This window comes from Medicago sativa, chromosome 1 (assembly GCF_051527215.1).
Source record: "Medicago sativa cultivar Bolivia chromosome 1, Bolivia_mono, whole genome shotgun sequence".
NCBI lineage: Eukaryota > Viridiplantae > Streptophyta > Magnoliopsida > Fabales > Fabaceae > Medicago > Medicago sativa.
The window spans coordinates 64,048,656-64,164,182 of record NC_140749.1 but is presented as its reverse complement, the minus strand read 5'-3'; the positions used below and the strand labels follow the sequence as shown (position 1 = coordinate 64,164,182).

The 115,527-nt window shown below is 34.8% G+C and overlaps 5 protein-coding genes, 3 long non-coding RNA genes and 1 pseudogene across 16 annotated transcripts in view; 5 read left to right on the top strand and 4 right to left on the bottom strand.

The window, feature by feature from the left end:
- Positions 1–2,881: 2,881 nt before the first annotated feature.
- LOC146956338 (uncharacterized) lies at positions 2,882–4,946 on the top strand. Of its 2 annotated transcripts, none has more exons than XR_015015017.1 (4): positions 2,882–3,323; positions 3,578–3,641; positions 4,242–4,314; positions 4,836–4,946. It is a non-coding gene; the product is annotated as an uncharacterized LOC146956338 (long non-coding RNA). The 2 variants fall into 2 exon arrangements; XR_015014998.1 differs by having other exon boundaries at positions 4,531–4,851.
- Positions 4,947–7,778: 2,832 nt separating this feature from the next.
- Positions 7,779–8,682, top strand: LOC146956337 (uncharacterized). Its single transcript, XM_085749242.1, has 3 exons — positions 7,779–7,890; positions 8,051–8,322; positions 8,383–8,682. Exons 1-3 carry the CDS (start codon positions 7,779–7,781, stop codon positions 8,680–8,682), a joined length of 684 nt encoding a protein of 227 aa, XP_085605368.1.
- Positions 8,683–9,513: 831 nt separating this feature from the next.
- LOC146956336 (U-box domain-containing protein 3-like) lies at positions 9,514–14,974 on the top strand. Its single transcript, XM_085728487.1, has 5 exons — positions 9,514–9,732; positions 11,244–11,524; positions 11,598–11,714; positions 12,152–13,855; positions 14,500–14,974. Exons 1-5 carry the CDS (start codon positions 9,723–9,725, stop codon positions 14,566–14,568), a joined length of 2,181 nt encoding a protein of 726 aa, XP_085584613.1. The 5' UTR covers positions 9,514–9,722; the 3' UTR covers positions 14,569–14,974.
- Positions 14,975–30,640: 15,666 nt separating this feature from the next.
- Positions 30,641–31,348, bottom strand: LOC146956335 (uncharacterized). Its single transcript, XM_085749238.1, has one exon. It carries the CDS (start codon positions 31,346–31,348, stop codon positions 30,641–30,643), a length of 708 nt encoding a protein of 235 aa, XP_085605364.1.
- Positions 31,345–35,263, bottom strand: LOC146956334 (uncharacterized; annotated as a pseudogene).
- Positions 35,264–48,564: 13,301 nt separating this feature from the next.
- LOC146956333 (protein LIGHT-DEPENDENT SHORT HYPOCOTYLS 4-like) lies at positions 48,565–50,073 on the top strand. The gene is made up of 2 exons (XM_085728482.1): positions 48,565–48,941; positions 49,403–50,073. The coding sequence occupies exons 1-2, from the start codon at positions 48,673–48,675 to the stop codon at positions 49,809–49,811; spliced, it is 678 nt and encodes a 225-aa protein (XP_085584608.1). The 5' UTR covers positions 48,565–48,672; the 3' UTR covers positions 49,812–50,073.
- Positions 50,074–62,226: 12,153 nt separating this feature from the next.
- Positions 62,227–65,324, top strand: LOC146956332 (uncharacterized). Of its 5 annotated transcripts, XR_015020102.1 has the most exons (6): positions 62,227–62,348; positions 62,425–62,740; positions 63,116–63,165; positions 63,740–63,856; positions 64,622–64,727; positions 65,032–65,324. It is a non-coding gene; the product is annotated as an uncharacterized LOC146956332 (long non-coding RNA). The 5 variants fall into 5 exon arrangements; XR_015020104.1 differs by lacking the exon at positions 62,425–62,740; XR_015020099.1 differs by having other exon boundaries at positions 62,227–62,740.
- A 2,300-nt stretch (positions 65,325–67,624) lies between these two features.
- LOC146956331 (uncharacterized) lies at positions 67,625–106,590 on the bottom strand. Of its 4 annotated transcripts, XR_015020096.1 has the most exons (4): positions 106,245–106,590; positions 105,393–105,871; positions 68,342–68,428; positions 67,625–67,818 (listed from the first exon to the last, which is right to left on the bottom strand). It is a non-coding gene; the product is annotated as an uncharacterized LOC146956331 (long non-coding RNA). The 4 variants fall into 4 exon arrangements; XR_015020093.1 differs by having other exon boundaries at positions 67,625–68,428; positions 106,245–106,588; XR_015020094.1 differs by having other exon boundaries at positions 67,625–68,438; positions 105,703–105,871; positions 106,245–106,578.
- Positions 106,591–113,865: 7,275 nt separating this feature from the next.
- Positions 113,866–115,527, bottom strand: part of LOC146956330 (protein CUP-SHAPED COTYLEDON 3-like) — a 4,104-nt gene continuing 2,442 nt past the window's right edge. Inside the window, exons 2-3 of the mRNA XM_085728450.1 lie at positions 115,402–115,527; positions 113,866–114,571 (exon numbers count right to left, since the gene is read on the bottom strand). The exon at positions 115,402–115,527 is cut by the window's right edge and continues 140 nt beyond it. Coding sequence (XP_085584576.1) covers positions 114,179–114,571; positions 115,402–115,527 — 519 coding nt within the window. The 3' untranslated portion in view covers positions 113,866–114,178. The remainder of the gene's footprint in view (positions 114,572–115,401) is intronic.

Here is a 115,527-nt window from a genome sequence, read left to right as displayed (position 1 = left end):
AGCCCGTGTTACTATTCTAGTATAAATAACCTTAGAACTGGTTAAAACTAGAAGAATCTATGTAAGTATACCATTTGATTTGAATTAGGAACCTCTAGTTTGGAACGAGTATATGATTTTCTCGTGAAAAAAGCAGCAAGAACGGATGTAGAGTGTGCATTTGAAGTACTTTAATATCGGTTGTGTGACCCTTTGTGTTTCACATGAATACAATCGAAACAATGATATTATCTCTCCTAATAACATGATTATTATTTTTATTATTCTTATGATCATCAAAACAATGATTTCTTAATAACGGTCATCATCCAAATTTTTCACCTTAACTATAAAGAACACAAATCTTTCACCTTAACTATAAAGAACACAAAATTAAGATTGGAGAATTCATTTTTAACTTTAGAGAGCCTTGTGAAGCATATTTCAGAACATTTTGAATGTGATAGTCAACAAAATTTAATACATTGTTGGTGCAGAAAGTTTTACATTGTCGGCTCCATCACATAATTTTTGTGTGTAAAAGTAAGACAAATGTTAACAAGATTTGTCAACAAATTCTACAAGGGTACAAGTTAAGGAAACAAACCTATGATATAGGCACAACCTATGATATTTGCATAGTGTAGGCACAATCTATGATATAGATCAATTTCTTTTCTTTTTTGTTGTATTAAGTACTAAGGTACCGTTTGGCCCGGCTTATTTTCAGCTTCTCTACATTTTTAAGGAGAAGCTAGGTCAAACACAATATCAATAAAGTACCTTCTAAAAAAAGTACTTTTTTTAGAATGCATAAAATTGAATGGAATGAGCTTTGACCAAAAGTTGTTGAATGCTACTTCAAAAAACTACTTCTCAACAATTTATTTCACAAGCACCTCTCTTCAAATCACGCCGGCAACCTTTTATTTTATTTTTTCAATATGTTTTTTCTTCCATTTTATTTTATTTTATTTTTTTGAACCGGTCCATTTAATTTTTTTTAAGGAGGGTCCATTTAATTTTATTATCTATTTTTAAGGAATTTTATTATCTTTTTATCACTTATATATTGATTTCAATATCTTTTAATTATCACAACCTCGCAAATATTTTTATTCACGCTGTCATTGAATGACACCGAATATTTTAATTCTCTTTCTTCAACCTCGGAAATACACACACACACACACACACACACACACACACACTAGGGTTTAGAGTAGTACTTTATGTCCGTCTGTATGTTTTTTTGTTACACTAATGCGTATAATTTTTGTTAGTGTTGCGTAATGCATATAATTATTTTTATAAAATTTTAATTTTAATTAAAAGTACAAGTGTAGTTGCCTAAAAAAATTATACTTATATAAATTTTACACATTTGTATTGTAACAAACTATGCATATCTTTTTCTTATTAAAAACACTAAACATATCTTTTTCAATGACACCGGCAATGTAACAAATATAATATTATATAATATAAATTCTTACCTTTTTGACTGACACTAAAAACATGGTATTCTTATAACAAAATTTGTTATAGAGTATAATTGGAAAAGAAAAAACCAACTATTCTCATTATATATACACGCACATATGCATATTATAGATATATTCATAATAAATTCAAAGTTTTGTCCTTGTGAACTTATCTCAGTTGATAAAGATAACGCATAAATTTGTACATATTTTGCCAAACAACTTTTAACTTAAAAATAACTTTCAAACTAAAAAACAATAAATAAACCAAACAACTTTAGCTTCTTCCTTAAAGAGCTTTATTTTAACTTTGTTTTAAAGTAGCTTTTAGACCGAAAAAAAGCCTGGCCAAACGGTACCTAAAATTTGTTTATTTTCCAAAACCAAGTGCAGGCCATTAGGTTCGTCCCTGGATGTGGATGTTCATATTTCCTATACTTTATATATCCCTTAACTTGTGTGTGTAAATGAATTTATTCATTGTTATTGAGATTTAATATTATAACTCTTTATGCACATGTGACATTTATATTGCAATGTACATGTTAGACTTGTGAATTAATATACTCCCTCCGTTCCTTTTTAAGTGTTTTTTGGGCTGAATTTTTCGTTCCTATTTAACTTTCGTTTTGGTATTTTAAGGGTGTGATTTGTCAATTATACCCTTTGTCAATTATTTTTATATTTTTCAATAAAACTAATTAATGCTATATATTTGGAAAACTAAAGTTTGTTTTTTTAAACAAAGTTTGTTTGTTTTTTTTTAAAACGAAATTTGTTTCTTGTTATCTTCAAATTTAAATTTTTTTTTGTTATCTATGATAATAGTTTCATGAAGAGTTAAAATTCTATAAATAACATGAGTAGTACTTGTTAAAAATTTCAATAGATATGCATAATATTTAGAAAATTGAAAATTGTTTGTTATGAGAGAAAGATAAAGCGCGCAAAAAAATAGGAATTTGATGGAGAAAGAGAGTAGTAACTAACAATTGTTTGTTACATATTAAATTTATTGGAAAGATAAAGTGTGTGCAAAAAAATAGAAAATTAATAGTGGATTAAAATGAGGGTATAGTAGGAAAAAGTGTGCAAAAATACACTTCGCTGTTTTTGTGTTAAAATTCTAAAACGACACTTAAAAAGGAACGGAGGGAGTAACATACTCTCTTATTCTATCTTTATCGTACTCTCTTATTCTATCTTTATCCCTTTGTCTCTATTCTTCTATAATTTACAATATTTATCTTGTAAATTTTTTTTAACAGCATAAATATCTTAATATATAATCCTAAAGTACATAATGCATACCATATTTTGAAAAACCCTAATTTCCTGGGCGGGAATGTGCATAATTAAATGCTGAATTTGAATTTCATATATCCCACAATTAGGTTAAGATACAAACCCTGTTTTAGTTTGGCAGAAATGTTGTTACCAATGGTGCATTAATGCAGATTTAGAAAGCCACATCTCATGTATGTAGGTTACGATGATAGCAGTAATAAACTGACTGTTTATATCCCATATGCATTTAATTGATCGCATCTTCCCAAAGGAATATAAATCAGCATGCTTGCAAGCTATCACAATACCTGGAGTTGTATATGTGCTCATCGAGAACCATCAATCTGACATAACCCCCTCTCTCTTTTTCTTTGTGATTCTTCATCTCTCTCCCTTTTCTCTCATACTCACGGCCGACTCTCGCCGCCAGAACCCTAACGGAGCTCCGCGGTATCACCACCATCATCCGTGGCAGCACCACCTCTGACCAATTCCTCACACTCAAGCCTTTTAACTTCGTCGCAGCTGTCTCTGATTCTGACCCAACACTTTCTTCTTCCTTTGATCCAAACGGTAAGCACTTATTTGTGTTAATTGATGAATTACATATAGTAAGTTTTCTTGAATATGACCTAACCTCCTAACATTGAGTTTCCTCTCTTTAGTAATTCACTTAACTCATCTGTTTCCCATGCTTTACCTTTTGGTCTCTCTCTCATCTCAACTCTTCTTACGACTCCATTTAAAATTTTGAGACGCTCTGATTCTTTTCTCAGTTTTTTGTCACTTTTTTCTCAATTTTATTCTTATTATCTCTTCTTTTATAGGGTATCATAGGAGCAGACTAATATGTTTTGTGTACCTGGAAACCAATGAATGAAACAATCACAGGTTCAAGCATCCCATTTTTATCAGTTGTTTCTATATATCATAAGCATCCCAATCTGTTTGATTTTATGCAAACTAACCCCAATTAGTTTGTTTATTATTGTATGAAATCTATCCATATTAGTATGTTGTTTGATATTATTAATGTGATGAATATGTTAAGTCATTGAAATTTTACATTATATTTGCAGCTATGTTTTATTGTCACATCAGATAAAAAGATATTGAAAGTTGAATTTGTATCTAGCTTTCTTAAATATGTTGATCCTGTATTTTTTTCTTCTTCTTCTTCTGCTGTTTTGGCGTTTTAGTGGGCACTTTTGTTTATTGCCCTGCTATTTTTGGTTCGGCTGTGGCTAGGCTGTGCATTTTTTAAACTGATTTTTTTGGTTTGGCATTAAATAAGTTTCCTTTGTCCTAATTGTGCAGCCTATAAAGTTTTGTTTGTAGTTAGTGTTAGTGTATGGTGTTTACTTTTGCAAAGGAGCTGAGTTGTTTGGTTGCTAATCAATTTGGTTCTAATTAAGTATATTTTTTAATCAAAAAACATTCTAAATGTTATTTATTTTTGTGATTTTGATTTTTTCCTTTTCACATACACAGTGCCAATGAATATTGAAGATGAGCATGAAGTGTCAATGTGAAAAAGTATGGTGAAGCTGCGCACGTATCATAGGTAATTTGTTATCTCATATATAAGTGAGCATTTTATATGTGTATGATTTTGTTAATGGCGTTGTTATGGTGTATACATGAGTTGGATATGAGAAGTGGTAGTGTTATGTTTAGTGACAATCTTTTGATTGTTTCTTCTTATATTGTTGAATAATAAACACCATTTTTTTCCTCTACTCTTTTATATGCTTCACTCTGTTTTCTTTACTCTTTTTAGGAGGCAGAGCAAACATTGATCTACCATTTTAGGAGTCCGATCAAGCATTGATCTACCAGATAGAAAAAATCAAGTGTTAGCCTGGTCAATTTCATGTTAATAGTACTAATTGGTCCACTTTACTTTGCATATGTGAGTATGGTACTAATGTAAGGCTGACTTAGTTTGTTGTTTCTTAGTGATTTATTGATTTTGTTTGCTTTGACCTCTAAAATGGTTTAAATTTCTTCATGAAAGCACATACATATGTAATTAATCTATAAATGTTCCCTGATGGTAATTATTTTAAATTGCATCGAAGAAAGTGAACTGGTAGTTGAATGAAGTCGTATCTTGGAGCTGTCCTACTTAAGGATCATGAAAATGAATGGCAAGTATCTTAGGGTTCATGGAAGAGCTAATTATTCAGATATAGCATGTCACTATTTTCAATACAATATTTCCTTTTATAATTCCTTAACCAGTGCACCGGAGTATTGGTTAACATTTCCCTAAAAAAAAAATTGGACTGCATGAAATATTCCAAACCATAACATCTTGTGATGAGAAATGAGACAGAGAGTACTAATTGGGTGTGGCACAATTTACCGACAACGGGGTTTGGTATCTGATTAAATAAATTTACTCTCATAGTCTATTAAAATATATGCATTTTATACAATAAACATATAACTTTTTAATAAAGAAGTGTTGTTTTTCAATACAAAATCACTATTTTTAATTATTTTAACATGTGTAATATTGCACATGTTAGACAAAAAAAATAATGTCTCTAAAAACAAAAGCAATTGATTTTCGTTATGCAAAACTATCAATCTATCTATCATTAATCTTCAATAGTCTCCGAACTTAAAAGTCAACCCTTATTGCTTGAGCTAAATGGGACTTATATTATATATTAAATATTTAGATTAATTTATTTTTTTAGGGTAAAGTATTCAGATTAAGTAAGTTTTGGGAAATACTAATAAGTGTCTTTGGGTATTGTTTAAGGAAAGGAACTAAAAGTGGTAATTTTTTCATAAAAAAATTATGTAGTTATTACTTTTACAATTATTTGACTTATGGTTTCAAGATGAAATTTCTTATAATGAATTTTTTAAACAACGCTTTTAGGACACTTGTTAGCATAACCTCTAAGTTTTTGATCTTTATAAAAAATTAAAGTTTCTTTTTAATCCCTCTAAAATCTTTTATCTATTTTTGGTTGTTCGAATATTTTCTGTCATTGTATTTAGTCTCTGCTTTTAAGTCAAATCATGCACATGGTTTAAAATTTTGAATTTTTTCGTAGTAATGTTTAGTATATGAGAGGATTTTCTCTTGCAAAAGTTTCGAATTTTTTAACAAGGGATGTATTAATATAAATATTTATGTTTTTGGCACTTAAAAACTTGTGTTTTGCGAGATTCTTATAATATATTCTAAACATTTTTACAAGGATCATTCAAAAATATTAAAGGTATACATGACCTGACTTAAAGCAAAATTTGAAGTACCAAACATTTAAAAAAAAAATTAAAAGAACTAAAAGCAAAATTTTGAAATTTTATAGAGATTAAAAACTTATTCAACCTTAGATATTTTATCAAGGATTGCGTATTAATTGCTTATCTTGTTTGCCGTATACGTCATGGTTTTGTATTAGTACTGCTATAGATCCCTTAAAGGATCTGTTTTTCCTTCTAAATGCGATGGATTAAATTTGGATAGAAAACATTAAAATGATAAACTCATCATATGTTCTAAGTCACAAAGTCATCTCGGGTCAAAAGAAAAGCCTCAAAATTAACTACTAAAAAAAATCCAAACAATATCTTTTTAAATTTGAGATATATATCATTAAGACCGTTAAGAGTCCCACATCGAAACTCGAAAGTGATATGGCATGAACAACTACAATTGTTTATAAGTGATGATAGTAATCACCTTACAGATTGATTTTATGAAGATGTATTAGGTTCAACCATAAATTTTAAAATAATATTAGAGCTTATTCAAAATCTGTTGGATCACATGTTATTATGCCATCAGATTTCTGTTATCCGACTTTGAAGATATATCTTTTATTCATCACATTATTGTTGATGCTACATCTTTTCATTTTGATGATGTTGGTCATAATGAAAATCAACATATTTTTGTTTTTGTTTTTGTTTTTGTTTTTCTGATGAACAAATTATTAATGATTTTGTTAAAAAACATTGTATATTTACATAGTTAATGGCACATTATTATCTCTATTTTTACATGACACTCAAAATTCATAAATGAGTTATCATTGTACTAATCATTCTCTTTCTTTTAATCATTGCATTTCTTAATATGTGTGTAAACACCTAAAACGACACTCATTTTGAAACGGAGGGAGTAGCATTTATCTTCATTTGATAAATTTTCTAAAAAAATCTGTATTTGATAAATGAAAGACTTTCTTAAATGAAGTGCTAGTTTATATTGAACTTATGAAAACCAAAGCATTCATAGTGGACTCAAACAGGGGATAGTCCTTAACCTATAATCAAACCGAAATTGCAGATAAAATTGACGGCTAATTCATTTATTTGACCGAAACTAGATAGTTATGTTAAAGGGAAAACATTGTATCAATAATTTAAGGGTCTCGCTAACCAGTGCCCTAAGGGTAATGGTTGAGAATTTCATTCATAGAAACTTTGTCTTGGAAATACGAGTCTTTACTTCTTTCTTAGCAATAATTACACCATTTTCGATGCAAACTTACTTATTTTAGTACTTTAACCAATACTCTAAAGGCAATGGTTAGCATTCTCCATGATTTAATTAGTTGTACTAGTTTGTAGTAATTAGATAGTCCCCGATCTACCAAAAAGAAAGACATGCATTTAATTGTGACTTGTATGTAATCCTAACTATGTAAGGACACAAAAAGTTGTTTTTTCAATGCTAAAAACTAACTCCGAAACATTTGCTAAAGAATTTAATATAGAAATGTTGTGTTGAAAATACTCCATCCGTCCCTATATCTAAGCACCTATTTAATTGAAAAATTGTTTCTAAATGTAAACCCCTTTTCAAATTAAAAGATGCATTTATTATTTTTTTCCTTAACATACCTGTAATTAATATTACTAACTTTGTCTTGAAATATGAAAAGTCAAATTTAATACATATAAACAACAGACAATTTGGCAATATTAACACACAAAATAGACAATTAATTACACTAACTATTTTTCTTAAGAAATGTGCAAAAAGTACTTGATTGTATGGCGGACTTGCAGGCGATTGGGAAGTGGTCATGGGGAGGGATGACCTTAGCTTACCTGTACGATTATCTGGATGATTCTGTTATTCTGAATAACAGAACGATGGCTGGATGTACGACTCTTCTTATGGTAATAATTTAATATTTATCTTCATTTCTTTATGAATTTATTTTATAAATTTTATCATCATGTTAGATTATTTTATAATGTATTAGATTTATTGAATATTTAACTCTAATAATTATTTTTGTGTATTATTTATTTTGTTGCAGGGATGGATTTTGGAGCATTTTCCAGGTTCGTACCAAGGAAGCCTAACCTGAGGTGGATTTCCGAGAGACCATGTGCTAGGAGATGGCTTACTAGCATAGGGCATAAAGATGTGCACCATTACCGCTTACGGCTGGATTGCTTTGAGGTGGATGACGTGAGGTTTTCTACTTATGGTGATCACAGAGAAGTGCACCCTTTTCAGTTTCTGTGCACTTACTCTGGATGGCTGATGTGCGGGAAGGAGAGGGTGTACCGTCATTTACCTGAGCGGGTGAAGAAGTAGTTTTCCTTTGTACAGGACGTTCCCAGACATCTGTCATCTGTCGTTCAGGTGCCTACGCAGTTGCTGACCACTATGTTGAATGACGCTCAGGCGTGGTTCTACCCTGATTGGGCACATGGGTGTGAGAAAGCATGGCATCATGAGCCTGGCTACATGGCTTGGTATGCCAAAGTCTCTCACCCTCGTATTCTCCCACCTGATGAAGGATCTCCTCCCAGGTCGGCGAACGTGGAGCCGATCATAAAGGAGGAGCATGCCAAAGAGATGCCTGACACACTGACGATCATCTGGGATGTGGTGCATATAGCTGACGATATTGTGGCCAGGCAAGCCGACATGACTAAATAGGAGATTGTCCAAGAGGTGATACGGATAGCCGGTATTGGTCGCCTTGCCCTTACGTATCAGATTGCCAGGCGGCGCAGGGGGCATAGGCATGGTAGGCAGCATGGTTGATTATGATTAGGTTTTTTTTTTTTATGTACTTTTTGACTATGATGATGGTGATGTATAATAATATGTTCCTTACATTTCGTATTTCTATGACATTTTCCGACATACCTTTTATATTCAGTTTCTTGCGTTTTAATATTATTCTGTTCCTGTTAAATATTGGATGAATCTGTTTAGGTATCAATTGGTTAATGGGTGAAAATTTTAGATGAATTTGTTTAGGTATCAAAGTAGTTGGTTAGGAGAGACAATGGAAAATGAGCCAGAAACGCAGCGGTAGTTAACAACCGCTGGATGTAGCGGCAGTTAACCACCGTTGAACACAGCGGCTGTTAACTACCGCCGGTTTGGTAGACGGTTGTTAACTGCCCCTGGAGACATTTAGGTATTTTACTTGTGTCAATGTGAACTTACCAATGTCAGAAAAGCAATTTTGGAAACAAAATCATTACACATCAACTTTGTGCTATAGTGTTGGATGTCTTTAAACTTTTCATAAAAACATAGTACAATACTAAACCCTAATCCAATCCCAAATGCAGTCTTCATTCAATACTAGGCATCTCATAACGGTTCATTATTGACTAAATTAAATTTTGCAACTAAACACAGCAAATTTGCAACCATATATGTATATGTAGCATTATGGACCCACCTAATAACCCTTTATTTAATTTTTTATTTTTGTAATTTCTTCTAAAAAGAATTGCCCTCTTGTTTGTAGTTGTTGGACCCTCTTCTTTCCTTTCTCTCAGGCTTTTACAGACAACTTTGTTGGAAAAATAATGAAATGAAGTGAAGAATGAGGATCAACAGTTTCTGTTACAATGCTTTGAATTCTTAAATCACTCTATTTTGGAAACTTTCACTCATTCTTTATGGTTTGAAGTTGATCAGGATCTGTTTTACTTGTGTCGGTTTTGAGTTTCACAACCATGCATATAGGTATGCAAAATGCAATAATCTAAAGCTTATGTTTTTGTTTTTTGTTTTTGCTTAAAAAATGGTGTTTTTATGTTGATTTCTTAGCTACCATGTTTTTTGTTTTTGATTTATAGGTGGATCCATTCATTTTCTTCCATCATTTATACTTAAAATCTGAACTTTTTGTTGGGTTGTTTCTGTGGAAAATTTGGGTGTTATAAACTTTGAAATGTTTGATGAAAGCTATTTGTCAAGTTGGTAACTTTTGTTTGAGTTGATTGCTATTGATTTGTTGGATTGGTTAATGAACTTATACATTTACCATTTTGGTTTTTGGGGTGAAACTGAGGAGAGGTTGTAAAGAAGGGATGTTGAATTTGATTAGGAATGTTTTGTTTATTGTGGTTTGAGATTTGAAGTTGAATTATGTTGATTTAAGTGGAAGTTGTTGTTTTTTCCACTAATATTTTTTTACTACTTTTGAACCAAAAGTTCTTTCTTCTTCTGTGGACTTTGACTTGTTTTATATGTCATTTTCATTGGGGTTAGGCATATATGTCAACACAAAAGGTAAGGTTGCATTGCATTTCCAGACTCTACAATGGTGGGAGAGATGCGTAGTGGGCCACCCTTTGTTTGATTTTTTATAACCTCTTTTGTAATTTTGTGCTAGACCTGTGTTATAAAGAGTCAGGTCTTAATATGTGTTTATAAGTGGGAGGTAGCCCTTACTTTACAATCTGGTTTTATGGGGTTTTTATGCCGTTCGGATTCTAAAATCCAAACTGCATAGGGTGGGAAAAGAAACAGTCTCTGGTTTAATAGAGTTGAGTAAGGTCCAATGCAAATTCTAAGATGATATTAGAGCTATCCAAGATCTATTAGGCCATCCGCTATGCCTCCCTGGTTATGCTCCAGATGTCCAGTCCTGGGCGTGTGAGGGGGGTGGGGGGTAGTTAAGAGGTTCTCATTCGGTCGAGTTAGAGACAACCCAAATTTTAAGAACATCTTGCTTCTAAGAACATGTCTAGTGCTCAGCGTGAGGGGTGTGTGTTAGGAGTCCCACATCGGATGAGATAATGTTTAAAAAATGAGTTTATATGTGGGAGGCATCCCTCACTTTAAGCCGGTTTTGTAGGGTTGAGATAGACCCAACCTATTCTAAGAACTTATTCTTCCTTCATGTCAATTCCACCTATCTACCTTTGGTTTATAATACTATTGGTTTCAATTTCATCAAAATTTAAGTACATTTCCTTTTTAAGTGCGGTTTTCAAATATGTATTTGTACTAGAATCATTAATCGTGATATCTGTTCTTGCATGAAGAGAAACTTGTGGTACTTCAGTTTGAATATTTATCAATAATGATAATGATTTTGCCATGAATTGGAATTACATTGAATTATTGTAAATGAATATAGGACTAAATAAGGTATATCATATACATTAATGCCATTCCCCAGTAAATCATATATTGCTTCATTTCGTATTTTTGTAACATTAGTTTGCTGTGCGATTTCACTTAAACAGGTCAAACGGATACAGCGTCAGTAACATGTCTGATCAACAGCATTTCTCGATTCGTTCATCTAGTTTCTTGCCAAACAGTGAAACCTATGCCCTTCCAGAAGATCTGCAATAATATGGTTGGGGTGTTAAAGCGTTTGAAGCCAGTACTCGACGATGTTATGGATTACAAAATTCCTTTACATCAAAATTTATGTAAAGTATGTGAAGAATTGGATATGCATGTTAACGAAGCAAGGGATTTCATTGAAAAATGGGGTCCAAAGATGAGCAAGATTCACAGTGTAAGTAATTACTTTTATTCTTATAAATTTATAGTCAAACTAAGTCTTCTGTTGGAATCATTCCTATTTTCAGGTTCTACAAAGTGGTACATTGTTGATCAAGTTACAAAGCACTTCACTTGACATTTGTCACATGATAGTTAAATCCTTAGAGTCACCACCATCTGCATCGGTTTTGGCTAACCTCCAGGTATGTGCAAAGTTGGAAGGTTCCTCCTTAATCGCTTCTGTTGAGTATGACTCTTAGTTATTGACAATGCCTCTTGCTGTACGGTTTAGGGGTAATTGTTGTAATATGGACCATAGTATTTAAATACAAGTTGTACACTTTAAGTTTTAAGCTTGAAATAATAGAAAGTAAACTGTTGCCACTCTGTAGTTGGAGACATGGGCACAATTGATCAAACTTCGTTACCAAACATCGTGTGTTTATCTGTTTGTGTTTTCATATCTTTATTCTTTTGAACTGGGATTGGCGGTTCTAACAACTTCTTATTAAGAAGATTATTTTAGTTTAATTGCATCCTGATAAAATTAGGAGCATAAAGTATTATGGTCGCAGTTAACTTTTTAGTGTGTCTTTTTGATCAAAACAAGTGTGAGACTAATTTCTAGCAACTTTTGCAGCACTATATCCAGGAACTTCAGTGTCTCAAGAAGGAAACAGCAATGGTCTATATAGAAAAGGCAATGAGAGAGCAAAGAGATGATACTGAACCTTACAAGGAAAATCTAAAGGAAATGATTGAGTTACTTAAATTGACATCAACTCAGGAGCTCTTGAAAGAGACTATTGCTGTGGAAAAGGAAAGATTGAACGCTGAAGGACATAAAATGAAAAGCGACTTGGAAGAAATCAATGAAATTGTGAATCTTGTCCGCGTCTTACGTGATTATGTGATGAAAACTGAGTACTTTGCAGTCAAAAGTGGTTTCTCATTCCCTCCGTACTTTCGTTGTCCTTTATCATTGGAACTCATGTTGGATCCTGTTATTGTGGCTTCCGGTCAAACATACGAGAGACAATCCATCCAAAAGTGGCTTGATCATGGGCTGACTGTTTGTCCAAAGACTCGTCAAAGACTTACTCATACAAATCTCATTCCCAATTATACTGTCAAAGCTATGATAGCAACTTGGTGTGAGGAAAATAACACCAACCGTTCTAGTAACTCTGAGCATAATACTGGAAATGCATTTGAAGAACAAAAAGGCGATATCTCTTTCAGATCCAATGGAGAATGCAATGGATGCCAGAATATAGAAATAGAAAAGTGGGAGCTACAATCACCATATATTCACAGCAGAAGTGAATCCTTTTCAAGTTCAATTTCTAGTAGTGATTGTCTACTTGCCGTTTCAAAAGATGTATCAAGGGTGTCTGGTAAGTATCAAATTACGAAGGTGTCGTCCGTAGATGCGGGAGGGATAGAAAATGGAAAAAATAATAACAGTAATACTACTAATAGTCATTCAAGAGTTGATTCACATCTTGTTTCAAACTCGGGATTGAATGAATTGACCACCTCGTCTCATGTCAATAAATTGATCGAAGATCTCCAAAACGAATCAATTGAAGTGAAAACTACTGCTGCAGAAGAACTGAGGCTCCTTACAAAGCATAACACAGAAAACCGTATCATTGTAGGGCAGTGTGGGGCTGTCATGCCTTTAATTTCGCTGCTATATTCAGACGGGAAAGTAACACAAGAGCATGCTGTGACAGCTCTGCTTAATTTATCAATTAATGAAGACAACAAGGCCTTGATTATGGAAGCGGGGGCTATTGAACCCCTTATCCATGTTTTAAAGACAGGAAATGATGGTGCCCAGGAGAATTCTGCGGCAGCTCTATTCAGCCTCTCTGTAATGGAGAACGGTAAAGCAAAAATCGGCCGTTCCGGTGCAATTAAAGCATTGGCGGAACTTCTTGCCTCAGGAACACTTAGAGGAAAGAAGGATGCCGCTACTGCTTTATACAACCTCTCAATATTTCATGAGAATAAAGCTCGAATAGTTCAAGCTGGAGCTGTCAAATTTCTGGTTGAGTTAACGGATCCTGCCAATGGAATGGTTGACAAGGCTGTTGCCGTTCTGTCAAACCTGTCGACAATTGCGGAGGGAAGGTTAGAAATTGCAAGAGAAGGTGGCATCCCGTCATTAGTTGAAATTGTTGAATCAGGTTCTCAGAGGGGAAAGGAAAATGCTGCTTCAATTCTCTTACAATTATGCCTACATAGTTCCAGGTTTTGTACACTGGTTTTACAAGAAGGAGCTGTACCTCCCTTAGTTGCATTATCTCAATCTGGTACTCCAAGAGCAAAGGAAAAGGTATGGATCTTATCATTCTTTTCCTTTGCTATGCTTATGAGTGGAAACAAGAAATTAAGTGTGTTAAGTGTCCCACACTAGATGAGATATGGCCTATGAAGCAAAGACGCAGACACTGGACATGACACTGACACATCAACACTGCTAACAATTTGAAAATGAAACTAATTGAATGTTACCACATGTGGCTATGTCGTGTCGCTGTCCGATAGCGACACATGTTGAACACCGGACACTCCTTTAATCCGAAATGTTAGTGCTACTGCTACATTTGATACCCGAAAATGAGTTTATAAGTGGGAGGAATTCCTCACCTAAAAAACTGGTTTTGTAGGGTTGAGTTCGGTCCAATTCATATTTTAAGAAAGAAAAACAAAGGGTGTTTTTTCCTATACTACTAGTGAAGTCATTTTGTTGAAATTATGGCTAAAATCTTGTTTGAGTGTGTGCCTAACAATTCATTCCTTTACTTCCATAACCCCTTTTCCCAAAAGTATTGTAGAAGGAAGTTCTGATCCTTTTGTCTGGAGTTATGTTTAGTATACTTTGCATTCTATCTGAACATCGCGAATAGTATCTCAGTTAATGAACATAATCTGAATTATGCAAGAGAAAATGCTAACTTGTTGTAAACATTCACGCAGGCACAACAACTTCTCAGTCATTTTCGTAATCAACGGGAAGCAGCTACTACCACAAAGGGAAAATCATGAAGATAGAAAGTTTTGGTTATTTCAGTACTCCCTTCTCCTAGCCTAAGTAATTTTCTATAATGATATGCCTCCTGATTCTATAGATTTAGGATTTCATGAATCCTTTCATTTCATTCTTTTAATTTTTTACATGTATCATTCTGGAAACGGTTTTTTATCTTAGCGGTTTTTTGTACGGGCTTTAATTTTCTTTCTACTTTGGTGGCTGTACTCGGAGGAGGTAAGCTAGTTTCTGAAGCTTTAGCTTGGCAAGATGTAACACACAATACTATTCTACTAGAGCATAACTCATATGGTCCCCCAACTCCCAAGTCAGTTCAGTGCATATATTTGTACATATAATATAGAATCTTGTGATCTACTATAAATTAGTGTACCTTATATTGTTCATGGAGCTTTCTATTACTAATTATTCAACCATGCCAATCTATAATTTTTAGTCTAAAACTCGATAAATTGAGGTGCAGTAAATCCTCTTTGAAACATTTTAGAATTTACGTTGGATTTAACTCAACCTTACATAATCGGCTTGTAAGCACATCTCATCCAGTGTGAGTCTCTCAACACACCTTACTCAAGTTCATGATTGGACATCTAAAGTGTGATTTGGGTGGTCGGTAAGATGAGAGATGTCTTTCATTTATGAACATTTTTTATGTCACATCTCATAATGTGAGATTTTTAATAAAACTGATCAATAAGGGCTTGTTTGATATTAGAAAAAGTTTTGTTTTTGTTTGTTATTATTACAAAAGTAGCACATTGTTTTCTATCTTGTTTCAAAAATTCTGCACAGAAAAAAGTGAAAAAAAAAGTGTTTTTCACTCTTGCTACACATAATTGAAAATGGAAACAAATTGAAAATAAGTTGGTAGTTTCATAAATCATAACTGAAAGTGGAAGTAAGAAATGAAGGGAAAAACATTCTCTCAAACCAGACAGATTCCTAAAGCATTCAAAACCACATGTTGATGCCTGTTTTGGAGCTTTCTATTCATGCATGAGGAGGTTCAAATTATATGCATACATAAGAGGTTTCTTAAATTTTAGCCATATTTGTACAATTTGACTTTGACCATTGCACTGTCTTGCTTTATTTGAGAGCCAAATATGGTTTGGATTTTATATTTTGATCTGCGGAGTTGTATTTTAGTCAGAGGAGTTCATTTGAAAAGATATATGTACAAGGACTCATAATTAATGTAAGAAGAGTACATGTGGAAATATGTGTACTAAGGCAATTTTGGCCTCTTGCTTTTGTACCTTGGTTTTGCACATGCATATATAGAATACATCCAAGATGGAGTAATGATGCTTGTATTTTTAGATAGTATTGTCATAGTCAATACAGAAGAGATAAATGGAAGACAAGCTTTGCAAATACATTGAGCACAATTGTGCAAATAGAAACAATATTATTATTTTTGGTAGAAGTCATTGATATAGAAAAAGTAAAATGGAAATTATATTGATAATAAGATGATAAATTACATCAAGAGGGTACATAAGACTTATATAGCCAAGGAGAAGAAAACCAACTAGTGTAACTCATATGGTACGACCGCAAGACATTTGATATGCTTAGACATGGGTTAAATCCCACAATTCTCGACTTTTCTGCATTTGATGTGTGAGTTTTGCAGCTATAAATTTAGAACCATGAAAATATATGATATTAATAGGACATTTAGATACCCCAAAACTATAGTAATGGATATTGCCATTTATTGTGGGAAATTGAATGGATGTCAACTCAAAAAAATTATGCGACATTTATGACTTAGCGAAAAATATTTTCAAATTAATAATGAAAAGACAATGGGCAAGGGGTGTGGTAGGGGCCATTCTAGATCTCATAGCATTTCACAATTAAGTTGCAAATGTTTTTTTGAGGTTTGGTTTGAATATGTCTCATGGAAATTAGGAGAGTTTCCTTATTGTCCCCAATTTTACTTGTGTTGTGTTAGAGGATAGAACTATGTTGCTTCTCCTAGGGTTTTTAGTTTGTTGCTTTTCTTTTGTTGTGGTAGCTACTTGTTGTTGGAACTTGTGTTGGGGGTCTGCTGCAATAACTTGACCAAGAAGATGATGAAGATGACTATGATGAAGTGTGCACATAAATTCCAAAGATTTGTTGTATATCTTGATTGTTGGGAAGAATGCTGCTGTACTTGAAACCTGGAAAGATTAATGGTTATGCATGCAAACTCAAAGCGTATGGGGTTGCCATACTAACCTTTAGGTTCGATTCGCCCCCACCAATAACTGTATATTGGATGCAATAAGGAATGACCGGCGAATCCCCTTCAGGATACTATGAGTTCCTTGACGTGTATTGCACAACCACACCAAGCGTATCTCCTAACAGTATTTTACAGATTTATGGTTCCAGCAATTCACTCATGCATTAGAGAATTGATGGATGATTTAGAGTAAGAGAATGATGGAGAATTATGTTGTTGTTCTTTTTTGTGTGTGTTCAACTAATGCCCAAATGTCAAGCATTTATAGTGCATTATATGACCCTTCATATGAGAGAAAACACCCCTTTGATTTGAAACAATGTTATGGTTCATTAAACATCCCTTTGTCAAAGGTTATAATCATATACACTTGAATCAATGCAAAGGTTCATTAAGCACCCTTTTGTCAAAGGTTATAATCATATACATTTGAATCAATGCAAATGTTCGTTAAGCATCTCTTTGCGAAAAGTTCCAATGTATATGAATGATTCCCATGAAGAGTTACAACTTTTGATTTAAAGTGATTCCATTATTTTGGAAATCACCAACAATCCCCCACCATTTTCAAAATACTAAATCACATAAATCCGGAAATTCCATGCCTTCAGATAATGGTATCTCGCGATTTGAACCATTACTTAGTAAGTTAAGTTTTCGCTCATTCCCAAATAGTATGGTAGGCAAGCTTTGAACCAACTATCCATTAGAACAAGTGTGCATAACTTACACATAGAATCTCGGTACCATTGATAAAGAGACTTGTAAGATGACACATTAAGAAGGCCTTGTGTCATATATCCCTTTTCATGAGAATTTAAGAGTCAAACCCTTGAACTCCGTGAAGCGGCCAAACTTCATTCTCACATAGGTAGACTATATCGGAAATGCCCCATAAGTATGCATTCCAGCAAATATATGCTATATGTCCATTAAGAGGAAAACCTCATCCTACCCTTTTTCTTCTTATGGTCCAAGTACTTTTGCCCCTTGGGATGTATCTATTGTCAAGTACTTCAATCACTCTAATAGTGTACTTTCACCATTGAACCCAAGACTTGATGCTACTCAAGTGTGGGTTGAGTTTCCACCATTGGTGATCAATTAGATTTGGGTTTGTACCACATCCCTAATAATGTCTTCAATGTATTCAACATCATTTCCAAAGACATCATTCCTTGTCAATCATTTCGTCAAATAATTGCAAGATTTTCTTTTAACTTTTATAAACTTTGAATATTCAATTCTTCACATAGATTTTGTATTCTCATAGCTATGTCTATGGATCAACTTATATACTCTTGATAGTATTCACCAACTATCATCAAACCATGACACTTTTGTCAATTGAGTATATTGTAATAATACACAAACTTTTATGTCATTACACCTTTGCTATAAAAATATTTAACATGCATTTCAATTCCAACTTCAACTTTTCTTTTATATCTAGCCAAGATATATCATACATTGAATGCATTAAACATACATAGCAAAATAAAACTTGATCATAAAAGAATGTCATAACCAAACTTCATAAAATGGGATTAAACATGCAAGTTATATACTCCACATAAAATTAAATATAACACAAACATTTTGATTTTAGTTATCATATAACTAATACATATATCATAAATTCATTGTGTTAAATTCAAGTTTATGTTTAAATATGTTCAATACTAAATTTCAATAAATAATGACATAGAAGAATAAACAATGAACCAAAATCATTAATATTTTCTATGACTTTCTTCCATGAACATATATCAACTTACAATAATTCAAAACATACCCAAATTATTTTAATATCATGATAAACAAGAAATTAACCATTACTTTTCATATTATCATGTACATATAATATCAACACAATATTAATGATAATAATTTCTTACACAAAGTAAATAATATCATTAAAGCAACCACTTGATATTTTGACAATTTATCTACACTACTTTCATAAATAAAATAGTGTTTAAACATTCTTAACGTATTACTATACTCATCAAAATTCATATACTTGAACAATTTCTAAATCATGCATATATATGTCACCACATGTTAAATCTAACATATTCATATTTTACTTAGATACTATACACATGCATTTAGAACACTAAATATTTCATAATACGTCATCACTTATATGGATATTATCTCATGTTCAAATTAACATTAAACAGATTTCAAACGATAAATTTTATACATATCAAAATTTATCATGCATATATTATCTACAACCACATGTAAATTTAACATAAACACATCACATATGAAATATTTATCCATAAATTTCCATAACATATATTCATAAAAGGAATTTGTTTACCGTTCACCGTAGTCATGAATGAAAATGTAAGCTTTCATCTCACCAAAAATTGCAGCCATTAATCACAAGTAAATCATAAATCGAACCTAAAGATTGTTGGAACTTGTGTTGGGGGTCTGCTGCAATAACTTGACCAAGAAGATGATGAAGATGACTATGATGAAGTGTGCACATAAATTCCAAAGATTTGTTGTATATCTTGATTGTTGGGAAGAATGTTGTTGTACTTGAAACCTGGAAAGATTAATGGTTATGCATGCAAACTCAAAGCGTATGGGGTTGCCATACTAACCTTTAGGTTCGATTCGCCCCCACCAATAACTGTATATTGGATGCAATAAGGAATGACCGGCGAATCCCCTTCAGGATACTATGAGTTCCTTGACGTGTATTGCACAACCACACCAAGCGTATCTCCTAACAGTATTTTACAGATTTATGGTTCCAGCAATTCACTCATGCATTAGAGAATTGATGGATGATTTAGAGTAAGAGAATGATGGAGAATTATGTTGTTGTTCTTTTTTGTGTGTGTTCAACTAACGCCCAAATGTCAAGCATTTATAGTGCATTATATGACCCTTCATATGAGAGAAAACACCCCTTTGATTTGAAACAATGTTATGGTTCATTAAACATCCCTTTGTCAAAGGTTATAATCATATACACTTGAATCAATGCAAAGGTTCATTAAGCACCCTTTTGTCAAAGGTTATAATCATATACTCCCTCCGTCCCGGAATATCTGACCCATTTTCTAAAAAAAAGTGTCCCAAAATAACTGAGTCATTTCAATTTTCAATGCAACTTTCATCATTCCCAATAAAATATAACACTAAATAATACTACTTTTATCATTCCCAATACAATATATTCCACTTTCCCCTTTATTTATACATTTTTCTTAATCTGTGTGAAATGAGCCAATGGGTCAAATAAATTGGGACGGAGGGAGTACATTTGAATCAATGCAAATGTTCGTTAAGCATCTCTTTGCGAAAAGTTCCAATGTATATGAATGATTCCCATGAAGAGTTACAACTTTTGATTTAAAGTGATTCCATTATTTTGGAAATCACCAACACTTGTTATTAAAAAGCAAGTGTTAGGAAAAGAGAATAATAAAAGGTGTATCACTATCACTCTTTGATGTTTCATTACTGGGATTTTATAGTAAAAAGCCAAACAAAACTGGGCCAGTGGACCTTCATCTATTCTAGAGGTGTGAGGGCCATTTATTCAACAAAATAAATGCTGAGAAAGTTGTTCAATAAACACTTCAATTTTGCTTCTGATCGTGTTGTAACTTCGCTTTTGATCGGGTTGTAACTCTTGATCGTTTTTCTTTTTGTCAAGTGAACAATTTTGTGATGTTTATTGAACAAACATGTAATGTTAAAAGAAACGTCACATCATATACAACAGGAATTAATTTATGCTTCATTTTGTGGGTCACTATTTTGTGATTCAGGTCACACGAGTGGTTGTATTTATATATACAAGTGGTTGTATATTTCCTCAAAAAAGAAGGGGTTGTATATCAATAATTGTCCTCTTCTTCAAAAAAAATCAATAATTGTCCACAAAGTCCCCTAAAAAAAAATTGTCCTCAAAGTGACGTGTGTATTATTAATTGCCCAAGAGCAAAAAAGCACATGAATGTGTTCTGTTCTTCCTTAACCTCCAAATTAAAGAGCTAGAATTAAGCTTGGAATTGTCTTAGAATATTTTTTTTACACAAATTGTATTAAAACATTGAACCGATTAACCTCCAAATTTCAATATTCTTGTTAACATAATTAGAATTTTAATCTTAGTTTTTTTTAGGGGAATCTAAGTTTTTTTTTGTTACATTAGTTTAATTCCGTAGAATTAATTATAACTATTTTTTATGCTGCTTTAATTCTTAACTGGCTCATACTTTAATAATAATAATTATTCTAAATACAAAATGCAAAAGTTAAAAGATACTACTTTATTCATTATATTTGCCGCAATGTATTCTAAAAACCACTGTGCTCTTGATATTGTTGTTCACGTATTCCAACTACTACTGTCACTGTGATTGTACCGTCTTTTTTTTTTTTTTTTTGGTTTTGAACCCCGGACCTTCCATATATTATACATTGTCCCTACTAATCGAGTTAAGTTCACGAGGACAATTGTAGTTGTAGCGTTTTTTAGTTACGATCATAATCACCGTCCTTAATTATTTATTGAGTTTAATTTATGTACATTGTTTGTGTATAAAAATTTTACGCATAATTTCTCAAAAATGAAAAATTACACATGTATTTTATTTTTTTTTGAATAAGAAAAGGCTAAAATGCACTTTTGGTCCGCTAAGTTTGGCCAGGTAGCGATTTTGACCCCCTATTAAAAAAAATGACTTTCCAGCCCCTCAACTTCATCCCCTTCTGCAACTCATAGGCCCCTTCTGATTTTGACCTGGTCAAAATCCAAATGGCCAATCATTGGACGCCACATGGATAATTTTTTAATTAAAATTTTAAAAAAAGCCACATGTGTATTTTAAAAATAAAAAAATTAAAAAAAAGAAAGGGCAAGGAATGGCACGCGACATTCATCCCCTTCAACAACATATTCATCATCCTTCAACTAAAATTTCCAGAAACACAAGACAACTACCTCACTTTCATAACTTTGAGCATATTTGCGTCCATATTTTCTGCACAGTGGATCCATAGCCCAAACCCATGAATCTGCTATATTTTCTGCCAGTGATACTCCTGTTAATACATACAGGCACAGCAATGCTTGAACAGCTTCACCTTCGTTATTGTTCAGTTCACGCCCCCAGCACAGCCTCCAACTCCAATACCCGCAAGACAAAACAATCCTGAAAAAATGTCTTCTAAAATCGAAGAGCAAAACCATTTATCTGGCCAGAACATGGTGTTATCACCTGATCCCATCTCTTAATGAAAACAGATTGCGGTTAATCCCATGCCACTTTGTGCCACCTCCACTTTGTGCCATCTCTTAATGAACATGGAGTTGCAGAAGGGGATGAAGTTGAGGGGCTGGAAAGTCATTTTTTTTAATAGGGGGTCAAAATCGCTACCGGGCCAAACTTAGGGGGCCAAAAGTGCATTTTAGCCATAAGAAAATTACACATGTATGACAAATCATGTGTTTAACTTCTTACATAACGTGATGCATGTGTAAAAATTTCGTACACCGACAATTATAGAAACTAAACTTTTTTTTTTGTGATCAAATTAAACTCTTATTTACTTGTCACAAATTATAAATTTCTGTTTTTATTTTAATTTGATTTACTTGTTAATCAAGTTCAATTTGATTTCAAATTCCGCAGAGAAACCATGGGAATATTTTTGACAAAATAAACATTAATGAAAAAAAATTCTAACAGTAAGAACGAAAGTGAATATGGGATACTTTGCTTTCACATACTTGAATACTTTGCCCATATAGATTTTAAGCCAATCTCAACCTTAATTGAGGAATATAATGCATTGTGATATTTCCTAAAAAAAAGAGAAAATAAAAGTTGAAAAATTAAGAAAAGATACCTCAAACTCGAAGGCATTACCTTTTTGCTTTTTCAATGGGATTTGGTTAAAAAGAGACACTTAAATTGGTTAGAAAGAGACCAGGTTGATAAATGGTCTGATATAGGGACATGTTTTTATAATTTTAGATTTTTTTTTAATTTACTCATTTAAGTTGTTTTTTGTCGAAATCTCATTTTAGTTTCATGTTATCGCTTTTACTTCCATGTGTTGGTCTTTGCTTTGCGCCAAGCCATATGCACTCTTATTACAAGATACAAAGATTGTGTGAAATTGCTCTTTTATCTTCAAAAATTGCTCTTTAACATCCCTAAAAAGGTTTAAATACTTCTAGTGACAGTTAACTACCGCTCTCTTCCAACTGCACATAAGTGTCGCACGCTAAGCATTCCAACGAAAGTAACTACCGTTGTGTTATGGTATATTACAGAACAACAAGTGCAGTTAACTCACTTTTCCAAAACTTAAAACACAAACATTTCTCCCTCTATATTCCAACAACCCAATTTCTTTAACTTCAAGCAAATCAACTTCAACTACAAGTAAGTGTTCATGGGATAGTTTATTTGTTTTAATGTTAGATTATTTTCTTTAAATTGTTAAAATGATAGTGTATAAGGTTTATGTAAAATTTGAATTTTGTGGTGGTAAATGATCAAATGTTTGCATTGTGAATGTTGCTTAAAATAGGTTTAATTTCAATGGGGTAGTTTAAAACTTGAAATAACACAATGAATCAATGTTGTATGTTTTGCACTCCAAGTGTTTAATGAAATGCATGACTGAGTTTTTTTTTTTTTTTTTATTGTTTTTCATTGTTTTTTGTTGTATAAGTATGTCTGAGAACCCACATAGGTGCCGAATGGGCAAGAGGACCATGAATTCTAGCGCACACAGGGAGAGAGTGGTTGTGAACCCTATTACTAAAAGGGGACGCAATCGTATGACTAGCATGAAGGGGACTTGACAGACATGTGTATCCTAGGTTATGAACCCTCCTCACGACAAGTACTACGTCACAGGGGAGCAGCACTACAACGCCACTCATTTGTAAAACCTTAAAACATTGAGTTTAAAACCTAGTTTATAAGACGACGAATCCTATCAAGTTAAAGGTTTGAATCTAAAACTCAATGTGATCATGATGGGAGTCAGTGGATTATCCGCATTTGGGAAAGAACAATCATTCAAGTGATTCTTACATCATATTTTTATCTAAAACCTTAAAACATTGAGTTTATGAGTCCTCTCACGTATATATTACTACTCAACACTCACTTTTTTATCCAACGTGAGATAAAAAAGTGTGAATCCCTTAGTTAATTATTTCCCTTAGTTTATGAATCACTTTTTTTTTTATCTAACTCGCATTTGATACACAACAATATCTCCCTCAAGTGTGAATCCCTTAGTTAATTATTTCCCGCTTAAGTGGAAGCTTGCACCGCCGTTGCCTGATGCACGCAATGGGACCTGCCGCCTAAACACTCTTGGTCATAAAGCCTTTAGACACAAGAAGTCGGTTGAGCTCTTGTGAACCATAAACTCTAATACCATTGTTTGGTCATAAGCGGAGTTCAAGGATTATCCATGTTGTCGTCTCATTTATATATTATCCAACACTCTATTTTCTATCCAATATAAAACTTCTAACTCACATTTGTCACACATTGTATATTGCTTCTAACCTAAGATCCCAAAAACCTTATCAATGTTGAACACCAACGCACCTTCAATATTGTCGATCTGATTATCATCTTTCATCAAGTTGAATCAAATAATTTGAAATAGACCAAGTCAAACCAAACTCTCTTTCATTAATTTTATTCATTTAACTCATATAGTTGTCGAATTATTGAGGCTGAGAAATCAAGATCCTCCAGACATATAACTCCTGTGTAATACATGTAATGTTATGCATAAAGTGGTTAACGACATGTCTCGTGCAAAAAAAAGAAAAAAAAGAAACGATTCCCACGATTTTAACTTACTATTAACCACTCAATAACTAGAACCGTACCTTCTCCCTGACAAAAAAACATAAAAAATAAAAAAACTAACCTTTATTTATGTCTTCCACTTCAGTAAATTTTGAGACAAATTGAATTATACTAAAATAATAATCCCTTTACTTTACTTTACTTTACTTTAGTATATAAAATAAAGTAATGTGATTTTGTCCTAATTAATGGTAACAAACATATATAAATTAATGTGTGACGAGGAAGATAACAGTGAGTTTGATCAGAGATCCAATGAATGAAGCATTGGGACAAAAATTGAATGCCTTTTTTTACAAGTTATTAGGATTGTACGATCTTTTCAGAGGTTCACTAGCACTTCTAGCAAACAGTAAGCACAAGATTTAAGGGCAACAAACAACGTAGTAACTGTACCACTTTCTGTTCATATATTCTTTTCAAAAATCCTTAGCTCTTCTTGTTTTTACACCACTGTTCCTTCTGCAACTAAAAAAAATAACACTAGTAGTTCTTTCTAACTTTTGTTTATATTATGTTGGATTAATGTTGTTTCTTAGCTAGTTATTTATTATTTATTTATCTAAGGTGATTTAATTTGACAATGTTTATTCAGCTCATAGAAGAGGGCGTAAGTAAAGGAAGAAAGACTAGAACAGTGTTATTCTCCTATATATATGTGTATTGGTCTTCATTAATATAACTAAAAAACCTATCTATATTTATAATGGAACAGTAAATTTTGGGAAGCATCAGTAGATGTTGATGTTTTTAATTTATTTGAACATTTTTTAGCTGCTTTCCAAAAAAAAAAAATATTATTATCTATTTTTAAACAAAAAAATGTATCTATCAGCTGTAAAAAGTTGATCACATTTCATGAAAAGTTGACCATATTCAATTCAAGCTGAGAAATTGACCAATATGCAAATCAATTTCAACCAAGGTGCTTATTCGTTATGTGTGATCTACTACTGTATATTTTTGTTTTGTTGAAAACAAAGTTAAAATGATTTGTGTTCCAATACTTCATGAAGATTATAGCAAATCTCTCAGAGATTGGACCAACATGTCTTGATTTCAATACGATATTTTCGTATTTGGCTATCTGTGTAACAAAATTATACTACATATACCTTAATGCGTAAACATTACATCACTTAATATAATTTTATTATTTTAATAAAAAAAGGTAAACATATTTTTAGTTTTTTTAGATAGACGAAATGATAAATCATTATACATAAATTCACACACACAAAAGTGAAGGTATTGTGGTTCGAACCCTGATCATGTCGTTTGACCTAACAATTTCAGCATTTTATCAGTTGAGCTAGGATTTGTGGACGGTAAACTTATTTATAGTTAATAATATAGTAATCATTAAGTGGTACCAAATCTACTAACATTATATAAAAATCGAAGTACATCAAAATTTCACAATCGTCCTTATTAAAACTCATGATCTCCTTAATTTTATGTGCATAATGATCATTTTGTAAAATTTATTTTATTTGTTTTAAAAAAAAATTAATTACGGATAATGCTCATCACAACTATAACCAATTTTCAAGGATAACTATGAAACTAATTTATTTGTTTTGTAAAAAATTAATTGTAGATAATGGTCATATCTACTAACAATATATAAAAAATAAACATTTGGTGCAAACATTGAATAGTGTTTTGCATATAAAATAAAAATTTAACTAATAGAAACATTGTATTAATTGTTATAAAACCTACAACGAGAGCGATGCATGCATAAAAAATTTCTTATGCATATATAAGAATATAAAATCTTCAACGAGTGCGGTTTAAATATTAAAAAAAATTATTTAATAGACACACTACATTATTGTTGATATAAGTACATAAACTTTTATCATATCGACTTTCTCAAATATGTATATAAAAATTTGTTTATGCAGATATAAGTACATAAAATCTACAACGGGTGCGGTGCAAACATTGACCAATGTTTTGCATATAAAATAAAATTTTGTTTATTAAGAACACTACATTAATTTTGATTTTAAAAATAGTCATGAGTTTTTAAAATTTTATCATATCGACTTTCTCATATATGTATATGAATTTTTTTTATGCAGATATAAATACATAAAATCTGCAACGGGTGCGGTGCAAACATTGAATAGTCTTTTGCATATAAAATAAAAAGTTATTTAATAGAAACACTACATTAATTTTGATTTTGAAAATAGTCATGAGTTTTTAAAATTTTATCATATCGACTTTCTCATATGTCTACATGAAAGGTTGTTTTCGCATGTATAAGCAAATAAAATCCATAATTGGTGTGAGTTAACTATTTTACAATTTTCTGTACCATCGACAATGGTGGGTGCTTCATCTATTTAACGCCATATTAAATAGGCACCCTCATTGTGGAGTATAATACATGGGTGGCTATGGAGAAGGGTGGCTATGGAAGCACCGTCTCTCTCTTCATTTTTCACGGGGTCCATTTAATAAATCTAAATAAAATAAATAAATTTTGTTGAAATGTAATGATATAAAATTATTTGTAGAATCTATTTAATAATTTCTTTTGAGGTGCTGGATTGGAGAAAATCGGTGCTTATTAAGTATTACCGTAAAATGAGTTATGTGGGCATATGAAATTAATTTAAGCACCCAATTTAAGGTGCTATGTTGTGGATGGTCTAAGAGAATAATAGTTAATAGAAACATTACATCAATACTCATAATTTTCATTTAATATCTATAAACATTATATAGTTAATATTAACAATCTAATTATTATTTATATAATTATCGCAATGTCGCACGGGTCTTTTACTAATTAATTATAGATAGTCAGAATTTCTTAAAAAAAAGAAAAGTGGCGGTACAAGTAGAAAGGCGAGGATGAATTCTCTCGATTAAAGTTCTTTTAAGTTTTTTCGATTATCTCGACCATAAGAGAGAAAGGGAGAGTTAAAATTACAAACGAAAATATGAGATTGAGTTTTTGGTTAAGATAACAATTGAGAAAAATGACCATTTAAAAAAAAAAGTATTAATAATATTTTGGTTTAAATAAAAAGTATTAATAATATTTTGGTTTAAATGCATTTATGATCCACTTGTTTTGACCGAAACATAATTCTAGCACATCTCCTATGACAAATTTATATGGAACTCAAAGTTGGTTTCATAACCCTAGTAAGTGGCTGCCACATCACACTTACGAAACTCTAAAATAATTTGCTCCAATGATAGAAAAATTAAACAATTTTTACGAAACTCACACTTTTAATGATTTTTTTTTTGTATACAACATCTAATTTGAAAAAATAAATCAAATCTTAAGGTTCCTCCAATAAAGAGAAAAAAAAAAGAAGAACAATTTATCATTCTATAAAACTCACTCAAATACCATCAATTGAAATGCTTAGCTAGAAGTTTTAAAATTTCAAGATTTTTTGCTTCACAAAATACATTTTAGAGTTTTTTATGACGTGTCATTTTCCTTAATGATGTGACATTATTTATTTAGATCAAAATTTTATTAGATCATTTGTTTGCATATTCATTGATCAAATGTAAAATGTTCTTCTAAAATCAATTATTATTTCCAATCCAAATCAACAATGTTACATCATCAAACATAATTCAACATCATTGATGAATATAATACAACAAAAAACAAAGACCAAAATTGATATGTGGGAAAAAAATCATGAAATATGTGAAATAGGAGGATTAAAATCTTGAATTTCAAAATGAGGAGACTAAGATCATGCATAGATGGACCAAAAATGCATTTTTGTATAAATTGTTTTTATAATTGTAAATTGAGTCGGTCAAAAACTAATCCAATCAAAACCGCATTTATAACTGGATCTAATATTAGATTAGGTTTTGAAAAGGAGTAAAAAAATCATATCAAACACGTGTAATTTTAATCTTTGAATCCGGTGATTAGTCTTTATCTTAAATTTTGTTGGATCATGAGTAGTGTGTGGATCATCCACATTATGCCAAGAACAATCACATAAATAAGATAGACACCACGTTTTTATCCATAATTTTAAAGTATTAGATTTATGAGTCATCACTTATATATTGTTCAACCTCACATTTTCAAACAATATGAAATTTCAAATTCATCTCACATTTATCACAACAACTTTGATCCAAACTACATCGCAAATCCTCAACCTTAAACCAAAACCACACATGTTAATTTGGAACAAAGTGAGTACTAGTTAAAAAGGTACAATGTCAAATTAATGAGAAATCAAATGACGTGTGTATGAATGTATTTGCCCTAAAATTACCCCGTCCTTTAATAGCGACTGGTAGTACCACTCTAAGTAGCAGTGTTTATAATGTAATCTAATCTGACCTATTTGTTACAATAGATTCTCATTGCATTTTCCAAAGAGTTGCTGAGTTAAAATAATCGCTATATGATGTGTTTGATGGAATCAATTATCTATTTTATGATGTGAGAGAGGCACGTCAAGAATTGTCAAGTGTACTTTGAAAGCTACATTTTTAAGAAATTTCAAAATTAGATGCCCTATAATTCTTAGATCAACTAGCTAGAATGGTCCACCCACTTATTAAAGCTTTGTTGAGGTGCTTATTTACTTGCTCAAGTCTTCGAAAATATCCATACGGTTTTTAATAATGTCTATTTGTTTCCAATTTTATGGGTGTACATTTTCAATTTAAAGGATGAGAATATGTCTTATTAAATAATCTGGTTACTGTTTGGGAAGAGTGATATCGTAGCTAACTTCTTTAAAAAATAGTTTAATCTGTACCATTTATGTTTGATCTAAAGGTTCACAAGTATTCTCATCATTCTTATATAAGATAACTATTCTCATAGTATATGTCATATATATATATATATATTTGACAAAAATAAAACGATATTAATTCATTTAAATTGATAGAATACATCATTCAACATAGCTAAAACAATAAAAAGTTAATATCATACAACATTCAAGTTAATATCATACAAATGATAAAATACCTACAAATAATATGATAAAATTAAAGTGATCAAAATACTAATGTCTTTTGTGTAAACTATATCATGGAATCCATGGATATTTTTAAATTGGCATGACTCTCTTTGAATATTTGTAAATTAATTAATAATTTGGAATGATTCTCCATGGAGATGGAGAAATTGAATTAAAACACAAGCATGATTAAGGTGATTAAGGTGAAGAAGCAGTAGGATGGAACCGTAACTCCATCGGAAGGGAGATTAAACAAAAAAATTGAGAGGAAAAAGTCAGTTGAGATAGAGAAGATCAGGTACATGAGTACCGTATTAATTGTTTTAATCTTAGTCTTTGATTTTAATCTGATGGTTGTAATTTATTCTCATCATTCTCACATGTAAATGTCATTCTCATGTGATATGGCCCATATATATATATATATATATATATGGGGTTTGCTACAATAGACCCACCCTTTTTCATGAAGGTCTATTTTAGCAAGCTGCACCTTTTTCTTTTGACATAAATACCCTTATTTTTGCTTTTTGAGAAAGAGAAAAGGAAAGGACAAAGGTGTAATTATGCTTTAGTCATTAATGTTTTGGTTTCTTCAAAGGTATATATATATATATATATATATATATATATAAATTAGTTTTGGTTTCTTCAATTTTGATAGAATGGCTAATATTATTAGCTATGGCTTTAATATCCTCATGACTCATATTTGTCCACCATTTGTAAAAGAAGTTTCTTTGAATAATGGGCATATTATGCTTGTCTCTTGAAATAGTTAAATCCCATCTCCAAATCCATGGAATTTGGAATTTACTAAAATAAAGGCATGGACATTGTCCATAAAACATCTTGCTAGATGTTACCTTTGCAATTAAAGGACTTTTATCACACCATTTAGTGTACAAATTTTGTAATTCTTCTGGAAGAATTTCCAAAGATGGACCAAATTTTAGCCACCAATTGAAAAACTAAGTTGGAATAGGTTTTTCACCAATGTCAAAAAGAACCATGAATGTTTATTCTTAGGGTTCTGGTAATAAAATGCATGTGTAAATGCTTTGATATAATCCCAGTAGTTGAAGTAAATATTTTTACTTTCATCAATTTTTATGGCCTTTTCATTATTAGGATTAAGACCCCAATCTTTAGGAGGCAATATCTTATTGATATGGCATTTTGAGAAGCTAATGAAGCTTGCTGGATTTTTGTTATGAAAATTATGTGTGATAGTTATTGATCCAGTAGCTAATAAAAGAATTTCTAAATTAGGTCTAGCCTTTCCATAAAGACCAGGGTATCCCCTAGATTCAAGATATATTTCCTTAATTGACCAACTATCATTATTAGTCAAAGAGAGATCCTCGTTATCAATATGCATAACTTCTTCTGTGACAGGATTTTCAAAGAATTCAGAAATATTCTCTTGAGATGGTTCTTCAAGAGCAATTTGTTTGTAAGATATTATCTTACTTGAGGATGAAGAAGATGCTTCATTTTTCTTTTGAGACGGTTGCCTTCCTCTATTATATGGAACTGTAGTCCAATCCCCTATTAGGGGATCATTAGATTCTGAGTGAGGTAGTATATTACTACTCCCAAATCCCATACAGCGGCCATATTGACCACGACCTCCTCTGCCCCTATAAGGGGTCGTCATTCTCCCTGCAAAAATTCACAGGTCAAATAATCAGCAAGTGAATTATTTTCACCTTTAATATACTGAATATCAAATTCAAAGGCAGATAATTGGGCTTGCCATCCTGCAAAGATTTGCTTTGCAACAAGGTTTTTAACATCCTTTTCAATAATAGATTTAGCAGAACTACAATCAATTCTTAGTAAGAACTTTTGATTCAAAAGATCACTTTGAAATTTAGAAATGCATTTTATAATAGAAAGCATTTCTTTTTTAATCGTAGAGTAATTAGCTTGAGTGGAATTCCACTTTCCAGAAGTAAAGCGAACTAAAACTTCTTTATTGTTATCAGGTATAACCTGTTTTAAAATTCCTCTGTAACCTAAATTAGAAGCATCAGTTTCAACTATTTTGAAATATTTAGGATTAGCCAAAGATAAACAAGGTAAACATTTTACTTTGTTCTTAATTCTTTGAACGGCATGAGTATGATCCTCTGTCCAAGGTCTAGGGTTTGCCTTTAATCTATTATATAAAATAGCAGTATCCTTAGACAAGTTTTCATAGTAATCTGAAATAGAATTTAGACTACCCAAGAATCTTTGTAATTGGGTTTTGTGAGTAATAATGTCGGGAAATTTTGAAGCAAATTCAATACTCCTATGAATAGGAACAATAGTTCCTTTATCAATTTCATGACCTAGAAATCTAATTCTAGTTTGGAAAATTTTCATTTTTGGGGCTGAAACAACTAACCCACTACGTTTGATGACATCTTTAAAATTTTTTAAATGTTTAAAATGTTGTTCTATAGTTTTAGAAAATACTAAAACATCATCAATATAAACAATTATAAAATCAGAGTAAGGATTGAAAATATCATTCATAGTATTTTGAAATTCAGATGGGGCATTTTTAAGCCCAAAAGGCATAACAAGCCATTCAAAATGTCCAAAAGGGACAGTAAAAGCAATTTTATATCTATCAGATTCTTTAATTTGAATCTGCCAATATCCCGATTTCATATCAAATTTTGAAAATATACGGGCAGAAGAAAGTCTATCTAACAAATCTTTTTTGTTAGGAATTGGATATCTAATCCATTTTAACACCTTATTAAGGGGTTTGTAATTAATAACTAACCTAGGAACACCTCGTTCCTTTTCAGCCGCATTATTAACATAAAATGCAGTACAACTCCAAGGAGACTTGGATTTTCTTATCAGTCCCTTATCAAGGAGACTTTGAATTTCCTTTTTACATAAATCAAGATAATTTTGATTCATCTGAGCTGGTCTGGCTTTAGTAGGGATTTGATTTTCATTAAAATCATCCACATAAGGTAAAGAAACAATGTGCTTCTTTCTATCCCAAAAAGCATTGGGTAAATCATGACAAATATCACTACGTAATTGTAGTTCGAACTCCTCAATTTGTCTCTTAATATCAGTTTTATTAAGTTGTTCATTAATATTAAGAATATTAACTTCTTCTTTCAAAAAAGATAATTGTTTTTCTTTTTTAAGAAGAAGGTTTTTAACCTCATTTATCATCCTAGTATGAGGATCAGAAATAAATTCAAAAGTAATTTCTTTATCGTTAATAAAGGTGGTAATCCCCTTTTGATCAATGTTAGTAATGGGCATAAGATTTTGCAAAAAAGGAGTTCCCAGGATAATTCTATGAGTCAGGTTTTTAACCAAAATAAAATGAGTGGGTAAACAAATATCTTGTTTACAAATATAAGTATTGGGTAATTTATAATTTACTTGGAGCCTACCACCTCCGGCTTGAGTGAGGGATTGGGTAGTTTTAGAAAAATATTTAGTAGGAATAATTCCTTCTTGGATGCAGTTAAGGTCTGCACCACTATCAACCAAAGCAATTTCATTTTTTAAAATAAATTCTTTATTAACAATTAAAGTAATTTTTATAAACCATTTTTGAGAAGTAACTCTTTGAAGAGCATTCAAATAAGATTCAGAACTTGAAGGCATATCTTCTTTGGGAATATTAATATCTTTAGACTTTTCTAAGATAGTAAGTCTAGAGGATAATATATTATTATCTTTTTTAATCTGAGCTATCTCAGATTTTAAAAGATTTATTGCCCTTTTAAGATCATTAGTAGAAACAGGAGTTTCTCTAATCTTAGATTCTCGAAACCTAGATAAAACTTCACTAATTTGATAGGGAGCCTCAATAATTTGAGGAGATTCCTTTTTGGAATTATCTTTTATAAGGAACTCAATCTTTTTTCTTCTCAGATTATTATCTAGAATGGACTCTAAAATTTTTAAAGTTTTGTCTTGTTCTTTAGTAAGAACAATTAAACCGTTCATATTAACTATTGATTTCCAATAATCAATTTCATCGCCACATTGGCAACTATTATTGTCAGAAGAGGATTCTTCGGAAGAACATTCATTAATGAAGTCAACTTCATTATCAGATATTTCTGACTCAGAGTCGGAATTAATTAAGAGAACCTTTTCAAGTTGAGCACGAAGATTATCATCTTGGATTTCATTTAAGGCTTTTTTAGTCCAACATTGATTAGCATAATGCCCAACCTTTCCACATTTGTGGCAAGTAATACCTTTAGAAAACTTATCAGCTTTCCTTTTCCTATTAGATTTAGGAATATCTTCTCCAAGTTTATTCTTAGAGTAATCTTTTTTATGTTTCTTTTTTCTAGAAGATCTCTGAGAATTTCTCTGAGATTTATGTGTTCTATCCGTAAAACGCTTATCTTTACCCTTGTTTTTATTACTGGGTGGTTTACCAAGATCAAAGGCAAATTGTTCACAGAATTCACCCAATTGGTGTTTTTCTGTTAACTTCTGCTTTTTAAGCTGGTTCTTAAGCTTTATGTCATTACATAAGGCTAATCCTTCTTGAATATAGGTGTTGGTTATCATACCATAGGTAAGGTTATCATAGTTGATGTTAATACCGTCATTTTTATTTCTGAGGGTTTGTCTAATTCTTTCGGCAAATAAATGAGGTAATCCATCTATGAATTTAGCTTTCCAATGATTGCTATCACAACCTTCAACCATAAATAATCTGGATAAAAAGGTATCTTTATACCATCTAAAATGTGTCAATGAGGGGCATCTAAGGTTTTGGAGTAAGGTAGAAATTCTTTCTCCTACTGGAACACCTGTTCCCATAAAATTCTGTAAAATAGCTAAACACAGCGTATAAACTGCATCTTCCTCATTACCAACATAAACTGGGTTCTCACTAGTGGAGGTTTCGGTTTTAACAAGTTTCTTATGGGAAAGAATTTCTTTCCTCTGGGTATCATTGAGGTAGAAATCCCACCATCCTCTAAGTTGGCCCACAAATCCAGTTGTAATGAAAGCAGCTATATTGCTATCATAATTACCATGTTGTTTACAGATAGTAGAATACATAAGCATTTTTTGAGTAACATCAACAATTTGTTTTTCATTTAAACCATCTATGTTCCATTCATAAATGGATCTTCCAGAATAGGAGTTTTGATAAAAAATCATTTTTCTCATAAAGTAAATCTTGAGGTGAAGGTCTTTCATAATAATATTTATCAACAGACCTTTTAGTATAAACAGGATTTACTTCAGCATTATTTCTATTAATGTCCTGATTAGCAAACATGGCAGTTAATTGAACAATTTCTTTTTCGCTATCATAATTATCTGAATTCTCAGAATTATCAGAGTTATCTTTGTGTGAAAGAACATTAAGATTCATTTTCTTAAGTTTTTCTTCAAGAATAGAGATGAACTCGTTGGAATCACTATCAAGTTTAAATCCTTCTATATTAATAGGAGGTTGAATTATGGGAGTTTCTTTAATAATAGGAATAGAGACATCTTCAATGCTTTGAGACGTATTTTTCTCAATTTTTTCTAAAATCAAATTTTGATTAGCAATTTGCTTATCCATCAAGGTTTTTAAATCGGTGATCTCTTTTTCAAGAGAAACAAAATGATCTCCTATACAGGTTAAAAAGACATTAGTAAAATTTTGAGATCTAACAATTGAGTTTAACTCTTGAATAGTAACATGAGCATCATTAACCTTTTGACCTAGATAAGTATTATTATAAGAAATAACCTCAGTATTTTTTCCTAGATTAATGATTCTAGCTTAGGGGGGAAAAGAGCATTATCAATTTCTCCTCCTAAGAAAGTCCAAGGTTTGGATTTTAAAACCATAATTTCAGATTTAGTTTTTTCAAGAAAATATTCAGTAAACCAATTAACAAAAGGAATATAATTTTGCTTAATAACAAGATTATTATAATAATCCTCTTTGAACTGGGCTAATTCTCATTCAGCAAATTCATTGAAATACCATTTCCGAAATTCAGAATATCTATTAGTCATTAACTCGTTGATGAGTTTTCTCCATTCACTCCCTGGACTTAAATCCATGAAAACTCATTACAGATTCTGTAGGAGATTTCCCACTTTCACTTGAACCAGAATATATTCCCTGGGGAATTTTATTTTCGCTTATTATTATGTGCTCTACGGATTCTAAATCCTCTCTAATTTTAGATACTGGTTCCGATATGGAAGATCTAGAAGTCGAAGGCCTAGATAGATTACTAGTAGCCGAATAAAATTCATTAGAAGAATACCGAGAAGATATACTTCTAGGTATCTTAAAACTTCTTTGAGAATTAAATTTAATCTCAACTTCCCCTTCAGTTGTCTGGATTATTTGACCTATTTCTCTATTAATAATATGTTCAGGTTCAGTCGCATGTGGCAAAGTCCACGTTTCAGGAAAAGTTATTTCATTCCATTTTATCAATTTATTGGTAGCAATATTGGATGTCAACAAATTAGTTTGAACAAGAGTAGTAGATCCTTGAAAATCAATTTGTTTAGCCTTAGGGTTTAAAGTATTTAAGATCTTATAATAAACCCTGTAACAAACAGCCATAACCTCACTCCCCTTTTTAAAATCATACCCATCCGTATGAATATTCATTTGCAAGGCATTAAATAAATGCTTTTCAGTTAAAGATAAGCTCAGATTAGGAGATATTTCAAAATAAACTGGGCCATGACAAAGGCTGGTTTCGACAGCAAGCGATTGTTGAAAATTATTACATCTACCATCTCTGACATATGCCATGAGGCTAGTATTTAGTCCAAGTAAAGTTAAAGGTTTAATAGCAATTTGTATTAACCCAATATGAACAAACTTATACTTTTTAAAAGATTCTAAATCTTTTTGTTTCAACAAATATATAGTCTGAGTATTATTAGAAACTTGAACAGTTTGTTCAATAGTCTTGACTGCAAATCTAGCCATTAAGTCGAACATTCCCTGTTTATAAATATGATTTGAGGGAACAGATGGGATAACCCATTTATTTAATTTTTCCAAATTTTTTGGATATTCGACTAATTCTTGATTTTTGATCAGACTATTCTGATCATGTTCTTCATAATTTTCTTCCATAAAGAAGATAGGCAAACAGTGTTATGATTAGTTAAATAACAAAGTAGAAACAGAGTATGTAAGACTTTCTCATGATCTTATTACCAGGTAAATGAAACATTAAAAACCTTCTAAAAGCCTTTAAAACCTATCAACCCGAAGGGATAGAAGAGCAAAGCCTTTAAAACCTATCAACCCGAAGGGATAGAAGAGCAAAGCTCTCAACAAGACTTCGAACATTAATCTGACAAAAATTCAAGTTCGAAGACCTAACTCTAACACTTCCTCCCCGAAAAAAAGAGTTTGTGGTCAAGAACAAGAACACCAGATTTGTCCCAAAATTCTTTTTGTTTAAGTTAAAAGGTAATATGATCAGGACAAATTTTCACATACTTAGTTTTAACTAAGTATTTAACTAAACCATAACAAATGTTTAGCCTCTAATTGTCATAACAATTAGAGAAAATAAAAGAAAAGGAGGTATATATATATATATATAGCGAAGCAGGACTTAGAAAAATGTCAAGGACAAAACATCTCTCTCAAAGAATCAAATTGTTTGCATTGCCCCACTTGAACGTATGTAACTACGTATGTATGGAATCGTAAATAAAATCGCTTGGTTTCTTTGTTATTTGAGTAAATTATTCATCTTTTGAGTAAATTTTGATAAAACAAAAAATCACTTGGGTAAATTAATTTTGTGAGTGTTTTATATTGTGCAGCGATATAAAATTAAAATCTTATATAAGATAAGATGCACATGGATATGGAGTACACTCATATATTATAACTTATTAATCATTTGTATTTTGCCGTTTTATGCTATTAACATGGATACTGTGAGTCTGTTCACAGATTCATCCTTTTTGTTTTTAGCGAATTTGCACTATATCGATATACTCTATCAATTTGAATGAATGAATATCATTTATTTTTGTCAAAAAAAAACTTATTAATTAGTTACTCCTCTATCTCATTTTAATTGTTTTTTAAACATTTTTCCTATACGTTATAACATTATATAATTAATATATATCTACATACAATATAATTTTTTTAGGGATAATAATGTTATTTACTAAATAAAGCTCTTTCTTTACTCCCACTTTCTATCCACTTATACGGTCACCAAACAACCAATAAATAATTAATCTAATTTTTTATTCACTTTCTTTTTACGTTCTTTTTATTAACAGTCTTTCTTTTCACTTTCTTTCTCAATCCAAACAAAGTCTTAGCTAAGGGATATGGTTTAAAATGGGTACATTGATCACGTGGATGACAAAGCTCTTTTTCATACATATAAAGAAACTTGATGTTGAGCAAAATAAGTCGTTCAAACTTCAAACTACACTTGGAATCAAGGTATTTTCTTATGAATGCTATCACCAAAAATGAATGCGAAATTGTGACAAGAGTGGCACAAAGAGGAGTTCTTTGATTCATTATGCTTAAGAGAAATGATATTTGTACAACCATTTTGGTACAACTTTTGGACAACTTTCTCTCTCATACTCACATTATATTCTTATTCTCTCTTCGTTTTTTCTCTCTCTATTGTTTTTGACCAATGAGAAGAAAGAATAACAAGGTTGTCCCAAAAGTTGTCTTATAAGGGTTGTACAAAGAATTCTGCTCTTTACCCAAATGATTTTGCTCACTCCCAAAGTAAAAGTCTATAATGCCCCTACACATGTTAACTCACGTGGCGTGAGTTAACTTACGCTAGTTATAAGGTGAACGTGACTTAAGTCACGCTACGTGGCTTAAATCACGCTAGTTATAAGATGAACGTGACTTAACTATCGCAATTTTTATTCTGATTTACTTTATTTGAATTTATTAATTCAATACGCAATCGTGAAATAAATGCGACAATGAACAAAAATAAAGAAACAAAAATAATAAATATAAAATATCATTTTATTAATATAATTCTTATTACATTTACAATGGGGTAAAACTAAAACTACGAAAAAATAAAAACCACCAGAAAACCTATCTTCCTGGGGTAAAACTAAAAATAAACCACAAGAAAACCAACCTTCCTGGGGTAAAACTAAATCTGCACATTTAGTTTTACCCAATGTGGTTTTTTGCCCAAGAAAGCTGCTCACTACTTATATTTTCCCTAGCATTCCCACTACTTATCATTCTTTCTCTTTTTACACCAAAATAAAGAAGGAAAAAAAGAAGGAAAGGAAGAAGATTCATAGGGGGAGAGAGTGAGAATGAGAGATGGTGTGAGGAAATGGGGAAGTTTAGGGGTGTATTTATAGGGGGAGATTGTAACATAGGTTATATCTACCATAAATAGGGTCAAAAAACGTGTAAAAACTTATCAAAAACGTGTAAAATAAAGAAGGAAAAACTTATCAACCCTTGAGCTAAATTTAAATCTGATTTTTTTTTACCACAAGAAGTTCTTTTTATCCACAGTAAAAAGTTTCTGCGGTTAAAAAAGCAGATTTAAAATTATCCCACGGGTCGATCACTTCCCCAAGTCGGCTACTCACTATTTTACCCCGACGAATTTTGATCACTTTTTACCCCAAAGAGAATATTGAAAAAAAAACAAAGAAAGAAGAGAATTAGAGGGAGAGAGTGGGAGGAGATAATGTGAGGAATATGGGAAGTATGTGAGGGTATTTATAGGTAGAAATATGAACCTAGGTTGTATCTAACATAAATGTGGTAAAAAAAAACGTGTGAAAGTGGTAAAAAAATGTGTTTCTTTGATGTTGAAAAGCTGACCAAAGTTGGAAAAACGTTTGTTCTTTACCGGCCAACTAGCGTGAGTTAACTTGCGCTAGTGCTAAGTGATGCGTGACTTAAGTCACGTTCATATTAAGTCACGTTCATATTACACTAACGCATGTTGAGTCACGTAGCGTGACTTAACATACGTACAAGATACACTAACGCATGTTAAGTTACGTAGGGGCATTATGGACTTTTACTTTGGGAATGAGCAGAACCGTTTGGGTAAAGAGCAGAATTCTTGTACAAATATCAGTACTCTATGCTTAAACTATGGACCAGGCCCAAAGACGGATCTTAGTATTTTAGTAAATTTAATAAAATATTATATATGTTCTCCCTTTTGAATTATTATCAAATTTATTTTAGGCTTAATTGCAGTTTGGTCCCTTATGTTTATTTTAGTTTTCAAGTTGGTCCCTTATGTTTTGAAAGTTTCAAGTTGGTCCCATACGTTTATTTTAGTTTTCAAGTTGGTCCCTTACGTTTTGAAAGTTTCAAGTTAGTCCCTTATGTTTATTTTAGTTTTCAAGTTGGTCCCTTATGTTTATTTTAGTTTTCAAGTTGGTCCCTTATGTTTATTTTAGTTTTCAGGTTGGTCCCTTATGTTTTGGACCGACTTGAAAACTAAAATAAACATAAGGGACCAACTTGAAACTTTCAAAACATAAGGGACCAACTTGAAAACTTTTAAAACGTAAGGGACCAACTTGAAACTTTCAAAACGTAAGGGACCAACTTGAAAACTAAAATAAACATAAGGGACCAAACATGCAATTAAGCCTTTACTTTATAATAAAAATAGTAAAGGTTTGGCCCTTTGACAAGGTTCATATTAGACATATGCATACATAATTATTTAATTTTTCAGGTCAATCTAATATGGACATTTACAAAATTGTCTAAATATGAACCTTAATATTTTTCGTAAAAACATAATTTAAAAATAATAAAAGGGAAATAAACACAATATTTACTAACATATTTCGAAAAAACCAGCTTATAAAAGAAAATCTAATAGCAAGTCCACCTTTGAACCATATTCATATCTTTTTACCAAATTATAATATTTTTATATATAAAATTGATAAATTTCTTTAAAAAGATAAATTGATTCATTTCATTGACAAAGAAAATCGCCTCTAGACTTTTTTTATATAAAAAAATGGATGAATTACTAACCATTCTTGGACCGTCATAATATTCCTAAGGGCCTAAAAGCCCTCTATAAAGGCCCAGGCCCCCTCCAGAAAGGCTCATGGAGCCTAGGCACACCCTTCCTGGGACGTCGCCTTAGCCAGCTTCTAGAAGCATCCAGAACCGAATAAAAAGACCTAAAGCCCAGCTTACTTGGAGCTTAAGTCACACTAAAACAAGCCCACTGATAGACTTTTAGCAAGTGTACTAAAACTATCAAAGTAATAAAATTTATAAGTTCGTATCCACAAGAACTGTGTTAATCTCAATTTAGCAATAAGGTTAATATCTAGGATGTGTAAATTATTTTAGTGCCCGAGGCAGTAGTTTTGATTGCATGAAATTAAATAAACAGAAAATAAAGATAGTTTTGGAAAATATAAGGAGAGAGATGAGATCAGGTCTTTCGAATCCTCTGAGTCCCCCTAATTGGTATACTGCACCTATTTTTTACGAATGATTTTCTACTTTCACGATGGTTAACAAAATAGCCCTGATCAATCCCTTGACTTAGGACCCTCTTCTCAGAGTACAGCCCTTAATTCCTTAGGTGGTCTAATACTCTTTGAAGGTTTTAAAAACGTTAACTTAATATCACAAATAAACGATTATCCATTCCTAGACTAACCCTGTTTATTTGAACAATTCAATTAGGTCTAAGTTGAAAGCTATGGTCAGTAGTCATTCATTCTTACGGAATCATGTTTATATGGTGTCAATATATAAAAAACATTAAGAACAATTGAATTGAAAAAAACTAGATTGTCATCACCTTTTGATTTGAAGAATATATTTTTGCTCAATATATTTTGAGACAATATATTTCCACTTTTGGATTTGAAGGAAATGTTTTTTGCTCAAAATATTGAGACAATATATTTCCACTTTTTGATTTGAAGAAAATATTTTTAGCTCAATATATTTTGAGACAATATATTTCCACTTTTTTATTTGAAGAAAATTTTTTGTTCAAGATATTTTGAGACAATATATTTCGATTTTTTTATTTGAAGAAATTTTTTTGTTCAATATATTTTGAGACAATATATCTACACTTTTTGGTTTGGAATAAAAAAATTTCAATATATTTTTGGACCGAATCTGAATATATGTAAAAAAAGAATAAATCATTGAAAATTTAATAGAAAAAGAAAGATGAGTAGAACACAAGAGACAATATCAAGTAAATAGAAGAAATACTACTCTAGGTACCCGGTGGCAGAAGTAAAGTGTAGTAATGTTAAAAGGTCACATATGAGGGATTCTGGCGAGGAAAGCCTTGGTATTTAAGAGGTCAGAGTGACCCGCCTGTCTTTCCTTGGAACCCCTCTCATGTACCATTTACTTTACGAACTGAACTAACTACTTAGTAAAAACATAAATAAATGGACTAATAGTGACTAATAATGGACTAGTTCCAATACCGTAGAAAATAAGTCAACAAGCAAGTTAATTTCAAGTTAGTAAAGGAAGAAAAAGTATAAAATAAAAGAACGAAGTGGGCGAGTTAGTTCGAATCTAATAGGAAAGTAGCACACCATAATCAAGTAAGAAAGTTATTTTAAATCTCGTAAGAGAATGAAAAAGAATAGTAAGAGGGGTAGAAAATATGAGCGAGTTAATAAGAGGAAGCAACGAGTAATTAGTTCCCATTGAATATGATTGCATGCAATTAAAATATCCATTTCTTCATAATACTCATTACTTTGGAAATGTGGAAGTACTATTTTGGATAAATCAAAATCAAGCTCGCCAAGGGGGAGATGAACGAAAGGAGAGAACTTATCGAACAACACGCTGAAATTTAAATGTGAAAAATGAAATATAGAAGCAACGGTCCCGCCATTACGAACTTGAAAATGAAACACGGAGTTATTCTAACCTTTCTCGACCTTTGAGATTTGTTTTGCAGGTTTTTAAAGAGGCACCCTACTTTCTAAAAATACTTTGTCATTTCTGTTTGTTATTTTGTTCAGATGCTACTACTATAATATCTACGGAAAATCTACGATCAAACACGCCCTAAACGTCAACCTTGTGAAAGGCTCTGACCCGGCGAACTCTACAAAAAGGTCAAACACGCCCTAAACGTCAACCTTGTGAAAGGCTCTGACCGGGCGAACTCTACAATTAAATGAGCCTAAAACGTCAACCTTGTACAAGGCTCTGACTTGGTGAAATCTACAAATCAAGCGAGCCTAAAACGTCAACCTTGTACAAGGCTCTGACTTGGAGGATTCTGCAAACAAGTGCGCCTAAAAACGTCAACCTTGTACAAGGCTCTGATGCAGCCAATTCTACATTCAAGTGAGCCTAAAAACGTCAAAGGCTCTGACGCGGCCAAAGTCGACTTTTCATCAACCTTACAATAAGGCTCTGACGCCAACCTTCCAAACAACCCTAAAAAGGGGCTCTGAGCATCATCGTTACATCAATCAAGCGAAAGAGCAATGTTATAACTAACCATTTCGCCTTGACCCAAGACTCGTGCTTGGGGGGTTGTGCACCGTTAATGTATAATTAAGGGATCAAACGCCCTCCAGAAGGACCAAAAAATGGCCTTAGGCGCGTCCTCTTAAGGGTTCCACCTCAAAAGGCTTCTAGAAACATCTAGAACGCTCTAACGCATCCTATACGATCGACCTTTCAGATTCATCACTTCGCCTTGTCCCAAGACACCTGCTTGGGGGGCTATGGACCATCATAATATTCCTAAGGGCCTAAAAACCCTCTATAAAGGCTCATGCGCCCTCCAGAAAGGCTCCGGGAGCCTAGGCACACCCTTCCTGAGGTGCCGGCTTAGCCAGCTTCTAGAAGCATCCAGAACCGAATAAAAAGACCTAAAGCCTAGCTTACTTGGAGCTTAAGTCACACTAAAACAATCCCACAAGGGGCTATAAGTACCATCTTTGGGATCATTCTCAAGGCATCTCTTAAACAGTCTAAACCCTAATTCTATTATTGTACTGACTGCAAGTAGAATTCTAATCGTTAAATGGAAGGATTTGATTTAATTCATTAACAATTTATTATATGATAGGATTAGACGAATGCTAGATAATTTGATGCAATTGTCTTTTTTTTCATTTCTTTTTTAGATGCGACGCAATTGTCATATGTTTTTTTTAAGGATGCAATTGTCATATCTAATATGTAGAAGGATTGCGTATGAATTTAATTTTGACAAAAAATACACATGAATTTGAATGCTTTCATAAAACATGATTACTATTCATCGATACATTTAGGCTTACCTTTTTGGTCCTCTAACTATTTAATTGGTATCGGATTGGTCCACTAAATAAAATTGATTTATTTCGGTCCCTTAAGTTTCTCACCGTTACTACATTTAGTCATTTCCATTAAATTTAATTAAAAAACGTTAGGGTTCATCAATTTCTGGAAAATAGGAAGAACACCATCAACAACAGCAAGAACAAAACTCAACAACATGAACAAACAACAACAACAAAACCCTACAACAAACAATCACAACAACCCATTAACCACAACAACAAAATCGAGCACTACCAACATAAAATTAGGGTTCTAAAAGGGGGGCAAACAAAAAGGGATAAAATTGAATCTGATAAATCTACTTTGCTTGAATGACATAAAACGAATTCTATACTCAATTGCTAACCTTTTTACGATTATGATTCCTTGTTGAAAGACAAATTAAATTCAAAATTGATATGGGGTTTCTTCTTGAATTCGATTCTGAGTTTGGGGGTTTGAGATTTTGGTTGATTTGGTTGCTGGGATTTGATGAAGATGATGATGAAAAGGAAGTTTTTTTACTGGGTTTATTTTTGTTTGTTGCAGTTTTTCTACCTCCTATTGGCTCGTAACAACTTGGGTTCTTTAGGGAGGTTGTTTTTTAGCTTATGCATTGTTTGTTCCTTATCTTTATGCCTGGGATTTTGTTTTTGACAACATTTCCATTTTCTCATGGAGTTGCTTGTTTTAATTTATTGGTTGTTCAAAAATAAAAATAAAATAAAAAAAGAGGAGGAAATAATATGGAAGAAGATGAATAAAAGTTTTTCAGAAATTTATGTGTTTGTGGGTTTGAACGAAGAAGAAGATGATGATGGGGTGGATGATAATGATGTGATAAAGATGATGTTGAAGAAGGGGAAGAAGAAGAAAAATTAGGTGTTTATAGAGTAGTGATTTCAAGTTGTATGAAGAATTTTATTTTATTTTTCAGATTTTTGTTTTGCTGTTTTTTGATGAAGGTGAATGAGGAAGATGATGAAGAAGTTGAATGAAGATGATGATTGTATAAAACCTAACGTTTTTTTTAATTAAATTTAATGGAAAGGACTAAATGTAGTAACGATGAGAAACTTAAGGGACCGAAATAAATCAATTTTTAGTTAGAGGACCATTCCGATATCAATTAAATAGTTAGAGGACCAAAAAAGTAATTTAGCCATACATTTATAAAGAATATCCAATGGCCACCCTTTTTTTTAGGACCCTTTTATTATTATATTTCACCTTTTACAAAATGTAGTCAAAATTGAGTTACCAAAGAAATGTAGTCAAAATTGTGAACATAATTAAGTGCAACCCGACCATCTTTCAAGGAAGAATTTTGTATGTCTAATCTTTAAACCAAAATGTCCGTCATATTATGGTAATTTCATTTCCATATATAAGTTGAGGTGTGAGTTGTTAAAAGACACCTTTATGGATGACTTCTAGCAAAACTCACACACACACACACACATATATATATAGGGTTTTGCTAGAACACACCCACTAATTTTTATGTGGGAGTGTTTTAGCAAAGCTACACCTTAGGGTGTAATTAACCACTTTTTAGTTATTTACTTGCTAAAACACTCCCACATAAAAATTAGTGGGTGTGTTCTAGCAAATGCCTATAGGATTTGTTAGAACACACCCACTTGTTATTGTTAGAAGGTGTGTTATAGCAACATACACCTTAGGGTGTATTTAACCACTTTTTAGTTATTTACTTGCTAAAACACTCCCACATAAAAACTAGTGGGTGTGTTCTAGCAAACCCCATATATATATATATATATATATATATATATATATATATATATATATATATATATATATATATATATTGGCTGTGAGAAACAAAGATAGGGACAAAACAGAATAAGAAATTAAAGTTTTCTTTTTCTCTCTAGGGAAGGGAAATAAAATGGTACTCCATTCGTTTCAAAATGAGTGTCGTTTTAGGTGTTTATACACATATTAAGAAATGCAATGATTAAAAGAAAGAGAATGGTTATTTTACCAAATTATCCTTATTAACTATTGGTTAGTTTTAAAAGTAATACTTTGGAAGTAGTGTGCAAAGTATTAATTGGAGGGTATAAATGAAAAGAAAAAGTTATTATTGTATTGAAAACAGAAAGTGACATTCATTTTGAAATAATTTGTTTTAGTTAAAGCGACACTAATTTTAAAACGAAGAAAGTAGTAAAAAGAAAGAGGGAAATTAATAGAGGCATACCAGTCAATGAGAAAGGAACTGTCATTCAAAGTTTCAACCTACAGTGTGAAGAAAACAGAATCATGTTCTTTACCCCAATTTTTACCTTTCAGGCTTTTTCCTGTCGCCATCTCAAACTACTGTACATCCCTTGTTTTTCTATTTTCATAAAATGCCCTAGCAAGTAGCAACAGCATCCATTTCTCTGTCTATTCACCAACATAATAAAGGAATATTAATATTGCCATTAATATAAGTGATGAAAGTTTGAGTTTGCACCACCATTTTAAGGCAAAAAATAAATAAAAGTTAAATCCTAAAAAAACCACATAATTCAAAAGAAAAATGACTACATTTTAACAATTTTCTCTCTTATACTTATATTTTGTTTTTATTATCTTTCTTTCTTTTTCTATTGTTTTTTACCAATAAAAAAATAGAAAAATAAAATTGTCTTAAAAATTGTTACAAAATGGTTTTACAAATATCATTATTCAAAATCCCTTTTCTTCTTCCGTATCTGCTTATTTTGACAACTTTTTAGTTGGAACACTCAATATTTATTCGATACAAGTACCATTTAAACAAACCATATCATATTTTTTTCTCTAATATCGATCCTAGTTTTTTAGTGAGAGAAACTATATTTTCTCTTTAAGTTCTATTTCTCCTTTGTTCATCGAGAATGTGTGGTTTTAGGTCATTTTTTGATCAATAATCACTAAGCCGCATCTCTTTTTTCTCTTTCTTTCAATTCTAAATAGGTGATTTCCACATATATCAAATTTTTTCTTATGTTTTTTTCTCGTAATTTCATCATCTGAGTGCGGCATTGTGTTGTTAGTCGTCTTGTGTAACATCGATTGATCTTGCATCTCATTGCGGTGTTCGTTTGCTTCCTATTGAAAGATCGGCTTGAATCAATTGCAAATTCAATCAATGATGTGGACGTCAACATTGCAGATTTGGAAGCATAGATATTCCGGTGACTGAGATTTTATCATATTATTTCTAGCTATTTTGTTGTTGTATGCTATTAACTTGAGTATTGTGAGTTTGTTCGCATATGCATCTTTTATATTTTTAACGATGTGTGAACATGTTATTGTATCTGATGTGCGTGCTTTATCAGATTGAATAATTGGACATCGTTTTCTTTTTATCAAAAAAATGTACCATTTAGTTTTTTAATTATTTTCTCTCTCATCAAATTACATCATTAATTATAAATGATATATTTTTATATGATGTTGAAAATAATTGTCAATTTTTAAGTTGTTCAAATAACATCACTCTTCTTCTCGTATTGCTCAACAAATATGACTCACTTGTAGATGAAATTTCGAACACTCACATATTTAAGAAATCAATGACCGTTCAATCAAAATCAAACACATATGCTCTAAAACTCAATATTTTGAATTATAAAATTAAAATATACATCTTCAGATCAATTGATATTAATTGGATGATCGTCAATGTCTCGAATGCAAAATTCTCAATCACCTTGATATAGGGAATCCAATTTCATTGTTCAATAAAAAATACAAGAGTAATAATATTTATACAACCATTTTAAAAATACTCCCTCCGGTCCTTATTATAAGAAAATTTTCAAAAAAAATTTTGGTCCTATTTATAAGAAAAAGTTGACTTTTTAGGTTCATTGAATAATTAATGTATCTTATTGTAAATATAGACTAGATACATCACTTATACAATGAACCAAAAAAGTCAATTGTTTCTTATAATAAGGACCGGAGGGAGTATTGGTGAATGTATTTAATGGTTCACAACTTTCTATAGGGGTATATTTGTAAAATTATTTAAAAAGTTGCAACAATTAATGATTGTATTGGTTTTTACGTTTTTTGGTTTTTCTTCTTATATTAAGGACCGGATGGAGTAACTTTTAAGACATAATATAAATATGAAAGTTTTGTCACAAATGAACGTACAATTATCATTTCTCCAACAACAAATAGTAAAGAGGAAAAGTGGAAAAGTTCAGTCACCCCTCCCATCAATCTCATCACATATCCTCATTTAACATAAAAAATCTTCTTGCTTCACCACTTGAAGAGGTCCATACCATATACCATCTATCTCTTCAATTTCTCTCTCTACACAAAAAAACAAACCAGTCTGTAAAATCAATCAACCAAATCAGAGTTTGTTTCCTTTTCATTTTCTTTCAAGGTAGTTTTTTTTCTAAAAATGAAAAGACATTAAAAAAATATTATTATTATTTTGTTCTCAAAGAACAACATCTACTGTTTCCCAAATTATTAGTACATCAAACTTTCATCTTCTCAGTTATAAATCATAATTTCCATCCTATATTCTCACTCCCTCACTCACTCTGGTCACTGTCTTAAGGAACCCTAGAACAAATTTTTTTCTCTTTTCAAAACAACACTGGATCTGAAAATTAAGCTAGAAAAGGATTCAATCTATGGATTCAATTCAAGATTTTATGGATTCATGTAACTCTGACAACAGTTGCAGCCTCACCAACAGCACCATAACTACCCACAGCAGCAACAACACCATCAGCAACGCCATAGTTGGTAGCTCTTCACCTTCTGGCTCTACCACCACAAGCAGCCGCTATGAAAACCAGAAACGCCGTGACTGGAACACTTTTGGCCAGTACCTCAAGAATCACCGTCCTCCTCTTTCCCTCTCTAGATGCAGCGGTGCTCATGTTCTTGAATTTCTCCGGTACATACCAACAAAAAAACATGAAATGAGTCTCTCTAATTCAGTCTTTATTTTTTTATAAACAAGTTTTGGTGAATCAATATTTTGGTGGAAGAGAAATATTTAGAAGTAGAGATTGAATCCTGAAACCTGGAAACATCTCTTGTTCTTTGATATATAAGAAAATTAGTGTAGATTTTTTTTTCCCTAACTAATTATTAGGGTATGATATCTTTCTTCTACAAGAAAACATCTCTGTAATTCTTCTACATGCCAATTTTTTCGATATTTTTTTTTTTTAAAAATGATCCTTTAATTTCTAACAAGTACATATTCATTCAACAAATGGGACATACAAAAGATCGATCTAGGGTTCAATTTTTGCTAGTAAAATTTCTCCATATTCAAGAGAAAATAATGATTTCTGAAACCTAATCTTGTAACAATTTTTTGGTTGAATTGTTGTTAATATTGTGATGTAGGTACTTGGACCAATTTGGCAAGACAAAAGTTCACACACCGATTTGTCCATTCTATGGACATCCAAACCCTCCAGCACCATGTCCATGTCCATTAAGACAAGCTTGGGGTAGTCTTGATGCACTGATAGGTCGTTTAAGGGCAGCTTTTGAGGAAAATGGAGGGAAGCCAGAAACAAATCCATTTGGTGCTAGAGCTGTTAGACTTTACCTTCGTGAGGTTCGTGATCTTCAATCCAAAGCAAGAGGTATTAGTTATGAGAAGAAGAAAAGGAAGCGTCCACCACAACAACAACCACAACAGCTTCAGCTTCAGCAGCAACAACAGCAACAACCAATGCAATTGCAATTGCCTCTTCATCTTCATCATCACCATCAACATCAGCTTCCACCTCCAGGTGCAACTCAATAAAATGGCTATTCTCTCATATTCCATGGAAAAAACTATCTTTATTTATCTCAAGTCATGAATATTAATTGTCTAATTAAATTTTAAGTACTAGTAGTAGCTAGTAGGTTTAGGTTTTATTTATTTGTCAGTTAAATTTTGTGAAAGATTTCTGGTTGTCATTAATTTGTTGTATTGTATGTATGTATTCTGCTTGATGTAGCAGAAATTAAAGATAAGATTATGAATCATCATGTTTTATAATGACAACATTTAATTAATGGTACTTGTAGTAATCTGTTAGTTGAAGTAGCAGAAAAGTGGTGGTGGTGCTATGAGAGTTAACTAATTGATGTACATGGAGAAGGACATGATATCCCACTGATGAAACAAAAGCTACTCATCATAATTATATCTTCATGATTCTATATTTTGTTTTTTTTTGTGATTTATTCATAATTACATGTATGTATGCTCCTCATCTTCTTTGTTTATTTTTTATGGTTAAAAATTTTCAGAAAATAAATAGGATGTTCGAGATTCGTCTTCTAATGAACTAAGCTAAGGAAACTGTATTCTTCACATCTTCTATCATATGTTGTTTTTGGTAAAATATGATTTTTTTATTTATTTATGGATAAATATTTATAGGAAATCTGACCAACAACTTAAAACTCCCTCAATATTTTTTTTTTTATTTTTTTTAAAAGAACTCCTTCAATATCTGTTATTAGCTTTTTGAGGGAGTATCTCTTATTAGCTAACGAACTGAACTATCTATAATATGCAGATTATTATATTATGTGACCTTAAATTGATTAATTATTGTGGGGTGCATCTAATATGGATTTTTAAAAGTACTTTAAGATGGACTCTTAAAATTTTTAATAAATTTTGATCAAATAGAGTTATCTAATATGAACTAGGTCAAACAATGAATCTTTTTATTTTTAGTAAGTTTTAATAAAATATTTTTGGTAAAATTCATTTTTTTTACCAAAAAGAGTAGAGGTCTGCTATTTAATTATTTTTTAGAGATTCATATGAGACATAAACATAAATAATTAATCTTTTCATTTTTTTTACCATTATAAATTTTATATATTATTTTACTAAAAATGCTAATGGTCACATCTTTAAACCTTTTGAATGAGGTCCATATTAGACAAATATCCATTTTTATCTTCATTTTGGGCTCCATCTTTATTTCCTTCACTTGAATTCCTCAATTTTACTAGCAAATTCATTGACCTATCTTGAGCAATTGTTTGAACTTAATTTGAAGGTATAGCTAGGTAGCCAATTCCGTACAACATCATGTCAATCATATTATTATTGCTTGCATCTTTTATATACTATGCTATTTTCTCTCTTCATTTTTTTCCTTGTAAGTTGCTAATTTTATCTAGTACTGAACTCTTGTTTAAAAAAAAAAAAAAAAAACTATAGTACTTTACACATTGTCTCCTTCAAATGTGATAGGGGTCCTTTTATTAAAGAATGATAGGGCCCTTTAAGCTTAATCAGAAGACATGAGACGAGTTTCTTTTGGTTTCTTTCTCCCATCAATTGAAGAGTTACTGCTGACCGTTTACCTTTGGTCAATTTGATTGATGATATGATACTATATACTGCTTCATATGTTTTGCAGTAGTGCTGTCACTTCACTTGAAGAGAAATGACGAAATAAAGGAAAAACTAATGGCAGACAATGTAATTAATAATTCCTGTCACTAAAGTTTATTTTTATTTACTTACACATTTTCCATTACATATATACTTGTCAATATGTGCATATACACCGATTCTAGCTAATTCATCTCCTTGGTTTACCAAGACTTTCAAGTAATAGTTATAACATTAATTATCGTTTTCAATTCAGTTAGGTTATGCCATCCATATTAGAGACATTTCAAATCTCACTCTACCTACTAGTGAATATATATTGAATGAATGGTATACTAACTCCGTCTCTACATATACATAAAATTCATTTGACTAAATTAGTTGAATAACGAAAGTTGATTTGCCATTAAAAAAAGGAAATTTGATTTGTCATCTTAAAAAAGAAGTTGATTTGTTTAAATGTAGACTTAATTACATTTTTGATTTATTTGTTTTCACTCATTCACGGAATTGGTCCCTCTTCATCTAATTTGTGTATGTAAGAATAGTGATTTAACACATTTTAAATGATGTGACATACGACTTGATGATGTAGAATGATCTATATTCATGAAATTTAAAAAGTCATTTTTAATCTAATAGTGGAAACAAAAATTAGTCATTTTAAATAGGGTGACCAATTTCGTGAATTATTGAAAATAAAATGACAAAATGTAACTAAGCCTTCAATTTACTAGTCTATTAGAATTTTTTTACTATTCATGAGATATTTAATTTATCTTTTTCATTTTACTATATTCACTATCATGTTATATAGAAAATTGTCTTAAACAATTCATCGAGCGGACAAACCTGTCTAAAAAAAAATAAGTATAATTTTGGTCATCGATCACCCCTTCCCTACTTTTGGGTTTTGTGATTAATTTAGGTTCAGAATGAAGAATTTCCGCAATCCCTAAGTTTTATGAAGAGACGCCTGTTGTAACTCTATTAATTTGACCAACTAGAAGGAAATGCACAATAGGGCACACGATAGATGCTAGCTAGGGATTAGCGAACCTTCTTTATTTTCCTTTTGAGTGATTCTAGTGGGGTATGTATGTGACCACTTTGAGACATAGAGGATCTATTCCTTCCTCTAATCATTTAGGTATATTAATTGATTGAGGAGTGATATTTTGACAATCAAAATCAAACAACTTTAATGACAACCTTTTTTTCTCTCTTCTTATTGGACAATAACAATAGAGAGAGAAAAATGAAGAGGGAGAATAAAAGTATAATGTGAGTATGAGAGAAAAAGTTGTCACAAAAGTTGTTTAAAAGTGGTTGTTCAAATATCATTTCTCTAATTGATTATTGGTTTAAATGTGCTATTAGTCCCTGCAGTTTCATCACTTTTTGGTATTAGTCCCTGCACTTTTTTTTGTTTGGATTAGGTCCTTGCACTTTGAAAAAAAATTAATATAAGTCCTTCTGTTAATTCAACGTTTAAAAAAAAAATCAAAACTAACAGAGTGCCACGTGGCCCAATTATTTCATGCCACGTGGCACCCTGCAAAAAATAGATTTAAAGCTAAATGAGTTCAAATAATAATTATTATATAAAATTATATTTATTCAGATTTAATTAATTAAGTATAATAATTGGGAAACTCTAAAACTGCGGATGCAGCAATGCCGGAGACAACAACGTACTGTTTCTGGTTAATATTGATTTTGCGGTGCCATTTAGGCCAGATTCGGGTAGGAGGGATCATGCGCCCACCACAACACATGTTACCGAAAGCAGCTTGACCAGAACGGCGGGTTTCGCCTCCGGCAACACGTGGGATACAGGAGACAGCACGACCAGTACCCAGGATTCGGTGGATACTTGGTGGCCGGCTTTGCGGTTGACGGCGTAAGTTTGGCGGCTGTTTTTGGAGATCTTGGAGTAACAAAGTTGACAATGTACGGATCGAAGCATGCATGACTTCCGGGATAGGGAGGGTGGTGGGAGAATCGGTGGCTATCTCACCTTCGACGCTTGCTGTTTTTCCTTTCTATTTTTACTTCTCGTGTCTTCTTCCCTCCTTTCAATGAGGTGTCTTCATTTTTCTTTTTCTTTTTCTTTTTTTATTTCTTATTAAATATTAAATAACAACAATGATTAAAAAATAATTATTTTAGTTGGGTGCCACGTGGCATGAAATAATTGGGCCACGTGGCACTATGTTAGTTTTATTTATTTTTTTTAACGTTGAACTAACAGAGGGACTTATACCAAAAAATTTTCAAAGTGCAGGGATCTAATCCAAACAAAAAAAAAGTGTAGGGGCTAATACCAAAAAGTGATGAAACTGCAAGGACTAATATCACATTTAAACCTTGATTATTTGGTAAGTTTAGAGTATACACTACACCATTTTTCTAACAAATGTTCACTAAGAAGGATCACTTTAAAATACAAAGCACTATACGGCTAATGCTTTATGTTGATAAGTAAGGATATGTCACAAGAAATTGATTTTGTGAAGATTTTTTACTCTTTTTTTTTTTGGATTAAAATGTATATTATCTTCAATTGGACATTCAATAGAAACATGTCTACTCATACCATATTTTTCATGAGGTAAAACATTAGGATCATGCATATTTTTTTTATCCATTTCATCAAGTTTGTGAAACAAGAGATCAAAAACAGGTAAATTGCTATCATCATACCGTTTTATTGATGAATATGCATCCATTTGACGCTTTATTTGTTGAACCTTTTGCTGTTCTTGAGTACTATCACTTGTCATATTAAAAAACAAGACAAGACAAAAAGAGAAAAAAAAAGAAAAAAAATTCTAAACTAAACCAATTGGAAAAACTACATTAATAATTCAACAAGTCCACGACAGCGGCGACAAAATTTGATAAGCTTGCAAGTCTGTGGTTTTATTGCCGTTCGTAATAAAAAAATCAACCCACATACACTTGTGTTTTAAAATATGAAATTTATATAATATGTCTTCGAATTATTGAAGTTCATCACAACACAACAATGAACAATCTAAACTTGAATCCTTTTTAATGTTATGAGAATTCAAAGCCTAAGGATGAGGTAACTCTAAAGTAACATGTGTCCTCTTTAAAGGCACAAATATGCGTCTTACCAACATAACCCCCTATTCTCATGGTAGTTATGTAGTCAAGAGACCTTAAGTCCCGTTACCTATGTCACCCAATGATATTTATATTATTCTCATGTTTTAAACCTATGTCACCCAATGATATTTCCATTTCCTTCTTCTACTAGCGTGAGACTAACTTTCAATAAGGCCACTTCATTATCAGAAAACCTTAACCCACTCATTTTCATATTGCATCGAAAGAGAAAAATACCCTAAAAGTTAAGTCCAGTTTGGATATTCACATTGTATTTGTTGAGACCGTAATATTTTGAACTTATTGGTACGATTGCATTCGATAATGTTGTGTATTTTAAATTTGATGATATTAATGAATTAAGATGATGATACTTGTTTGGTTATGTTTGAAAGCAAAAATTATTATTTATTTTTTTTGAAGGAAAAGTAAAAAATTATTATTGTTAGTTTTGTTAATTCAAGTTTGAATAAGTGTTTAGTGACTTAATCAAGGTTGTTTGATTAAGATCACATAGTAATCACAATTAGTTTTAGTTGGTTACTAGTTTGTTATATTTTTCCTTAATTTTAGCATAAAGTAGTCAGGGCTAAGTGATTGCTCGTCCCTTAAGCCATCTAACTTTTAGCATGTATATAAACCTATGTAATGTGATTCACCAATTAATGAATTCACAATTTCATAAACTCTATTCTTCTCATTCTCAAAAATCCAATAAAACAAAACCCTAGCTTGTGAAACAAGTATAGAAGTTGCGCTAACAATTATTGCGCCTTATCGTTAAAATAAAAATAAAAAACTGATTATAGTCATCATAAAATACGAAAAGTTAATTGTAGTCCCTCACAAAATAAGAAAAAGTCATAATAGTCCCTCCAAACTGGATAAGTGAAATACATCAATTTTAGAGAAAAAAATATCAATAAATTATGTCATTTTGATCTTTAAATTAGAGGAAGAAGATGCAATTATATTATTTATGATTTTTTTTATTTAAAATAGGAAACTTTATGACGTTTTGGGACAAAATTATGAACAAAATTTTATGTCATTTGAATGGAGAAACAAGAAAGAGTAAACGATGAAGGAGGAAGAATATTAAAAAAAAAAAAAAATTAGATTCTGGTTAATGTGGATGTTCAACACGTTTAAGAATACGATATGAACAAATCATGCAGTTTAGATATTTCTACGGAGAAACAAGAAAGAGCAAAGGAAGAAGATAAAGTTTTCTTATTTAAAGATTTTAGGAAAATTTGGGGAACAAATTGTCCTCACATATTTTTGTTGCAGGGACTTAGGAAAATTTGGGGAACAAATTGTCCTCACATATTTTTGTTGCAGGGACCTAAATATCGGCTATGTTTAGTTTTAAATACACATGACAAGCGGATTACCACATTAGCTATGTTGCAGTTCAATAATGCTCAAAAGAATCGATTGTATAAAAACACATGACAGGTGCATTACCACATCAGTCATGGACCTAAGTATCGGTTATGTTAGTTTTAAATATGTTGAAACAAAATGAGTTTTTTTGGAACAATGCCTCTAAAGTTTTGATGATAACAAAGTATTAAAAAAACAATTGTATCTGCTGGTATGTGTTCAAGTTTGTATAGATTAAAATTTACTTAGTTTTGAACATATATGAGAGCATCTGAAACATAAGAGAATCTAAAGACTTTTTAGATGAAGAAAGGTCAACCAGAATTCAACGCTTTGATCATAAGTGGAAATGCACCCATAGGCTACTGAAGGTCATACTCTGGAGCACAAGCATCTGAGTCACCCAGACTCCGAAAACATTAGACTCTAGAGACCAGAAGACACGTCAGCTTTGTCTTCTTCTGAGGAAATGTCATTTTCAACATCTAACCAAGTACAGTTTGTCTTCTTCTGGATCACATGCTAGGTCAAAATTCAAGGACAAAAGGAATGGAACAGATAATTCCAATTGCATCAAAGAAATTTCAAATGTTTTTTCAGCGACATTAACCAAATCAAGGAACATTCCAACGTGTATGATCAAGCTTCTCAAGACTCTAAATTAACGCTGACTTCTCTCCAACGTCTCTCATATCCTTTCCTTTATAAGGAGCTAAAGGCTTGAAGAAATTACAAGACTCTACATATTTTGAAAGTGTCCTTACTCTGTTAAAATTAAAAGCGCGTTTGAACTTGGAATTTCTTACAAACTCATTATCTTAGAAATCCTTAAGTCTTAGAGTCTACTCTGTTTTGTAATTGTTTACACCTTTGATTGTATAACAAGTATAAAACCAAACATTCTTTTATTTGATTAAGTTAGATTATAAGCAGTCTCTTTCTGTTGTGATTGAGCATTAAAAGTCTCTTGCTTTTGTGCTTGAGCATTAGAAGTTTATTGCTTGTGTGTTTGAGCATTTGTAGTCTTTGTGGTTATAATGAAAATCATTTAGAAATGCAAGAGAACTTAACTACTCTCAACTTGTGAGAAGAACCAGTATAATTGTTTTGTATCTCCTTTTCTTTCTCTCTGTGTTTGATTTTTTTCCGTTGCATTAACTAAAACACTTAAAAAAAGTTTAAAAAAACCAACGTAATTTAACCTCCTTCTTATGTTTTTTTTTTTCTCACCTTAAAAATATACATGACAAAGGGATTACCACATTTAGCTATGTTGCAGTTCAATTAACAACACTAAACTAAAAAAATCGATTTTATAAAAATATTGACAGAATGATTGAAATGTTGTGCTTTTTACTTTGATAAATCGAGTGACATTTTTTTTTTTAAGGATCAAAATGATTTTATCCAATCCATCTATTTTGACACCTTCTAAGAAAACTAATTAAAACCAAACTATTATTTAATTTAATCTTTAGATTGAATGAAATGAAACCTATATTTAAATCAAACTGCATGCAAAAGTCTGTTATTAGCTGTCTCTATTAGGTCACATAATTCATTTTCAGTTGATTAATTTCCCTCTCCCTCTCTTTTCTCTTTCTAATTCCAATTGCTATAATTGGCTTTGCAAAGTTAAAAAGAAGGCTTAAATGCACTTTTCACCCCCTATGTTTGAAAAAGTTGCGATTTTGGTCCCTTTAAAAAAATGGATATTTTGACCCCGTAACTTTTGGCCCTCTTTTGATTAGCTGATTTTGATGGAGATTATGACAATTTCTCAGTCTTTGATGGTGTAAACTGGCATGGAGATAGAAGGATGCTGATAAGTGGAGTCCAAACTGGCATGGTGTAACTTTTGGCCCCCCCTAAAGAAGGATCCACTTATCAGTTTGGACTCCACTTATCATGTCAGTTTGGACACCATGCAAGTTTGGACTCCACTTATCAGCATCCTTCTATCCCATGTCAGTTTACACCACCAGAGACTGAGAAATTGACATAAAATCAGTTAATCAAAAGAGGACCAAAAGTTAGGGGGTCAAAATATCCATTTTTTTTAAAGGGGACCATAATCGCAACCTTTTGAAACATAGGGGGTGAAAAGTGCATTTAAGCTTAAAAAGAAAGGAAATTAAAATTTGTTTATCTTAATTCCTCACTGGCATGTATAATTAACCAGTGTTATGTAGTCTTGCACCTAAGTTAGAGACTTAGAGGAGAGACACACAAACCCATTCTTTGATCAGTTAGTACACTAGTGGTGTTGTTGGAAAATAATTGGTCAAAAATATTTAGACACTGTTCAAACACACTCACACATTTGAGAAAAGTTAGAGAGGAAAAAGAAAAAAATTATCTGTGTTTTTAAAATAACTAAAAGATGGAAAATGTTAACGAATGTTCTGAGAGCATTCTTTAAAAATTTTAAATAATAAGTTTTTGGGAAATGCTAAAGAGTGCCCTTGGGGCATTGGTTAAGATGATAAAAATAGAAACATTATATTGGAAAACGGTGAAAAGTGAAGAATTTAACTTTTTAAAAGTTAAAACATTGTTTCCCTAAAAAAAAAGTTAAAACATTGTTAAATTCAATGTAAATATACTACTTTTAGTTTTCTTAACCATTGCCCTGAGGACACCGGTTAGAAAAATTAATATTTTTGGGTGTATGTCCAAATTGTATGTTTAACAGTTTAAGTCATGTTTGTGATCATGCAAGATTTCTTGAGTGGTGTTAGTGTACTACCACTCATACTACGAGGGAACAGATCGGGCAATTGAAGCCAAAAGAATCAGTAAAGCTGAACAAAGTTTACCTTCCCCATAACTGCTTGATTTAAGCCTAGTGACTGCAATTTCTGATTAATAGAAGAAGAAATAGGTTTCTCCAATCCAAGGGACTAGCCACTGCACGCTGGTGTTCTCTTTTCTGACTACTCAACTCAATTTCCACGTTATCAACAGTAGCAATATTTTGCTGATCCAATTGCAGAAATCACCACACAATTATTGTACTGCAGAATTCAAATCTTTATCATCTCTAACCTAAACAAGAGGTGAACAGTAACACTCTACTCTGTACACCTTAGACAAATGCATGTTAGTTTGTGTTTACAGTTGCTTAATGTTTGGTTATCCAATGCCAAAAATTTATTTTAAATGAACTGACTTTGTAAAATTAGTAAACAAATGTAAATTAATCCTCTCCTTAAAAAAATGTAAATTAGTTCTCTTTGAGCTGGATATTGAGTTTTAAAAAATAATTCAAATTGAACTAATTTTATTAGGCTTTTTGGTATTTGAATTTGTTTTTAATCAATTTAATTCTTGAATGTGTTTTCTATTGATCAATTTGGTCCATAAAATTACTAATAAAAAAAGGTACTAGGATGTGTTTTTCGATACATTTAGAGATTTTAGTGACAACTTCTCATACATTTAGGCTTTGTTTGGGAGTTTGGAAGGGAAGGAAGGGGAGGGCTTTGGGGGGTTGGAAATATATAGAAAAATGGACAAAAAATTCATATTTTTTGAAAGAACAGTTTTTTAGAGAATGATAAACTAATACTTATGATTAATATACTTTTAATTTTAAGAATATAATAACAACACAGATTGGATTTGAAAAATTCATATAAACCCTTCATAACCTCCCAAAACCCTCCCCCAATACAATTTTTGAGTTCCCCCAAATGAGGGGGATTTTTTATTATGAGTAAAAAGTTAACCTCCAAAGCCCTCTCCTCCCAATGTCTTCTATTTCTTCCACTCGCTCCTTCCTTTTTTCCAAAACCCTCCCCTCCCCTCCCCTCTAAACTCCCAAACAAAGCCTTAGAGACTAAAATAACTGTTTATTCATAAGTAAATGTCTCACGAGTTGACAAAGATAAACCAATTGACATAATTATAATATTTTACATCTCAAAAAACAAGAAATGTAAAATATAAAAAAATACAATAAAATATTATTATCATCATTAAATAGACCAATATGTTTTCTGTTTCGATCCCTTTTTTTAGAGTTTGTTACATACATCAATAAGTGTTGAGTAAGGTTTATATGTTTATAAAAGTGAGTTAAACAATATATTTTAAGTTGCAAATCAATTATATTGTAAAAAACTTCAAACTCTAACTTTAAATTAAAATGAATTCTAGATGTAAATTCAATTACACTCAAGATCACTCAACCATATAAAAATAAATACTAGTCATCTAAGATTTTCTCATCCAAAAGTAAAACCAAAGATAAAGCAAGTGCCAAATAATTAAAATGCCTTATTGCATATTTCTCCTCTTTTTTTTATTATTTATTTATTTATAATAATGTATGCCACACAAGAAATGTGAACATAGACTAAGGGTGCATAATATATCTCAATGGTGTTGGAATAGGTATAGTTATACTTATTCCACCATTCATGGAAAAGGAATTCACCCTGATAAATTCATATCCTTATCTTTATTTGGTACTCCCTCCGTTCCGGAATATTTGACTCATTTATTAAAAAAAAGTGTTCCAAAATAATTGACCTATTTCAATTTTCAATACAACTTTCATCATTTCCAATACAATATAACTCTAATTAATACTACTTCCATCATTCCCAATACAATATATTCCACTTTCCCCATTATTTATACATTTTTCTTAATATGTGTGAAAAACCAAATTGGACCAGATATTCTGGGACGGAAGATGTATATGTTACTAGAGGGCACAGACAAACAAAAAAGGTTAATATAATATGTGCATGCCTTTTCATATCTGAATGTGATCTCAATCACAACCAGTAGTCCAGTACTATTATTTATAAGCATATAGTTTAAAGCATGTTCTCCAAAACCCTACCCCATAAGGATATCCGTACAGACATACTCTCTCCGGTCATATTTATAAGCAAAAATCACTTTTTTAGGTTCATTGAATAATTAATGTATCCGGTCACATTTATATGTTAGATACATTAGTTATTCAATGTACCTAAAAAATTGTTTTTTGCTTATAAATGTGACCAGAGGGAGTAGGTAACTATTTCTGTTCCCTTACCCAAAGACTTCCATTTCTTCTTATCTTTTTCAATAAATAAAAATTGTTCTTTTTTTTACTGATTCAATAAAAATTGTTGATTCTATTTATATTTTTATTTGTCACTTACATAATTAAGGACATCACTTGGATGGCATAATGTCACCGTAACATTAAATCTGGGCCACACAACACACATTGTCATTTGCATCTGGGCCACACAACACATCCACGAGTACATTTGTGTGGCCCAAATTTTAATGTAACGGTGACATTATGTCACCCAAGTATTTTCCCATAATTATTACATAACTACACAGCATTTATTTACATTTACATTTGGTACAAATATACATTAGCTATTCAATTTCTTAAATCATTGGATGAGATCTGATTTACATGATCCACCAATTATATATCAACTTGAACTTAGATTTGGGTTAATTAAGTTTTTAGTCCCTATAAATATTCACAGTTTTGTTTTTAGTCCCTATAAAATAAAATCACACTTTTTAGTCCCTGTGACATTTTCCTTAAGCATTTTAGGGACTAAAAATGCTGATGAAAAAATTTTATAGGGACTAAAAATGCTGTTGGAAAATTTTATAGGGACTAAAAATGTTGATGAAAAATTTTATAGGGACTAAAAAGTGTGATTTTATTTTGTAGGGACTAAAAACAAAATTCTGAATATTTATAAGGACAATTTACTTAATTAACCCCTTAGATTTTGTTCACAAAAAAGTTTAACTATAGAGTTATCTAGTCCTCTAGGAATGAAATGAAGAAAATCTCTTGTTGTTCAAGAGTCTTGTCATACTATCCTTCAAAAAAACAAAGAGTCTTGTCATACTACTACAGAATATAGTAAGCAACATAAGCCACAGGTGTGCACGTGGGATATCCACACACAGAAAAGTGTGCATGTGGGCTTTGCATGTTTGTGGGGTCACTACTACAAAATATACATTTAACATCAGAGGGGGTTTATTTTTCACATCAGCACGGAAAATATCTGAAGAGAAAGATACACACTGTGAGATTTTACATCAGTTGACATAAGCACATGAGGGGAATTCTTAATAGCATATAACATTTACATCAGTGGAAAATTGAAATGATGGGAAAAACACGCGGTGGCATTTTCGCAATTCGGGTGAAAACTTTAGCTAATTTTTTTCACATCAGTGGGTGAAAACTGCCTGAGGTAAAAAAACAAATTAGATCATTAGCCTTATCCCTTCATCTATCGTACAAAGCATCAGTGGATGCTTTTTCACTCTCGTTTTCCTTGCAAGCTCAATCGTCCACCGTCAACCCCTCACTGTTTTCCTTGCTATTCAATTGAAACCTCTCACCGTCCAAGCTCTGTTTTCCCGGTGACCTCTCTCTCTCTCTCTCTCTCTCTCTCTCTCTCTCTCTCTCTAATTAGGGTTCATGGTTCTAAACTTACAGAATGTGAAGGATAGATTAAGATTCAATTTGATATATTCTCTTGCCTCTTTTTCGCCGACGTTCCCCTCCGATCCCGAGTTCACTCGCTCCGCCTCTTTTTCCGACTCCTCCGCCTTCATTCTTAATTGTTATTCTTGCCGGTCATACCCGTTCTCAACCGTCGCCCGTCATTCTCGCCGTTCGTCATCCCTGGCTGTGGGTTTGCTTCTTCCTTCTTCTTGGCTTTTCGCCGTTATTGGGTTTTGTTGTTGCTATTCCGAGTTGACTCAGGCTTCTCAACTCGTTCTCTCTGCATTTTCTTCCCTCTCTTAATTCGGTACACACACTCTCTCTTTGCATTTGTGTTTCAGATCTGTATGATTTGTTCTGATTTTGTTGCAAGTGATTTGTTCTAATTTATACACTCTCTCTTTCTCTCTACATGTTTGCTTCGTATCTGTACCATTTAATTCGTTATTGGATTATTGCTTCTGATTTGTACCTCTCTGCAGATTTTTAATGTTAGGTTTTAGGATTGTAATGTTAGTGTATTTGTTCAAGAAGATTTAAAGATCTTGATGTTACTCAGTTCCTTTGATTTTGTATTGAATCTTTTGATTTTGTTACTAAATTGCTTTGATTTTGTGCTGAATTTGTTAGTATTTTTATTGATTTTGTTCTTTTGGTTTAATCTTTATGATTGATTCGTTAGGCTTTGGATGGCGTGGAGAATGAGGCGAATTCGCTCGCAGAATTTTAGATGTGGGTAACTTTGTAAGCCCTTTTGGAGATAAATAACTAGGCTCACAAGTCTGTATGGTGTAGAGCGTGTGTATGTGTGTCTTTGAATGTTTTTTTTAGACTTTTTGCAAGAATGCTCTGATAACTAAAGATGATGAGTAATAGGTTGTAGGAATAGTAACAAGTTTCAAATCTCATGTATCTACCTCAACACTTTGAAAGGCTTTTCTTTTCTACCATATTTCAAAGGTTGAGTCTTAATGGTACTCAACCATTGTCAATAGTGGCTGATTCAAACTATTAGAAGCTGACTAAGAAAAATACAGATGAGTGTAAATAGTGACAATAAATTAGAAGCTGATTCAGATTTAAATTGGATAAATTATTTTCCAAATTCAAACTATTATTCTTAACTATCTGAACAAACTTCAAAATTTGCGGCTCTGCTGTTTGGAAAGTGACTTAGTGGCTGTTTTTGTCTTGGATTTTGCTACAGGAGCTGCAATTTTGTGCCGATTTTCTGGTTTTTATGTCGTATATTGTTGCTGTTGTTTCCCTTCAGTTTTGGGTTTCATTTTCTTCAGTTTTAATGCAGGTTTTTGTGATTTGAAGGAAAAGTATTACGAGGGATAGCTCAATAGTTGATAATCAGCAAAAGTATCATGAGGGAAACTCTGCAGCAACTTCAGCACCATTTAGTACATAATTACTAGTGAGTTTTGATCTATGTTTAGACTTTAGACTATGTTCCTTAGCTTCCATGGTTTAGACTGTCCTACAAATTTAGGAGTATAACAATGTCAATTTAGTATGAATGACTCTTTATCTCAATCTCTTTTGGTTTGTTATACTGCATAAGTAGTTTTTATCTGACAAAGTAATCAAATTGCTTGAACAGACCCGGTTAATTGACCTTGAATGTACAAATAAATAAGTAAAAGCAATACACAAAGGAAACATAGTGCATGCATATGACAAGCCAAATGTATTTAAGTTCAACCACTATTTTTTCATTGGATCACCGTTAGTAAAATTAAAAAAAAAATTACTAAAGCAAAAGACAAACATGAACATACATGGATATCAGGAGCATAATGTATTAAGCATCAAGTATGTGCCAATTACATTAGCTCAATAAAGTTTTCTGAAATGAGATATTTCTACAAACATTTAGTACATAGAACTAAAGATCAATCCAATATGCCATAGAAAGATAATAAACATTAAAATAAATCTAGTGAAACCAAACAAGTACTACTTGCTATTGTCTAATACATCAATGGTATCTATGTTATGTAATGTAAAGATACATATTTAGAAAAGTTATGAAATTCCTTAGCTAATTTGTGATTTTGTCTTTAGTTGTTATTTTTTATTTTTTTTGCATTTGAAGTTCAAGTTGGCTCTGATAAGGTTCGACTCGTTCATGATTACTTTTTTGTATTATTAATTATTGCAATTTGGTTTATTTTGGTAGTTTATGATTTTGCCTCTCAAGCTTTGTGCAACTTAATGAAGAACTTGAAGAAAGGAACAAGAAGTTGAGGGTGATATATACCATGATCGTGAGAATCCAATGGAAGGTAACACCCCTACTAGTTAACTACATTTCATACTTTGTAAGCTCTTATAAGGAATGACTATATATATAAGAGTAGAACTCATTGGACATAATAGCTAGTCTCTTGCATACTGCTCATAGTTACTAGTTAACTTTCTATGGATTTATTTGGTATGTTTCATGGTCCATAACAGAAGTTGACATTTGTAGAGAGGATAGAATTTTGAACGGACTTGTAGTTGGCTTAATCAGTGGTGGTTTGGGTGTATGAAGTGCTTTTCTGCAGTTGAGATAACTTTTTCAATTGATTTTTTTCTTCTTTCCAGCTAGAAATTGATTCTGATGCGGCTAAGATGAGATGATATTGCCGGTGCTTATGGCTGTGATGTCGTGGCTATGCTTTATAGCGGCATGTATACAGTGATGATTCTGCTGTTGAATTTTTTATTTTTTATTTTTGAAAATATTCTTCCCAAAGATGTTATATGGCTGAATGTTGATATTGGAATACTCCTAGCAATATTGCATTCATATGTACTTTATATATATATATATTGGAATATTGATGTGGAAAGTTGAGGATTGATTATCTAATATAGCTTCCTTTTTGGTATTAAAATTATCCATATTTGTTTTCACTTTTTTAATATAAATGAAAAGAGCAGGTGTTAAGCTTATTTGTTAAGTCATTTAAAAAAAAAATATTTGTTTTCACAACAGTGTCTATCTTATAACTGATGTGAAAACCCCATTATCATTTTTTAAAGTGCGTCTATTACAACAGTGGAACATAAACCTGATGTAGAAAACAAGATTTCACATCAGTCCAAACCTGATGTGAAAGGGTGTGGACTTACCACATCATGACACCTTACATCAGTTGCCACCTGATGTGAAAACTCATTTTCAACTGATGTAAAAACTCCATTCTGTAGTAGTGGGTCATAAGTGCAACTCCTCTTCATTTACGTTTGGCTGAACTGCTCACAAAAATAATCTTCATATTTTTAAAATCAAATTACAGTATTGGTTTTTTAAGTATCACATTTTTTATAATTTTCAGCTGAAATTTTTGGGTCACAAGAAGAGTACGAGGATTACAACATTGAGCTTTAAGCAACTATGTGGAATTTGAACACCACATTCTTAACTCAACCATCAAGTATATGGGCCGAACATTCATTTTTATATTCAATGTAATATTTTTACTCACACTTAACATGTTAACAACCTCTCACTCAAGTGTAAATTCATCCGATCAATTGGAATTGCTCATCCTCAAACGAATGTTTTTCATCCACATTTCAACATTGTGACATTAACATCATCAGGACGTGTTGTCTAAAACCATTGTCATAAGTAATTTTGATACAAGGATCTGACTCTCTTTAGGCAAGTTATCGTTTGTTATATCTCGATTAGATCATGAGGGGAGAATGAGGATCATCTCATTGTATTTTGAATAGCCATATAAGAAGAAGGTGGCATTTAGTTTGCACCATCAACTAGATGGGTCCAACTTGGACCATTTAATTTGAATCATCGATCAAATAAGACGCACAGATCTTATCATAGTTCATACACACATGATTACTCTCTCACTCTTCTATTTCTCTCTCCGCCGAAACACGATTTTCAGTTCCACCATGAAAATCAATTCCACGTCCATGGCTCATGTCTCTTTTTGCTGCAATTGAAATGCAAAATCATAATGATATAATTATTATTTTCCTAACTTGAATTGCGGTTCATTGTTGATCAATTTTAAGAATATTCACATATCAGAAAACCAGTTTTATATGTTCGATTTCCATAATTTTCAAATCATAATTCCATTCACCTCGTACTGTTGCTATTTCACGACCAAGTTGTTTCCAACGTTTTAGGTTTTGAAAATCCGCATGAAACTGAGTATTAATAGAAGTATTGGAGAATCCTTCTATGAATGAAATCTTGTCCATGTTGCACTTGTCTCTCACACCACAAAGCTAAATAAGAAGAAGGAACAAAAAGAAATCGATTGCAATTTTTGAACCATTGTTGAGGAAAGAAAAAAAACCACCATTGTTGAAGAAGCTCAAAGGAGAGAGAAGAATTAATGGAAAAGTGAGGAGTTCTTTTTGGTTCAGGAGAGAGAGTTGCAGTGAGAAAGAGATGGAGTTAATGTGTTTGATTTGGTGTGGATGGACCATGGAAAGATTTGGTAGTATAATCTAATCTAACCATGAAAAAAATGGTCCAAGTTGAACCCATCTAATTGGTGGTGCACACTAAATGCCACCAAGAAGAATTGGACATCACATCTTAATCCAAACTTTAAGATATTTGATTTCTTATATTCTCTCACTTATATGAAAATCAACATTCACTTTTTCAATTCAATGTGAAACTCTTACTCACACTTGAAATACCAACAAATGTTCATTTTAATCCTTAAGCCAAAATGTGAGACCTAATTTGATCTGTGAAAAAAATGAAAGCAACTTGTAATTCCACATAAATTAAAAATATCAAGATAACTTAGTCCTTACATGAATTGGTATCATAACATTGACAATTAGGTCCCTAAGAATAGATAGTTAAAAGGGGACCATTTGACCCCTTTTTTAACATTCACTCTAATGTCTATGGTGTCATGTAAATTTTGGTTTTAATTCAAATGAACTTTTTTTTGCGTGGTTTTCGTTGTTTATAAATTCAAAATTGCTATTTTTTTTCTTTCTAAAATGCGCAAATTTTGATTTGGTTCCTATAAAAGAATATTCAATTTTCATCCTTTAAAATTCTAAAACTAGTTCTATTTGTACTGTATATTTTCTTTTCTGTGAAAGGATTTGGATATTTTTTTAAAGTTGAAGCAATTTATATATGTTTCTTAGCATTCATTTTGGAGCAGATAAATATAAAAAATTCTAGGAATTTAAGGAAAAAAAATCAAGGGATCGATATATTTACATGACATTGGACATTAGAGTGTATATAATTCAGAACCGAAGACCAAATGGAACCAAAGAAGTTACAATACAAAAGCAGATGATTAATATCCTTGTTATAGCCGCAATCACCCAGACAAAGCTCCTGTTTTTTAAGAAGTCGCCGCCGTAATAAATCACCTGAATTAGGAATGTGATTCCGAACAAAATTAAATCAGGATGGAATTTGGGACGGAATGTGCGACGAAATAATTTAGTTGCAATAATGTTCGTCGCAAAAATTTGGGGACGGAATATTACTATCCATCGCAGCGTTGGGACGGAATTGGGGACGCAAAAAGAAATTAAAAAAGAAGGAAAGAAAATAAACTGGGAGAGCGGACAAGACAGACTTCAGAAGGACCAATCTACCACCCATAGATAGATTTTTGCTCTTCCAAATTGATAGTTTAGCCTTAATAAGGTCAACCAAAGGATACCAAAAATTTAATTTGTGAGAATCACCGCCAATTAGTAACCCCAAATAAGAGAAGGGTAAAGTTCTTGTTTTTTAATTCACACAGATGAAGCCTCAACGAACCAAGAAGCATAGACATTGACTCCCACTAATCGAGTCTTGTGGAAATTCGCTTTAAGACTTGAAATCACCTAAAAAAGAATAAGAGTTGCATTGAGGACTAAGTATTTGTCCAAATTTTCTCACCTGTCAACAAAGTGTCATCTGCAAATTGGAGGTGGGAAGAAATCAGAAAACCAGCAGAATCTCCCACCTTGTAACTAGAAAAGAGCCCTGCATAAACCTAAGGCTTTCATCATTACATTCAGTCATTTGGTTGCTATAAGAAAAAGAAAATCAGAAAGGGGACCTCCTTAACGGAGCCCTATTTAAAAAGAGAACTCTACAATAGAGCTTCCGTTAACAAGAACTGATGTTTTGGCAGTACCGATGCACACTTTAACCCACTAACTCATTTTAATTAAATTCATTTTGATGGAATTTATCCATTAAGTTGTGTGTGATTTTATTATCATTTTGACATTGTTTTTTTTTTTAAGAAATTAAATTTAAATATATTAATTGAATCACTTAATCTTCCCACCACAGGGAGTGCCAATAAAAAATTGCCGAAAGACAAGTTCTTTAAAAAAAAACTCCCAAACACAAAAGGGGAATGAGCCACCGCATATGAAAGTTGAAAGCAAAATTAACATGATTCGCCTTCAACCTCAAAAAAGATTGGAGCTTAATTTTTTCGGGAAGATGATAAATAGAGTCTCCCTTTTTCGAAAAACGCAGGTATTTCTTTCTTGTCAAATGACTCAAATACATGACATCCAAATCAGACGAAGGACCGAACGAATATTTTTGAAGAAACCACCCAACGATCCGAATTGAAGTAAATGATCTGAATTATTTTGACATGGTTACCTTGAAATTGATTTAATTTTGTCCTAATCTATTCAATTTATAGATAATGTATCATAAGTGACAAATAAACATCAAAGTAGGAAAAATATTAACAATAACAGTACTACTTGAACATTAAAAATTTGAAGAAATTTATCAATCTACCTTCGCTTGTTCATTTTTTTTTTCTTCAGAGAGTACCTTTTGTAGTTCATATATTTATATGAAAAATTCTTTTAAGTTTGTTATACCCTAATTTTGGACCTAAAAATACTAGCTCAATTCCTCTTTTCTTGCATTATAAGTCATTTGAACTATCTCTAATCAATTGCATCTTTCTCTGCATTTTATTTCAATGTTATTTGCAAAATTCACATGCAAGGGTATTTTAGTCATTTCCTATGTCAAAATTTCCCTCAGTCTTTCAAAATTTTGTTTGAGTCCTTTCAAGTAGTGTGAATAAGTCCCTGTTTCATTCTATGTCTCCAAAAATTGCATTTGAAGTCATTTTAAAGTCAGTTTTGCCCCTAGGGGCATTTTAGTCTTTTCATGTGATAAACCCTGTTTAAATTCTAAAATTTGTCTCTGAGTCTTTTAATTTGTTTGAATAAGCTCTTGCTTCAATCTCTGTTAAAAATCCATTTTTAAATTTGCATCTGAGTCATTTTCAGTCGTTTTAGCCCTAGGGGCATTTTGGTCATTTCACACGAAATTTCGGCAGAGAGGTACTTTAAAGTACCTCATTTAGGCCATTGGTTCATTTTAGTCCGTTTTGTCAAATTTTAGTCGTTTCACTTTACGTTTATTTCCAAATTACGTTTTTTACCAATTTTATTATTAATTGTTTTTAAGTCCTTTTTGTCATCTTTTGCATTTCAGTCCTTTATTTTTAGTCATTTGCAACTTAGTCCAAAAGTTTGTTAAGTCCTGTACACATGTCAGCTTGTCATTCATCCAGTCAGTTACAGTCCAGTGCCATGTGGCCTCATTCTATTGGTCCAGTCATCACCCTGCATCAGCTATAAAACTGACACATCACAGTCAAAGAGTCAACACTTTCACTTTTTCTGCACATTCCCCAAAAAAATCTGAGAAACAGATTTCACTCTTCTCTCTCTCTTCCTCACGAATCAAAACACCAAGAATCACACAAAAATATCAAGAACATTCATGAGTCTCATGAGTGTTCAAACCCTAACCGCCTAGAACCACCGCAACAACTTTTTCCGGTCATCTCTAACCTCCTAACCACCGCCATAACAACACAAAAAACCACCGTAATTTTCAGCAATATCATCACAAACTCAATTCTGCAAATACGAAACCAAGATCTATACAATATCAAGCCAAATCGGACTCAACCACAAGCAAAACGGATCGGCCAAGGCATACATCACAAATCACGAATTCGAAAAGGAAGAAGAAGGAGGCGAATCCGAACGGTACAAAAGAGAAGGTGGACGAATCCAACAAGAAGCTCACGATCCAGATCGGAGTAAGGACCGGTGGAAGCTTTCCGACGTGGTCATCTTCTCCAATCTAACAGAGGTATTTTCCTTCGTACATGCTTCGATCCGTTCGTTTCAGTTCATGTTCATGTTGTTTGTATGTGAAGAGAGCTTTGGATAATGTGTAGATCTAGGTTTCTTTCGTTTTGTTTTCAAAATTTCGAATACAGATTTGAGCAGAGAAGACGAAGACGGATCTTTCCGTCTAAAATTTTTTTCGAAAACGGGAGTTTAAGTTTCCGGCGCGGTGGCGCCGCCACTTTGGCCGGCCGACCACCGCACCGGACCACCTGTCTTCATCTTCTCCGATCTGCATTAGTTAGAGAGAGGAGAGAGCTTTTTGTGTCTGTTTGAAAATTAGTGTTTGAAAATTAGAGAGAGAAGTGGTAGATGGAAATGAAAGAAAAGAGTCCAAAAAACCATTATATATTGTCTAAAACCCATGGATTCGGTTGACCCGCTCCATACCCGCTCCATACCCACTCCATACCCGCTCCAGTGGCCTGTTAAGGCCCAAAGAACAACTGCCATGCCATGCTGCTATGCGCACCCCCCTATGCTGTGTGTTTCTTGCTGTTTTTTGCTATTTGCACCATTACCAGTTCAAATTTCTTCATAAAAACTTCTAATTTTTTTTTCTATGTGTTCTTAATATTTCTTTTAACATGTTTGTGACTTTTTTTTGTGCTAAAAATTGAGAAAAATATTTGAAGCTTTTTTTTCCTATTCTTGTTAAAATTAGCAATTTTCTTGCCTCTTTTTAGCCTAAAAATCCTTTAAAAATTCCTAAATATTTTCTTATGTGTTTTGATCATTTTCTTGATATTTTTGTGATGTTGTCATATGTTGGATCTTGGTTAAAAAAAAATGTGTGGTATTTTCTTGTCAATTGTTTCCTATTTTTGTTAAATCTTGTGAAGTTTTATATATTTTTGTGTCTAAAAATGCCCTAAAAATTCTAAAAATTTTCATGCATGTTTCTTGATAGTTTTGTGGTATTTTGGTGATAATTGTTGCATGTTGAAATTGATAAAAATATATGTGGAGTTTTCTTGTGATTTCATGTTACTTTGTGACAATTTCTTGTGAAAATTTTGCATGATCTTGGCCCTTAATCTTGAGTATTTGATATGGAGCCTTGTTATATGAGTTTTATGAAATTTGTGATTGTGAATCCATGAAATTGGTGCTGTTTGTGAATATGTCATTAATGCCTTGTGTTCCAAGTTTTGTTTGTGAATAAATAATGTAAAATTTGCCTAATTTTTGTCTTAAATGCTTGGTAGTGTATATTCCTTTAATCCTCTTTGTGAAAATTGAATTGAAATTCTTTGAAAACTCTTTGAAGTATGAGGATTATAGGTCATATTCAAGCCTTGCATTGGTGATGATTTTTAGGCCTATTTCACATTTGTTTTTGCTTGTTTTTCTTATGTTAATTTTCTTACTTTTGTTATGATGGCTTTGACTTGCTTTATATCTTGTGCTACTAACCATTTGTTCATTGTTTCATATTCATCATAAGCATCTTCATTTCATCTCATATTCATCTCTATTTTCTTTCTTGCAACTTAATTTGTACCAAAGTTAGAATGTAAACACTTAGGAATTCTTGTAATATTTTTCCTTTATGCACTTTAATTTTCTTGGCAAAGAGGCCATAGAATGTATCTAGGGTACGATGTAAAGGACAATGGACTCTAATAATGTACACCGACACAAGCACCGACACATGCACACACACCACTATAGCTAGAATATGCATGTTTAGATGTATGTTTAGGATTGTATGTTTAGATGAATGCCTAGGGTTCATACTTAGAGAAAACCAATTTTCCAAACAAATGTGAACAACTTCACTCAAAGCTTTTCCAAATAAACCTTGGGATCCAACATCCCATTGTATTTTCTTTTCCATTTTCTTAATCAAATTTCAATGAACTCTAATCCTACTTTGACCATATTTTGCAATTCACTAATTCAACCTCACTATTTCCTAATCTCATGCCCTTGAGGCCTCTTTCTATTCTCCAAAATTTCATTTTCAAACTTAAAATCAACCAACAAAAACAAAAGCATTTTTTGAGAGAGAACTACGGTGGATTTGATCCCTTAATCGGGTACGTAGGCAAGGAACAAAATTCCTTCAATTCAAATAAAATAAAAATTCAAACACTTTCTTCTCCCTCCAATTCTTCACTTAGCAAATTTTAGGCGTAAATAACATTTTCAAATAGCATTTAAAAATAAAGCGCGCGCGTAGAAATTAAAGACGGTTCCTATAGGTTACTATAGTCGTTATGGGTGCCTAACACCTTCCCGTAGCGAAAACAACTCCCGGACCTCGATTCTCAAGGGTTTTGCTTACTTTTTCCCTTCCCAAGAAAAAATAAGATATCACCGGTTTAAAAGGTTCAAACGTAATCAATGTTTGACACCCGAAAACCAAGATAAAACAGCTGGCGACTTCACTGGGGAGATTCGAGAGTTACGCCTAGTCTTTATTTCCACGTTTGCGCTTGTATTTTTACTTGTTTCTTTTACTTGCTTCCTTATGTGAATAAATGCTTAATTTCTTGCAAACGTGTGGGGTGAGAATATCAAAAGTCCTGCACCCGGGCTGAGTGAACTTAGGATTTAGGGGGGATATAATCGACAATTCATTCCGGGGGTTGCCTCGTGTTTTGGATTATGCGATCAATCCCACATAGCTGAGGCATTTTGGGGGGTGATGTTGTCGGCGCGAGTTGTCGCGTTTAGGCACTTTGCTTCTAATTGTTCTATGACGCTATGAACCGTAGATAACCAAACCCATCCATGGCCATTTTCTAGGATGTAGTGCGGAGGCTAAACCGGGTGTTGTCTCGAGTTTTAGTCGTCACGCGATACTACACTCAAGTTAGACCTTCCACGTATAATCATGGAGCGAGGGTTGTCTCGTGACACCATGAGATACGTCGGAGAAGTTGCAACTTGGGAACCTTTTTAGAACCCGGTTACTATTATCCTAAAACCCTAGTTTCACCGGACACCGTGTCCACCCATGACTCCTCGACTTTGAACTTCAAACCCACCATGTTTTCTCCGAACTTGAACATAATCATGCATTCATGCATACATGCATACATGCATAAACTTTTTCCATGCATTGTTATCGAAGGGCTTAGACAAGTTGAAATTGTAAACATTGTAGGGATGAAGATGACTAAATCCTACAAGTTCAAGGAAGTGGATTTGGCTAGTTTGAGGGATTTGGCACTCAAGATTGAGGATCCGACTGGTTTCCGACGCCGTTACGGGGCTTTACTTCCTATTCTCCATACTAATGTGGATGAGAAGCTTGTGCACACTCTAGTGCAATTCTATGATCCGGGGTATCGGTGCTTCACTTTTCCAGACTTTCAGTTGGTGCCTACTTTAGAGGCTTATTCTTCCTTGACAGGTCTATCTATTGCTAAGGGGATACCTTTCTCGGGACCTGAAGATCCTCCTCCTCCATTGGTTATTGCTAAAGATCTCTATCTCAAGACCACCGATGTTTCCAAGAATCTTGTCACTAAGGCACACATCCGAGGGTTCACTTCAGAGTATCTTCTTGGGAAAGCCAACCTCAATACCACTTGTCAAGACACTCTTGAGGCTATTCTTGCACTTCTCATCTATGGGCTTATTCTCTTTCCGAATCTTGATGGCTTCGTGGACATGAATGCTATTATGATCTTCCACTCCAAGAATCCGGTTCCTACTTTGCTAGCTGACACATACCATGCTATTCACGATCGTTCTAGCAAAGGTCGCGGATACATTCTTTGTTGTGTGCCTCTCCTCTATAGGTGGTTTATTTCGCACCTTCCGCAGTCTTTCCACGACAATCCGAGGAATTGGTCTATTTCACAGAGGATTATGGCTCTCACTCCTAATGAAGTGGTTTGGCTCACTCCCGCTTCTAGGGTCAAGGAAATCATCTTTGGTGGTGGAAAGTTTCTTAATGTACCTCTTCTTGGTACCCGGGGTGGAATCAACTACAACCCGGAGCTTGCTTTGCGACAATTCGGTTTCCCGATGAAGGATAAACCCATCAATCTTGCTACAGCTCCTTATTTCTTTCACTACTCCAATGCTCCCACAGGCATTAGAAAAGATTTCATGCAAGCTTGGACCAAACTTCGGAAGAAAGAGGTAAAGCATATGGGTGTGAGGTCCGGTATCGCTCATGAGGCCTATACACAGTGGGTGATAAACCAAGCTGAGGAGATTGGTATGCCTTACCCCTCTATGAGATATGTGTCTGCATCTGTCCCTACCATGCCTTTGCCTCTACTCCCACCTACCCAGGAGATGTATCAGGAGCACCTAGCTATGGAGAGTCGGGAGAAGCATCAGTGGAGGGCTAGATACTATGAGGCTGAGAACTTGATCATGACTTTGGATGGAAAAGGTGAGCAGCAGACTCATGAAGTCTTGACACTGAAGAAAGAGTTAGCTAAGGCTAGGAGAGAGATTGAAGAGAAAGATAGGTTGCTTATGAGGGACTCCAAGAGGGCTAGGAGTGCCCGTGACTTCTACGCACGATACTGCAGCTATGAGTCCGAGGACGACGCTTCCACTTCCTATGCTTGAGGATTTCCATTTCCTGTTGTTATTTCCTTTTGTTTATGTTAAAATTGTCTTGTAAAACTACATGTTGTTGTTTGTTTCCCGTTTACGTTAATTGTTGTTTAGTAATGTTTACGAGTTCATAATTTGTCTAAAACCCTTCGATAACCTAAAAAGAGTCTTTTTGCATATACATCAACACATTTCATGCATCATATGCATTCATTGACCACAAAAAAACTTCTCTCGTGCTCATTGCCTCCTGGTTTTGTCCGCCGCAGTCTGAAAGGTGGCTCGTGTTCGCAAAGTCTACCAACCAGATAGAATTCATCAGACAAGATTTCACAAGAGAAGGATAATGGCTAACTTTGAAGAAGAGAATGCTCAGCTCCGTGCCGAATTGGCTGCTATGAAAGAAGACTTGGCTAAGGCTCATGACGCTATGTCCGCTATGATGGCTGCACAGGAACAACCAGCCACTTCTGTTCCAGTTACTGCTGAGGTGGTTCCCTCTATCCCACTATCTACTGTGGCTACTGATGCTCGTTTTGTTATGCCCAATGGCCGTCCTTATGGCCTCTCAGCTTACTACTCTCCTAATACTGCTGCTGGTGTCTCTGGTTTTGCTGGTCAAGGACAGATTCCTGTGTCTACTGCTATGCCTCAAGTAACCACTGTTGTTACCGACCCTATTGTACACACTGTGCAACAGGTAATTGATGTTGATACTCCGCGTGGACAAGATCCCGCAATAGAAGCTATGAAGAGACAGTTAAGGGAGTTGGCTGGAGAACTCCGTGAGGTCAAGGCTAGCCGGGGAAACAATGGTGCTCCTGCTAAAGCTCGTGATCTATGCTTGGTATCCCGATTTGAGGTTCCTAAGAAATTCAAAGAGCCAGAATTTGACAAGTAAAATGGGACTTCTTGCCCACATAACCATGTTATCCGGTATGTCAGAAAGATGGCTAACTACGCCGACAATGATGCACTGATGATCCACTGCTTCCAGAGTAGCTTGACAGATGATGCAGCAGATTGGTACACTAGTCTGAGCAAAGATAACATCCATACCTTTGAGGAACTCGCTGCTGCTTTCGAAGGTCAATATGAGTTCAATACCCGTCTGAAGCCAAACAGGGACTCTCTTAAAGCCCTATCTCAGAAATCAGATGAGACCTTCCGTGAATATGCTCAGAGGTGGAGAGGGGCAGCTGCCCGTGTTTCTCCTCGACTTGATGAAGAAGAGTTGACACAGACATTCCTAAAGACTCTAAAGAAGGAATATAAGGAGAGAATGATAGTCTCTGCTCCGAACAACTTCTCTGATATGGTTACAATGGGAACCCGTCTAGAAGAGGCTGTCCGAGATGGTATTATTGTCCTTGAGAAGGGCGAATCTTCAAACAGTGCACCAAAGAAGTATGGCAATGGTCACCACAAGAGAAAGGAATCTGACGTAGGAATGGTGTCTGGTAACCCATCTGCAGCTGCTACACAATTACCCCTGCCTTATCACTACATGCAATACTCTCAGCATCCTTTTTTCCCACCATTCTACCAGCAATATCCTCTGCCACCGGGTCAACCACCAATGCCCGTCAATGCTATCCCCCAGCAAGCACAACAACAGCCTCCTGCTCAACAGCAACGGCAGCAACAACAGGGTCCCCGACCCAAACCTTCTTTTCCAACGATACCAATGCTTTATGGTGAGCTGCTCCCAACTCTACTTGCTAAGGGACACTGCGTCACCAGACCAGGCAAGCCTCCACCTAATCCATTGCCTCCCAGGTTCCGTCAGGACTTAACATGTGAATTTCATCAGGGTGCTCAAGGCCATGATGTCGAAGGTTGCTTTGCTCTGAAATATATTGTGAAGGATCTAATAGAAAAGGGACGGTTGACTTTTGAGAACAGCGTTCCTCATGTCCTTGACAACCCGCTTCCAAACCATGCTGCTGTCAATATGATTGAGGCCTTTGAAGGGGTTCCCGTTCCTCAAGAGGATCCCATGTTGGATGTCCGCAATGTCGTTACTCCCTTGGTGCCATTACATGTCAAGCTTTGCCAGGCTTCTCTGTTCAAACATGATCATGATTCTTGTTCAGAATGTCTGCAGAATCCTATGGGCTGTTGTGTTGTGCAAAATGATATCCAGAGCCTGATGGATGACAAGTACTTGATTGCCAGTGATGTATGTGTGATTGTGCCAGTATTCCATGACTCTCCTGTTGAAAGTGTATCTCAGGTAAAGAATGTCGAGCCTTTGGTGATCAGGTTACCTGGTCCGGTATCGTATACCTCTACCAAAGCAATTCCCTACAAATACAATGCAACCATGATTGAGAACGGAGTGGAGGTGCCTCTCGTATCCCCAGCTACAGTTGATAATGTTGCTAGTGAAGTTACAACTCTGAGAAGTGGAAAAGTCCGTCCACCGTTGTTTCAAAAGAAGGTAGTGACACTCATTGCTACGGTAACTCCACCAGTTGTCCCTCCTGTTGACAAGAACACCGGCCCAGCAGGCCAATCTATTGAAGAGTCCAATCTGGACGAAATCCTGAGGCTTATCAAGAAAAGTGACTATAAGATTGTTGACCAGCTGCTACAAACCCCATCAAAGATATCCATTTTGTCTCTGCTCATGAGCTCTGAGGCTCATAGGAAAGTGTTAATGAAGATACTCGAGCAAGCTTATGTTGACCACGAGGTCTCTGTGGATCAGTTTGATGGGATAGTGAGTAATATTACTGCCTGCAACAACTTGGGGTTCGGTGACGATGAGCTCCCCGAAGCAGGGAGACGCCACAACTTGGCTCTACATATCTCAGTACATTGTGGATCCGACCTGATATCCAACGTATTGGTAGACACTGGATCATCTCTGAATGTAATGCCTGAATCAACACTAAGGCAATTAAGTCATCATGGAATTTCCCTGAGGGGTAGCAGCTATCTGGTTAAGGCTTTCGATGGATCCCGCAAGGATGTTCTCGGGGAGGTAGACTTGCCAATTACCATTGGTCCTGAGACATTCCAAATTACCTTCCAAGTCATGGACATCAATGCTTCCTACAGTTGTCTCCTCGGAAGACCGTGGATCCACGACGCTGGAGCAGTCACTTCTACTTTGCATCAGAAGCTCAAGTTCATGAGGAATGGTAAGATTGTCACTGTGCACGGTGAAGAGGCATTTCTGGTTAGCCAGGTATCATCTTTCTCTTGTGTTGAAGCAGGGTCCGCTGAAGGGACGTTGTTTCAAGGCTTGACTGTTGAGGGTGCAGAGCCCCGGAGGGCTGGTGCTAGCATGGCTTCACTGAAAGATGCCCAGAAGGCTGTTCAAGCAGGGCAAGCTGCTGGCTGGGGCAAAGTGATTCAGACTCTGGAAAACAAGCGTAAAGAGGGCCTTGGATTCTCTCCAACATCTCCTGTTTCAAAGGGAACTTTCTACAGTGCTGGGTTCATCAATGCTATTACTGAAGATGCTGCTGAAGGTGGTTATGTGCCTGCCTTTGTTATACCAGGAGGCACTGTGAGAAATTGGGAAGCCATTGATGTTCCTTTAGTCATGCATGCTTCCATGTAATGTGTTTTGTTGCTCATGTTTCTTGTTTTCAAAATAACAATCCTTTCGCTCTGCCCAAGGCGAAAGTGATATCTTTGTAAGGGCATGTTTGTTTCGGCATTGCCGTTAATCAATAAAAAGTTGTCGTCTTTCCCACGACTCTTTGTTTTTTACTTTTTAGTGCCTTTTTCTTGGAAATAATGGTAATGCCAGAAAAAACCAAAACATCTGTATTTTCTTATTAATTTCAAAAATCTGCATAGAAAAACTTTTTTCTAAAATCATCCCAATCATACTATGCAGATTGAACCATAATGAACCCGTTGAACACAGTGACCCTATGGTTCCTCCAAATTTTGAATTCCCTGTATATGAAGCTGAAGATGAGGATGATGATTATGAAGAGATACCGTATGAGATCACTCGACTGCTTGAGCAAGAAAGAAGAGCCATTCAGCCTCACCAGGAAGAGATTGAGCTTATCAACCTGGGTACTGAAGAAAACAAGCGAGAGATCAAGATTGGTGCTGCACTTGAGCCAGAGGTGAAAAAGAAGATCATCCAGCTTCTCCATGATTATCCAGATGTCTTTGCATGGTCCTATGAAGATATGCCGGGTCTAGATCCCAAGATTGTGGAACATCGGATACCGACAAGACCTGAATGTCCTCCTGTCAAACAGAAATTGAGAAGGTCTCGTCCAGACATGGCTCTTAAGATCAAGGCTGAAGTACAAAAGCAAATTGATGCGGGTTTCCTCATGACAGCTGAATATCCTGAGTGGATTGCCAACATCGTACCAGTACCAAAGAAAGATGGGAAAGTTCGAATGTGTGTTGATTACAGAGATCTGAATAAAGCCAGTCCGAAAGATAACTTCCCATTGCCTCATATTGATGTGCTTGTTGACAGTACTGCTCAATCTAAAGTGTTCTCTTTTATGGATGGTTTCTCTGGTTATAATCAGATACGAATGTCACCTGAAGATAGAGAAAAGACGTCCTTCATCACTCCATGGGGAACATTCTGTTATAAAGTGATGCCATTTGGCTTGATAAATGCTGGTGCTACCTATCAAAGGGGTATGACAACTCTATTTCATGATATGATTCACAAAGAGATTGAAGTATATGTTGATGATATGATTGTGAAGTCAAGTGATGAAGAGCAGCATGTTGTGTATTTGAAAAAGATGTTCGAAAGACTGAGAAAGTACAAGCTGCGGTTGAATCCTAACAAGTGCACATTTGGTGTAAGATCTGGAAAGTTGCTAGGCTTCATTGTCAGCCAAAGAGGCATTGAAGTTGATCCTGACAAAGTCCGAGCCATCAGAGAGATGCCGGCCCCTCAAACTGAGAAGCAAGTCAGAGGTTTCCTCGGACGACTGAACTATATTTCAAGATTCATATCTCACATGACTACTACCTGTGGACCAATTTTCAAATTGCTCAGAAAGAATCAGCCTGTTGTATGGAATGATGAATGTCAGGAAGCTTTTGATAGCATTAAAGAATACCTGTTGGAGCCACCTATCCTTGTCCCGCCAGTGGAAGGAAGGCCTTTGATTATGTATCTGTCAGTGTTAGATGATTCAGTGGGCTGTGTTCTCGGTCAGCAAGATGAGACTGGTAAGAAAGAGCATGCTATCTACTATCTGAGCAAGAAATTCACCGACTGTGAGGCTCGGTATACAATGCTTGAAAAGACTTGTTGTGCTTTAGCTTGGGCTGCCAAACGCCTGCGTCATTATATGGTGAATCATACAACTTGGTTGATATCCCGAATGGATCCAATCAAGTACATCTTCGAAAAACCTGCTGTTACTGGAAAGATTGCACGTTGGCAAATGTTGTTGTCTGAATATGACATTGTATACAAAGCTCAGAAGGCAATCAAAGGAAGTGTCCTTGCGGAGCACCTTGCTTGTCAACCTCTTGACGATTACCAGCCAATTAAGTTTGATTTCCCTGATGAAGAGATTATGTATCTGAAAGCAAAGGACTGTGAAGAGCCACTGATCAATGAAGGGCCAGATCCCAATAGCAAGTGGGGATTGGTGTTTGATGGTGCTGTTAATGCTTACGGTAAAGGAATTGGAGCCATCATTGTAACTCCACAGGGGCACCACATTCCTTTCACTGCCCGAATAACTTTCGAATGCACAAACAGCATAGCTGAATATGAAGCATGCATCTTGGGCATTGAAGAAGCCCTTGACCTGAGAATCAAACACCTTGACATCTATGGAGATTCTGCACTTGTTATTAATCAGATAAAGGGTGAATGGGAGACTCATCATGAGAAGCTGATCCCATACCGTGATTATGCAAGACGTCTGTTGACGTACTTTACAAAGGTTGAGCTACACCACATCCCTCGGGATGAAAATCAGATGGCTGACGCTCTTGCTACTCTGTCTTCCATGTTTCGGGTGAACCATTGGAATGATGTGCCTGTAATCAAAGTGCAACGTCTTGATAGACCCGCTCATGTGTTTACCATTGAAAATATGCCAGATCAAGCTAATAAAGATGTGAATGACAAAAAGCCTTGGTATTACAACATCAAACAATTCTTGCAGAATCGTGAATATCCACCTGGTGCTTCCAACAGGGATAAAAAGACTCTGAGACGATGGGCTAGCAAATTCCTTCTGGATGGAGAAGTCCTATACAAGAGGAACTATGACATGGTCTTGTTGAGATGTGTTGACAAACAAGAAGCTGAGAAGTTAATGCATGATGTACATGACGGTACTTTCGGGACCCATGCTTCGGGTCACACCATGTCAAGAAAACTGTTAAGAGCCGGCTATTACTGGATAACCATGGAACGTGACTGCAACAGACATGCCAAGAGATGCCACAAATGTCAAATTTATGCTGACAAGATTCATGTGCCTCCACATGCTCTCAATGTTATCTCTTCCCCGTGGCCTTTCTCTATGTGGGGCATTGACATGATCGGAAGAATTGAACCGAGGGTTTCCAATGGACATCGTTTCATTCTAGTGGCAATTGATTACTTCACCAAGTGGGTTGAGGCCGCTTCCTATGCAAATGTGACCAGGCAAGTGGTTGTCAAGTTTATCAAGAATAACATCATCTGTCGATATGGTGTTCCCAACAAGATCATCACTGACAATGGTTCTAATCTGAACAATAGCATGGTGCAAGCTCTATGTGAAGAATTCAAGATTGAGCATCACAACTCTTCTCCTTATAGACCTCAGATGAATGGTGCAGTTGAGGCCGCTAACAAGAACATCAAAAAGATTATTCAAAAGATGGTCACTACTTACAAAGACTGGCATGAAATGCTACCTTTTGCCTTGCATGGTTATCGTACTACAGTGCGCAGTTCAACCGGGGCAACTCCTTTCTCTCTGGTATATGGTATGGAAGCGGTTCTCCCTCTGGAAGTGGAGATTCCATCCCTTCGAGTGATCATGGAAGCAAAGTTAACTGAGGCTGAATGGTGTCAAAGTCGGTATGATCAATTGAATCTGATTGAAGAGAAACGTATGGATGCTATGACTCATGGACAGTTGTATCAAGTTCGAATGAAGAATGCTTTTGACAAGAAAGTCCGACCTCGAGAATTCAAGGAAGGCGAACTTGTATTGAAAAGAAGGATAAGTCAGCAACCCGACCCAAGGGGCAAGTGGACACCTAACTATGAAGGTCCTTATGTTGTCAAGAAGGCTTTCTCTGGTGGTGCTTTGATTCTTACACACATGGATGGTGTTGAACTCCCAAATCCTGTTAATGCCGATATAGTCAAGAAATACTTTGTCTAGAAAGAAAAGAACAGCGTGGTAGGTCGAAAACCCGAAAGGGCGGCCTAGGCAAAAATGCGCTTCCCGGTGGATCGAAAACCCGAAAGGGCGATCCAGGCAAAAGTTAGGGACAAAAAAAAATGAATATGAAAAAGCTCGCTGAGATTGTACGCAACTCAGGCAGGAATGAGCGCCTCGATGAGCCGAAAACCCGAAAGGGCGGTTCATGCAAAAATGAGGTTGACAATAAAAGACAAGTAACTATATCTGGCAAATCACCATCACCCCTTGGGGCACCTGCAACTGTCAATGATCTTCTTCATCAGAGGCTTATATACTTGTAAATTCAAAATTTCTATGAAATGTCGCGGTCATCGTGTTCAATGTATCACCAACCAATAAAATTACCATTTTCCAAGCTTTGTAAATCCGGGAGTCATGCCTTTGGCTGACTTTCACTCTTCTACATCAATTTGAGCCTTTCTGTTGTTTGAAACTCTATTTTTCTTCCTACTTTCAATGCTCTATACAAATATTTTCTTTCTATTTGATGATGTCAATGTCTGAAACAAACATTCTTGAAAATTGAAAATCTTTTTCTGTCTATTTTGAAAGCAAACCTGAGCAATAGGGTACATTTCAATGAAACATGCATGAATGAATGAATGTCAATGCCTATTTCAATACATACTACAAGCAGGTTACTCCCCAGGATGATCTGTGGTCAATGGCAAGAATGAAAAAACAGAATGAAAATGAAAAAATTGGAAAAATGAAAATAAAGAGCTCGCTAAGTTGAAAACCCGGAAGGGCGGCTTAGGCAAAAATGAGCACCCCGCTGATTGACAACCTATGAAGGCAATTCAGGCAAAAATGGGGCAATGAAAAGAATTCTACTCCCCGGTGAATCGAAAACCCGAAAGGGCGGTTCAGGCAAAAATAGGGGTTTGAAAATGAAAGAATGAAATGTTGAAAAAAGCATTGACCACAGATGCGAACATCCAATGTTTACCCAGCACTGACACGCCTAGCAACGGCGACCTGTATCCAAGAACCTTCCGAGGGTCCTCCTTTACAAGTTTTATTGCCCTCAGCCATGGTTGCGATACGTCTCCCAACGACGGTCTCTCCAAAAGAGGTTTTTCCCCTGTGAATATGTTGCAGCACGAGCCACTACGTGCCCAATCTTCCAATGTTTCGTCTGCCTTTGTGAAACTTCTCTGTCAAACTGTCAATCAATCATGCATTTCAAGCATTCATACATGCATAATCATGCATTTTATGTGCTCATACATCCAATAATCTTGCTATACCATACATACATGTTGCATATCCAACTTTCAACTGCCAAATTCAATGCAAGTTTCCACTCTCCAACTTCAATTCCAATCATGTCAACTGTCAAATTCGAAGCAATTTCCAATCTCCAATGTCAATCCTAACCTCAATTTCAATGTCAAACTGTCAAATTCAACTCAATGTCAATTGTCAAATTCGATGCAATCTCAACCTTCCAATCTCAATTCCAAACCATGTCAAATGTCGAATTCGAAGCAATCTCAACTTCAATAACAATGTCAATGTCAATCTCCAATTCCAATGTTGACGTCCAATGACAATGTCAATGTCAATCTCCAATTCCAATGTTGACATCCAGTGACAATGTCAATGTCAATCTCCAATTCCAATTCCAATGCTAATCTCTAATTCCAATTCCAATGTCAATTTCAATGTCAATTTCCAATTTCAATCCAATCCCAATGTCAAAATTCCAATTTCAATCCAATTCCAATGTCAATTTCCAATTTCAAACCCAATGTCAATGTCAACGTCAATATCCAATGTCAATGTCAATTTTCAATCCAATTTCAATCCAATTTCAATGTCAATTGCAATTCTCCAATCCAATGTCAATGTCTATGTATCAATCCAATTCCAATTTCCAATCTCAACTTTCAATCTCAACTTTCAATGTCAATTTTCAACTCAAATCAATGTCAATTTACTCTCAATTTCCTCTTGGGCCAACAAAATTGGTCATGTCTATTTCCAAATCAAGTCAATGACAATTTACCCTCAATTGGTATCTTGTTAAACCAGACTTTCAATTTGTATCTTGTTACTGGTCAAGTGCCAGGTTCGATCCAAAAAAAGAACCACTTGTACCTACTTGTATACCTATGCTTCCGGACAAACGGCAAGTTCGATAGAACAGTTTGTACCCAGCTTATGCTTTGTTATTGGTCAAACGGCAAGTTCGATTTGAAGAACAGTTTGTACCCAGCTCATGCTTTGTTATCAGTCAGACGGCAAGTTCAATCTGAAGAACAGTTTGTACCTGGCTTATGCTTTGTTATCGGTCAAACGACAAGTTCGATCTAATATAACAGTCTGCACTCTCCCACATGATGTGGTGATGATCCAACAAGCAAGTTCGATCCAAAGAAACAGCTTGTATCAACCCTTTTGTCTTTAGCTCCAGCCAAACAGCCAGTTCAATCCAAAAGAACAGTTTGTGTCTACCTATCTGTTTGTATCTTCAACCAAGTGTCAAGTTCGATCCAAAGAACCGCTTGTATCAGCCTATATGTCTATGTTTCCGGTCAAGTGCCAAGTTCAGTCCCAATAGCAGCTTGCACCTATCTCTTGTTTTGTATCCCTTGGTCAAGTGACTAGTTCGACAAACGAACAGCTTGTACCTTATTCTCTATCCCTGGTTTGTCTACCCTATCAGTGGCCATCTGAATCCCCAGTAGCATGATAGGTTCCATAGACTCCAGTTGTTTGTCTTGCATTCATAATCAAAATGTTGCATGGCATTTACATTTTTGAAAATATGGAAACGTATTTTTATGTCCAAAAGCAGTGCAAATGTTAATATTTAAGTATCTTCGTCCCGTCAACTCTAAGACTTCGTCTCTTGACTCTCCGGACAAAGAAACTTAAATAGGGGCAGCTGTTATACCCTAATTTTGGACCTAAAAATACTAGCTTAATTCCTCTTTTCTTGCATTATAAGTCATTTGAACTATCTCTAATCAATTGCATCTTTCTCTGCATTTTATTTCAATGTTATTTGCAAAATTCACATGCAAGGGTATTTTAGTCATTTCCTATGTCAAAATTTCCCTCAGTCTTTCAAAATTTTGTTTGAGTCCTTTCAAGTAGTGTGAATAAGTCCCTGTTTCATTCTATGTCTCCAAAAATTGCATTTGAAGTCATTTTAAAGTCAGTTTTGCCCCTAGGGGCATTTTAGTCTTTTCATGTGTTAAAACCCTGTTTAAATTCTAAAATTTGTCTCTGAGTCTTTTAATTTGTTTGAATAAGCTCTTGCTTCAATCTCTGTTAAAAATCCATTTTTAAATTTGCATCTGAGTCATTTTCAGTCGTTTTAGCCCTAGGGGCATTTTGGTCATTTCACACGAAATTTCGGCAGAGAGGTACTTTAAAGTACCTCATTTAGGCCATTGGTTCATTTTAGTCCGTTTTGTCAAATTTTAGTCGTTTCACTTTACGTTTATTTCCAAATTACGTTTTTTACCAATTTTATTATTAATTGTTTTTAAGTCCTTTTTGTCATCTTTTGCATTTCAGTCCTTTATTTTTAGTCATTTGCAACTTAGTCCAAAAGTTTGTTAAGTCCTGTACACATGTCAGCTTGTCATTCATCCAGTCAGTTACAGTCCAGTGCCATGTGGCCTCATTCTATTGGTCCAGTCATCACCCTGCATCAGCTATAAAACTGACACATCACAGTCAAAGAGTCAACACTTTCACTTTTTCTGCACATTCCCCAAAAAAAATCTGAGAAACAGATTTCACTCTTCTCTCTCTCTTCCTCACGAATCAAAACACCAAGAATCACACAAAAATATCAAGAACATTCATGAGTCTCATGAGTGTTCAAACCCTAACCGCCTAGAACCACCGCAACAACTTTTTCCGGTCATCTCTAACCTCCTAACCACCGCCATAACAACACAAAAAACCACCGTAATTTTCAGCAATATCATCACAAACTCAATTCTGCAAATACGAAACCAAGATCTATACAATATCAAGCCAAATCGGACTCAACCACAAGCAAAACGGATCGGCCAAGGCATACATCACAAATCACGAATTCAAAAAGGAAGAAGAAGGAGGCGAATCCGAACGGTACAAAAGAGAAGGTGGACGAATCCAACAAGAAGCTCACGATCCAGATCGGAGTAAGGACCGGTGGAAGCTTTCCGACGTGGTCATCTTCTCCAATCTAACAGAGGTATTTTCCTTCGTACATGCTTCGATCCGTTCGTTTCAGTTCATGTTCATGTTGTTTGTATGTGAAGAGAGCTTTGGATAATGTGTAGATCTAGGTTTCTTTCGTTTTGTTTTCAAAATTTCGAATACAGATTTGAGCAGAGAAGACGAAGACGGATCTTTCCGTCTAAAATTTTTTTCGAAAACGGGAGTTTAAGTTTCCGGCGCGGTGGCGCCGCCACTTTGGCCGGCCGACCACCGCACCGGACCACCTGTCTTCATCTTCTCCGATCTGCATTAGTTAGAGAGAGGAGAGAGCTTTTTGTGTCTGTTTGAAAATTAGAGAGAGAAGTGGTAGATGGAAATGAAAGAAAAGAGTCCAAAAAACCATTATATATTGTCTAAAACCCATGGATTCGGTTGACCCGCTCCATACCCGCTCCATACCCACTCCATACCCGCTCCAGTGGCCTGTTAAGGCCCAAAGAACAACTGCCATGCCATGCTGCTATGCGCACCCCCCTATGCTGTGTGTTTCTTGCTGTTTTTTGCTATTTGCACCATTACCAGTTCAAATTTCTTCATAAAAACTTCTAATTTTTTTTTCTATGTGTTCTTAATATTTCTTTTAACATGTTTGTGACTTTTTTTTGTGCTAAAAATTGAGAAAAATATTTGAAGCTTTTTTTTCCTATTCTTGTTAAAATTAGCAATTTTCTTGCCTCTTTTTAGCCTAAAAATCCTTTAAAAATTCCTAAAAATTTTCTTATGTGTTTTGATCATTTTCTTGATATTTTTGTGATGTTGTCATATGTTGGATCTTGGTTAAAAAAAAATGTGTGGTATTTTCTTGTCAATTGTTTCCTATTTTTGTTAAATCTTGTGAAGTTTTATATATTTTTGTGTCTAAAAATGCCCTAAAAATTCTAAAAATTTTCATGCATGTTTCTTGATAGTTTTGTGGTATTTTGGTGATAATTGTTGCATGTTGAAATTGATAAAAATATATGTGGAGTTTTCTTGTGATTTCATGTTACTTTGTGACAATTTCTTGTGAAAATTTTGCATGATCTTGGCCCTTAATCTTGAGTATTTGATATGGAGCCTTGTTATATGAGTTTTATGAAATTTGTGATTGTGAATCCATGAAATTGGTGCTGTTTGTGAATATGTCATTAATGCCTTGTGTTCCAAGTTTTGTTTGTGAATAAATAATGTAAAATTTGCCTAATTTTTGTCTTAAATGCTTGGTAGTGTATATTCCTTTAATCCTCTTTGTGAAAATTGAATTGAAATTCTTTGAAAACTCTTTGAAGTATGAGGATTATAGGTCATATTCAAGCCTTGCATTGGTGATGATTTTTAGGCCTATTTCACATTTGTTTTTGCTTGTTTTTCTTATGTTAATTTTCTTACTTTTGTTATGATGGCTTTGACTTGCTTTATATCTTGTGCTACTAACCATTTGTTCATTGTTTCATATTCATCATAAGCATCGTCATTTCATCTCATATTCATCTCTATTTTCTTTCTTGCAACTTAATTTGTACCAAAGTTAGAATGTAAACACTTAGGAATTCTTGTAATATTTTTCCTTTATGCACTTTAATTTTCTTGGCAAAGAGGCCATAGAATGTATCTAGGGTACGATGTAAAGGACAATGGACTCTAATAATGTACACCGACACAAGCACCGACACATGCACACACACCACTATAGCTAGAATATGCATGTTTAGATGTATGTTTAGGATTGTATGTTTAGATGAATGCCTAGGGTTCATACTTAGAGAAAACCAATTTTCCAAACAAATGTGAACAACTTCACTCAAAGCTTTTCCAAATAAACCTTGGGATCCAACATCCCATTGTATTTTCTTTTCCATTTTCTTAATCAAATTTCAATGAACTCTAATCCTACTTTGACCATATTTTGCAATTCACTAATTCAACCTCACTATTTCCTAATCTCATGCCCTTGAGGCCTCTTTCTATTCTCCAAAATTTCATTTTCAAACTTAAAATCAACCAACAAAAACAAAAGCATTTTTTGAGAGAGAACTACGGTGGATTTGATCCCTTAATCGGGTACGTAGGCAAGGAACAAAATTCCTTCAATTCAAATAAAATAAAAATTCAAACACTTTCTTCTCCCTCCAATTCTTCACTTAGCAAATTTTAGGCGTAAATAACATTTTCAAATAGCATTTAAAAATAAAGCGCGCGCGTAGAAATTAAAGACGGTTCCTATAGGTTACTATAGTCGTTATGGGTGCCTAACACCTTCCCGTAGCGAAAACAACTCCCGGACCTCGATTCTCAAGGGTTTTGCTTACTTTTTCCCTTCCCAAGAAAAAATAAGATATCACCGGTTTAAAAGGTTCAAACGTAATCAATGTTTGACACCCGAAAACCAAGATAAAACAGCTGGCGACTTCACTGGGGAGATTCGAGAGTTACGCCTAGTCTTTATTTCCACGTTTGCGCTTGTATTTTTACTTGTTTCTTTTACTTGCTTCCTTATGTGAATAAATGCTTAATTTCTTGCAAACGTGTGGGGTGAGAATATCAAAAGTCCTGCACCCGGGCTGAGTGAACTTAGGATTTAGGGGGGATATAATCGACAATTCATTCCGGGGGTTGCCTCGTGTTTTGGATTATGCGATCAATCCCACATAGCTGAGGCATTTTGGGGGGTGATGTTGTCGGCGCGAGTTGTCGCGTTTAGGCACTTTGCTTCTAATTGTTCTATGACGCTATGAACCGTAGATAACCAAACCCATCCATGGCCATTTTCTAGGATGTAGTGCGGAGGCTAAACCGGGTGTTGTCTCGAGTTTTAGTCGTCACGCGATACTACACTCAAGTTAGACCTTCCACGTATAATCATGGAGCGAGGGTTGTCTCGTGACACCATGAGATACGTCGGAGAAGTTGCAACTTGGGAACCTTTTTAGAACCCGGTTACTATTATCCTAAAACCCTAGTTTCACCGGACACCGTGTCCACCCATGACTCCTCGACTTTGAACTTCAAACCCACCATGTTTTCTCCGAACTTGAACATAATCATGCATTCATGCATACATGCATACATGCATAAACTTTTTCCATGCATTGTTATCGAAGGGCTTAGACAAGTTGAAATTGTAAACATTGTAGGGATGAAGATGACTAAATCCTACAAGTTCAAGGAAGTGGATTTGGCTAGTTTGAGGGATTTGGCACTCAAGATTGAGGATCCGACTGGTTTCCGACGCCGTTACGGGGCTTTACTTCCTATTCTCCATACTAATGTGGATGAGAAGCTTGTGCACACTCTAGTGCAATTCTATGATCCGGGGTATCGGTGCTTCACTTTTCCAGACTTTCAGTTGGTGCCTACTCTAGAGGCTTATTCTTCCTTGACAGGTCTATCTATTGCTAAGGGGATACCTTTCTCGGGACCTGAAGATCCTCCTCCTCCATTGGTTATTGCTAAAGATCTCTATCTCAAGACCACCGATGTTTCCAAGAATCTTGTCACTAAGGCACACATCCGAGGGTTCACTTCAGAGTATCTTCTTGGGAAAGCCAACCTCAATACCACTTGTCAAGACACTCTTGAGGCTATTCTTGCACTTCTCATCTATGGGCTTATTCTCTTTCCGAATCTTGATGGCTTCGTGGACATGAATGCTATTATGATCTTCCACTCCAAGAATCCGGTTCCTACTTTGCTAGCTGACACATACCATGCTATTCACGATCGTTCTAGCAAAGGTCGCGGATACATTCTTTGTTGTGTGCCTCTCCTCTATAGGTGGTTTATTTCGCACCTTCCGCAGTCTTTCCACGACAATCCGAGGAATTGGTCTATTTCACAGAGGATTATGGCTCTCACTCCTAATGAAGTGGTTTGGCTCACTCCCGCTTCTAGGGTCAAGGAAATCATCTTTGGTGGTGGAAAGTTTCTTAATGTACCTCTTCTTGGTACCCGGGGTGGAATCAACTACAACCCGGAGCTTGCTTTGCGACAATTCGGTTTCCCGATGAAGGATAAACCCATCAATCTTGCTACAGCTCCTTACTTCTTTCACTACTCCAATGCTCCCACAGGCATTAGAAAAGATTTCATGCAAGCTTGGACCAAACTTCGGAAGAAAGAGGTAAAGCATATGGGTGTGAGGTCCGGTATCGCTCATGAGGCCTATACACAGTGGGTGATAAACCAAGCTGAGGAGATTGGTATGCCTTACCCCTCTATGAGATATGTGTCTGCATCTGTCCCTACCATGCCTTTGCCTCTACTCCCACCTACCCAGGAGATGTATCAGGAGCACCTAGCTATGGAGAGTCGGGAGAAGCATCAGTGGAGGGCTAGATACTATGAGGCTGAGAACTTGATCATGACTTTGGATGGAAAAGGTGAGCAGCAGACTCATGAAGTCTTGACACTGAAGAAAGAGTTAGCTAAGGCTAGGAGAGAGATTGAAGAGAAAGATAGGTTGCTTATGAGGGACTCCAAGAGGGCTAGGAGTGCCCGTGACTTCTACGCACGATACTGCAGCTATGAGTCCGAGGACGACGCTTCCACTTCCTATGCTTGAGGATTTCCATTTCCTGTTGTTATTTCCTTTTGTTTATGTTAAAATTGTCTTGTAAAACTACATGTTGTTGTTTGTTTCCCGTTTACGTTAATTGTTGTTTAGTAATGTTTACGAGTTCATAATTTGTCTAAAACCCTTCGATAACCTAAAAAGAGTCTTTTTGCATATACATCAACACATTTCATGCATCATATGCATTCATTGACCACAAAAAAACTTCTCTCGTGCTCATTGCCTCCTGGTTTTGTCCGCCGCAGTCTGAAAGGTGGCTCGTGTTCGCAAAGTCTACCAACCAGATAGAATTCATCAGACAAGATTTCACAAGAGAAGGATAATGGCTAACTTTGAAGAAGAGAATGCTCAGCTCCGTGCCGAATTGGCTGCTATGAAAGAAGACTTGGCTAAGGCTCATGACGCTATGTCCGCTATGATGGCTGCACAGGAACAACCAGCCACTTCTGTTCCAGTTACTGCTGAGGTGGTTCCCTCTATCCCACTATCTACTGTGGCTACTGATGCTCGTTTTGTTATGCCCAATGGCCGTCCTTATGGCCTCTCAGCTTACTACTCTCCTAATACTGCTGCTGGTGTCTCTGGTTTTGCTGGTCAAGGACAGATTCCTGTGTCTACTGCTATGCCTCAAGTAACCACTGTTGTTACCGACCCTATTGTACACACTGTGCAACAGGTAATTGATGTTGATACTCCGCGTGGACAAGATCCCGCAATAGAAGCTATGAAGAGACAGTTAAGGGAGTTGGCTGGAGAACTCCGTGAGGTCAAGGCTAGCCGGGGAAACAATGGTGCTCCTGCTAAAGCTCGTGATCTATGCTTGGTATCCCGATTTGAGGTTCCTAAGAAATTCAAAGAGCCAGAATTTGACAAGTAAAATGGGACTTCTTGCCCACATAACCATGTTATCCGGTATGTCAGAAAGATGGCTAACTACGCCGACAATGATGCACTGATGATCCACTGCTTCCAGAGTAGCTTGACAGATGATGCAGCAGATTGGTACACTAGTCTGAGCAAAGATAACATCCATACCTTTGAGGAACTCGCTGCTGCTTTCGAAGGTCAATATGAGTTCAATACCCGTCTGAAGCCAAACAGGGACTCTCTTAAAGCCCTATCTCAGAAATCAGATGAGACCTTCCGTGAATATGCTCAGAGGTGGAGAGGGGCAGCTGCCCGTGTTTCTCCTCGACTTGATGAAGAAGAGTTGACACAGACATTCCTAAAGACTCTAAAGAAGGAATATAAGGAGAGAATGATAGTCTCTGCTCCGAACAACTTCTCTGATATGGTTACAATGGGAACCCGTCTAGAAGAGGCTGTCCGAGATGGTATTATTGTCCTTGAGAAGGGCGAATCTTCAAACAGTGCACCAAAGAAGTATGGCAATGGTCACCACAAGAGAAAGGAATCTGACGTAGGAATGGTGTCTGGTAACCCATCTGCAGCTGCTACACAATTACCCCTGCCTTATCACTACATGCAATACTCTCAGCATCCTTTTTTCCCACCATTCTACCAGCAATATCCTCTGCCACCGGGTCAACCACCAATGCCCGTCAATGCTATCCCCCAGCAAGCACAACAACAGCCTCCTGCTCAACAGCAACGGCAGCAACAACAGGGTCCCCGACCCAAACCTTCTTTTCCAACGATACCAATGCTTTATGGTGAGCTGCTCCCAACTCTACTTGCTAAGGGACACTGCGTCACCAGACCAGGCAAGCCTCCACCTAATCCATTGCCTCCCAGGTTCCGTCAGGACTTAACATGTGAATTTCATCAGGGTGCTCAAGGCCATGATGTCGAAGGTTGCTTTGCTCTGAAATATATTGTGAAGGATCTAATAGAAAAGGGACGGTTGACTTTTGAGAACAGCGTTCCTCATGTCCTTGACAACCCGCTTCCAAACCATGCTGCTGTCAATATGATTGAGGCCTTTGAAGGGGTTCCCGTTCCTCAAGAGGATCCCATGTTGGATGTCCGCAATGTCGTTACTCCCTTGGTGCCATTACATGTCAAGCTTTGCCAGGCTTCTCTGTTCAAACATGATCATGATTCTTGTTCAGAATGTCTGCAGAATCCTATGGGTTGTTGTGTTGTGCAAAATGATATCCAGAGCCTGATGGATGACAAGTACTTGATTGCCAGTGATGTATGTGTGATTGTGCCAGTATTCCATGACTCTCCTGTTGAAAGTGTATCTCAGGTAAAGAATGTCGAGCCTTTGGTGATCAGGTTACCTGGTCCGGTATCGTATACCTCTACCAAAGCAATTCCCTACAAATACAATGCAACCATGATTGAGAACGGAGTGGAGGTGCCTCTCGTATCCCCAGCTACAGTTGATAATGTTGCTAGTGAAGTTACAACTCTGAGAAGTGGAAAAGTCCGTCCACCGTTGTTTCAAAAGAAGGTAGTGACACTCATTGCTACGGTAACTCCACCAGTTGTCCCTCCTGTTGACAAGAACACCGGCCCAGCAGGCCAATCTATTGAAGAGTCCAATCTGGACGAAATCCTGAGGCTTATCAAGAAAAGTGACTATAAGATTGTTGACCAGCTGCTACAAACCCCATCAAAGATATCCATTTTGTCTCTGCTCATGAGCTCTGAGGCTCATAGGAAAGTGTTAATGAAGATACTCGAGCAAGCTTATGTTGACCACGAGGTCTCTGTGGATCAGTTTGATGGGATAGTGAGTAATATTACTGCCTGCAACAACTTGGGGTTCGGTGACGATGAGCTCCCCGAAGCAGGGAGACGCCACAACTTGGCTCTACATATCTCAGTACATTGTGGATCCGACCTGATATCCAACGTATTGGTAGACACTGGATCATCTCTGAATGTAATGCCTGAATCAACACTAAGGCAATTAAGTCATCATGGAATTTCCCTGAGGGGTAGCAGCTATCTGGTTAAGGCTTTCGATGGATCCCGCAAGGATGTTCTCGGGGAGGTAGACTTGCCAATTACCATTGGTCCTGAGACATTCCAAATTACCTTCCAAGTCATGGACATCAATGCTTCCTACAGTTGTCTCCTCGGAAGACCGTGGATCCACGACGCTGGAGCAGTCACTTCTACTTTGCATCAGAAGCTCAAGTTCATGAGGAATGGTAAGATTGTCACTGTGCACGGTGAAGAGGCATTTCTGGTTAGCCAGGTATCATCTTTCTCTTGTGTTGAAGCAGGGTCCGCTGAAGGGACGTTGTTTCAAGGCTTGACTGTTGAGGGTGCAGAGCCCCGGAGGGCTGGTGCTAGCATGGCTTCACTGAAAGATGCCCAGAAGGCTGTTCAAGCAGGGCAAGCTGCTGGCTGGGGCAAAGTGATTCAGACTCTGGAAAACAAGCGTAAAGAGGGCCTTGGATTCTCTCCAACATCTCCTGTTTCAAAGGGAACTTTCTACAGTGCTGGGTTCATCAATGCTATTACTGAAGATGCTGCTGAAGGTGGTTATGTGCCTGCCTTTGTTATACCAGGAGGCACTGTGAGAAATTGGGAAGCCATTGATGTTCCTTTAGTCATGCATGCTTCCATGTAATGTGTTTTGTTGCTCATGTTTCTTGTTTTCAAAATAACAATCCTTTCGCTCTGCCCAAGGCGAAAGTGATATCTTTGTAAGGGCATGTTTGTTTCGGCATTGCCGTTAATCAATAAAAAGTTGTCGTCTTTCCCACGACTCTTTGTTTTTTACTTTTTAGTGCCTTTTTCTTGGAAATAATGGTAATGCCAGAAAAAACCAAAACATCTGTATTTTCTTATTAATTTCAAAAATCTGCATAGAAAAACTTTTTTCTAAAATCATCCCAATCATACTATGCAGATTGAACCATAATGAACCCGTTGAACACAGTGACCCTATGGTTCCTCCAAATTTTGAATTCCCTGTATATGAAGCTGAAGATGAGGATGATGATTATGAAGAGATACCGTATGAGATCACTCGACTGCTTGAGCAAGAAAGAAGAGCCATTCAGCCTCACCAGGAAGAGATTGAGCTTATCAACCTGGGTACTGAAGAAAACAAGCGAGAGATCAAGATTGGTGCTGCACTTGAGCCAGAGGTGAAAAAGAAGATCATCCAGCTTCTCCATGATTATCCAGATGTCTTTGCATGGTCCTATGAAGATATGCCGGGTCTAGATCCCAAGATTGTGGAACATCGGATACCGACAAGACCTGAATGTCCTCCTGTCAAACAGAAATTGAGAAGGTCTCGTCCAGACATGGCTCTTAAGATCAAGGCTGAAGTACAAAAGCAAATTGATGCGGGTTTCCTCATGACAGCTGAATATCCTGAGTGGATTGCCAACATCGTACCAGTACCAAAGAAAGATGGGAAAGTTCGAATGTGTGTTGATTACAGAGATCTGAATAAAGCCAGTCCGAAAGATAACTTCCCATTGCCTCATATTGATGTGCTTGTTGACAGTACTGCTCAATCTAAAGTGTTCTCTTTTATGGATGGTTTCTCTGGTTATAATCAGATACGAATGTCACCTGAAGATAGAGAAAAGACGTCCTTCATCACTCCATGGGGAACATTCTGTTATAAAGTGATGCCATTTGGCTTGATAAATGCTGGTGCTACCTATCAAAGGGGTATGACAACTCTATTTCATGATATGATTCACAAAGAGATTGAAGTATATGTTGATGATATGATTGTGAAGTCAAGTGATGAAGAGCAGCATGTTGTGTATTTGAAAAAGATGTTCGAAAGACTGAGAAAGTACAAGCTGCGGTTGAATCCTAACAAGTGCACATTTGGTGTAAGATCTGGAAAGTTGCTAGGCTTCATTGTCAGCCAAAGAGGCATTGAAGTTGATCCTGACAAAGTCCGAGCCATCAGAGAGATGCCGGCCCCTCAAACTGAGAAGCAAGTCAGAGGTTTCCTCGGACGACTGAACTATATTTCAAGATTCATATCTCACATGACTACTACCTGTGGACCAATTTTCAAATTGCTCAGAAAGAATCAGCCTGTTGTATGGAATGATGAATGTCAGGAAGCTTTTGATAGCATTAAAGAATACCTGTTGGAGCCACCTATCCTTGTCCCGCCAGTGGAAGGAAGGCCTTTGATTATGTATCTGTCAGTGTTAGATGATTCAGTGGGCTGTGTTCTCGGTCAGCAAGATGAGACTGGTAAGAAAGAGCATGCTATCTACTATCTGAGCAAGAAATTCACCGACTGTGAGGCTCGGTATACAATGCTTGAAAAGACTTGTTGTGCTTTAGCTTGGGCTGCCAAACGCCTGCGTCATTATATGGTGAATCATACAACTTGGTTGATATCCCGAATGGATCCAATCAAGTACATCTTCGAAAAACCTGCTGTTACTGGAAAGATTGCACGTTGGCAAATGTTGTTGTCTGAATATGACATTGTATACAAAGCTCAGAAGGCAATCAAAGGAAGTGTCCTTGCGGAGCACCTTGCTTGTCAACCTCTTGACGATTACCAGCCAATTAAGTTTGATTTCCCTGATGAAGAGATTATGTATCTGAAAGCAAAGGACTGTGAAGAGCCACTGATCAATGAAGGGCCAGATCCCAATAGCAAGTGGGGATTGGTGTTTGATGGTGCTGTTAATGCTTACGGTAAAGGAATTGGAGCCATCATTGTAACTCCACAGGGGCACCACATTCCTTTCACTGCCCGAATAACTTTCGAATGCACAAACAGCATAGCTGAATATGAAGCATGCATCTTGGGCATTGAAGAAGCCCTTGACCTGAGAATCAAACACCTTGACATCTATGGAGATTCTGCACTTGTTATTAATCAGATAAAGGGTGAATGGGAGACTCATCATCAGAAGCTGATCCCATACCGTGATTATGCAAGACGTCTGTTGACGTACTTTACAAAGGTTGAGCTACACCACATCCCTCGGGATGAAAATCAGATGGCTGACGCTCTTGCTACTCTGTCTTCCATGTTTCGGGTGAACCATTGGAATGATGTGCCTGTAATCAAAGTGCAACGTCTTGATAGACCCGCTCATGTGTTTACCATTGAAAATATGCCAGATCAAGCTAATAAAGATGTGAATGACAAAAAGCCTTGGTATTACAACATCAAACAATTCTTGCAGAATCGTGAATATCCACCTGGTGCTTCCAACAGGGATAAAAAGACTCTGAGACGATGGGCTAGCAAATTCCTTCTGGATGGAGAAGTCCTATACAAGAGGAACTATGACATGGTCTTGTTGAGATGTGTTGACAAACAAGAAGCTGAGAAGTTAATGCATGATGTACATGACGGTACTTTCGGGACCCATGCTTCGGGTCACACCATGTCAAGAAAACTGTTAAGAGCCGGCTATTACTGGATAACCATGGAACGTGACTGCAACAGACATGCCAAGAGATGCCACAAATGTCAAATTTATGCTGACAAGATTCATGTGCCTCCACATGCTCTCAATGTTATCTCTTCCCCGTGGCCTTTCTCTATGTGGGGCATTGACATGATCGGAAGAATTGAACCGAGGGTTTCCAATGGACATCGTTTCATTCTAGTGGCAATTGATTACTTCACCAAGTGGGTTGAGGCCGCTTCCTATGCAAATGTGACCAGGCAAGTGGTTGTCAAGTTTATCAAGAATAACATCATCTGTCGATATGGTGTTCCCAACAAGATCATCACTGACAATGGTTCTAATCTGAACAATAGCATGGTGCAAGCTCTATGTGAAGAATTCAAGATTGAGCATCACAACTCTTCTCCTTATAGACCTCAGATGAATGGTGCAGTTGAGGCCGCTAACAAGAACATCAAAAAGATTATTCAAAAGATGGTCACTACTTACAAAGACTGGCATGAAATGCTACCTTTTGCCTTGCATGGTTATCGTACTACAGTGCGCAGTTCAACCGGGGCAACTCCTTTCTCTCTGGTATATGGTATGGAAGCGGTTCTCCCTCTGGAAGTGGAGATTCCATCCCTTCGAGTGATCATGGAAGCAAAGTTAACTGAGGCTGAATGGTGTCAAAGTCGGTATGATCAATTGAATCTGATTGAAGAGAAACGTATGGATGCTATGACTCATGGACAGTTGTATCAAGTTCGAATGAAGAATGCTTTTGACAAGAAAGTCCGACCTCGAGAATTCAAGGAAGGCGAACTTGTATTGAAAAGAAGGATAAGTCAGCAACCCGACCCAAGGGGCAAGTGGACACCTAACTATGAAGGTCCTTATGTTGTCAAGAAGGCTTTCTCTGGTGGTGCTTTGATTCTTACACACATGGATGGTGTTGAACTCCCAAATCCTGTTAATGCCGATATAGTCAAGAAATACTTTGTCTAGAAAGAAAAGAACAGCGTGGTAGGTCGAAAACCCGAAAGGGCGGCCTAGGCAAAAATGCGCTTCCCGGTGGATCGAAAACCCGAAAGGGCGATCCAGGCAAAAGTTAGGGACAAAAAAAAATGAATATGAAAAAGCTCGCTGAGATTGTACGCAACTCAGGCAGGAATGAGCGCCTCGATGAGCCGAAAACCCGAAAGGGCGGTTCATGCAAAAATGAGGTTGACAATAAAAGACAAGTAACTATATCTGGCAAATCACCATCACCCCTTGGGGCACCTGCAACTGTCAATGATCTTCTTCATCAGAGGCTTATATACTTGTAAATTCAAAATTTCTATGAAATGTCGCGGTCATCGTGTTCAATGTATCACCAACCAATAAAATTACCATTTTCCAAGCTTTGTAAATCCGGGAGTCATGCCTTTGGCTGACTTTCACTCTTCTACATCAATTTGAGCCTTTCTGTTGTTTGAAACTCTATTTTTCTTCCTACTTTCAATGCTCTATACAAATATTTTCTTTCTATTTGATGATGTCAATGTCTGAAACAAACATTCTTGAAAATTGAAAATCTTTTTCTGTCTATTTTGAAAGCAAACCTGAGCAATAGGGTACATTTCAATGAAACATGCTTGAATGAATGAATGTCAATGCCTATTTCAATACATACTACAAGCAGGTTACTCCCCAGGATGATCTGTGGTCAATGGCAAGAATGAAAAAACAGAATGAAAATGAAAAAATTGGAAAAATGAAAATAAAGAGCTCGCTAAGTTGAAAACCCGGAAGGGCGGCTTAGGCAAAAATGAGCACCCCGCTGATTGACAACCTATGAAGGCAATTCAGGCAAAAATGGGGCAATGAAAAGAATTCTACTCCCCGGTGAATCGAAAACCCGAAAGGGCGGTTCAGGCAAAAATAGGGGTTTGAAAATGAAAGAATGAAATGTTGAAAAAAGCATTGACCACAGATGCGAACATCCAATGTTTACCCAGCACTGACACGCCTAGCAACGGCGACCTGTATCCAAGAACCTTCCGAGGGTCCTCCTTTACAAGTTTTATTGCCCTCAGCCATGGTTGCGATACGTCTCCCAACGACGGTCTCTCCAAAAGAGGTTTTTCCCCTGTGAATATGTTGCAGCACGAGCCACTACGTGCCCAATCTTCCAATGTTTCGTCTGCCTTTGTGAAACTTCTCTGTCAAACTGTCAATCAATCATGCATTTCAAGCATTCATACATGCATAATCATGCATTTTATGTGCTCATACATCCAATAATCTTGCTATACCATACATACATGTTGCATATCCAACTTTCAACTGCCAAATTCAATGCAAGTTTCCACTCTCCAACTTCAATTCCAATCATGTCAACTGTCAAATTCGAAGCAATTTCCAATCTCCAATGTCAATCCTAACCTCAATTTCAATGTCAAACTGTCAAATTCAACTCAATGTCAATTGTCAAATTCGATGCAATCTCAACCTTCCAATCTCAATTCCAAACCATGTCAAATGTCGAATTCGAAGCAATCTCAACTTCAATAACAATGTCAATGTCAATCTCCAATTCCAATGTTGACGTCCAATGACAATGTCAATGTCAATCCCCAATTCCAATGTTGACATCCAGTGACAATGTCAATGTCAATCTCCAATTCCAATTCCAATGCTAATCTCTAATTCCAATTCCAATGTCAATTTCAATGTCAATTTCCAATTTCAATCCAATCCCAATGTCAAAATTCCAATTTCAATCCAATTCCAATGTCAATTTCCAATTTCAAACCCAATGTCAATGTCAACGTCAATATCCAATGTCAATGTCAATTTTCAATCCAATTTCAATCCAATTTCAATGTCAATTGCAATTCTCCAATCCAATGTCAATGTCTATGTATCAATCCAATTCCAATTTCCAATCTCAACTTTCAATCTCAACTTTCAATGTCAATTTTCAACTCAAATCAATGTCAATTTACTCTCAATTTCCTCTTGGGCCAACAAAATTGGTCATGTCTATTTCCAAATCAAGTCAATGACAATTTACCCTCAATTGGTATCTTGTTAAACCAGACTTTCAATTTGTATCTTGTTACTGGTCAAGTGCCAGGTTCGATCCAAAAAAAGAACCACTTGTACCTACTTGTATACCTATGCTTCCGGACAAACGGCAAGTTCGATAGAACAGTTTGTACCCAGCTTATGCTTTGTTATTGGTCAAACGGCAAGTTCGATTTGAAGAACAGTTTGTACCCAGCTCATGCTTTGTTATCAGTCAGACGGCAAGTTCAATCTGAAGAACAGTTTGTACCTGGCTTATGCTTTGTTATCGGTCAAACGACAAGTTCGATCTAATAGAACAGTCTGCACTCTCCCACATGATGTGGTGATGATCCAACAAGCAAGTTCGATCCAAAGAAACAGCTTGTATCAACCCTTTTGTCTTTAGCTCCAGCCAAACAGCCAGTTCAATCCAAAAGAACAGTTTGTGTCTACCTATCTGTTTGTATCTTCAACCAAGTGTCAAGTTCGATCCAAAGAACCGCTTGTATCAGCCTATATGTCTATGTTTCCGGTCAAGTGCCAAGTTCAGTCCCAATAGCAGCTTGCACCTATCTCTTGTTTTGTATCCCTTGGTCAAGTGACTAGTTCGACAAACGAACAGCTTGTACCTTATTCTCTATCCCTGGTTTGTCTACCCTATCAGTGGCCATCTGAATCCCCAGTAGCATGATAGGTTCCATAGACTCCAGTTGTTTGTCTTGCATTCATAATCAAAATGTTGCATGGCATTTACATTTTTGAAAATATGGAAACGTATTTTTATGTCCAAAAGCAGTGCAAATGTTAATATTTAAGTATCTTCGTCCCGTCAACTCTAAGACTTCGTCTCTTGACTCTCCGGACAAAGAAACTTAAATAGGGGCAGCTGTTATACCCTAATTTTGGACCTAAAAATACTAGCTCAATTCCTCTTTTCTTGCATTATAAGTCATTTGAACTATCTCTAATCAATTGCATCTTTCTCTGCATTTTATTTCAATGTTATTTGCAAAATTCACATGCAAGGGTATTTTAGTCATTTCCTATGTCAAAATTTCCCTCAGTCTTTCAAAATTTTGTTTGAGTCCTTTCAAGTAGTGTGAATAAGTCCCTGTTTCATTCTATGTCTCCAAAAATTGCATTTGAAGTCATTTTAAAGTCAGTTTTGCCCCTAGGGGCATTTTAGTCTTTTCATGTGTTAAAACCCTGTTTAAATTCTAAAATTTGTCTCTGAGTCTTTTAATTTGTTTGAATAAGCTCTTGCTTCAATCTCTGTTAAAAATCCATTTTTAAATTTGCATCTGAGTCATTTTCAGTCGTTTTAGCCCTAGGGGCATTTTGGTCATTTCACACGAAATTTCGGCAGAGAGGTACTTTAAAGTACCTCATTTAGGCCATTGGTTCATTTTAGTCCGTTTTGTCAAATTTTAGTCGTTTCACTTTACGTTTATTTCCAAATTACGTTTTTTACCAATTTTATTATTAATTGTTTTTAAGTCCTTTTTGTCATCTTTTGCATTTCAGTCCTTTATTTTTAGTCATTTGCAACTTAGTCCAAAAGTTTGTTAAGTCCTGTACACATGTCAGCTTGTCATTCATCCAGTCAGTTACAGTCCAGTGCCATGTGGCCTCATTCTATTGGTCCAGTCATCACCCTGCATCAGCTATAAAACTGACACATCACAGTCAAAGAGTCAACACTTTCACTTTTTCTGCACATTCCCCAAAAAAATCTGAGAAACAGATTTCACTCTTCTCTCTCTCTTCCTCACGAATCAAAACACCAAGAATCACACAAAAATATCAAGAACATTCATGAGTCTCATGAGTGTTCAAACCCTAACCGCCTAGAACCACCGCAACAACTTTTTCCGGTCATCTCTAACCTCCTAACCACCGCCATAACAACACAAAAAACCACCGTAATTTTCAGCAATATCATCACAAACTCAATTCTGCAAATACGAAACCAAGATCTATACAATATCAAGCCAAATCGGACTCAACCACAAGCAAAACGGATCGGCCAAGGCATACATCACAAATCACGAATTCGAAAAGGAAGAAGAAGGAGGCGAATCCGAACGGTACAAAAGAGAAGGTGGACGAATCCAACAAGAAGCTCACGATCCAGATCGGAGTAAGGACCGGTGGAAGCTTTCCGACGTGGTCATCTTCTCCAATCTAACAGAGGTATTTTCCTTCGTACATGCTTCGATCCGTTCGTTTCAGTTCATGTTCATGTTGTTTGTATGTGAAGAGAGCTTTGGATAATGTGTAGATCTAGGTTTCTTTCGTTTTGTTTTCAAAATTTCGAATACAGATTTGAGCAGAGAAGACGAAGACGGATCTTTCCGTCTAAAATTTTTTTCGAAAACGGGAGTTTAAGTTTCCGGCGCGGTGGCGCCGCCACTTTGGCCGGCCGACCACCGCACCGGACCACCTGTCTTCATCTTCTCCGATCTGCATTAGTTAGAGAGAGGAGAGAGCTTTTTGTGTCTGTTTGAAAATTAGAGAGAGAAGTGGTAGATGGAAATGAAAGAAAAGAGTCCAAAAAACCATTATATATTGTCTAAAACCCATGGATTCGGTTGACCCGCTCCATACCCGCTCCATACCCGCTCCAGTGGCCTGTTAAGGCCCAAAGAACAACTGCCATGCCATGCTGCTATGCGCACCCCCCTATGCTGTGTGTTTCTTGCTGTTTTTTGCTATTTGCACCATTACCAGTTCAAATTTCTTCATAAAAACTTCTAATTTTTTTTTCTATGTGTTCTTAATATTTCTTTTAACATGTTTGTGACTTTTTTTTGTGCTAAAAATTGAGAAAAATATTTGAAGCTTTTTTTTCCTATTCTTGTTAAAATTAGCAATTTTCTTGCCTCTTTTTAGCCTAAAAATCCTTTAAAAATTCCTAAAAATTTTCTTATGTGTTTTGATCATTTTCTTGATATTTTTGTGATGTTGTCATATGTTGGATCTTGGTTAAAAAAAAATGTGTGGTATTTTCTTGTCAATTGTTTCCTATTTTTGTTAAATCTTGTGAAGTTTTATATATTTTTGTGTCTAAAAATGCCCTAAAAATTCTAAAAATTTTCATGCATGTTTCTTGATAGTTTTGTGGTATTTTGGTGATAATTGTTGCATGTTGAAATTGATAAAAATATATGTGGAGTTTTCTTGTGATTTCATGTTACTTTGTGACAATTTCTTGTGAAAATTTTGCATGATCTTGGCCCTTAATCTTGAGTATTTGATATGGAGCCTTGTTATATGAGTTTTATGAAATTTGTGATTGTGAATCCATGAAATTGGTGCTGTTTGTGAATATGTCATTAATGCCTTGTGTTCCAAGTTTTGTTTGTGAATAAATAATGTAAAATTTGCCTAATTTTTGTCTTAAATGCTTGGTAGTGTATATTCCTTTAATCCTCTTTGTGAAAATTGAATTGAAATTCTTTGAAAACTCTTTGAAGTATGAGGATTATAGGTCATATTCAAGCCTTGCATTGGTGATGATTTTTAGGCCTATTTCACATTTGTTTTTGCTTGTTTTTCTTATGTTAATTTTCTTACTTTTGTTATGATGGCTTTGACTTGCTTTATATCTTGTGCTACTAACCATTTGTTCATTGTTTCATATTCATCATAAGCATCTTCATTTCATCTCATATTCATCTCTATTTTCTTTCTTGCAACTTAATTTGTACCAAAGTTAGAATGTAAACACTTAGGAATTCTTGTAATATTTTTCCTTTATGCACTTTGATTTTCTTGGCAAAGAGGCCATAGAATGTATCTAGGGTACGATGTAAAGGACAATGGACTCTAATAATGTACACCGACACAAGCACCGACACATGCACACACACCACTATAGCTAGAATATGCATGTTTAGATGTATGTTTAGGATTGTATGTTTAGATGAATGCCTAGGGTTCATACTTAGAGAAAACCAATTTTCCAAACAAATGTGAACAACTTCACTCAAAGCTTTTCCAAATAAACCTTGGGATCCAACATCCCATTGTATTTTCTTTTCCATTTTCTTAATCAAATTTCAATGAACTCTAATCCTACTTTGACCATATTTTGCAATTCACTAATTCAACCTCACTATTTCCTAATCTCATGCCCTTGAGGCCTCTTTCTATTCTCCAAAATTTCATTTTCAAACTTAAAATCAACCAACAAAAACAAAAGCATTTTTTGAGAGAGAACTACGGTGGATTTGATCCCTTAATCGGGTACGTAGGCAAGGAACAAAATTCCTTCAATTCAAATAAAATAAAAATTCAAACACTTTCTTCTCCCTCCAATTCTTCACTTAGCAAATTTTAGGCGTAAATAACATTTTCAAATAGCATTTAAAAATAAAGCGCGCGCGTAGAAATTAAAGACGGTTCCTATAGGTTACTATAGTCGTTATGGGTGCCTAACACCTTCCCGTAGCGAAAACAACTCCCGGACCTCGATTCTCAAGGGTTTTGCTTACTTTTTCCCTTCCCAAGAAAAAATAAGATATCACCGGTTTAAAAGGTTCAAACGTAATCAATGTTTGACACCCGAAAACCAAGATAAAACAAAGTTGATTTTCAATGACATCCATTTTTCAGATAAAAAATCCTGAACAACATCAAATGAATAGATGAAGAAATAGACCAAGTTAAATAGCTCACCGTAAAGAAAAAATATAGATGATGATGATATCTTGGGCCAACATCCAAATAAACCATGTATTTTTGAGAAATTTACTTGTCACCTCAGCTGAACCTTCCCACCCCCAAACCCCTAAAAGTCTAAAAATTCCCTTTTAACCAATACAGTAAAAACAAAATTTACCATCCATGTTAAAAGTTTTGGATTTTCGACATAGATTGCAAAATTTTATGAATTTCAAAGGAAAAACATCCAGAACAACTAGTAAATTCTAAAAAAAAAATCTTAATTTTCAAGTTCCTCGAAATGCCAAAAATGCTCTTTAAACACCTTTGATTGCTCACAAGAACCTCAAAATGCCAAAAAAGCTCCCTTCGGGTCATAGTTTCCGATCGCCTGAGATCGGGAGATAAAATTTGATTTGCCTTGAACTCCATTTACTACCAGATCAGGAGTTACTCCTGGAACATGGATTGGGAGTTAGGACATGATCCGTTTTCTGAAACACATTTGATGGAACCAAGCATAAATTTTCAGAATTTTAACAACAATATAATTCAACAACCACTAATTTTTCTACAACAATTAACTCGCTCATAACTTAACAACAACATATCATCATTCATAATTCAACACCAATACGCCATAACTTCAAATTTGACAACAATACACCAAAGATTAAAATTCAACAACCACTCAACATTATAGAAATTGACAACCCAATATAAAATTACATCAAATCTCTACTAACACTTTGTACACTTGCAGTTCGAACGAGTCCAAAGATATAACACTCGATCTTCAGATACCGTCCAAGAGAATATGGAATTTACTCCACTACGTATCTATGTTATTATCCGTCATATCTATACCTGGACAACAAAATGAGACATGATATGATTTTTACTAGCTTCATTATCAAAATGGTTAAGTTGCGTCTTCAACGCAGCCAACATGTCGATGGGTGTTAAAAACATCTTAACCGTCTTCTTCAAAGTTTCGTATCTGACATAAGCTACCACTTGATCTACTTGAGACATGTAGATACGTATACAAGAGAAAATATCATAAAGAAATGAAATAAAAAAAAATGAAATGAAATGTAAATTCACTAGAGACATATATTCATATGTGGTTCAATATATCCACATAAATTGTCGTTGTATTGTGCACCACATAAAACATATATTTATATAATGTTAGTGATATATTGACCACACAAAAAATGTCAGTGCATTTTCTACCACAAAAAAAGGTATAAAGCCCAAAAAAATTGTGGATGGACTATAATATTATATCCTATATATACACCCGTCATATCATTTCTAGTGAAATCGTTTTTTCCTCTTCACTATCGACCATAATCAGATTTTTCCTCTCCACAAAGGTATCTTACCATGAGTCAACTTTATTTTCTTGTATTTTTTTCCACTCGGCACATGAGGGGTAGTGGTCACCCATTCTTCAAAAATACATGAACAAAATGACCTGAGATTAATCCTAGGTTAATAATGTGCAAATTTGGGTTATGTGGTGGATGACCTCTAAATGGGAAAAATATTTAAGAAATACCATTTTCAAGTTTTGTCAATTTAACTGCAACTTTATTGTAGCAAGTTGAAATAATGTGACCCGGTAACGTCAACCGCTTCTCTTTTGGTGCTATTCCACCATTATTTTGCGAGGGTACATTACCATCGCTGATATATTTATACATGCCTCAGAGCCAAATATTGACCTATAATCCGTCTTATGATTATTTAACTCTTTAAGAGGTGCGTAAAAAATTATGGACTGAATATTTTCACCCTTACTAAGATGCTGAACTACAACTCCGAATCCACATTTACCTTCACCTCGGACATCCACAAATTTTCAATATATGGATGAATGGACAAAGACGCATTTCATAAATATGGGGTATGTTTGACCGTGGAACCAAATTAGGCAATTCAATTACCATTGCGAGCACATTTTTATTTTAGGGATTGGCGACTTTGTAACAATTGACTATCTGGAAATTGGGAGTCGACGTGCTCCTGTTATACCCTAATTTTGGACCTAAAAATACTAGCTCCATTCTTCTTTTCTTGCATTCCAAGTCATTTGAACTGTCTCTGATCAATTACATCTTTCTCTGCATTTTGTTTCAATAGTACTTGCAAAATTCATGAAAAAGGGCATTTTAGTCATTTCCTATGTTAAAATTTCTTTCAATCTTTGAAAAATTGTTTGAGTCTTTTCAACTGGTTTGAATAAGTCCTTATTTCAATTCTATGTCAAAATCCATTTCAAAAATTACATTTGTAGTCATTTTGAGTCAGTTTAGCCCCTAGGGGCATTTTAGTCATTTCCAATGTTAAAGCTCTGTTTAATCTCTTAAAATTGTCTCTGAGTCTTTTCATTTGGTTTAAATAAACTCTTGCTTCAATTCTCTGTTAAAAATCATTTTAAAATTGCATCTGAGTCATTTTTAGTCGTTTTAGTCCCCAGGGGCATTTTGGTCATTTCACACAAAATTTTGGCAGAGAGAGATTACTTTAAAGTACCTCATTTAAGTAATTGGTTCATTTTAGTCCGTTTTGTCAATTTTAATCGTTTCACTTTACGTTTTTTCCAATTTACCAATTTTATTTCAATTTTATTGTTATTTTCATTTTTAGTTCCTAAACTTTTAGAAATTGCACTTTGGTCCTTTTATGTCATTTTATTTCTTTTAAGGTTTTTTTTATTTTAATTTTTTAGTCCTTCAAGTCAATTTTTTGTTTTAAGTCCTTTTTTTGGGTCAATTGCAGTCCAGTCCTCTAATTTCCTTAAATCGCAGATTGGTCCCTTAAAGTTCCAAAATTGCAGGATGATCCCTGAGTCCAAAAATACACCAAGGCCGAATCAGTTAGGGTCCAAGTCCACATGTCAACATTCTATTGGAGCATCAGGACACATGTCAGTTATATAAAAGACCCCAATCATTACCATTCCATTCAGAACGCAACAACTCAGCAAAAATCACCACAAACACACTTTCAATTTCTCTCTCCAAAATCAAAGATCAAAAATCCAGAAAAAACTCAAGAACAGTTTGAAGATTCAACGAATCTTTAAACCCTAACCGTCTCAAACTCCCCAATTCCAGATCAAAATTCTACAAATTCACACTAATTTTCAACCAATTCCATAAGATACAAGCTCAATTCACGTTCAATTTCACAGAATCCAGCAAAATTCAACGAATTCGAAACAAGTTCTCAGAGGTTCTTCGCAAGAACTTTCATCATCGAACTGATCCCTGCAATTCGAGCATGAATCCGCCACCGAAGTGACGAATCACACGATCACAGAGAGTATAGAGAAGAGAAGAAGAAAGAATCGAAGAATCGGTGAATACAAAGAGAAATGATTCAGCAAGATCAAGTTCAACAAAGATTCGAAGAAAGTTCATCAAAATTGAACTAGCTCCATCCAAGCCGAATCAAAACTTTCAGCAAAACCAGTTCAAATTCCAATTTGATCTAATCCAAAACCCTAGGGTTTCGGATCAAGTACCAAATCGAAGAACAACAGTGAGAGGATCCCAAATCGGCGAGAGGATTGAACGGTTAGGGTTCGAACATTTTCCAGAAAGCAAAAGACGAAGAGAAGATCAAAGCGCTCCACCGTCTTTTCCCTTTCTCCAGTTACAACGAGGTAAGCTCTCAGTTCCTCTTCCTTCGTCTTTCATTTTCTTTCATAAATTCGAACATCTAGGTCACACACTTGTTTGCTATTCGTGAATCAGCATAGATCGAAGGTCTTTCTTCTAAAAAAAATTGTTGTAAAGAACTCAAATAGTTTCGAAATCGTGAAAACCTCCATCGATCTATGATGATCTATGTGTTTAGATGGATATTCAGGCTTAGATTCATGCTGTTAGGGTTTATAGAACAAGAACGAGAGAATGAGAGAACGAGAGTTTGAGAGGAAGAGAGAGAAAGGAGAGTTGGAAGTGATGAGGAGACCGGTCCACACGTTTTTATAGGAGGGTGAACCGAACCGGTTCATCTCGACCAGTCTGGTTCACCTCCAAACCGGTCACTTATCCCCCTTCCACCATCAGATCCACTCTGTGATGACGTGTAAGCCTGTGATGTGTTGATTCTATGCACCTGCTTTACCTTACCATGTGCCTTGCGTTCTCAACCACTAGATCTAGGGTTTTGAGGGAACTGGATCAATCCAACGCCTCTGAGGCTCTTGGATGATCCAGATCCATCAGCAACCTTGGGCCTGGACCTATTCTTGTTGTTATTTTCGTTTTTATTGTTTTTTTTGCTATTCTCCACACTGCTTGATGCTTTTTACACCTTTGTCTCATTAAAAACCCCTTAAAAATTTCCTAGGAAATGTGCAAATTATTTCCTTGATATTTTTTTGATGAATCTTGATGTATTTATATATTAAGTATTGATCAAAAATGAGGAAACAATCTGTTCTTTTGTCAATTCAATTCTTTCCCATTTCTTGAAAAAATCTTGTCAAAGCTTCTAAAAATTTCTGTGAATTCTCTTACAATCTTGCTTGATGTTTAATTTTGGCCTCTTATGATATTTTGACACATAAAGTTGGGCAAAAAGTAATAATGTGTTGTGTGTTGCCTTATCCCTTGAATTTTAGGTTAAGAATTTGTGAAAAAATGTTTAGTTCTTGATTCCAATCTTTAGTGCATGCTTGTGAGTTGGAATGTGGGGATTGGGGATTGATTTGCCACTGTTTGAATGTGTTCCTTATTGTATGTGAATAGGTGTGGTAGATTACTTGCTTTATAAGTCATGTAAATATTTGTGTATGAAAGAAAAGTGTAAAATAGGCCTAGAATGTTCCATAATTGCTTGGCTTGATATTTTTCTCTAACCCTCATTGTTAAAACTGAAATGAAACCTTTAAAGATTGATTGAGATGTGAGGGTTATGAGTTGTGTATTGGCTTTGCTTTTATGGTCAAGTTTTAGGCATGTTTTGCCGTTGTTTTTGGTGTATCTTGAAATCTTGTGAGGTTTACTTGCTTGAATTTTCTTACCATATTACATATTATGCTACTAACCCTTTCATTACATACTACATTCATCCATAAGCATCTCTCACTCCATCTCCTCCTTCACTTTATTTCTTACACTTTAATTTTTACCAAGGCTTAGAATGTAAAGACTTAGGAATTTTGTAATATTCTTCTTATGTTTTTACTTTCTTGCAAGACCATAGAATGTACCTAGGCCAATGATGTAATATGGACTATGGACTCTAATGATGTACACCGACACAAGCACCGACACATGCACACACCTCACTTTAGATGTATGGCTAGGATATGCATGTTTAGATGTATGTTTAGGATTGCATGTTTAGATGAATGCTTAGGCTTTACACTTAGAAAAAATCAACTTTCCAAAAAAAATATGAACAACATCACCCAAATCTCTTTTCATAATAAACCTTGGGATCCAAAATCCCATTGTATTCTCTTTTATTTTCTTAATCAAATTTTAATGAATTTTAATCATACTTTGACTTTCATTTTGCAAAATAACTAATTCCAACCTCACAATTTCACAATCTTATGCCCTTGAGGCCTCTCTCTCTCATTCTTCGAAATTCCAATTTTCAAACTTAAAATCAACCAACAAAACAAAAATATTTTTTGGAAGAGAACTACGGTGGATTTGATCTCTTAAACGGGTACGTAGGCAAGGAATCAAAATTCCTTCAATTCAAATAAAATAAAAATTCAAATATCTTCTTCTCCCTCCAATTCTTGACTTAGTAAACTCTTAGGTGTAAATAACACTTTCAAATAGCATTTAATAATAAAGCGCGCGCGTAGAAAGTAAAGACGGTTCCTATAGGATACTATAGTCGTTATGGGTGCCTAACACCTTCCCGTAGCGAAAACAACTCCCGGACCTCGATTCTCAAGGGTTTTGCTTACTTTTTCCCTTCCCAAGAAAAAAAGGTTCAAATGTAATCAATGTTTGACACCCGAAAACCAAGATAAAACAGCTCCCACAATGATTCTTCTTGTTCCTAGCTGATGTTACTTCTTCGTTTGGATAATACGAGATTTTTATTTGCATGTTGTAGTTTATTAATGCAATCTTTCTATGTAAATTTTATGCATTGTAATGTTACTTACATTGAAATAAATCAAATGAAGTGGACTCATTTTCTATATTTTCTCGGCTTCATAGTGATGTGACACACACCCCCCCCCCCTCCCCCCCAAAAAAAATATAAGTTTCGTCAATTAGCCCCCTAACATTAACAAAACTTCAATTACCCCCCTCCCCCCCGAAATTGCATAATGTTAGTCAATTTACCCCATCCGTCAATTTCCTCCGTTAGTCAACATGACGTGCCACTACCACGTGTCATGCCACGTCACAGGGGGTAAAAAAAATTTCCCTTAAAATTTTGCACTTATATGGAAAATGCCCGATGAAATTTATAATAATCAAGCAAATTGGTCCCTGCGACAAAATTTCAAGGGGGTATTTGCACATAATGTAAAAAGAAAATCCAGAATTTTTTTACCCCAGTGACGTGGCATGACACATCAGACACGTGGCAGTACCACGTAGATAGTCAAATGCCACATCATGTTGACTAATGGAGGAAATTGACGCGGCGGGGGGGGGGGGGGGGGGGGCAAGTTGACTAATGTTATGCAATTTCATGGGGTAATTGAAGTTTTGTTAATGTCAGGAAGAGTAATTGACGAAACTTATAATTTCAGGGGGTAATTGCCTATTTACTCAATGTAAATTCCACTAATACCATTGCATCATATCCATAGACAAGTTTGAAGGATGGTTCCTACGTTGATGATTGCGGTGTATGTACATGCTCATAGCACTCCAACAAGCTCCTCGGCCATTCCCATTTTGCTCCATTCAATCGCTTCCTCATTTTGTTAACTCAATGAAGACTAGGATTACCAGAGTACGTGATGTGAACTTTATGTCTGAATGTTAAGTATGTGCACGTAAAGCGTCTAGAATCGACGCATTTGATCATATGCCCCTTCTCCAAGCGAGGGGAAGTACATGCAAAGACACTATAATTCCAAAATAAGATAGGGTGTTTACAAATAGATGTTATGTAAGTGAAGTAATGAGTATGCTCCATGATACTATTCACATTGCAACGATCATTGAGATCGTTACTAAATAAATGCAGTTTGTTAGTGCAATTGAATTCGGAGATAGTAAGTGACGCATGTCTAGTTTGAGTACGCTCCATGACGTGTGGAACGGATGGAAGCACATCGGTGCTTTTAGATCTCTAACTTGTAGGTGTGTTTGTTTCCTAGGATGAAGTTAGATGTAGTTTTGTTCGACGCGTCATCCTTTTCTTCCGAGGTGAGTACCTCGAGTCTTCTTTGCATTTGGACCTCGTAATTGGTCATGTTTTCTTCTTTTAAAGTGTGATTTCTTATTGGACCATCCATAATATTTTTGGTTTATTAGGAAATCTTACGCCCATACCATAACAGTTTCCCATTTATCTAAATTACTTGTTTCTCAAAGATCATATTCCTCTCTACCATCAATCACTCGTACTTCACCTTCTAATCTTCCTAAAAATAACTCAACCTCAACTCTTATAGAGTTGTCAATTGTCATACTTCAATCTCTCTCCCTCCAGTACAACATTTCTACACTAATCCTCATTGTCCTGAACTTATACTGACCACACTATATCATAACTTATCAATCCACTGCCTCTCACCTTGCTAAACATGGTAAATCTTCTCAACCTATGATTTCTAGAACTAAAACAGGCAATCTAAAACCCAAAACATTCATGCATCATGTTGATCAAAGTAATATTATACAAGTCATGTCTAATCCGAAGGTCAAGTGCTATGAAAACATATTTTTAAGCAATTCTTAACAACAAAACTTGGAGCCTTGTTCCCTTACCACAACCGAACAACGTTGTTGGTTGTAAATGGATTTGTCGTGTTGTAAGAAGATCCATAGAACACCCTCAACAAGTACAAATCGCATCTTGTAGCCAAAGTGTTGCATCGACCTATAGGTTTTGATGCTAGTAGTACCTTCAGTTAGATTCCATTGACCGTTTTTGTTATGTATTGGTTATAGATTTAGCTCAAGTGTGATGTGTGTTCTTCATAAACGTTGTGCACCTTGTAATTTAATTCAATCAAGAACTAAAAAATGGTTGAGAGTTTCACCTAAATCCTCGCAATTCAATTTGTTAATAGAGTTTAAGGGATATCCAACTCGTTCCAAAATGTACAAAATAATGGTGTTAATTAATTAACCACTTTGCAAGCAAGCTAAATAATAATTACAACACCAACTGAAAAATACCAAACATGAATTAGACTTGATTAAATTTGCTAATAAACCAATTTCAGAATAAAGTTTTGATATACTTATTCAGTACTTTATCAACATCATCAAATCATTCTTTTGTTTATCTGACTTGTGTTCCAACGTTTAAGAAATGTTCACTTAATTATATATAGAAAAACAAAATGTACATATCACGAATGAATCATAATCATAATCAATATTCCCCCTACAAATGCTAATCAATGTGTATAACCCCCTCCCAATAACCAAATGAAACCCTAACCAATCACACTGAACACTTGAAAGAAAAAGAAAAAAAACCTATAATCCCAATCATGCACGTGGCATGCCCTATGAAGCCAAACACTATATATGATTACATCACAAAACCACAAATTTCCGTAACTTGAGAGATAAGAACCATATACATAATATATGTACACATCATCATACTTTTTATAACAAGACCATGCTATTATTATCAACCTCGAATCTCATTCCTTCCATGTCTGATGAGGCCACACCATCATGATGATCTTCCAAATCCATGTCCCACAAAAACCCATATCCATCATCACATTTAGGACTAATTTGAGTAACACTACTACAATTGTTGTTTGTTTCCTTAGAAAATTGAAGAAGATTCATCAAAGAATTATTTTGGTTCTCATTTAAATGACAATGGTGGGTTGTCATTGAAGATGAGAAAGAAGCAAATTGGTTGTACCCAATTGGCATGGTTTGGTTGGTTAGGGATGGGGCTATAGTCTCATACATTTCTTGTGGACTTAATTTGGCATTATTTTCTGTCTTGCCTTTATGAAATACTCTACACAAAACCCAGTCTTCCTGTAATCAACAAAAGTTTGAACTAATTAGCAAAAAATGTGAAACCAAAATAACTAGATTTTTAAAGAAGCTTTAACATCACACCTAAAATACGTGAGAATCATTTCTTTTCCACTTATGAAATATTCTATTCTATCCAATTCAATCAATGACAACAATAAATCTCTTAATTAAGATTTGGACCAAAAAAGTCCTCACATACACATTGTTTTCCTCTATCTCAAAAAGATGCTAAATCCAATCACTCCTCCAACTTTCTCACCTTATTTTAAATAGCTAGCTCTTGAATTTTGTTTCCACGTCAAGTTTATTAAAAAAACTTAATTAGAGATTCTTGTAAGAAAACTTGAATTTATTCTACATTGATGTTTTTTATACTTATAATTAGTCAATCATTTTTAATTAATGTTTTAATGTTTTTTGAAATGGAACTAATGTTTAATTAATTAATTAAATCATTAGATCTAGTAAGATAAAATATCTCCATCAAGGTATAATAGTAGTTCTCAATTCTCATCAAAGCGCATTAGCTTTAGTGGATCCTCACACTACTAAATGGACATTTTAATTTCTTTTGAAAAATAAAAAAGATTACAACTTGCTTCTTAGGTAGCCAATTTTTTTATTTATACCTAATAAAAACTACACATATAAATGACTCTTCTTATTAAACCCTCACAAACCATAGGCTTCATCACACTCCCTTTATTATGTGGCAATTACATTATGCAAACGCGTAAACTTAAAGATAATAATAATCGTGATATAACCTATCATTGTCACGTTTGAAAATTGATTGAAAGGTAAAGAAAAAGTAAAAATAAACGTACCTTAGGTGGCATATGTGGGGTCTCCAACCTAAACTCATGCATGATCCAACCTGTTTTGATTCCATTTGGAGCTCTATTCCTATAGAACACTAGAGTTTTCCTCATTCCTACAACCTCATGTGTGAT

Bases quoted from the DNA above. Each gene is read 5' to 3' on its own strand.
- LOC146956337 (XM_085749242.1), top strand. From the start codon at position 7,779: ATGGCGGACTTGCAGGCGATTGGGAAGTGGTCATGGGGAGGGATGACC. The intron at 7,891-8,050 runs GTACGACTCTTC...ATTTTGTTGCAG, and splicing joins TAACAGAACGATGGCTGGAT to GGATGGATTTTGGAGCATTT. The intron at 8,323-8,382 runs GTGAAGAAGTAG...TCTGTCGTTCAG, and splicing joins ACCGTCATTTACCTGAGCGG to GTGCCTACGCAGTTGCTGAC.
- LOC146956336 (XM_085728487.1), top strand. The intron at 11,525-11,597 runs GTAAGTAATTAC...TCCTATTTTCAG, and splicing joins AGATGAGCAAGATTCACAGT to GTTCTACAAAGTGGTACATT. The intron at 11,715-12,151 runs GTATGTGCAAAG...CAACTTTTGCAG, and splicing joins CGGTTTTGGCTAACCTCCAG to CACTATATCCAGGAACTTCA.
- LOC146956335 (XM_085749238.1), bottom strand. From the start codon at position 31,348: ATGACGACCCCTTATAGGGGCAGAGGAGGTCGTGGTCAATATGGCCGC.
- LOC146956333 (XM_085728482.1), top strand. From the start codon at position 48,673: ATGGATTCAATTCAAGATTTTATGGATTCATGTAACTCTGACAACAGT. The intron at 48,942-49,402 runs GTACATACCAAC...ATTGTGATGTAG, and splicing joins CATGTTCTTGAATTTCTCCG to GTACTTGGACCAATTTGGCA.